The sequence below is a fragment of the Plecotus auritus genome, assembly GCF_963455305.1.
Source record: "Plecotus auritus genome assembly, chromosome: 14".
NCBI classification, from domain to species: domain Eukaryota; kingdom Metazoa; phylum Chordata; class Mammalia; order Chiroptera; family Vespertilionidae; genus Plecotus; species Plecotus auritus.
In genome coordinates this window covers 2958828-3101149 of record NC_137780.1, presented here as the reverse complement: position 1 = coordinate 3101149, position 142322 = coordinate 2958828, and the positions used below count along the sequence as shown (strand labels likewise).

General features: G+C 46.1%; 6 protein-coding genes across 22 annotated transcripts in view; 2 read left to right on the top strand and 4 right to left on the bottom strand.

Annotated features, from left to right (window-relative positions):
- Window positions 1-6253, bottom strand: part of FH (fumarate hydratase) — a 20497-nt gene extending 14244 nt beyond the window's left edge. The window contains exons 1-3 of the mRNA XM_080651310.1: window positions 6029-6253; window positions 3545-3679; window positions 135-245 (exon numbers count right to left, since the gene is read on the bottom strand). Coding sequence (XP_080507436.1) covers window positions 135-245; window positions 3545-3679; window positions 6029-6160 — 378 coding nt within the window. The 5' untranslated portion in view covers window positions 6161-6253. The remainder of the gene's footprint in view (window positions 1-134; window positions 246-3544; window positions 3680-6028) is intronic.
- Window positions 6254-11742: 5489 nt separating this feature from the next.
- Window positions 11743-47291, top strand: KMO (kynurenine 3-monooxygenase). 13 transcript variants are annotated; one of them, XM_080650873.1, is made up of 16 exons: window positions 11743-11838; window positions 21714-21783; window positions 22892-23082; window positions 23751-23790; window positions 24445-24534; window positions 25390-25438; window positions 30787-30874; window positions 32768-32933; window positions 38545-38616; window positions 40154-40275; window positions 41935-42082; window positions 42508-42565; window positions 43201-43283; window positions 44896-44997; window positions 45314-45373; window positions 46945-47291. In XM_080650873.1, coding segments are annotated over exons 3-16 (1254 nt in total). In that variant the 5' UTR covers window positions 11743-11838; window positions 21714-21783; window positions 22892-23080; the 3' UTR covers window positions 47119-47291. The 13 variants fall into 13 exon arrangements, with proteins under 13 accessions (XP_080506999.1, XP_080507000.1, XP_080506996.1 ...); XM_080650874.1 differs by having other exon boundaries at window positions 22834-23082; XM_080650875.1 differs by having other exon boundaries at window positions 11744-11838; window positions 22834-22931.
- An 8822-nt stretch (window positions 47292-56113) lies between these two features.
- CHML (CHM like Rab escort protein) lies at window positions 56114-66510 on the bottom strand. 4 transcript variants are annotated; one of them, XM_080651205.1, is made up of 3 exons: window positions 66328-66510; window positions 65371-65434; window positions 56114-63269 (listed from the first exon to the last, which is right to left on the bottom strand). In XM_080651205.1, the coding sequence occupies exon 3, from the start codon at window positions 62972-62974 to the stop codon at window positions 61013-61015; it is 1962 nt and encodes a 653-aa protein (XP_080507331.1). In that variant the 5' UTR covers window positions 62975-63269; window positions 65371-65434; window positions 66328-66510; the 3' UTR covers window positions 56114-61012. The 4 variants fall into 4 exon arrangements, with proteins under 4 accessions (XP_080507331.1, XP_080507333.1, XP_080507334.1 ...); XM_080651207.1 differs by having other exon boundaries at window positions 66091-66462; XM_080651208.1 differs by having other exon boundaries at window positions 66172-66462.
- A 4682-nt stretch (window positions 66511-71192) lies between these two features.
- GLRX2 (glutaredoxin 2) lies at window positions 71193-75069 on the bottom strand. 2 transcript variants are annotated; one of them, XM_080651174.1, is made up of 4 exons: window positions 74864-75069; window positions 73906-73969; window positions 72551-72727; window positions 71193-71860 (listed from the first exon to the last, which is right to left on the bottom strand). In XM_080651174.1, exons 1-4 carry the CDS (start codon window positions 74950-74952, stop codon window positions 71720-71722), a joined length of 471 nt encoding a protein of 156 aa, XP_080507300.1. In that variant the 5' UTR covers window positions 74953-75069; the 3' UTR covers window positions 71193-71719. The 2 variants fall into 2 exon arrangements, with proteins under 2 accessions (XP_080507300.1, XP_080507301.1); XM_080651175.1 differs by having other exon boundaries at window positions 74185-75014.
- Window positions 75070-77346: 2277 nt separating this feature from the next.
- Window positions 77347-141062, top strand: CDC73 (cell division cycle 73). Its single transcript, XM_080651172.1, has 17 exons — window positions 77347-77611; window positions 79815-79920; window positions 80662-80731; window positions 86379-86441; window positions 86521-86573; window positions 89294-89382; window positions 90514-90730; window positions 93686-93784; window positions 94934-95012; window positions 97050-97114; window positions 124647-124704; window positions 126859-126894; window positions 127386-127473; window positions 132045-132206; window positions 134995-135095; window positions 136833-136974; window positions 137824-141062. Exons 1-17 carry the CDS (start codon window positions 77481-77483, stop codon window positions 137858-137860), a joined length of 1596 nt encoding a protein of 531 aa, XP_080507298.1. The 5' UTR covers window positions 77347-77480; the 3' UTR covers window positions 137861-141062.
- Window positions 109923-117487, bottom strand: B3GALT2 (beta-1,3-galactosyltransferase 2). Its single transcript, XM_080651173.1, has 2 exons — window positions 116879-117487; window positions 109923-112518 (listed from the first exon to the last, which is right to left on the bottom strand). Exon 2 carries the CDS (start codon window positions 112405-112407, stop codon window positions 111154-111156), a length of 1254 nt encoding a protein of 417 aa, XP_080507299.1. The 5' UTR covers window positions 112408-112518; window positions 116879-117487; the 3' UTR covers window positions 109923-111153.
- Window positions 141063-142322: the final 1260 nt, after the last annotated feature.

Here is a 142322-nt window from a genome sequence, read left to right as displayed (position 1 = left end):
CTCCAAAGGACAACGCTGCCCCCTGCCCTGAGAGCATTAACTCAAACATTCACAGTGCCCCGTCCGCCCGCCACAGCTCATCGCCCCGTGGGTGACACGGCTCGGTGCCACTGGGTACACACACCACCTCCTACCTCGTCTGCGGCCTTCATTATTGCATTAGCGATCTTTGGATCGAGACCATAATCCTGGTTTACTTCAGCAGCTGCTCGCTTCAAGATGCCAAAAGCTTTAATAACTGGGATCTAAAATTAATCAGAAAAATATCTCAAATTTCCAACGTTAGTGTGAAAATTTAAGATTATTATTTTATGCAGGTGCAAGAGTTGTACATAAAAACGCACAGTATCACACACATACAATGTACCATTCATCCTATTTTTTATAATACATTATAATATATAAGTGCTTTATTTCATACTAGAGGCCCGGTGCATGGATTCGTGCACCTTTGGGGTCCTTCGGCCTGGCCTGTGGGGATCGGGCCGAAACAGCTCTCCGACATCCCCCGAGGGGTCCCGGATTGCGAGAGGGCGCAAGCCAGGCCGAAGGACCCCACTGGTGCATGATCGGGGCCAGGGAGGGACTGCGGGAGGGCTCCAAGGCGTGTCCAGCCCATCTCGCCCAGTCCCGATCAGCTGGACCCCCAGCAGCAAGCTAACCTACTGGTTGGAGCATCTGCCCCCTGGTGGTCAGTGCGCATCATAGCAACTGGCCAAACGGTTGTACACTTAGCATATCAGGCTTTTATTATATAGGATATGAAAAAAACAAATGGTGCTCAGCCATATCACCAGCAATCACCATGATTTTCCCTCGCTGGATCCCAATCTACCTTATAATTTTTCCTTTCCTTCTCTTAAAAGAAAAGAAGGGCAAATAAAATAAAGATAGCAAAATGGTACAGGGAAAACTGGATAGCCTCATACAAAAGGTTACACCATACACAAAAATGAACTCCAAATGGATTCAGATTTGAGTGTAAAACCTGAAACCATCAAAGTTCTCAGTGAAAACATAGGCAGTAAACTCCTTGACATCAGTCTTGGAGATGATTTTTTTGGGATCTGCCTCCAAAAGCAAAAAATAAACAAGTGGAAATACACCAAACTAAAAAGCTTCCTCACGGGAGAAGTAAACCGTCGACAAAATACAAAGACGAACCACTGAATGGGAAGAAATACTTGCAAATCACCTATCTAATAAGGGGTTAATATCTAAAATATACAAGGAAGTCCTACAACGCACAATCCTTGGGGAAATGAGGGGGAAAAACAACAACAAAGTAAGGAATAAGGCCCATTAGACCCAGGCCAAGGAGAATAAACCAAGGGGCACGTAGAACAGGAAGCAGAAACAGAATATATTTATTTTGCATTTTAAGGAACTAAAGTAAAACATTGGAAGTGTTTTCGCCAAACGGAATGGAGACAAATGGCACATAGGATTAGAGACTTCAAAGCTGTAAAGATGAAAACAAATGGGAGTTTGAATTTCTACAGGAGTTTGGTGGGTTAACCCATGGCCTAAGTCACACATGAATGCCCATTAGCTCTGGCCACCTGACTGGGGTGACTGACCCGTGTTTGTGGATTCACACAGGGAGGAAAGGTCACCACAGGGCGTGCTGCTGCCTGCTCTTAAAGTAAAATGGTGAAATGCGTCCCTGCAGAGGAGAGAAGGCCCTCATTATTCTTAATGCACGCCCATTCGAAGGTCATCATCACTTTAAATTGTTTTCCTTCGGACCTCAGGTGCAAAGGGTCAGGTTTAATCATACTGCTCAGCTCAAGCACACACAGTCTGCTTCATAGTTAATGAAGTTCAGGAAATTAAATCCAGATGAAGGTAAATGTGAAAAAATGGATACCCCGGCGCCCATCGTTCTCAGCCGAGTAATCCAAACCCAGCCCTGTCCCTGCAGCAGCAGCAGCTGAAATAAAGTCCCACACCTCCAACCCCCACACCTCACTGGCTAAAGCCAGCAAATCAAAACATGAGCCCTGCTTACTCCTATCAACACGGGCTAGGACCGACCTCCTTAATCCCAGGGGTTGAACTGTAAGACTGACCTCTTTCATCCCAAGAGTTGACTATCTGAGAATGTTTTAAGATCATGCCTACCCCATGTCACCCACACATGTCATCTGAGCCTGTGTCTGTCTCCCTCACCAAGCTGGCTGCAGGTGGCAAGAGCAAAGATTTTCTTCCAGAAGGTTCAGCTGCCTATTGTCAAGTTGTAGGAACCTGTCAAGATCCAGTCTTGAAGGCTTAGGAATGAGCTAACACATGGAAGCTAAAGGTACTGTGAAATAAAAGTACATTTAAAGATAACTGTTAAACATTATCTCATCGGGTGAACCTGGTTACTGCTAAGCTGCTAGACCAGCCTTGGGCAAACTACGGCCTGCGGGCCGGATCCGGCTATTCTATCCGGTTCTCTTGCTCTCCCCTCCGCTCCTTTACTTTGAATTTATATTAGTTCACACAAACACTCCATCCATGCTTTTGTTCCGGCCCTCCGGTCCAGTTTAAGAACCCATTGTGGCCCTCGAGTCAAAAAGTTTGCCCACCCCTGTGCTAGACCATCCTGCGCTCTGAAGTGACTATTGCTCATACTCCAATTGGGCTCAGTCGGATATGTAACATATGTAATCAATTCTTTTTAATTTTATTATTTTATTGATTTTTTACAGAGAGAAAGGGAGAGGGAGAGTTAGAAACATCGATGAGAAAGAAACATCAATCAGCTGCCTCCTGCACACCCCCCACTGGGGATGTGCCCGCAACCAGGGTACATGCCCCTGACCGGAATCGAACCCGGGACCCTTGAGTCCGCAGGCCGATGCTCTATCCACTGAGCCAAACCGGTCAGGGCATGTAATCAATTCTTTCCACACTTTAACATGTCTGAAGTCGAGGTGCACCTCACAATCCATGTCACAACTTTAACGGATAGCTCTTTTCTTTCTTAGTGGTACATATCGGCGCATCTTCTAACTGATGTCATCTTAGCTTTAATGAAACATGACAAAGTGTTCTAATCGTTAAATCGTTCATGTGGCACTGAACAAGGACATATATTATCCATCGGATGTCAGACAAGGCAAAAAAATATTTTTAGGTATTTGTGTAGACTTTTCTGGAAACTGACACCAAGAGACATAGAAATATAATATTATAGAAAACTCAGTCCCTTTTAAATCAGTTTTGTAAAACTCAGTGTTAATTAGTGACATAAATAAATAAATAAAACTTAAGTATTGAAGTTAAAAATGCTTAAAAACTATAAAATCCTAGTAAAAATCTGAATAATCTCAGTGGAAATGAAAAGACAAATCACTTTAGTTCTATCAAATAAAAATCCAATAATAGTATTTGAAAAGTTCTTTGACATTTTAATGGAAGAAACACTGTATTGCTCGCAAAGGTCTCTAATAATTGCATTTTAACTCTGTAAAATTTTATTCATGACGTAATGTGACTCGTTTGAACAAAGCCTAGTTCATCCGAAATAAACCAATATTTCCGAAAGTCCACTTACGGGCATGCGCTCCGTCACACCTCCGATCTTAAAGTTCATTGTCGACCTCACAGTCTGGGCGCCGTAATACTTATCATTGGGGACCTTGAGTTCACCAAAAGTATCGTATTCTACCCGGAAGGAATTTTGGCTAGCCTAAAGATGGAGATAAGACACTGTTACAGCTTGATCATAAATCGAGTCTCAAAAGCAATAACATCACATCAGCTGGAAGGGAAAAGAAGCCTTCGTCAGTACCATAGAGACTACACATCCCATTGTGACTCTCACTCTGCTCCCCTCCTCAGCTCTTTCCTTGAGAAACGATTGTCACGCAAATTTATTATAGACTAGAGGCCCGGTGCACGAAATTCGTGCAAGGGGCTCAGCCCTCACACAGATTAGCCCCGATGCCTCGAGGTCCCACCCACTGGTCTGTCCGGAAGGTCTTTCCACTGTGCGGTCTAATTAGCATATTAGCTCTTCATTATATAGGATGTTAAAGATATTACAGAATTCACACCCTACACAGATGATAAATACAAAGAAAGCTTTCGGGGTAAAAACAATCTCTTCCAATTCAGAGGCATGCCTAGTATTGGTCAAGCTTTGGCCAATTCCATGCTCTTAGGGGGAATGCTTATTTTACTAGAAACTTTAGAAAATGGTCTAAGAATGGTACCTTAACCCTGGCCTCAGTTCCCAACTTTTTAGAAGGAAGAAACCCTTTGGGAATATAAAGCTAGCCCCGCCCACGCACACGCAGGCACTTAAAAAACTATTAGACCAGGAGTTCCAGGGACACAACACACCCCCGATTTTGTCCCTTAGGGTCCAGAAAATGTCTCGGCCTCAGAAATCCCCCACAAGGGAGCATTTACAGTATTTAAGGAGCTCTCGCTCCCTGCCAAGCACGGTCACAGGTGCAATCTTTTTTTTTTTTTTTAATATATTTTATTGATTTTTCAAAGAATGGAAGGGAGAGGGATAGAGAGTTAGAAACATCGATCAGCTGCCTCCTGCACGCCCCCTACTGGGGATGTGCCCGCAACCAAAGTACATGCCCTTGACCGGAATCGAACCTGGGACCCTTTAGTCCGCAGGCCGATGCTCTATCCACTGAGCCACACCGGTCAGGGCCACAGGTGCAATCTTGCTGAGCAGCTGCAAGCACTTCCCTTTTACTTGCAGAAACCGAGGCACTGAGGCACCGAGGCAAGCTGCCCCAAGTGCGCCCCAACTTTGCATCCCAACCTTGCGGGGCAGAGCGTGGTTTGCAATCACAGCCCTGGCTGCACACAGGACAGCCCGGTGCACCGTGCAGAATGGCAACTCTTCCTCCTAAACCCGTGGTCGGCAAACTGCGGCTCGCGAGCCACATGCGGCTCTTTGGCCCCTTGAGTGTGGCTCTTCCACAACATACCACGGCCTGGGCGAGTCTATTTTGAAGAAATGGCGTTAGAAGAAGTTTAAAAAATTTGGCTCTCAAAAGAAATTTCAATCGTTGACCTGTTGATATTTGGCTCTGTTGACTCATGAGTTTGCCGACCACTACCCAGCCTTCTCCTAACGCAATACCCGTGTCCAGGTGTATGTCATGCATGTGAAAGCCCGCAGGACGGAAATTTTGTGTAAATCAGTGTCCCATTGCTTGAACCTGGGGCCTTTCCATTCCCGAGTGATCTCGCTGAATAAAAAGTACGGATTCAGCCCTGACCGGTGTGGCTCAGTGGATAGAGCGTCGGCCTGCGGACTGAAGGGTCCCGGGTTCGATTCCGGTCAAGGGCATGTACCTTGGTTGCGGGCACATCCCCAGTGGGAGGTGTGCAGGAGGCAGCTGGTCGATGTTTCTCTCTCATTGATGTTTCTAACTCTCTATCCCTCTCCCTTCCTCTCTGTAAAAAATCAATAAAATATATATATTTTTTTAAAAAGTACGGATTCAGCTACAATGAGGTCCTCTCCAGTCTCCTCTAAAGGGCTTCCGGGCTCCACAAAAACGCAGAGGGGTGAACCATCCGCAGCCGAACGGACTAAATAGGCCATTTCAGGTCAGTGTCCGGCCAGTGTCGGGCCAGCCAGGCCCTCGAGAGGGGCAGGGACGGGGGCTGCCCGGTCCCCACACTCCTTCCACCCGGCTCAGTCCCGGGGGCGCCATCCCAGGCTGAGGGGCGCCTCCGCACCCGCCGAAAGCGGCCGACGCGGGATACCCCAAAACGCAGAGGCCCAGCCCGCCCGTGGGGCGTCCAGGGGGCCAGGAGCTGCCCCCCTGCTCCAGCGCTCACCGGGGTGGACGCTCTCTCCTCGCCCTGGAGGAGGCGCCCGGAGCAGAGGAGACCGTGGCCCCTCCCGAACCCCCCTCCCCCGCGCGCGGGCACGCAGCCCAGGGCCGGCCTCCGCGGGGACCCCCCGGGGAATCCTTCCCACCCGCCCGCGGGCGCCCGGGCGCGGCCCGAGGGCTGAAGGTCACGGCGGGGAGGCCGGGGCAAGGAAGCCCGCGCTCACCATTCGAGCGGTGACCGGGGGCCGGAACGGGAGCGGGGCCGCGCCGCCGAGGCCGGGAGCCGAGGTGGAGGCCGAGGGGGGAACTCGCACGAGGCGACGCGAGCGCGCGAGGAGCCGGAGTGCGCGGTACATGGTGCCTGGGAGCCCGGGTAGAGCTTCTGAGCGGCCGTGGCCACGCCCCCGCGCCGGCTGTCACTCCACGTCCAGCCCACCGGATTCCGCCCTAAGCCAATCGGCAGCCGGAAACTGACCGCGTGGGGCGGGACTAATCCTGAATGGCCAGTAAAGAGAAAGAGGGCGGGCTTAACTTCCTCACGGCAAATAGGGGAAGCCCTCGGATTCATGGGAAACCAGTTCGAAGGGAATCATGGGAAAGCGAGTTCAGGTTATTCCTTGAACCAGGTGGCTTGCTCTGTGCGGCTGCTGCAAGCGAGAGCATTAGCTAATGAGTCATCATTTAGAGCTTGGTTGGCGGAATATCCGGGAAAGAAATGTATTGATTCTTTTTTTTTTTAATTTTTTTAAATATTTTTATTGATTTCAGAGAGGAAAGGAGAAGGAGAGAGAGATAGAAACATCAATGATGAGAGAGAATCATTGATCGGCTGCCTCCTGCACGTCCCCCACTGGGATCGAGCCCGCAACCCAGGCATGTGCCCTGACCGGCAATCGAACCTGGGACCCTTCAGTCTGCAGGCCAACGCTCTATCCACTGAGCCAAACCAGCCAGGGCTTGATTCATTTTTTATCATGTAATCGCTCATTACATGTTCTTAGTATTGGAGGGTTGTTTTTTTTTTGTTTTTTGTTTTCATTACTTCCAGATTATATCTTCCATGTAGAAATGTTGGAAAGCTTTCTGCCTGCCCTAGCTGGGTTGGCTCAGTGGATAGAGCGTGGACTCACAGACTGAAGGGTCCTGGGTTCGATTTGGGTCAAGGGCATGTGCTTCTGTTGCAGGCTCTATCCCCAGCCCTGGTTCAGGACACATGTGGGAGGCAACCAATCCATGTGTCTCACTCACATTGATGTTTCTCTCTTTCTCTCTCTCTCCCCCTCCCTTCCCTTCTACTCTCTCTAAAAATCAATCGAAAAATATCCTCGGGTGAGGATTTCAATAAAAGCTTTCTGCCTTCGTCCCCCATTTGGTCGTTCTCCAAGAGAAGGTGGCCTGTTTTGTGATGTGTTAATGAAATAGTTCATTTGCATCGCCTAAATTGTCTTCATTAATCATTTTTAATAATTGCTTAGTAGTGAAAATATAATGGAAATGCTTTTCAATCAGTGGTTGCCACTAGACATCTTCATTTGCAGATGCAACCTTTTACCTCTGTAAAATAACATTTGTATTTTGTGTAGAGGTGTGTGGAGCTTTTCTACCTTGAACTTTGCCTGATGACAGTACTGACGTTGCTTTCTTCTTGTTGATTTTTGGGTGGTTTGTCCATGGGTCTCTCACTTTGCTTTCTGTTCAAGTTGTGGGACTTGATGTCCTGCCATGAAGGCCAAAGGAAAAAGGCAATGGTTTTCTCTTTCCTCTCTCTCTCCTAAATCTCATTTCAGAGAGGAAGGGAGAGGGAGAGAGAAATAGAAACATCCATGATGAGAGAGAATCATTGATCTGCTGCCTCCTGAACACCCCTTCCTGGGGATTGAGCCCACAACCTGGGCATGTGCCTTTGACTGAAATCAAACCTGGGACCTTTCAGTCCACAGGCCAATGCTCTATCCACTGAGCCAAACCAGCTAGAGCCATTCACAGTTTTCAATACCATTTCTATGTTGATGATTTCAAACTTATTTTTCCAGCCCTGACTTCTCCTCTATGCTCCAAATTCATATATCCAACTATATATTGAATATTTATATTTTATTTTTATAAAATATATTTTATTAAATTTTTACAGAGAGGAAGGGAGAGGGATAGAGAGTTAGAAACATCGATGAGAGAGAAACATCGATCAGCTGCCTCCTGCACACCTCCTACTGGGGATATGCCCGCAACCAAGGTACATGACCTTGATTGGAATCGAACCTGAGACCCTTCAGTCCGCAGGCCAATGCTCTATCCACTGAGCCAAATCGGTTAGGGCTATATTTTAATTACCTAACTCAAAACTCGTATCTCAAACTTAATATATCCCAAAGAATAAATCTCAATTACCACCTCCATACCATTATTTCACATGCAGTATATGGTACCACCAGTTACTTAAGCTAGAAACCCGGGGGGAGGGGGGTCTTTGATTCCTGAATTCTGCCCCTACTCCCCAACACCTGCATACACTATGCCCAATTCTCCAACAAAACCTGGCTATTCTACCTCAAAATTATATCTGGTGTCCGTCTACTTTTCTCCCCTTCATGTCCGCTAATATTTATTTGTTCTTCAAATAAGTAAGTACATAAACCAGGTTTCATAACAATAACAAATTTCATATAATGGTAAACGCAATAAAAAGAAATAAACAGGAACCTATTTAGAGAATGATGGGATAGCATCTTTTTTTTTATAGACTTTTATCAGAATGGTTTTTTTTAAAATATTTTTTTTATTGATTTCAGAAAGGAAAGGAGCGGGAGAGAGAGAGAGAAATATCAGTGATGAAAGAAAACCACGGATTGGCTGCCTGCTGCACGCCCCCTACTGAGGATCAAGCCTGCAACCCCAGCATGTGCCCTTATGGGGAATCGAACCATGACCTCCTGGTTCATAGGTTGATTCGCAACCACTGAGCCACGCCAGCTGGGCAGATAGCACTTTTTTGACAGAGTGATCAGACTAAGGATGTTGTCTTTGAGACCTGAACACTGAGAGCAGAGAGAGGAGACGCTCCAGGCAGAGAGCTGCCAGCGGGAAGGGCCTGCTGAGATGAACAAACATTGGTTGAGCAAGTGAGTTCATCGGGCACTGTGAGACCACATGCTGTCAATGTCAGCAGCATGAGAATGACGAAAACTACCGAGCAAATACTGTGCTCATTAACCACCGCCCCTAACGCTGACTTGTTACATTTATAAATAATGTAGAGAGAAGTGGAAGTACGAAGTATCTCCTGGAAAGCAAAGCACACTCTAAAGCAGGGGTGGGCAAACTTTTTGGCTCGAGGGCCACCATGGGTTCTTTTTTTTTTTTTTAATATATTTTATTGATATTTCACAGAGAGGAAAGGAGAGGGATAGAGAGCCAGAAACATCGATGAGAGAGAAACATCGATCAGCTGCCTCCTGCACACCTCCCACTGGGGATGTGCCCGCAACCAAGGTACATGCCCTTGACCAGAATCGAACCCGGGACCCTTCAGTCCGCAGGCCGACGCTCTATCCACTGAGCCAAACCGGTCTCGGCCACAATGGGTTCTTAAACTGGACCGGAGGGCCGGAACCAAAGCATGGATGGAGTGTTTGTGTGAAGTAATATAAATTCAAAGTAAAGGAGCGGAGGGGAGAGCAAGAGAACCCTCCGCTCGGGCCCGATAGAACAGCCGAACGGGCCGGATCCGGCCCGCGGGCCGTAGTTTGCCCACGGCTGCTCCTGTTGACTTTTAAAATACTCACCTGAACGCTGTTTAAAAGGCCACTTTTAAAAAATAAGGGTACAAGACAGTTGACATCAAGTGGTTGAAAATGACATAATATGTAAATGCTAGCTTAATATAGAAAAGTAATATTGATATCAGAGGATTAAACTTCAAGGCAAAAATCATTCCTGGAGGCCTAGCCAGTGTGGCTCAGTGGTTGAGCATTGACCCATGAACCAGGAGGTCCCCGTTTAATTCCCCATCAGGGCACACACCTGGGGTGTGGGTTTGATCCCCAGTAGGGAGCGTGCAGGAGGCAGCCAACCAGCGATTCTCTCTCATCATTGATGTTTTCCCTCTCTTGTCTCCCTCTCGCTTTCCTCTCTGAAATCAATAAAAATATATTTTGGCAGGTGGAATTGCTCAGACCACCAAGGGTTATTTTATAGCCAAAGTAATTTGGCCGTGGGATTGGCACCGGTATAGGCAAGTGTAGAATAGATGAAATAAAACAGAAACCTAGAATCAGACCCATAAATATATAAACACTGGACCTATGACAAAGGCAGTCGTGGGAAAATGGAAGTCTTTTTATTCAGAAATTTGGGGGAAATTGGGTATTCACCTTGAAAATAAAATAAAATTTGGGCTATGTCTCAGCATGCATCAAAATTAACTCCATGCTGATTATAGACCCAAAAATAAAGAGTAAGTTCTAAATCTTTTAGAAGACAACATAGAAGAATATCTTTACGATCTCATGATTATAAAAACTTATAAAATGATCAAAAAAGCACCAGTCACAAAGGAAAAACTGGGTAAATTCAAATATGTTAAAATTAAGAAAATCTTTTCATGTAAAGACACCACTAAGAAAGCAAAAAGGCAACACATACATGAATAAAACTTATATCCTTACAAGAATGTAACATATTTGCAACATATGTAAAGAATAAAACTCATATTCAATGGCGTTTTTAAAAAGTGAGACTATTCAAAGAAATATAAGCACTCATATGCAAAAGAAGAAAAGCAAGTTGGGAATAAACAGGTAAAAGGCGCTCAACTTTATTAACAAAGAATGCAAGTTAAAATGACAATGAGACGTAGGACAAACCTGCAAAAACTAGAAACTCCCTGGGTCGAGGGAGAGGGAGATGGAGACGCTTGTAGAAGACAGGGTAACCAACACCAAAATCGTGGTTTTCCATGGTGCCCAAGGACAGGGTTATAAGAATGACTCTTCACCGGGTAGCCTTTTGAATTTTATACCTTGTGAATGAATCAGTGAAATACCCAACATAAAATCTTCTAGCAACTCTATACTCATCCACAAGGGGCCACTATTGAATGCTATTCAACTCTAGCTCTTAACCAGGGGGAAGGCCACTCTGGATTCTCCCGGCTCTCACTGGGAAATGAAGAAGCGTCACCTTTTATGTTCTTCCTTTATTTAACACCACATCATGTTAAACACGTATATTTAAGATAAGACGAAAGAAGGCAAGGAAGTGGAGAGGTAATATGATATAAAGCCAGGAAGGAGTTTACAAGCAGCCTATTATTCATCATCGCGTGTAGTGATAATGCACAAATTAGATTCTGAAGTTTCTAGTGTCCGATGCAAAAAATAAAAAATAAAAAGGAAGGATGGTCACATACACAGCTGAAAATCTTGCTGGGAGGATATCAAGAGAAGGCAGACCATTGGCCCAGGTAGAGTCTGTTCAAGACAATCTGTGAGGAGCCTTTAGACAAAATTCCTGAAATGTGGCTCTTAAAGGCAAAAAATAATTCCTGATTGGATGATGGAATCATGCCATCTCACTCTCTCAGAGAAGCTGAAGATGCTTGGGGAATTCAGTCGAGGGGAGTTTCATTCATGGTTAATTATGAATGGAAAATGGAAGTGAGAAAGTAAGAAAATGCATGTGGTAGAAAAAGAAGAAGAAAAGCCCCAAGCCTGGTTCAAACGTTTCTGTCTGCCCTTCAGACAGGGCGTGTCTCTGCTTGGCTGCGTTTTCAAATCTTGGTTCACGTCATGAAGTTTCTTCCCCCCACCCCCCGCCCCCGCCCTTGAAGCAGAGTTGACTGTGCTTTGGGCTACGAAGGGGTTAAATGTTACCTCCCAGGCCTGCTCAAACACTGTGGCTGGGCCCGGGCAGTATAAAGACAGGAGACATCTGTGTGTGGGAGACAGGAGCCCTGGTGATCGTGGAGAGCTCGTCAGCAGCCATGGAGTCCTGGGACACTCAACGGAAAAAAGTAGCTGTCATTGGTGGTGGTCTGGTAGGCATTTATTTCTGTATTATTCCTGTTGGTGGTGTTACAGGAACGATCGTGACTCGCAATGACTTTTCTTAATCACTTGTCCCAACGGTTCGTTTTCTCCTGAAGACTTTTCTGATGTTTACATACATGGATCTTAAAGGTGGTGTTAGTGTGAACTTGCGTTCTTCCAGGGGAGGTATTTTATTTCCATTAAATGCAAAGGTGTCTGTTTCTCCTTGTCATTTTGATTTAGTGTTACACACACACACACATACACACACACACACACATAGAAAATAAAGATAATTGAATTGATTTATGCCCAGGTTTACTCATTTAAATATATATACATATATATATTACTGTAAATATATTTTAATGAAAACATTTGCCTCACTTTGGTTACTATACTGTCTAATAAGCAGAAGTGTCAAGAAATATGAAGCTAGTGCAGAATTATCATGTTGGGCGTCCGCTGGCTATTTGAGTCATTGGAAATGATACTTGTTTGGTGCCCTGACTTACTTGACTGATCTAATGGAGCCCCTCTGCACCCCCTCACTGAGCAAGTGGATGGCCTGGAGGGGATGTGCCCCACCTGTAGCCAGATGTAGGAGGGGTCTCTGTATCCATCATCCTCATACCGAGCCAGTTCTGTTTAACCTGGGACTGCCTCAAGCAAACTCTATCCCCCCCGCCCCCCACCTCTCAACAGAATATTGCCATTAGTTAAAATTTAACAATTTTCTTTTCACCTTTGGGCTAACCATTTGTAGGCAGTTAGCTCACAGATATTCATTCATTTATCTATTCGCTTAATGAAAATCTATCGAGGGCCCAGTCTGTCCCAGACACTGTTCTAGGCAGTGTATGTAATACTACACGTGTGTTTCTATGGTATGTGCTAATTTTAGTCTTTAGTTCTGCCTTCCTTATTGTCTTTTTCCCCAAAATACGAGGACAGTTCCTCTAACATTGCTGGCTCTAAATTCCAAAATGCTAAGGAACACTATTACATGCGTGTTGGTGAGTGCCTGTGACGGATGCATGTTGCCATTTCTCCATAACGGGCTTTGGTTCACTTCTTTCCTATCAAAGTTTTGCATTAAACGAGAATTCATGTATCACACAAAATCTTATTGAGTGCCTGCTATGTACCAGCATTGTTTTAGATCCTGGGGATTCCGTGGTGAAATAATTTCAGTGAGAGCACTACAAAAGACATGGGAACAGTCCGGCCAGTGTGGCTCAGGGGCTGAGCATCAACCCAGGAACCAAGAGGTCACCGGTTCAATTCCCGGTCAGGGCACATGCCTGGGTTGGGGGCTCGATCCCCAGTGGGGGGGCATGCAGGAGGCAGCTGATCCATGATTCTCTCTCATCATTGATGTTTCTCTCTCTCTCTCCCTCTCCCTTCCTCTCTGAAATCAACAAAAAATATTTGTTTAAAAAGATGTTAAAACAATACTTCAAAAATGTTAATCTGAACATTTAGAAAAATCACTGTATTGGTTTTTCCTCCTTGTGTGAAATGCAGCTCCCTGACCCCTCCCCCTGCCACGGTGTTACCTCCAGAAGCAGGCGGATCACCCTTAAAGCTCTGTTCCCTTCTGTAAATGCCCACGGGGCTGTGCTTGCCTTTATCACAGGTGCCGTCTATTAAAATTATTGATTTGCATAGTTTATTCCCCATAGAAGGTTTTTAACGTCTTGGATCTCACGATTGTCTTATCTTTGGGACCTGCTCATTTCTCTTTTTAAAGGTTACCCCCCTGTCCAGCCTATGAGTAAGAGATCAACCAAAGGACTTGTATGCATGCATATGAGCATCACCAATGGACACGGGGGCGGGGGGGGGGGGGCGGGGAGAAGGTTGGGGCGGCCGGGGAGAGGTCAATGGGGGGAAAAGGAGACTTACGTAATACATTAAACAATAGAAGAATTTAAATTTAAAAAAAGGTTACCCCAGTGCCTTATCCAATCAAGCACACCAACGTATTTTGGGTGCCTGAGCTTGTGTTCAGAACCTAGTAAGGTATCATCTCCTGAGAAGTGGTGTGGATTGGAAGCAAGAAAGGTTTTTCATCAGAACGGTGTCCTACGGGATGTAGGCCTGGGAAGGACCAACTTGAAAAGGGATTTGAAAAACCATCTCTACTTTCCTGGCTGCAAGGAGCTGGGGGTAGATTTCCAGTTCTAACAAGGCAGCCTATGGGGGTGGTGTGGTGGGGGGAGAGACTGCCATTCAGGCTGCCTTACTTTGTGTTCAAGTGACAGGTTTCTTATTTATTTTTTAAAATTTATTTATTGATTAAGGTATCACATATTTGTCCTCATCCCCCCCATTGCCATCCCAAACCCCTCCCCACGCATGCCCCCACCCCGCTATTGTCCATGACCACCAGCCTTGGGCAAACTACGGCCCGCGGGCCGGATCCGGCTGTTCTATCCGGTTCTCTTGCTCTCCCCTCCGCTCCTTTACTTTGAATTTATATTAGCTCACACAAACACTCCATCCATGCTTTTGTTCCGGCCCTCCGGTCCAGTTTAAGAACCCATTGTGGCCCTCGAGTCAAAAAGTTTGCCCACCCCTGGTTAGGCTTATATGCATGCACACAAGTCCTTTGGTTGACCTCTCCTCCTTCCCCCCACCCTCCCCTGCCTTCCCTCTGAGGTTTACAGTCTGATCGATGCTTCCCTGTCTCCGGGTCTGTTTTTGTTCATCATCAAGTGACAGGTTTCTTTTCTTTGCAAAGTGACAAAGCCAGAGAAGTCAAAAGCAAGGCTCTCAGCCAACCTGTCCATGTATCCCTCCGCCGGTCTGTCCATGTATCCCTCCGCCGGTCCATGCTCAGGTCCTGGGTACTCAGAAACGCTGCTTCTGATCACTCTTTTCAGCATTCACAGGTGTGATGGGATGATCAGAGCCAAAGAGCAGTCTTGCAGGGACAGCTTCTACTTGAGCCCTCATTACATGGATATGTCCAAAGAGCACATTCTTTATTTTTTTAAAAAATATTTTTCTTTATTGATTTCAGAGAGGAAGGAAGAGGTACAGAGAGAAAGATAGAAACATCAATGATGAGAAAGAATCATTGATGGGCTGCCTTCTGCATGTCCCCCCCACTGGGGATGGAGCCTGCAACCTGGGCATGTGCCCTCAGCCAGAATCGAACCTGGGGCCCTTCAGCCCGCAGGCTGACGCTCTATCCACTGAGCCAAACTGGCTAAAAAAAAAAGATCACATTCTTTCTTTTTTTTAAAAAAATACATTTTATTGATTTTTTGAAGAGAGGAAGGGAGAGGTATAGAGAGTTAGAAACATCGATGAGAGAGAAACATGGATCAGCTGCCTCCTACACACCTCCTACTGGGGATGTGCCTGCAACCAAGGTACATGCCCTTGACTGTAATCAAACCTGGGACCTTTCAGTCTGCAGGCCGACACTCTATCCAATGAGCCAAACCTGTTAGGGCACAAAGATCACATTCTTGAGGCCAAACTATAATTCCATGAGTAGGAGGTATAACCAGGCTTTTCAAAAGTCACGTGGTGACCAACTCAGACTGATTCTAAGGAAGAGTTTTATGTGCTTCCTTAAGTCAAAAATAGTTGACAAGTTGACACATGTTTAACATGACATTATCAGGTTGACTTTAAACACATTACAGTAAAGAGGTATAAAGTGCATAAAATTGTAATAATCTCGATTCCCCTTCCCTTTAGGGTCAGCATTTATAAACTTAAAGCTTCGGCTTCCTCACGACCCTTGCCCACAGGACCAATCATTGCGGGAGAAGTCCCGTGGGAATCAGTAGAAATTTAGCAAATCCTCTTATATCATAGCACACCAGCTGAGCACCTGGGGAGCATACCTCACCATTTCATTAAAAAAAAAGTTTCCAAACTTTTTAAAAAAAATATATTATCTTATTGATTTTTTACAGAAAGGAAGGGAGAGGAATAGAGAGTTAGAAACATCCATCAGCTGCCTCCTGCACACCCCCTTCTGGGGATGTGCCCACAACCAAGGTACATGCCCTTGACCGGAATGGGACCTGGGACTCTTCAGTCCACAGGCCGAGGCTCTATCCACTGAGCCACACCGGTGAGGGCTCAAGTGGTTTTGACTGGTACCTTAGGCCTCGATATCATGCATGGGCAGGGTGGGGCCAAAGCATGTGACCTGTAAAGAAGGAAGTGGGGAGAGACAGAAAAAGAAAGTGGAAAAATGGAAGAACAGAAAACTGAGTAAATCCATAATTAAGTAACCAAGGAATCTCCTCAGAGCTCTGCGTACGCACCAATAGGCTAGAGTCAATGGTCAATAAAATTCTGATTTTTACAAATTATTTTATGATCAAAACAGTTGACTACTCTGGACTGTTGGTGCTTCAAAACAAATGTAGAGACTTTTCAGAGTTGCCCATGTCCTTCGTAGAACTGTCCTCTCTCTATCGAGGCTTAGCTCCAAGAACTTCCTGAAAGCTTTTACTGCTCTTAGGAGTAACCCCTCCCCCCAGAGTCTTCACTTCTCTCAACACCTTCTTCCCCTTTTATTCTCAGGAACCAGCTGAGAGTTTGTGGTGGGTTCTGAGTGGTGCACACACATTTTCCTTTCCGTTCATATCTTCATATCTTAGTAGTTTCAGTCATGTTGTTGGTTGTTTTTTTTTTTTTTTCCAGTGTAACAACTAAAAAAGTATTGACCGTTGTTCCAAATTAAGCACGTTTTACAGAAAGTGAGCAGAGAAAAAAAGCTAGAGTGTAAAATGCACTTTATCAGCCCTATTACGAATCCTTCTAGTCGAACGCCTATAACATCTACCCCCCCTTTTTTTTTTCTTTTGGTTTTATTTGAACCTCAGTTACACAAAACTGGAGTTATCATAATCTTTATTTCTGGACACATTATTATGACTCATCTTGGAGAAGACATTTTTATTTACTTTTTTGCTTGTGTGTTGATTTATAATAATAAACAGAAGCTGTAACCTTTGAACTCAAAATGAGAATTGCAATATTGACAGACTTATACTCACCACTGTGCTTCTCTCTCACCTGTTTTAAGTATTGCCCTGAGTCCTGTGTTTATCATTCTCTTGAATATATATGTATTTAAAAGTTTTATGTGTAGCATATATACACAGATTATTGATATGTACATATATATACTTCTAAAATTATGAATCTGCATATATTGTGGATTAGTTTTAGTTGTCTTTATAACAGAATCGTGCAGTATGAAATTATTTTTTAAAAATATATTTTATTTATTTATTTTTATTTATTTTTTTAAAATATATATTTTATTGATATTTTACAGAGAGGAAGGGAGAGGGATAGAGAGCTAGAAACATCGATGAGAAACATCGATCAGCTGCCTCCTGCACACCTCCTACTGGGGATGTGCCCACAACCAAGGTACATGCCCTTGACCGGAATCGAACCCGGGACCCTTCAGTCCGCAGGCCGACGCTCTATCCACTGAGCCCCACCAGTTAGGGCAGTATGAAATTATTAAGAATATATTTTAAAATATATATGAAGGCCCTGGCCCGGTAGCTCAGTTGGTTAGAGTACTGTCCTGTATGTACACCGGAGGGCTTCGGGTTTGATTCCTGATCAGGGTATATACCTCGGTTGCGAGTTCAATCCCCAATCAGGATACATATGGGAGGCAAATGATCGATATTTCTCTCTCACATTGATGTTTCTCTTTCTCCTTTCCTCTCTCTCCCAAAATCAATAAAAAGCAAACATATCCTCGGGTGAGGAATAATACATATGAAAATTATTAAGGAAATGGGAGGCTTGTGGTGATGTTTGTCTGTAGATGGGAGTATTTGAGGACACAGTTTGCCGCTACGAGCTTGCTCTGTTTACCAGCAAGCCCAGATGCATGTAATCCAGTCAGGACTAGAGAGGACTTTCCTAGATAGGGTTTAGTCCCTTTGATCATTGATCATTGATCATCGATTTCTTTCCAGTTTACCCTTCTCCTGAGATGTATCTATGTAGAGCCCTGACCCAAAGCCTGGAGGTTTAGTAAATCCCCCTAAGCAGGAAGTCAGGTGGGTGTCCCGAAGCCCAAGTGTTGTCCCTATAGCTTCATGAGTCCAACAAAATTCTGCTGAAACTCTCAGGCTGCCCTGCAAACAGCAGACGCCCCTGGGCATGGCTCCCCATGCCAGGTTCATCTCTCCGTGTTTTCTTTTCCTGTTGGCAGAAGCGTTGGTGCAAATGACTGATTTCCCCATCACCCCAAATGGCTGTTTGTGGAGAACCAACTGGCAAAGGGCCAGGTGAATGCTGATAGAATAGACAGAAAACTTCGCAGCAGTCAAGCATAATGGTTGTGATAATAGAAGCAGAATGGTGAACGTGGAAAGAGACGGGTGGATGGAGAAACATGATGGGGCAGGATTGGCAGAACTTGGGATGGATTCAACATGGAGAATGAGGGGGAGGGAGAGGTGCCAGGGATGACTCATAAGTTTCTGGTTTGAGCAACGAGATGGGTGGGCTCCCACTCCTGACATAAGGAATATCGCAGAGCATGGACAAGATGGGGCCAAGGATCACATGTTTCAGTTTGAATCTGTTGATTCTGAGGTGCGCTGAGACATGCAAGAAGCTACGTGAATTAGACATTCCTGTGCGTGAGCTCAAAAAAACAGAGATCAAGAAGAGAGGCGGGTGAACAGCAGGATGGAATGCTGCTGAGAATGCAAGTGGGATCATGGACTCTGGATGATCTTGCCAAGCTTCAGTTGCTAGGGATGGGGCCGTAGGTGAATCCCTGCAACCTACACAAAGCTAGTAGGAGGGCAAGACTAGGTTTGTGAAGGCAATAGATAAAAAACTCTTCATAGCCCTAACCGGTTTGGCTCAGTGGATAGAGCGTTGGCCTTCGGACTGAAAGGTCCCGGGTTCGATTCCGGTCAAGGGCATGTACCTTGGTTGCGGGCACATCCCCAGTGGGAGGTGTGCAGGAGGCAGCTGATCGATGTTTCTCTCATCGATGTTTCTAGCTTTCTATCTCTCTCCTTTCCTCTCTGTAAAATACCAATAAAATATAAAAAAAACCAAAAAAACTCTTCATAATCTTAGAGTAGGGGAAGACTTCTTTAGAAAATACCAAATGCATTAACCATAATGTAAAATATTGATACATGTGGTTACACACTGAACTAAAGAGCTTGCCATCCTTCTAAGTTACTAGAGAGTTTAAAAAGAAAGCCACAGCCCTGGCTGGTGTTGCTCAGTGGATAGAGCGTCGGCCTGTAGACTGGAAGGTCCCAGGTTTGATTCAGGTTGAGGGCACATGCCCAGGTTTTGGGCTCGATCCCCAGTGGAGGGCATGCAGGAGGTAGCTGATCAATGATTCCCTCTCATCATTGATGTTTCTACCTGTCTCTCCCTCTCCCTTCCTCTCTCTGAAATCAATAAAAATATATTACAAATAAATAAATCAAAAGCAAGCCAGAGAAGAAGATATTGGCAACGTTTAAAAATGACAAAAGAGCCCTAGCCAGTTTGGCTCAGGGGATAGAGCGTCAGCCTGCGGACTGAAGGGTCCCGGGTTAGATTCTGGTGAAGGGCACAGGCCCGGGTTGCAGGTTCGATCCCCAGTAGGGGGCGTGCAGGAGGCAGCCGATCCATGATTCTCTTTCATCATGGATGTTTCCATCTCTCTCTCCCTTTCTCTATGAAATCAATAAAAATATTTTTAAAAAAATAAATAAATAATAAAAATGACAAAGACTCTATACTCAAATCCACAAACAACTCAAAGGATCAATAGAAGGAAAATAAAAAGACATACAGCCCAATAGAAAATAGGCAAGAGGCTTTACAGGCACGTGACAGACGAGGAGCTACAGGTAGTCAATCAATATGGGAGACAGCGTTCCTCCTCTGGTTAATCAGTCATGCACGAATTAAAACACACTCCTCCCCCCTGACCCTCCAATGGGAATGCTTGAAAGTCTGAGAACATCAAGCACCAGCCGAAATGAACTCTCAGAAGCTGCTGGTTGGAAAGCAAATTAGTACAAAATGGGAAACCACGTGGCATAATAAAGGTGAAGACACATCAACCTTTGGACAGAGATTCCACTTCTGAGAATAAAACTCTAGAGAAAAAGCATGCACGCACGGACTAGGGTTTACGTACGAGAATGTTCTTCGCAGCATCTATATCTATTTATCTATCTATCTATCTACCTATCTATCTATATATAAAGAGGTAATATGCAAATTTGTCCGGGACGCCTTTACAGTCACGACTGGCTCTAAGCCTTAACAGACACCACCAGCTCAGAGCACGCCCCCACATCAGCGGACACACACAGGGGTGGGGGCCTGCTCCCAGCGGCCGAAGCGTGGCTCAGAGCACACCCCCGGTGGGTGGCGGTGGTGGCCCCAGTGAAGCAGCCCGGGTCCTGGGTGCCGGAGGGAAGCCGGTGCCAGCAGCCAGGGGAAGGAAGGCCTATTCTTGCACGAATCTTCGTGCATCGGGTCTCTAGTTGTTAATAATAGTCCCCAAGCAGGAAACGCTCAAATGTCCTTCAACAGTAGAACAGCTCAGTCATCTGTGAGATGTCATACAATGATGACTCATACAGCAATAACAAAACAAAAAAAGATGCCCGTGCAATGGATGAATCTCATAAGCGTATTGTTGTGTTAAAGAAGCAAGATGCAAAAAAAAAAAAAAATACACATGTGATTTTAATTATGTGATTCAAAAGCAAACAAAATCAACCCAAATTGCCTATACTCTCAGGCGGCCTCAAACTACGGCCCGCGGGCCACGTGCGGCCCGCCGAGGACATGGATCCGGCCCGCCGGGTGCCGCTGCCTGTCCTGCTTAGCAGCCGACGCGTCCCGGGCCCGCAGTGCGCATAGGAATTTGTTCATAGTTTTTTTTTTTAAACTGTAGTCCGGCCCTCCAATGGTCTGAGGGACAGTGAACTGGCCCCCCGTTTGAAAAGTTTGAGGACCCCTGGTAGAGATACATACCCAAGCGGTAAAACTATAAAGAAGCAAGGATGGGTTATCACAAAAATCAGCATAATGTTTACCTTTTGGTGAAAGGCTGGGGATCATAACTGAGGGGGAAGTGGGGGCAGCTTTAGGAGAGCAGCAATATTCTACTTTTTAAAAATATATATATACTTGTATTTCAGAGAGGAAGGAAGAGGGAGAACCATTGTGTGGCTGCCTCCTGCACCGCCCCCCCGCCCCCTACTAGGGAGGAAGCCCACAACCCAGGCATGTGCCCTAACCAGGAATGAAGGTCAACGCTCAACCCCTGAGCCACGCCAGCCAGGTGGCAATGTTCTACTTTCTTTCTTTTTTTTTTTTTTTAATATATTTTTTATTGATTTTTACAGAGAGGAAGGGAGAGGGATAGAGAGCTAGAAACATCGATGAGAGAGAAACATCGATCAGCTGCCTCCTGCACACCTCCCACTGGGGATGTGCCCGCAACCAAGGTACATGCCCTTGACCGGAATCGAACCCGGGACCCTTCAGTCCGCAGGCCGATGCTCTATCCACTGAGCCAAACCGGTTTCGGCTGTTCTACTTTCTTATACCAGAATGATGGTTATGGGTGTGTTTGCTTTCGAATTATTCCGTAAACTGTATACATGTTTTATGGTCTTTGTATGAAAGTTATACCTCACTATAAAAAGTAAAAAGAAACCTATCTCTAAAATTATAGCATTTGATCTTGAATTATCCCATTATTGTTGCAAACGGTGCCTTCCAGTAGTGACTAAGTAAATTGGTGTGATAACCAAGCCACACGCAACAGTAAAAATTCCCTCTCCTGGTGGAATCAGATAAAAATGTGAAAAAAGAAACTTGCTTTGATTCCTAGGTTGGATCGTTAAATGCATGCTTCCTTGCGAAGAGGAATTTCCAAGTTGACGTGTACGAAGCTAGAGAAGGTAAGACAATTCTGGAAGCTGAGATGTGGATCTCATTCTGTGATCTCTTTCTCTTTCGATTTTAAAAGATATATATACACATTTTAAACATATTTTTATTGATTTCAGAGAGGAAGGGCGAGGGGGATAGCAACATCCATGATGAGAGAGAATCATGGATCGGCTGCCTCCTGCACGCCCCCTACTGGGGTCTGACCGGGAATCGAACTGTGTCCTCCAGATTCACGGGTCGATGCTCAACCACTGAGCCACGCCGGCTGGGCAGATTTTAAAAGATTTTTTTTTAAAAAGGGGAACTGTTCAAATTTTTTAAATGTCAACTGTCTAAATTCAATTAACACAAACTTACTATTATTAGCATTTTCTCGGTAAGAGTTAACAAGGTCTTTTAATTTGGTGCTGGACGCACCAGTCGCTCAGGTGTTACCTGTCCATCTTGTCCAAGGACATAAAGAGATGTGTGTGCCCTAGCCGGTATGGATAGAGTGTTTATTTATATTATCAATAAAAATAAATAGAAAGTGCCCTGACCGGTTTGGCTCAGTGGTTAGGCAGCCGTGGGCAAATTACGGCCCGCGGGCCGGATCAGACCCGTTCGGCTGTTCTATCCGGCCCGCGGAGCCGAAAGAGCGGAGGGTTCTCTTGCTCTCCCCTCCGCTCCTTTACTTTGAATTTATATGAGTTCACACAAACACTCCATCCATGCTTTTGTTCCGGCCCTCGGGTCCAGTTTAAGAACCCATGGTGGCCCTCGAGTCAAAAAGTTTGCCCACCCCTGGGCTAGAGCGTCGGCCTGCGGACGGAAGGGTCCCAGGTTCGATTCCGGTCAAGGGCATGGACCTTGGTTGCGGGCACATCCCCAGTAGGAGGTGTGCAGGAGGCAGCTGATGGATGTTTCTCTCTCATCGATGTTTCTGACTCTCTGTCCCTCTCCCTTCCTCTCTGTAAAAAATCAATAAAATATATATTTAAAAAAAATAAATAAATAAAACGTATTTAAAAGGGGGGAAGGAGACGTGTGTAACGTGGAGTCTGCTTGCAATGTCCTAGATATCCGAGTGGCTCAGTTAGCACGTGGCAGAAGCATTAACCTGGCCCTTTCTCACAGAGGACGACAAGCCTTGAAAGCCATTGGCCTTGAAGACCAGGTACCTCGTTAGAGCATTTTCCTGAGAGAAGATAATTCCTGCTGCGTTGCCACCATCGCACGGTCTTATTTCACCCCGGTTCGGAGCGCTACTGAATTCCCAGAACCTCTGCGCGCTGACTCCATCGACAGAGGGTTTCAAGCTTCTGAATGTGGGCAAAAGGGTGATTTGGGCAAATTGGAGAGTTTCTGAATTCTGAAACCAATGGGCCTTTTCTGAGGTCTGGGTGTAGGAAAACACTGCTTGAGGCGCCTGGGATCCAGAGCATGACCCACGACCTGGGGCGGGGAAGGCTGCAACCCCACCTGGGCTCTCAGCAGGATGGGAGAGTTCTGTCCCCAGAAAGCGGGATCTGGGATGGCATTAGGATGAGAGGAGCAGGGCAACTCCATTCTTTTATTTAAAAAAAGATATATATATATATTAATATATTTTTATTGATGTCAGAGAGGAAGGGAGAAGGAGAGATAGAAACATCCATGATGAGAGAGAAGCATGGATCGGCTGCCTCCTGCACGACCCCTACTGGGGATGGAGCCCACAACCTGGGCACGGGCCCTGACCGGGAATCGAACCGTGACCTCCTGGTTCATAAGTCAACGCTCAGCTACTGAGCTGTGCCCGCGGGGCCCATTCTTTTGTCTGTACATGTCCGTGATCTCTTACCCACAATTCTCTACTCCAGAAAACTCTGAAAATACAAAGCGTTTCATCACCCATTCAGCAGAAAATTTGACCTGATGGGAGGCTTTTTATGACCTTATTCTTTTCTCGCTTACTGTGACTGTTTTATTACAGAGATATTTTGTTTGATTATAGGTGGTGCCCCAGACTCTGCGGGGAGCTATGTGATATGCACGTAGGCACTCAACTACCTCTCAAAAACGGGAAAGTTTCTGAATTCTGAAACCTTGTGGTTTTGGATAAGGATCGAGGGCCTGTAGTGGATTCTCCTTGCATGGCCTCAATGTCGCTGAACTTCTCACTGTCTGCTGTGCAGCTGGAAAATGTGGACAGAAATGATGTGTTTTTCTTGAGAGGACTCTTGTTGACCATGGGATTCAAAATGATTACATGAGTCAATGACTTCCAGCCCCATCTCTACCCTTTCCTGGGGTCTGAGTGTAGGAAAACTCTGCACTGGGTTTCAGGAGTCCCGGGTTTTTGAGGCCCCATGGGTCCTGCGTCTTTTGAGCCCGTGAGAAAAATCATTTACCCTCTCTGACAGTAAAACACTCCCCTCCAGTGTAATATTTGATTTGGACCCAACACACTTTAAGTCAATTCCGAAATCTAACGGTTCAAAAAAAAAAAAAAAAAAAAAAAGCAAACGCTAAAATTTGCAGAAACATCGTTTTCATTAAGTTTCCCCCATACTGTGCTTCCACGGTCCTTGATATTTTTAAAATGTTTTTGAAAATATTTATACATCACCCTTTAAAACTGATATCGATCTTATTTGCATAATGCCATGTTAGAGAAATTGAGAGGGCTATTTCTGGTTTTGTTTCAGATTGTATCTCAAGGAATTCCCATGAGAGCAAGAATGATTCATTCTTTTTCAGGAAAAAAGTCTGCAATTCCCTATGGGACAAAGTCACAGGTAGGTTGACGCTAGAGATACTTGTTGATTATAGCTGAGTCTAACGTCCATGACCTATGAACCAGGAGATGACGGTTCGATTCCCAGTCAGGGCGCATGCTCAGGTTGTGGGCTCCATCCCCAGTGTGGGGTGTGCCAATCAAGGATTCTCTCTCATCGTTGATGTTTCTCTCTCTCTCTCTTCCTTTCTCTCTGAAATCAATAAAAATATATTTTTAAAAAATAAATAAAATTAAGACATTTCATGTAGCCCTAAAAGTATGCTGAGCCCAATGTACTGTGCCTGCCATACCTCCCAGAACAGTTAATCCCACTGGTTTGTCCTATAAAGTCACAAATAACCAACTTGTGTCCCAGGCAGGTGATCCACTCCTACCAACTCCCTTCTGGCCCCAGCCAACCCTCCGCCCCCCGCCCCCCCCCACACACATCTCACATTGAAATGAAGGCCTTCAGAGTAACCTTTTTGGGGAAACAGTACATTTTTTCTTGTGGTGTTGTCTTTGTAAGTTTTTTTAAACAGCTGAACTTGGAGATCTGAGACAAAGGCATGAAATTTACGATTTGTCGTTAAAACTATCTTAGTGAAAATAATCTTTTCCCACAAGAGATGCGTTTGGTTTTTATAGCATCAAACTCTGCAAAAACCTAAGTTTAAACGTAAGCGTCGTATTATATGTATTTGGTTAAAGTGCTAATTGTTTTCTTTAAAAAGGTACTTAGCTACATGATCTTAAAACAGAGCTTGCAACTTTCTGCTAAGTAATAAATCTGTCCTATTTTTGAGTGAGTGACATAGAATGATATGTGCCCATCCCCCAGAAACAAACAATATCTACTATATTTTTCTTGCAGTATATTCTTTCTATAAGCAGAACAAATCTAAACAAGGATCTATTAACTGGTAAGTCCAATGCTTTATTTACCAGTTGTCATTTTGAATATAGCACATGAGGCTAATTTTGTCACATGGTTTATTGGGACTTGTTTACTATTTATTTTTGTGAGTTATTAAGAGCAGGAGTATGTACAATAGTCACGCCCTTCTTGAAAAGTAGTAGTGAAACATCTCCGACGTCTCTCTTTCACCTTTTCAGTCATCTTCAGTGAAGATTATTTTTTCAACGTGTACTGAATTCCTATTGTCTTATGGGCACTGGAATGAATGAGTCTTATCCCCGATGCATAATGCACAGTCTCGTGAAACAACAGATATGCTGGGATGATTTGCAAAGTGACACAATTAGATCTGCATTTCAGAAAAACAAAAAGCAGTAGTGTGGGCCTAGCTGGTGTGGCTCAGTGGATAGAGCATCGGCTTGTGGACTGAAGGGTCCCGGGTTCTAGTCCGGTCAAGGGCACATGCCTGGGTTGTGGGCTCAATCCCTAGCAAGGGGCGTGCAGGAGGCAGCCGATCCATGATTCTCTCTCATCATTGGTGTTTCTATCTCTCTCTCCCTCTCCCTTCCTGTCTGAAATCGATAAAAATATATTTTTAAAAAAGCAGCAGTGTGGAGGCTAAGAGGGGGCTTCAGAGATTTGGGGTGATGCTTGAGTGCAAAAAGCGAGACCCTGGACTGAAGCTATAGCAACAGGGTTGGAGGGCAGGAAGCAGATTCAAGGTATTTGTAGGAGACCCCAACAGATGGGGGGCGTGGGAGGCTGAGAAAGAGGAAGGAGTAAAATATAACCCCGAGGTTTCTAATTGGAATAACTAAGAAGGCCCACACATTAATGGGGAAAAAAAACAAAACACACCTGGACTGGTCACTTAATCTACAGCTTGGCTAATCAATCCCACCACATCCCTGATCACAGTAGTTTTCTGTCCTCTTCAGCATTCGTGCTAAACAGACCCACTCCCTGCTAAGCGTGCCCCCGAAGTGTGCCTCCCGTCTGCTAAGTCCGTCCGTCTTTTTTATTTATTTTTTATTTATTTTTAAAATATATTTTATTGATTTTTCACAGAGAGGAAGGGAGAGGGATAGAGAGTCAGAAACATTGATGAGAGAGAAACATCGATCAGCCGCCTCCTGCACACCCCCCACTGGGGATGTGCCCGCAACCCAGGTACATGCCCTTGACCGGGATCGAACCCGGAACCCTTCAGTCCGCAGTCTGATGCTCTATCCACTGAGCCACACCAGTTTTGGCCAGTCCGTCCGTCTTGATGCAGACCAGCAGTCTCTGCTCTTTGGAGAGCAGAGGTTGCATGCGATTTATCTGTGTTTCCCTCACAGTTCCCTACCCAAAGCCAGTTTGCAAAGTGCCTTCTGAATGGAACTGAATTAAACCGGGAGGAGGAGTGATGGAGAAAGCCCTTCTAGTTAATTCACCAGGGACCTAAGAAATAAGGTTTAGAAAAAAGAGAAACTAACAAACAAAGCTTAGTACTCTTTTTCTTTTTTTTTTTAAATCTCAGAAAGGGAGAGGGAGAGAGAGATAGAAACATCCATGATGCGAGAGAATCATGGATCGGCTGCCTCCTGCACGCCCCACACTGGGGATCGAACCCACAACCTGGGCGTGTGCCCTGACCGGGAATCGAACCCTGACCTCCTGGTTCCTAGGTCGACCACTGGGCCACGCCAGCTGAGCTAGGGCTTAGTATTCTTAATTCAATTTCGTTACAGACATTTGTAAGATTGTCTTCTGGATGGGCAGAAGGGTAGGGTGGGGCTAGGTGGTTAGACAGATTCACGTTGATCTTAAGAAAATGTAGTTTCTGCCCTAACCGGTGTGGCTCAGTGGATAGAGCGTCGGCCTGCGGATTGAAGGGTCCCAGGTGTGATTCCGGTCAAGGGCTTGTACCTGGGTTGCGGGCACATCCCCAGTAGGGGGTGTGCAGGAGGCAGCTGATCGATGTCTCTCTCTCATCGATGTTTCTGACTTTCTATCCTTCTCTCTTCCTCTCTGTAAAAAATCAATAAAAATATATTTAAAAAAAAGAAAGAAAAGAAAATGTAGTTTCCAACGTGAGCTTTTGAAAATGTAGTATTGACCACCTAAGACAATCTCTTTACTGGTACAGCACCCTCTGAATGTAATTAAGATGAAAACCATAGCAACCAGGCACTGAGGCATCAGACACTATAGGAAGTGCTTTATATGCCTCGATTTGTATGACCCTCCCCACAGCCGGGTCAGGTGGGAATTGCCTTTATCTCAGCTGCACAGACGGGGACGGAGGCTTAGAGGGCCCCACGGGCTAACAGGGCACATGCTGTTAATAAGTGGCAGGATGTGGATCTGAACTGGAGTCTGTTTCTTCCAAAGTCCATGCTTTTAACGACTCGCGTCACCGCCTCCAAGGTTACATAGGAAACAGCTGCTATCCCCGAGGCGCCAGCACAGGTAGGGAAGACCCAGCCTCGGGGCCCAGGTCCGAAGCTCCCCTCCCTGCGTGCCACTGACATGTGCTGCGCGGCATGCAAGCTCATAAATGCTATAAACACGTCCCAGCTGGTGTGGCTCAGTGGATAGCGTGCGGCCTGCGGACTGCAGGGTCCCAGGTTCGATTCCCGGTCAGGGCACATGCCCCCCGGGTTGCAGGCTCGATCCCCAGTAGGGGGTGTGCAGGAGGCAGCCGATCAACGATTCTCTCTCATCACTGGTGTTTTTCTCTCCCTCTCTCTCTCTCCCCCTTCCTCTCTGGAATCAGTAAAAAATGAAATATAAATAGATGAATGCATACTATAAATCCCTTAGTAAAATGAATGGAAAGTGCTTTGTTCCCTTAGGCAAGGCGAACGTCTGAGCTGCCCATCCTCCATGGACAGGTCACTGTAAATGCTCACTTCCTCCTGGCGGGGCGGCCTTCCCCCCGAGACATCCCAACGGCCGCATTTCCCTGCATCAGCACTTCGTGAGCCACTCTGTCATGAGTCACTCACCCGGGGACCATTGCTAAGCCAGACAAACAGGGAAAGGACACAGGGCCAAGGGCATTTGAGGAGTCCTGCCTCAAGCAAGGTTTGAGTCTTGTAATCTTGCAGTACTTCTCAGGGCCTTCATTCCACAAGTCTACATCGCAGATCCTCTAGGGCCGCGGTCGGCAAACCCATTCGTCCACAGAGCCCAATATCAACAGGTCAACGATGGAGATTTCTTTGGAGAGCCACATGTTTTAAACTTAAACTTCTTCTAACGCCACTTCTTCAACATAGACTCGCCCAGGCCGTGGTATTTTGTGGAAGAGCCACACTCAAGTGGCCAAAGAGCCGCATGTGGCTCTTTGATTACAAAATCCGCATTATTAACTGGTACATTATTATCCGCGGCTCTAGGGCAGTGCTGTCCAAGATGTCGCCCCAAATGCCAGTCACACGTGCCATTGTTAATGCTGCGTTAACCCCGTTAAAAACCTAAAAAGAAACAGGTGACTTCAACAGTATTCTCTCCCATCATTGATGTTTCTACCTCTCCCTTCCTTTCTGAAGTCAATAAGATATTCTAGGTGTACCGGTTAATAATGCGGATTTTGTAATCAAAGAAAACACAGTACTAGTAAAAGTTAGCCCTAGTGATTCAGGTCAATGCTGATTTCTCCACATTTATTTGCCAAGAGATTTCTTATATGTAAATAAGTCTGTGGTTTAAGGTCGCTCAGACTTCAGTATTCTATAAAACTCCCAACCCCACGTTCAAGAATCTTTAAGTCTTCAAAGCCCAAGTCAATCTCAAAAATGACACAGAAGAGCCTGGCCGGTGTGGCTCAGTGGTTGAGCATCAACCTGTGAACCAGGGAGTCACAGTTCCAGTCCCGGTCAGGGCACATGCCCAGGTTTGGGGCTGAATCCCCAGTGTGGGGCGTGCAGGAGGCAGCAGATCCATGATTCTCATCATTGATGTTTCTTTCTCTCTCTCCCTCTCCCTTCCTCTCTGAAATCAATAAAAATACATTTCTTAAAAATGGAACAAAAGAATCCAAAATCGGAGACAAAAAGGAAGTCAGTAGAGATGGGAATACCGAGTTGAAAGTCAGAAGCTCTGGCATCGATTCCCTGACTTTTGGCTTCCTGGGGTCTCAGGCATCTTCCTTACTCCATTTATAAGATGAATGGGTAATCCTACATCCTGATTGGGTAGCTTTAAAACCAATAAATAGCCTGTAGTGATAGCTCCCCTATCCTTGAGAATTCATAAGGATAAAAAACATGTTTTACAACTATGACAAGAACATGATTAATAGTTCAGAAAATGAAAATGGCTAAATTCCAGAGATAACTAGCAGGAGAAAAAAAAAAAAAGCACTAAAATAACCTGACGTTTCAAATATTTTAATTCTTTTCCCCCCAAGGGTTTCAGTGTGTGATTATAAAAAGCATTAGTATCAACAATACACATTGTTACAACTTGAATTAGAAGTCTAGAGGGCTTACAAGCAGGCCTAGTATGAGAAAGAATTTGGCTGCGTATTTTCAATCACAAATAAAGCCTTAAGTTACTGGCAACTTTTAAAATATGTAATGACTGCCCTAACCGGTTTGGCTCAATGGATAGACATTGGCCTGCAGACTCAAGGGTCCCAGGTTCGATTCCAGTCAAGGGCATGTCCCTTGGTTGCGGGCACATCCCCAGTAGGGGGTGTGCAGGAGGCAGCTGATGGATGTTTCTCTCTCATCCATGTTTCTAACTCTCTATCCCTCTCCCTTCCTCTCTGTAAAGAAACCAATAAAATATATTTAAAAAAAAAAAAAATATGTAATGACTATTTCCTTGCCAGGCCGCCGATAATCTTAGCAATGTGAGAATTTGCATAATGGAGTTAATTAGATCTTTTCTTTCTTTTTTTAAAAAAATATATTTTATTGCTTTTTTACAGAGAGGAAGGGAGAGGGAGAGAGAGTTAGAAACATCGATGAGAGAGAAACATCGATCAGCTGCCTCCTGCACACTCCCTACTGGGGATATGCCCGCAACCAAGGTACATGCCCTTGACCGGAATCGAACCTGGGACCCTTCAGTCCGCAGGCTGATGCTCTATCCACTGAGCCACACCGGTTAGGGCTTTTCTTTCTTATTTATTTATTTATTTTTGAGATGAGAGTAGTTGATTTTTATTCCTGTCTTTTACTATCAAATTACCCTGGAACTTTTACCAAGTAAAATGACCACTTTAATCATGTTGACGTGGATAAGAATAAATCACTCTATCATACGGTGGTCAGGAAATGATCCCTATTTCACCGTGATGAAGCGAAGTCAGAATGAGAACTTGACTTGTGTCTGCTTTCTCCCCGGTCTCCCCAGCGGTGGAGAACTACCCCAACGCCAAGGTGTACTTTGGCCACCGGCTGTTGACATGCAACCCGGAGGAAGGAACCATCACGGTGCTTGGGTAATCGCCCGCCCGCCTGTTGGCTTCAGAGGGAGCAGTGAGGGGTCTGAGCGACCTTTATCTGTAGACTTTGCTCTCTGGCTCTTTGGAAAGAGTTACATGATGACTGGAAGGGAGATTCAACAAGGCTCTGGAGTCCTCCACACTTCGCTTCCATTTCTCTCCTCCCGGGAAACAGACAACGCTACATGACCCTGCTCCTCACCCCTTTCTGGATGCTGCTTGCCTGCCTCTCCCTAGCTCCATTTCCTCTAAAGTTCCATTTCCTCTGAAGCTCCATTTCCTCTGACGTTCCATTTCCTCTGACGTTCCATTTCCTCTGAAGCTCCATGTCCTCTGAAGCTCCATTTCCTCTGAAGTTCCATTTCCTCTGAAGCTCCATTTCCTCTGAAGCTCCATTTCCTCTGAAGCTCCATTTCCTCTGAAGCTCCATTTCCTCTGATGTTCCATTTCCTCCGAAGTTCCATTTCCTCTGAAGCTCCATTTCCTCTGACGTTCCATTTCCTCTGAAGCTCCATTTCCTCTGAAGCTCCATTTCCTCTGAAGCTCCATTTCCTCTGACGTTCCATTTCCTCTGAAGCTCCATTTCCTCTGAAGCTCCATTTCCTCTGAAGCTCCATTTCCTCTGAAGCTCCATTTCCTGTGAAGCTCCATTTCCTCTGAAGCTCCATTTCCTCTGAAGTTCCATTTCCTCTGAAGCTCCATTTCCTCTGAAGCTCCATTTCCTCTGACGCTCCATTTCCTCTGACGCTCCATTTCCTCTGAAGCTCCATTTCCTCTGAAGCTCCATTTCCTCTAAAGCTCCATTTCCTCTGAAGTTCCATTTCCTCTGACGTTCCATTTCCTCTGAAGCTCCATTTCCTCTGAAGCTCCATTTCCTCTGAAGCTCCATTTCCTCCGAAGCTCCATTTCCTCTGAAGCTCCATTTCCTCCGAAGCTCCATTTCCTCTGAAGCTCCATTTCCTCTGAAGCTCCATTTCCTCCGAAGCTCCATTTCCTCTGAAGCTCCATTTCCTCTGAAGTTCCATTTCCTCTGAAGCTCCATTTCCTCTGAAGCTCCATTTCCTCTAAAGCTCCATTTCCTCTGATGCTCCATTTCCTCTGAAGCTCCATTTCCTCTGAAGCTCCATTTCCTCTGAAGTTCCATTTCCTCTGAAGCTCCATTTCCTGTGAAGCTCCATTTCCTCTGAAGCTCCATTTCCTCTGAAGTTCCTTTTCCTCTAAACTTCCATTTCCTCTGACATTCCAAGCCTCGTGCCCCCCTCTTGCGATGGGCCATGGGTTTCCAGTCCATTCAACAACCACTTGTAAACTCACACATCTCTAGCCCAGGCCTGTGCCTTCCTCCTTGGTCCTTCATTCAATCCTAATCAATGTTAATTTCTCATGAGACATTTTCAGAGGACACCCTAGCCGGTGTGGCTCCGTGGGTAGAGCGCCAGCGTGTGGACCAAAGGGTCCTGGGTTCGATTCCGGTCAAGGGCACGTACCTCGGTTGCAGGCTCCTCCCCAGCCTGGGCCCTGGCGTGTGCAGGAGGCAACTGATCAATGTTTCTCTCTCATTGATGTTTCTAACTCTCTCTCTCCCTTCCTCTCTGTACAAATGCAATAAAATATATTTAAAAAAAAAAAAGATCCTCTCCCTCCATGCAGGGAACTCAGCTCTCAGGCCCACTTCCACGGCCCGCGTGCCTTTCTTCCTCAGTACGGCTGTGTGTTATTCTCCTTCTCAGAGGAAGACCCGTGTTAGGGATACGTGTTACTGTCTTCATTGCATAGCTATCAGCTCAGAGCTGGAGGGCAGGTTTGTAAAAGTGAGGAGTTAGGCCCATGACATGCTGCTTTTCACCACTAGACATTTTTTTTTTTAAGATGGTTCATTTTATTTTTCAGATCTGACAAAGTTCCCAAAGATGTCACCTATGACCTCATCGTAGGATGTGATGGAGCCTATTCAACGGTCAGAAGTCACCTCATGAAGAAACCCCGCTTCGATTACAGTCAGCAGTACATTCCTCATGGGTACATGGAACTGACCATCCCACCTAGGAATGGTGATGTAAGTTCTTCCCTCTCTTATCCCCTCTTCCCGCCCCCCTGCTCCCCTCCCCGCCCCCGCTGCCCCACATTCCACCTCAGATCAGCATGGAAGTTGTTCTCACTTGCATGTCTTGGTCAGTTTTGAGGTTTGACACGAGTATTTTGTCATTAAAAATAAATTGGGGGTTCCCTGGCCGGTTTGGCTCAGTGGATAGAGCGTTGGCCTGTGGACTGGGGGTTCCCGGGTTCAATTCCGGTCAGGGGCATGTACCTTGGTTGCGGGCACATCCCCGGTGGGGGGTGTGCAGGAGGCAGCTGATCGATGTTTCTCTCTCATTGATGTTTCTGGCTCTCTGTCCCTCTCCCTTCCTCTCTGTAAAAAATCAATAAAATATATTTAAAAATAAAAAAATAAAAAAATAAATTGGGGTACAGATATCCCCTTAATACTATCCCTGTCTCTCCCTTCCCTTTATTGAAAAAAAGTATATATATATTTTAAATATCATTTTATTGATTTCAGGGAGAAAGGGAGAGGGAAAAAGAGATAGAAACATCCATGATGAGAGAGAATTATTGATTGGTTGCCTCCTGCACGCCCCACACTGGGGATCATGACCACCGGTGCCCCGACCAGGAATCAAACCGTGACCTCCTGGTTCATAGGTTGGCGCTCGACCACGGAGCCACACTGGCCGGGTTTCCTTCCCTTTTGATATACTTTCCTAACTAAAGACAGAGAGGAATTACAACTACCCTGCTGGAGACACACGGGGAATCTGTCTTCCGTAATAATACCATTTCTCTATTTTCTCTTGAGAGGGAAAACAATGGGTTGGGAATCAGTTCCGGGCACTGGCGATCCACAGGACTTGTTTTCGTGGTTAAGTCAATAATAGCCTCTAAGTAAGGGGAGCAGCAAGGCGGTGCAGAGAGGTCCCCAAGGAGTTCCCATGTTAAGCGTATGTGGTCTGAGACAACGATGTGATATGTGTATTTTATCTGTAATAATAAAAGCGTGCCCTGACTGGTTTGGCTCAGTGCATAGAGCATCGGCCTGTGGACTCAAGGGTCCCGGGTTCGATTCTGGTCAAGGGCATGTACCTTGGTTGCGGGCACATCCCAAGTAGGGGGTGTGCAGAAGGCAGCTGATCAATGTTTCTCTCTCATCGATGTTTCAAACTCTCTATCCCTCTCCCTTCCTCTCTGTAAAAAATCAATAAAATATATTTTTAAAAAAACTTAAAAAAAAATAATAAAAGCATAATATGCTAATGAGACCAGACAGCCCAACAACCTTCCGGACGAAGCTCCTTGCACGAATTTCGTGCACCGGGCCTCTAGAATTGTCATAAGCAAAGAAATGTAGGAACTTCTTAAGGAAAACCAAAATACCGAAAAAAAGGAATGAGGATCCTGGCTTATAAGGAAGGATCAGTAAATGGTGTTAGCTGAATACTTGATTTGCATATAAATATTCATTTTTCCCCCCTCTTTCCATGACTTTTTTTTAATTTGTCATTTTATTATTTTTTAAATTTATTGGGGTGACCTTGGTTAATAAAATAATATGGGTCTCAGGGGTACAATTCTGTAACACATTACCTGTATATTGTATTGTGTTCACCACCCAAAGTCATCTTCTCCCATCACCATTTATCCCCCTATCCAGGGGTCCTCAAACTTTTTAAACAGGGGGCCAGTTCACTGTCCCTCAGACCGTTGGAGGGCCAGACTATAGTTTAAAAAAAAAACTATGAACAAATTCCTATGCGCACTGCGGGCCCGGGACGCGTGGCTGCTAAGCAGGACAGGCAGCGGCCCCCGGCGGGCTGGACCAATGTCCTCGGCGGGCCGCATGGGGCCCGCGGGCCGTCGTTTGAGGACCCCTGCCGGATACCTTCTCCTACCTCCCCCCATCACCTGTCCCTCCGGCAATCACCATACTGTTGTCTGTGGCCACGTGTCTTTATTTTTGTTGCTTAATCCTTTTACTCTTCTCACCCAGCCCCAACCTCCTCCCCTCTGACAGCTGTCAGTCTGTTCTCTGCATCCATGACTCTGTCTCCACTTTGTTTCTTTGTTTTGTTCATTCCATTCCACACACAAGTGAAATCATATGGTCCTTGTCTTTCTCAGACTGGCTGTTTCACTTAGCATAATGCTCTGCAGGTCCCTCCATGCTGTCCCAAAGGGTGATATTTCCTTTTTTATGGCCAAGTGGCATTCCATTGTGTAAATGTGCCACGGCTTTTCCATCTATTCCTCTACTGGACTATGGTAAGTAGCGCCTTTAATTTTTACATTTTTGAGATAACGCCCTGCGGCTTTCCGCAGTGGCTGCCCCAGTCCTGCATTCCCACCAACAGTGCACAAGGCCTCCCTTTTCTCCACATCCTCGCCCATGCCTTGTCTGTTGGTTTGCTGATGATAGCCATTCTAACAGGTGGGAGGTGATAGGAGGTGATAGCTCATGGTGGTTTTAATTTGTATTTTATCCATTCTTTTATTTATTTATTTATTTATTTATTTATTTATTTATTTATTTATTTTTAGAGAAAGTGGAGGGGAGGCAAGATGGGGGAGGAGAGCGGGGAGAGAGAGAGAGAGAGAAGCATTAATGTGAGAGACACATTGATTGGCTGGCTTCTCATGGGCTCCGGCATCACAGCCAAGGCCGGGGATTAAGCCTGCAACTGAGGTACATGCCCTGGACCAGGAATCGAACCTGCAACCCTGCCTTCGGGCCAATGCTCTAACCCAGGGGTCCTCAAACTTTTTAAACAGGGGGCCAGTTCACTGTCCCTCAGACCGTTGGAGGGCCGGACTACAGTTTAAAAAAAAACTATGAACAAATTCCTATGCGCACTGTGGGCCTGGGACGTGTTGGCTGCTAAGCAGGACAGGCAGCGGCACCCGGCGGGCCGGATAAATGTCCTCGGCGGGCCGCATGTGGCCCGCAGGCCGTAGTTTGAGGACGCCTGCACCGCTGTGCCAATTTGGCTAGGGCTACTTTGCTCATTTTTTTTAATATATTTTATTAGTTTTTTACAGAGAGGAAGGGAGAGGGATAGAGAGTTAGAAACATCGATGAGAGAGAAACATCGATCAGCTGCCTCCTGCACACCCCCTACTGGGAATGTGCCCACAACCAAGGTACATGCCCTTGACCGTAATCAAACCTGGGACCCTTCAGTCCACAGGCCGACACTCTATCCACTGAGCCAAACCAGTTAGGGCTCTTTGCTCATTTTTTAATTGGAGTGTTTGGTGTTGAGTTTTCAAGCTCCTTAGCAATATTGGATATTTACCCCTTGTCAGATGTATCATTGTGAATGTTCTCCAAAGAGTTTTCTTAGTCCCTTGTTCCCATGTTGAACCATATGTGTCCTGAGGCAAATATGTGATATGTACATTTTATATTATCATAAGCAAGTAAATCTAGGAACTTATTATGAAAACTAAAATACCTACAACAGGAAGAAGGATCTTGGCTTGTATGTAAGGGTAAGTGAACAGCATAGTTAAATACTTGATTTGCATATAAAACATCCATTTTTCAAGGTACTGATTTAATCTGTCTGCCTGAAATTCAGTTATCTGCAAGAGAGCTGGTCAGTTTGGGATAGTGGTAGCATATACCAGTGATACACCAAACTGTATCGTCAGTCAAATCCATATTTTAAGATTTTATTGTCTTTCTATTTCTTCTTCCTGGTCAAAAAATGTGTTTACTAATTCTTTTTTTTAAAATATATTTTTTATTGATTTCAGAGAGAGGAAGGGAGAGGGAGAGAGAGATAAAAACATCAATGATGAGAGAGAATCATCCATCAGCTGCCTCCTGCATGCCCCACACTGGGGATCAAGCCCGCAACCCAGGCATGTGCCCTTGACCAGAATCGACCCGGGACCCTTCAGTCTGCAGGCCGACGCTCTAGCCACTGAGCCAAACCAGCTAGGGCCAGGAATCCCTTGTTTTAACTTCTCCCACCCCACAAATTTCTTACCTGCCCAGCTTTTACTTCCTATTCTTCTAATTTAGCTCCAAATCAGCGATTGTACCTCTACCACTTGAAACTGCTGTTAAAGGGAAGTTATTTGGCTCCCCGTACGGATATGTGTTGCCTATTCAACTGCACTGTAAGATCTTTGAGGTCAGAGTTATGCGTTTATTCATGGGTGTGTCTACGTACTGGGCTTTCTTTGGGGCTCTGGAAATTAAAAAACCAGGAAGGAATATTTTCTTCCCCTAACACAAAGTATGCAAATGTTATCCTGTGCTTCTGTGTTCTTCCTCCTGGGTACAATATACACATGGTAAGTGCTTTCTAAACAACTGTAAGAAGTAATGCGAACTTGAAAATAGTTGGAAAATTGATTGGCTGTTCTTGTATATATAACATATCCCTGGGAGCCATAAGGGTTTGTATTAGTTCTTGGGTCCATTGATCTACCCAATAATCAATACTTTTTTTTAGTTTTTTAAATTTCTTTATTGATTAAGGTATTACATATGTGTCCTTACGCCCCCACACCTCCCATTCATGCCCCCACCCCCCTGTTGTCTGTGTCCATTGATTAGGCTTATGTGCATGCATATAAGTCCTCTGGTTGATCTCTCCCCCTTACCCCCACTGTCCTCTACCTTCCCTGAGGTTTGACGTTCTGATTGATGTTTCTCTGTCTCTGGATCTGTTTTTGTTCATCAGTGCATGTTGTTCATTATATTCCACAAATGAGTGAGATGCTGTGATACCCAATAATCAATACTTACTCAGGCTGCTATTTTGCTGTAAAGGCCAGACCTCTCTACTATTTATGTTGAAGAAAAACACGTGATAGGAGGCTAGTTTGTAAAATTTGGTTTCGCCCGTGAATTTTTAAATTAGGACCTTTCCATTCATACAAATAAGTCCCCAAATAAGGTGAAAAATAAAATCTAAAAATGTCGTATAAACATATACAGGGTGCCCCTCCAAAATGTATAAACACTTTAAGAGCTGATAGTTCAATTTTGAAAGTAAAATGTATTTTAATAAACACTGCCTTTAAAATCATTCAAAGTATGTGCATGCATTTTTGGAATACCTTATATATATATATGTGTATCCATACATATATAGCTTATATGTGTCAATATATACATATTATGTATGTAGTGAGTGTGTGCGTATAGAAATAAAGAGAAGAAAGAGGAGAGAGAGAACATCTTATAGCCTGTTTTCAAGTCTTCAATTATACCTAATACTGCCATACTGGGTATTGATAGGGTATTGATTTTAAACTTTTTGAAGTCAAGTGATCAAGTACATTTTTAATAAAAGGCAATGGTTATATATATATAAGGTTATATATATATATATGTTTAAATGGTTATATATATATATATATATATATATATATATATATATATGTTTAAATGGTTATATATATATATCCTAAGGTTGAGTTTATAAAGACAGAGCACAAAGTATTGCCTAAGACTGTTTCTACTTTGTAATAACAGACACCATCATGAATATGATGCTGATTTAAATCCCTGTGGGAAAATTATAAAGTAAGCATAGTCAGTTTTACAGATGCATGGCGTTAACACACTAACCAGGTATATGCACATTGCTCTGCAGTTTGCCATGGAACCGAATTACCTGCACATCTGGCCCAGAAACACCTTCATGATGATTGCACTTCCTAACAAGGTAGTCCGGAATCTCTCATCTACTGCAATTCTGCGTCTGTAACCAGTGTTGTTCTTTATTCACTTTTGCGCTGAGTATGTGTGAACCTGATTAACCTCGTCATCGTTCAGTCTACGGAGTGATTACATCTTTGAAACTTTGGGATTACTGGGGGAAAACTGAAGCCATTCCAATTATTTACATCAGAAAGGAGAGTCAACATACGTGAATGACTAGTGGGGCCGTGTGTCGTGGTGCCTGTCATCTTTCCCAAGACAGTGAAGGAAGAAGCGGCCCCCAGATAAAGCCACAGAGACTTAGGTTGTGTATTAGGAAGTACTTTCAGCCTTTAAGATTTAGAAAACACCAGAGGCCCGGTGCACGGATTCGTGCACCAGTGGGGTTCCTCGGCCTGGCCTGCACCATCTTGCAATCTGGGACCCCTCAGGGGATGCTGGACTGCTGGTTTCGGCCCAATCCCCGCAGGCCAGGCCGAGGGACCCCACCGGTGCACGCCGGGCCTCTAGTATGCATATAAGATCTTTGGTTAATCTCTTCCCGCCCTCTCCTCTCCCCACTTCCCTCTGAGATTCATTAGTCTGTTCCATGTTTCCATGCCTGTGTGCTGAGCGTCTGCCCCCGGTGGTCAGTGTGCATCATAGCTACCGGTCGAACAGTCGCTTAGGTTTTCATATATAGATATAGATATAGATATAGATATAGATATAGATATAGATATAGATATAGATATAGGTATAGATATAGATATATAGATATGATATAGATATAGATATAGATATATAGATATAGATATAGATATATAGATATAGATATAGATATAGATATAGATATAGATAGATATGATATAGAAATAGATATAGATATATATAGATATAGATATAGAAATAGATATATAGATAGATATAGATAGATATAGATATGATATAGATATAGATATAGATATAGATATAGATATAGATATAGATATGATATAGAGATAGAGATAGAGATGTAGGTATAGATATAGATATGGATATAGATTGGAATATACATTATCAAAATAGAGTAGGGCTGTTCTTTCATTAGACTCTAAACATTTTTATATATAAAATGTATAGTATTGTTATTTCATTCTTGTTATTGTTATTATGCAATGTAGATTGACAGCGTTATCTGTTGGTCTTTTTCTTTTATCTTTTTTTCTCTTGGTATCAATCTTGGCTCCAACGCCTATTCATACTGTCGTAAGACGAACGAGAGAGGAAAACAGGGAGGCGATATTAAATCCAACCAACCTAGTAGTAATCCAAGGTGTGGTGTTTGCTTGGTGAAAATGTCTGAAACCCACAAGGTAGAAAATTCCCCGAATAACCGAGAAGCAGGGGAGTAGCCGGGGCCGCGGCTGCGCTTCCCCTTGGGCGTCGGGGAGAGCACGAGGCTGCCTCTGCTGTCTGCTTGGGCCCTCCTGCCACAGCTGGAGCCCTGCGATTTGGGGGTTCACCTCTGTGCCCACATCATGGGCCTCCTGTTCCTGCTCACGCCGTTCCTTTCCTCACAGAACAAAACTTTCACCTGCACGTTGTTCATGCCCTTCGAAGAGTTCGAGAAACTTCAAACCAGCAGAGACGTGCTGGATTTCTTCCACAAGTACTTCCCGGACGCCATTCCTCTCATGGGAGAGTAAGTCTTGGGATGTGCCATCGTCCCTGGCCAGTTCGGCTCAGTGGAGAGAGCGTCGGCCCGCGGATTGAAGGGTCCCGAGTTCGATTCAGGTCAAGGGCATGTACCTTGGTTGCAGGCTCCCCAACCCTGGTCGGGGTGCGTGCAAGAGGTAACCAGTCGATGTGTCTCTCACATTGATGTGTCTCTCACATCGATGGTTCTCTCTGCCGCTCCCTCTCCCTCCCTCTCTCTCTAAAAATCAATGGAAACATATCCTCGGGGGAGGATGAATAACAGCAACAAACCAAAAAAAAGAAGAAGTAGTGCAATCATGACTTTCGCTCCATTGGGCTGAGTTATTCGAAAATCAGATGAAGACTATGCACCTTATTGGTTTTGCTTAAACATGTCCAGTTGGGCAGTGACCTAGACAGGAAGCCTGTGTTAGCAAAAGCGGACGCTGTGCTGTGAGCAGGGCGTTGAACAACCCCAGGCATGGCCAGTTTTTCTGGGGAAGACAAGTCACTGGTGTCCCTCGGCCTCTCTCTCTTGTGCGGGCTCTCAGGCCCCCCCCCCGGCGAACAAGTAACTCTGAGCCGCAGCAGACACCAGCAGCCCTAAGGGCACGTACTAGCTGTGCAAGCTTTCCTATGGGTCCGCCCCTCACAGTAAACGGCCATAGCACTGGTGCCTGCCCCAAAGGTCGACTGTGAGGACTAAAGGGTCCTGTGCCCATGAACCATTCATCACAGAGCCTGGCACATAGAAAGTTCCCCGAGACGAAGAGCTGATTGTATTGGCACCTCGGGCCCATGTCAGCGTCACCCGCCCTGTGGGCCTTTGTCACCTGGCCTCCCTCGGTGCCTGTGTCCCGCTGTCCCTCCCTCCCCGAGTCCAGCTCACTTCCTCCCCTCGGTGAGGTCTTCGTGGAGGCACACAAGACTGCAGAAAGAGCACGATTTTAAGACTTCTCTGCCCCTTACTTCCTTGAGTCTCAGGTTTGCCATCTGTAAAATGAACATCAGGCCCGGCCGGTGCTGCTCAGTGGTCGAACATTGACCTCTGTATGAACCAGGAGGTCGTGGTTTGATTCCTGGTCAGGGCACGTGCCCAGTGGGGGGCGTGAGGGAGGCAGCTGACCCATGATTCTTTCTCATCATGGATGTTTCTCTCTCTCTCCCCCACTCCCTTCCTCTCTGCAATCAATAAGAATATACACAGAGTGGCCAGATGATGATGATCTCTGAACGCATAATAATCTGGCCACTCAGTGTCTATCCTATATAATAAAAGGCTAATATGCAAATTGTTCCCTCGACCAGGAGTTCGACCAGCAGGCAGGCTGGTCAACCACCCATGTCCCCTTCCCCTGGCCAGGCTGGCCGGACCCCACCCATGCACGAATTCATGCACCGGGCCTCTAATATATAATATATATACTGAGTGGCCAGAATATTATGCATTCAGAGATCATCATAATCTGGCCACTCAGTGTATTTTTTTTAAAGAAATGAAACGTGGGGATCAGAAGAAGCTTCCGTTCCTCCCTCTGCTGCCATTCTTGTGTACTTATTCGTCAGTAACGTCCTATGGTAATAAAGCCAACAGGCGTGAAAGGATTGGGCACTGGTCGATGCCTAGTTTAACATCTCTCCATCCCGTTCTCTCTCTCCGAAGGCAAGCCCTGACACAGGACTTCTTCCTGTTGCCCGCCCAAGCCATGATCTCTGTGAAATGCTCCCCTTTCCACTTTAAGTCACGCTGTGTGCTGATGGGCGACGCAGCTCACGCCATTGTGCCCTTTTTTGGGCAAGGAATGAACGCAGTAAGTTCTTTTCCCGCCCCGGTAACAATATCTCAAATAAAACCAAAAACGCCCTAGTGGTTTGGCTCAGTGGATAGAGCATTGGCCTGGGGACCCAAGGGTCCCAGGTTCGATTCCGGTCAAGGGCATGTACCTTGGTTGCGGGCACATCCCCAGTAGGAGGTGTGCAGGAGGCAGCTGATGGATGTTTCTCTCTCATCGATGTTTCTAACTCTCTCTCCCTCTCCTTTCCTCTCTGTAAAAAAATCAATAAAATATATTTAAAAAAAAATAAAATCATCACTCACTGCTGGGTGTGGCTATTCAGGGTTGTGTGCTGGTTGAGGGTAAACACCCTATGACCTATCACTGGGAGGTCTATTCAAACTTGCTAAGAAGCGTTTGTGAGGTCCAGTTTATTTTTCCCCATTTGTTCCTTATTTTAGGGGTTCGAGGACTGCCTGGTATTTGATGAGTTAATGGAGAAGTTCAATAATGACCTCAGTAAGTACACTTTCTCCGGACTAGCCCTGCTGATGAGCTGTGGGCCTGTTTCTGATGCTGCGTGACCACAGACCCCACTGCCTCGTTCCTGTTCAGGATGATGAACGTTTCTGCTTGTAGATTCTGCCACTCTTGTTGATCGTATCAGACGAGGAGCCGCCAGAGAGGAAAACATAGTTTGTTTTAAGATAGATAAAGTTCCGAGACCAAAATTTGGTGGCGGCATGCTCCTTTCTCTCCCGTTCCCCCTGGGTACCACCCTGCCTGCGCCCCCTACAGCGCCCTCAGAAATACTGTCAGCAGCTCCGGTGTTTCTCGCTTTTTGCCCGATCAAAAGTCTCCATCTGACACTTCCATTTGCCTTTTGATTAAAATTGATTCCACCAATATGTCCATTTTACGAGCATGAAAGTTTAAACACTGTATACGCAATTCTAAAATGAAATGAACTGTATATAATTTTCATCGGTAAAAGAAATCGCCAACAGTAGCCGATCTGAAATCAATAAAGGTATGTTAAAAAAAATAAAAGGTTAGAGAGAATAAAAGGTTAGAGAATAATGTTAGCTAGGCAGAGTCCTGCTCATTTTTATAGACTGTCTCGGAAACGATGTATTCTTTAACTTGGTTTCTAGGTATGTGTCTTCCTGAATTCTCAAGATTTAGAATCCCAGATGACCATGCGGTCTCAGACCTGTCCATGTACAATTACGTGGAGGTGAGTGAGAGGCTTTGGCTCTGTTCTAGGAGATCATTCACTGACACTCTAACAAACTTCTGTTACAAATTTGCGGATGAAGAAAATAGGTCCAGAGGTATGGATGCATGGAACAGAATAACAGATCACAGTGGGGTGGGGGATGGGGGTGGGAGGGGACAGGAAGAGATTAACCAAAGAACATACATGCACATATACATGACCCATGGACACAGACAACAGTATGGGGAAGGTCTGGGGTGGGGCAGGGGTTGGGTGGAAGGGGGCAAAAAGGGAAAATATGGGAGACATCGGTAATACTGTCAACAACTAAAATAAAAAAGAATAGGAACAAAAGAACACACACACAGCATTCCTTACACATCGGTGGCTTGTGACTATGCAAACGGTGATAATCATCCCCGCGCCTCATCTCCATCTACGCTTCAGTGACATTTAGGAGGCAACAAAGACGATAAAATACAAAATGCCAGTATCCGTGGTCGGCAAACCGTGGCTCGCGAGCCACAGGCGGCTCTTTGGCCCCTTGAGTGTGGCTCTTCCACAAAATACCACGGCCTGGGCGAGTCTATGTTGAAGAAGTGGCGTTAGAAGAAGTTTACGTTTAAAAAATGTGGCTCTCAAAAGAAATGTCAATCGTTGTCCTGTTGATATTGGGCTCTGTGGACCAATGAGTTTGCCGACCACTGTGCCAGTTCAACCTCTGATAATTCACAGACTCAAACCTTAGACATTTACTGGTGTTAGTAATATGCTATTTTAATGAACACAGAACTTTGATATGTGTTAATATGTTTAAGAAATCGCCTTTCCACTCTTAACCGTATAATCTCCACCCTTAGGGTGGCATTGAATACCCTTTGGGGTACTATGCCCTGCAAAAAATACAAAAACAAAAACAAAAAAGCAAGAACAAAGCAATTCACACAGTCAGAAGATTCACCACATGAAGGAAAACATAACTCCATTTTGAGCCAATCACATGAAAAGCTCACAATAATTTGTTGTGGTTCTAGGTTTAAAATAATCCAAGGAAAAAATTCCCAAGACAAATGTAAAGAGAGGGTAGCTGTTTTTCCCTGGCATCATAAGATAGAAAGTAGTCATGTGGACTGCAACTTGAGCAGAGTGGTTTTATGTATATGCCATGAAGGAAATTCTACAAAAATACCCAAAGGCTCATTAATATCTTCCCTGTGTCTTTAAAAACCAGACAGCTACAACCCAATATTTGTCCTGAATATACAGTAAGTGTAACCCGATCACTTCCTGCCATCCACACTATTCCAAAGCAACCAGGAAGCAATAGAAACTAGTCAAATCACCGGGCGGGCTCAGATTACTCAACAGATGCAGCTCAACACACTCCTTGCAGTTCCCATACTGACCCCTGAGCAAAACAGAGTTCTCCAACAGGTTTAGTGTCAACCCTTGGCCTTTCCAAGGTCATGTCCTCCCTGCACTGTTGAGAATGACTAAAAGGGACTGGGAAACAAGAATTGATTTGAGGACTTTGTGCCTGGCTCTGTGGTGAAGAAGATGAAGAGTAGTAATAAGTTGGAGGAAAGGTGCATGGTTCAAGGTGTTCTGGAGAACTCTTGCATTATTGCAGATGCGAGCACATGTCAACTCAAGATGGTTCATCTTCCATAAGAACGTGGAGAGATTTCTTCACGCGATCATGCCATCGACCTTCATCCCCCTCTACACCATGGTAAGGTCTGAATGTAAGACTTGGCCTCTTTTTAATCTTCTGTTTAGCCACTGAAGAATTACACAGCCCTAGCTGGTGTGGCTCAGTGGATAGAGTGTCGGCCTGCGGACTGAAGGGTCCCAGATTCGATTCCGGTCAAGGGCACATGCCCAGGTTGTGGGCTCCATCCCCAGTGGAGGGTGTGCAGGAGGCAGCCGACTAGTGAATCGCTCTCATCATTGATGTTTCCATCTCTTGCCCCCTCTCCCTTCTTCTCTGAATAAAAATCTATTTAAAAACAAAAAATACACAGAATGTGCTTTAAACTTTCTTACAGGTCACGTTTTCCAGAATAAGGTACCATGAGGCGATGCTGCGCTGGCGTTGGCAAAAAAAGGTTGGGACAGACTCACGGTTTTTGTTTTTTCCTTAATCGGCTGTGTCCAGATGGGTAGTGTTTTGGTTATGCACACTTCAGGCAAGCGCAGAAATGCTGTGATGCGTGAAATGTTTGCCTTCCGAATAAAGAAAAAGTGCCCTGGGTACACAGAAGGCAATGTGCCTAATGAGCAAAGAGGGAGAGGGAGAGGGAGAGGGAGAGGGAGAGGGAGAGGGAGAGGGAGAGGGAGAGGGAGAAGGAGAGGGAGAGGGAGAGGGAGAGGGAGAGGGAAAAAGAGAGAGAGAGAGAGAGAGAGAGAGAGAGAGAGAGAGAGCGAGCTTAGGAAGGGAAGATATTAAAAAAAAGAATTTGGTGCTAACTCTACACTTTTGACTATTTTAGAGTAAAGTGACTTTTGACTTTTTTTAAAGCAATTGACTTCTGCTTCATGCAATACTCTGGTGGATTTCATTTGTAAAACTGGACAAAAATTAATCACTTATAAAACATAATCTAAGTCCAATGCATTGCTATGCCACACTCATTTGGGGCAATGGACCTAGAGAAGCCAATAAAGGGACATTCAGATTCCCTATTTTCCACTTTGGAAATCTTACCACTTCATTCACCCAACCAATGGTTTTATTCAGGGTAGAGCCTGAGCTGGGCCTGGTGGCGAAGAAGCACTAGCCCCTGCCCTTCACAGAGCTCAGAGACTGGTGGGGGAATGTCATGGAAAGACACAAACTGCCCCTGGAGAGAATGGGGGTGGGCCCAGGCACCCGGAAGCTGAAGACCCCCCCACCCCCACCCCACATGGCCCCAGTGGGAACGGCAAGGATTTCAAGGGCACTGGAAGGTAGCAAATCCATGTGCAAGTGGCTAGAGGAGGAGCCGGAATGGTAAGCAGTCTTCAACATCTTTTTTTGAATGAGTAAGGTGTAATCCTATATAATAAAAGGGTAACATGCACATTGACCCTAACGGCGGAACGACTGGTCGCTATGATGTGCACTGAGCACCAGGGGGCAGACGCTCAATGCAGGAGCTGCCCCCTGGTGGTCAGTGCACTCCCACAGGGGGAGCTCTGCTCAGCCACAAGCCGGGCTGAGGGCTGCGAGCGCAGCGGCAGTGGCAGGAGCCTCTCCAGCCTCCTTGGCAGCGCTAAGGCTGTCCCGGGCTGCCAGAGGGATGTCTGACTGCCAGCTTAGGCCTGATCCCCTGGGGAGCGGGCCTAAGCTGGCAGGTGGACATCCCCCAAGGGGTCCCGGACTGCGAGAGGGCACAGGCTGGGCTGAGGGACCCCTCCCTCCCCAAGTGCACAAATTTTTGTGCACCGGGCCTCTAGTTGACATATAACATTACATTGGTTTCAAGTGTACAACATGGTTCAATGTTTGTATATACTGCAACGTGATCGCCATGCTCTTCTCATGGACACTGTGCAGGGACTGAGCTGTGAGTCTGACTCTCTCTCATTGATGTTTCTCTCTCTCCCTCTCCCCTCCTGTCTGAAATCTTTAAAAATATTTTTTAAAAAATTTTGAATCTTTGGATGAGTAACATGGGAATTCTTGCTGTATTTACAGGTGATAAACAAAGGGTTCTTTCTCTTCGGAACACTGGTAGCCATCGGCAGTACCTACCTCCTTATACGCTCCATGGCCCCGAGACCCCTGGATTACTTGAGAAGACCATGGGACTGGGTCACTAACCTCCAGTATACAGGACACGTTTCCCTGAAAACTCCCTGGAGTCACTAGAACAAATCCCCACTGTCATCAGCAGGTGACAGAGAGGTCGTGAAGTAGCAAATACACTTGATTTCTCTGTAACCAAATCTAAGGATCAAAGCCATGGTTCCCATCATCATATTTAAGTCACTCGTGGAAGGTGTTTGTCAGCTTAAGAATTAAATTCAATGTAGAATGTCCGTGTGTTCGCTGGAAATGTTTTTAAGGCCACCACTTTAAATTGCCATGAGTAGCTTCCCACAACACCATGCTCACGTCACGTCCTTCTAAATATAAACGGGTACTAATACCTCTTTCACTTCTCGAAGAGGAAGGCTGTGGGGTGTCTAGGAAGTCACTGACCACACTCTTTCTTGAAAGGGCAGAATGGAGGATTTACTCAACACCTGGGACTAAAGATCGCAATTTGCCCAACATGTTAAGGGAACTTTTCATCGCTTAGATGCAACTTACCCAAGCACAGGGCTCAGACTCACTTGATGAAGCTAGAACTGTAAATGAGGAATTTAGGGGCTTGCTAGTGAGTTGATGGCCTCACTCACAATGAATTGATAGTCTTTTCCAGTCTTCAAAGGTCAGTATTACCTTCTGAGGACGAGCGAAGTCTACGGATGCCATGCCGAGTGAAGGACAGGAAGGGTTGTGTTTATAAATTAAATATCTACATATACAGGAGAATAGAAAGGAAATGAAAGGAGATGGTATTCGTATAAACCTGAAGCAGTATTTTATTCCATTTCAGACTTTTAGAAGCTAACTTATTTTTGAACTGCATGCTGCGGCAGAACCAGAAATAAACTGACTTCAAAAAAATTGTTTTAAATTGATCCCAAATTTAAATTTATATATTTCAGAGAGAAAGAGTGAGAGAGAGAGAGAGATAGAAACATCAATGATGGGAGAGAATTATTGACTGGCTGCCTCCTGCACACTCCCCACAGGGGATCAAGCCCGCAACCTGGGAGGCTGAGTTCTGACCCAGGACCTGCCTCCGGGCCCAGCCCTTCATCTCTAGGAACCTTAGTTCCCTCATCTACCTAATAAAAGAGTAACATGCTAATTGACTGTACCTTTGTGATGCCCACCAGCCAATCAGGAGTGAGTATGCAAATTAACCCAAGAAAGATGGTGGGTTAATTTGCATACGCAGGGGCTGAGCGGCAGGGGGCAGGGCTGGACACTTGTGTCGTCGCCATGGCAATGATGCAGGTGTTCTGCACCACCCCTGGCGGCTCAGGGCCTCTGGGCAGCGTGGGAAGATGGAAAGGTGGCTCTGGCCAGAGTGAAGGCGGTGCCGGCAGCCAGGGAAAGGAAGGCCCCTTCTGGCACCAATCTTCATGCATCGGGCTTCTAGTCTTTAATATTGTCCTTTGACCTATATAGTCTCTTAGAACCTTTAGTGGTGTTTAATCTTTTCTAATTTACTGAAAGAAGTATAAATGGATTATCTTACCTAGATCGTCAAATCGCTAAAAGACAGCCTGAGAGAATCATGATAAATTGGAACCATTTCTCCGCGGTCCTGGAAACCCTTTTATTCAGATTGTAACACTCAGATTCTCAGAGCAGGCAGCAAACATGTGATGTGCAGAGTTCTGCATGGTTAAGCCCACAGCTGGTCTTGAACGAGAACTGACTTCCCAAATGAACTCTCGCCGGAAACTGCTGTGGCTTCCAATTCACAGCTAATGACTGTAAAGTGGGATTTGATGAGGAATCTGTGATTGGTGTCATCAGGGGCTTGGTTGCCGGTAAGAGCACTTGGTGAAACCTAAGTGGTCCCAGTCGGTTAAAACCAGTGTATCTCACCCAGCAGGCATGGCTCAGTGGTTGAGTGGCGAACTATGAACCAGGAGGTCTCGGTTCAATTCCCGGTCAGGGCACATGCCTGGGTTGCAGGCTCGATGCCCTGTGTGGGGCGTGCAGGAGGCAGCTGATCAGTGATTCTCTCTCATCATTGGTGTTTCTCTCTCTCTCTCTCCCTTCCTCTCTGAAATCGATAAAAATGTATTTAAAAAACAAAAATAAATAAAACCAGCATGTCTGCTCCTAGTTTGTCCCCAGTAGAAGTATTAAGGACTAAGGGCTTACATGTTAAAGTTCTTTGACAAAGTTCCTGAGATAAAATGTTCTTTAGAAGTTCCTCCTATTATTATTATACATGTGTTATTAAGGTGAGGGAAAATATTCCTGTACACCAAAAATATGCTCTTAAATAAAATGGTTATTTCTGACTATACTAAGCTCATTATGCTACAAAAATACAAATGCTTTAAATATTGATTTTTTAAAAAGTACCTGGCATACTGTTGATACTTAGTATTAAGTTTAAACTGGGACATTTATTGCAGTTCCACAAACTCTGAGGGGTTCCTTTTATTTCTAGCATTATTATGAAAATTAAGGAAAATTTTCCAAATAAATTAGAACATGTGCTTATAGTAACTTAAAAATATATTTGAACTAACATATCTAAATTATTGATACTATTTAAAGTTACATTTAAGAAACTAGATGCTTATTAAAATCATGTATTCATACGGACAAAGAATAGAAGGTAACGTGAATAATGAAAACATTTTGTTTTTTATTTTGTTTAGAGTAGAGGGACCAGACACATAGATACAAAAGATAATTTCTCTTGGGGTTTTTTTCTTCTTCTTTGAGTTTGTGGAATCTAAAAATGTTTTAATTACATAAACAATCATCACCTAAACACACACAGTTGGCACCTTTCCTCACATGTAATTTTCCCGAACGTTACACAGATCAGGACTCCAACAAGGAAACCGACCAAGGGTCTGTTGCCTATTAACCAAAACCCCTCAAGACCCAGGTAACTCCTCTTAGACCAGGATTAGGAAGTCTCCACAGTCAGATTGGATCTCTGAAATTTGCAAATACCCTCAGTGTGGAGAGCGGCCACCGTGTTCGGACAGGTTCAAGCCTCGGACCAATGAGAGGGCACAGTCCTCTCCTGGCCACGTGCACGTCCCAGCGTGGAGGGCAGAGCCTCCCAGCACCATGATAGCCAACAGCTGTGGTTGTCAGCTTGAACCTATGGTCCTAACACGTGGCCCCACGTGCCTGAGTGGCGTGGGCTGGATAGAGTTCAGGTGCATGTGGTTGAGTAGGTGGAAACCCACGAGAAGGTTGTCCACACCTTGGCCACGCCCTTCCTTTGCCTCATGGCATCTGCTATAAAATAAAGACACGGCTGGTGGTCCGTGGCGCTGTCGCTCGCTCTCCATCAGAGAGGACAGTGTCCCACCGTGACCCAGCTTTCGTTCTCTTGTCTGATTTTCTCAACCCTTCACCGCCCCCTCTCGGGGTCACCCATAGCCGTGCTGGCAAGGCACACCTCAGCTTGCCCAAGGGCACCACAATCTCTAGAGCCCCCTAGAGACTTTGAACTTGAACTTGAACCCACAGAAAACCCAAGTTACCAGACAGGCTCGCTTCCCACAGTCACCACTTCCCCTTCCTATGCCCTTGGTTTCTCACTCCAAAAGCAGTCGCTGATCACCTAGTACACGTGCGTACTGTTCAGCTGTGGGTGAAAAAAGAAGACTGGGTCTCTGTCCTGAGGAATTAATTCACTGTTTGGTGAGGGTGACAAGCACACAGACAAGGTGAGGAGGGTAGGTTACGGGAACACACAGGATGGGTGATCAGTCCAGACCATCAGGAGATCCTGAGCTTAGCCTTCTGAGGTGAATAGCGGGAAAGACAGAAAAATGTTCCAGGGAAAAGAAAAGCATTAAGGCAAAGGACCTATGGCAAGTTCTAGGAACAAGAAATACTGCAGCTGGCTGAACCCTCAGGTAGCAAGAAGGTGGGCATGTCAGGAGAGGATGCTGGCGAGGCGGATAAGACATGGCCATGCAGCCAAAACCGGTTTGGCTCAGTGGATAGAGCTTCGGCCTGCGGACTGAGGGGTCCCGGGTTCGATTCCGGTCAAGGGCATGTACCTTGGTTGCGGGCACATCCCCAGTGGGAGGTGTGCAGGAGGCAGCTGATCGATGTTTCTCTCTCATCGATATTTCTAGCTCTCTATCCCTCTCCCTTCCTCTCTGTAAAATATCAATAAAATATATTTAAAAAAAAAAAAAAAAGACATGGCCATACAGGCCCTGACAGTCACACTCAGGGACCTTGTTTTTAACCATGAAGGCAATGGGACAGCTACAGGATTTTAAGCGAGGCAGTGACATGAGAATATTTACATTTGAGGACAATTACTCTGGTGGCAGCGTGAAGAAAATGGACTGGAGGAAAACAAGGATAAAGGAAGAAAAACTACGGTCCTTAGGAATTGTGTCTGTGGCAGGAGGTGAGGGGGGAATGATACATGGAAACATCTCTGAGGTTGAATAGATAAAAGTTGATCATTGGATGTGGGGGAAACAAGGATGAAGAATAGTCAGATTACTCTCCAACGTCTGGGGAGCTAGGAATGATGACCGTTCACAGCAGGGACTACAAGCAGCTGGCGAGCCACATCTGTTGACTCAGGCAGCACCAGATGCCACAGGGGGAGCCAGACGGTGCCTCTAGAACAGGGGTGGGCAAACTTTTTGACTCGAGGGCCACAATGGGTTCTTAAACTGGACCGGAGGGCCGGAACAAAAGCATGGATGGAGTGTTTGTGTGAACTAATATAAATTCAAAGTAAAGGAGCAGAGGGGAGAGCAAGAGAACCTGATAGAACAGCTGGATCCGGCCCGCGGGCCGTAGTTTGCCCAAGGCTGCTCTAGAACCAGGCGATTCAGACACCGTAGGGGCACCCACCACCTGGTCTCCAGGCAATGATGCCCACGACCACAGGCCCAGAGAATACACCGACAGTTGACAGAGGTGAGGGAGGCTGTGGGGGAAGAGGGGGTGAAAAAGGGGAAGAAAATACGAAGTACAAATTGGTAGCCACAGACCAGTCACGGAGATGTAGCTTACAGCATGGGGAATAGAGTCAGTGATATTGCGATAACTATGTATGGGGCCAGGTGGGTACTTAAAGAAGGGGGCAGGGGGACCACTCTTGTAAAGGACATGATTGTCTGACCACTACGCTGTACATCTGAAACGAATACCGAATCATACTGAATGCGAACTGTCATTGAAAATTTGTTTTTCAAATAATCTAAAGAAAACGAAAACGTGCGCTCTATCACCATCTACTGGAAAGCGAAGGAAAAACATCTCATCAAATGGCTGAATTACTAAAATCGAAACAGGACCTAAGAAGAGTGCTCACTCCTTCAAAGGCAGCCGTCGAGGAACAGCCCATCAAGCACAATGAATGACCAAGGTAACATGGTAACGCAGAAAGGAAGCGACAACTCTCAACCAAATTCAAAGTCATGGAAGGCTGTGATCTAAACCAGTGGTCGGCAAACTCATCAGTCAACAGAGCCAAATATCAACAGGACAACGATGGACATTTCTTTGGAGAGCCAAAGTTTTTAAACTTAGACTTCTTCTAACGCCACTTCTTCAAAACAGACTCACCCAGGCTGTGGTATTTTGTGGAAGAGCCACACTCAAGGGGCCAAAGAGCCGCATGTGGCTCGCGAGCCGCAGTTTGCCGACCACAGATCTAAACGATAGAGAATTCACAAGAGCAGTCAAGAAGAAAATCAATGAAGAGACAGGAAAACGCAAAAAGGCAGTTGTCTGGTCTGCTTCCCACATCCCTGGGTTGGGTTTGGGCCATACGGGTGATGGGGAGATGGTTCTGGAAGGTCTCAGAGGGCTAAGGAGTTCTGACTGTGCCCCAGCGGAGCAGCACTTAACAGTTACTAAACAAGGAGAGGGTTGCAGTTGAAGCTATAACCCGGGTGTCTGGGAGGATGAGTCCAAGGGGGGCAGGAATGGACTATCTTTGTTCTTATTTTTAAGTATGGAGGTGAATAAAGGAACAAATAAAAGTCCCAAGCAGAAATGGGGTGCTCAAGGCCTTTAGTTATGACCTATAAAAATATTTGGCATAGCCGAAACCGGTTTGGCTCAGTGGATAGAGCGTCGGCCTGCGGACTGAAGGGTCCCAGGTTCGATTCCGGTCAAGGGCACGTACCTTGGTTGCGGGCACATCCCCAGTAGGAGGTGTGCAGGAGGCAGCTGATCGATGTTTCTCTCTCATCGATGTTTCTAACTCTCTATCCCTCTCCCTTCCTCTCTGTAAAAAATCAATAAAATATATTTAAAAAAAAATATTTGGCATAGGCCGGCCAACGTGGCTCACTAGTTGAGCATCGACCTATGAACCAGGAGGTCACGGTTCAATTCTCTGGTCAGGGCACATACCCGGGTTGTGGGCTCGATCTCCAGTGTGGGGCGTGCAGGAGGCAGCCAATTTATTATTCTCTCTCATCACTGATGTTTCTCTCTCTCTCTCCCTCTCCCTTCCCCTTTGAAACCAATAAAAATATATATTTTAAAACTTTTGGCATAAACCCACTGCACGAAAGTCCCCAAGGATGCCTAGCTCTTTAAAACTATAAAATCAATAAAAATGTATTAAAAAAAAACAAAACACACTGCAAAATGCCTAGATGCATTTCCTTCTGAGTGCACTACAAACAGGTATTTATCTTCCTACCACATTCTGTCCACCCTGCACCTCTGAATCCAGAATAATTTATTTTCCTCAGTGTGAATCCATTTATTCATATCAGTTGTTAGAGTGTATTAAGGGTTAGATATATATTTAGCCACAAACAAATGTCAAGATTTTGGGACACCAGCAGGAACTAATAAAGATGCTGAATAGAAAGAAATGAAGCTCTTGACATTAAAAAAGTTTTCTTTGCTTTCAGGTGTGAGCCTAAATAATCAACTGCTTTCTCCCTCTTCCCACATAAGTTGGCCCACTTTAATTACACAAATTTGAATTTATGAATTTTCTTTTCATTGACTGAAAATTAACTATATTCTAACATTCTAGAGCAGGGCTGGGCAAACTTTTTGACTTGAGGGCCACCATGGGTTCTTAAACTGGACCGGAGGGCCGGAACAAAAGCATGGATGGAGTGTTTGTGTGAACTAATATAAATTCAAAGTAAAGGAGCGGAGGGGAGAGCAAGAGAACCCTCCGCTCTTTCGGCTCCGCGGGCCGGATAGAACAGCCGAACGGCCGATCCAGCCCGCGGGCCGTTGTTTGCCCACCGCTGTTCTAGAAGCTGCCATTTTTAACGTAGTGATTTATGTGACATGCATTCTTCTGTGTAACGAAGGTGTGAGAATAAACAAGTCATTTTTTCTGTCAAAGAACAGTGTAGACAGCCGCCATTTTGGACTGCATGACCTGGCAGCCGCGATGTTGGCCGCATGGCTTGCAGCTCCCCTGGGGGCTGCCATCTTTTTTTTTTTTTTTAATATATTTTATTGATATTTTACAGAGAGGGAGAGGGATAGAGAGCTAGAAACATCGATGAGAGAGAAACATTGATCAGCTGCCTCCTGCACACCTCCTACTGGGGATGTGCCTGTAACCAAGGTCCATGCCCTTGACCGGAATCGAACCTGGGACCCTTCAGTCCGCAGGCCGATGCTCTATCCACTGAGCCAAACCGGTTTCGGCGGGGCTGCCATCTTGAAACAGCAAAGGCCAACCCCTCCCTTTGAAGTAGCCAATCGCCAAAGACTGTGCACCTGAGCTCCAGTCAAGAGCAAAGAACAGGTCACGTGCGTAAAGGATTATAAACCCAGGCAGCCAGCCGGCTGGGTGTGCACGTGCTTCCAGACCATGTGCGCGCACCCTTCTATGTAGAAGTAAAGATGTTTGCCCTGCTGCCTGGTTCCCGAGGATGTCTTGTGTTCTACCAGGACCCCTGACTTGGGGGGGGCTCGCCTTATTTCGAACAAAGGTAAAGCAGGACAGTCACATTTCAACTCTAATTAATGGACAGGAACGCTTACTAGGAGTCCAGGCAAGTCACTTAATTCCTGCCAGTCCTCGCTGGACAATGGACATAAATCCCTGCCCTTGCTTACCTCACACAGTCACCCTGAGGTCCACGTAAGAAAACACAGTTGTCGGGGGGCAAGGCGGTGTTCCTACCCACGTAGCGATCATGAGATTCACATTGGAGTCAACACCTTTCAATGCAACCGCTCAGCTTCTTTGGTCAAGCCTCACGGGAAGGGAGGTATGGCATCCCCTGTTGTTGAAATGTGAACACACTGGGCTGTTGGTTAAAAAAGAAGAGGGGTCCTGGAGACAGCGCCTCGTTACAATCGAGGTAAAAACACGAAAACTAAAATAAATAAAAAAGTTAAGTCTTCAAACAGGAAGCAGCTGCTTCCTGCAGTAGGAGCATGGCTTCCATGTGTCCTGCCAAGAGGAAGGTCAATAAACGTAATCCTCGTCAGAGCTCTTGGTCCTGGAACGTTCCTATGGGTTTCTCTCCTTCCGTTTCTCACACTTCCCGCTCCCTAGCTCTGTGCTTCAGGTTTCTGGGGCCCTATTTTGCATATATCTTCTTCTCTCCTTCCCCCCGCAAGACAGAAAAGTCTGGTTAATGTCAGGAAACTTCTCAATGAACTGAACGTTAGCTGAAGTAGATTTCGGAAAGGATGGACTGATCTCCCATTTGATTGGCAGTATTTTACTTGTGTCCAGCTGTTTAATACAAGGGTTTGGCATCCCTGCAATGATACCCCGAATTAGGTTATTTGGTTTTTCTTTTCTTTGCCACAAGGGGGTGGTGACAGTTCTAATGGGGAGTTTGATGGATAGAAAACATCGTAGTCCTCATAAGGTAGAAGGTATGTATGTCCTCCAAGAGAATGATTCTCAGGTACAGAGATGTCTTATTCGTTATTCTGTTGGTAACCGCTACAATAATACATCCATTCTGACCAAGAATGCTTCCAAGAGCTGTAAAACTTGACATCAACATTTTTGGAGATTATCCTTTGAATTTAATATTTAAACATGTTTTTTTCATCTAAAGAAGAATTTTGGAACTTTACAAGGAATCAATAATTTCTCACCAAATCAGTATACCATTATACCATTAATCTTTTATTTTTCATTGCACACATCAGTATTTTACAGAAAAAAATAAAGACCTCTTAATGTTAAATTCCAATTAATCACATTTTCTTTTGATTCTCAATGTACATGAATATATCAGTAAATACAACTTATGTTCTAACACTTTGAGTCTTATTTAAACACTTTTCCATACAATTTTACATATATAAATATCATTTGTCTACATAACAGTTTTTGATAGCAATATACAAAATCTTATTTATACATTTCCCAATTATTGGGCTTAAAAAAACTCAAATGAATGTAATTACTAGAAATCTTTATACAATTAATCTTTTACTTTTATTTTCCTGGATATATGCTTCTTAAAATGAGTTAGATCTATCAAAAGATAGTGGTTATAGAGCTCTTATTATGTTTTTCTAAATAGTTCTTTTAAAATCTACTAATAGAATACTACTACTGGTATGCGGAACATGCAGTTGAAAACTTTTGCTACTAGCATGAACTAGTAGAAATTAGGTCAAAGTTGTTTCAATTTGCATTTTTAATACCAGGAAATCTGAATGCCATCCTAAGAATTTATTTGTATTTTTTCATTTGTACCAATCCTTTCAATAAATTTGCCTGGTAGAGTAGAAAACCTTATGGACTTGCATCTCTCCTTTTAAAAAATATTAAGCCCTTGATCCATATATAATGCAAGTAGCTTTTTAAAAACCCATCTCATCTTCCTCTTCTATTTAGTACATTTTTTCATTTACTTAATCTCATCTACCTGTCAATAAAGATTTTCACTGCCATCAAGTTTCCTTTTTACCATTATTGGGATGAGAAATGCAGTGTTTTTATTTTTACCTTGACATTTAACGTTTTAATTCACCTGGAATGAATTGTTATTATATGATTTGGATCTAATTTCTTTTTCCATACTGACATCTAGCTAGTCTTTCCACCTGCCCTTAGTATGTATTTCTTTCCAATTGGCTTATTAGTCTTAAATTTTCTACTCAGTACATAGTATATTTAGAAAGGTTGCTTAATAGCACGTTTTAAGAATTTGAAGTATGAGACTCCCATTTTTTCCCCTGAATTAAAAAAAACATATCTTGGCTTGCTTATTTTCCTAAGTCATTTATCACAAGTCTGTCAAATTATCTAAAGCATCCACTAGGAGTGTGCAGTGGCAGTGTAGTAAAGCTACATATCAAAGTCACCTGCTGCCATTCCTTTGGACATTTCACATATGATTTAATCCTCAGAATAATGCTGCAACGTAGCTCTTTTATAGATGATGAAATAGAAGCTGGGAGTGATTTCCCCAAGATTATACCACAGGTAAGTAGTGAGGTGAGGACCGTAATTTTGGTTTTCAGACTCCCTATTCCTTCTTTTCTACTGCACCGGGGTGCAGTTCCTCCCACCTGCTTCTATAGAAGCATCCGTCTTAATTTATCCCAATGTAATTGTATAATATTCCTTAAATGGTTCATATACACTGAGTGGCCAGATTATGATGATCTCTGAACGTATAATAATCTGGCCACTCAGTGTGTGTGTGTGTATATATATTTATATTAGAAGCCCGGTGCATGAATTCGTGCATGGGTGGGGTCCGGCCAGCCTGGCCAGGGGGAGGGGACATGTTTGGTTGGCTGGCCTGCCTGCTGGTCAAACTCCTGGTCGAGGGGACAATTTGCATATTAGCCTTTTATTCTATAGGATATACACTGAGTGGCCAGATTATTATGCGTTCAGAGATCATCATCATCTGGCCACTCAGTGTATATTAATATTCAAACGTTTTAAATGTTAGTTCATCGCTGTTGGAGTCTAGAAATGAGATTCGTTTTAAATGAATGCATATCCCGCAACTTCTTGAATTAGTCTTCTATTGTCAGTATGTTCTGTAAGTTTCACTAGTTACAGAGCCATGTTCCAGAGAACACTGTGCTGCTTTCTGCTCTTGTCTCTCATTTTGGGAATGCTCATTGCAAGCTCCTACGTAAAAACTGTGTCAAGATTGCTAGATTTCTGCTTGAGAAATATTTCCTACATATTTCCCCAAGAGGGAAGATGTTAGTTCTTGATTTTATTTATCACACTATGAGAAACCAACAAAGTCATGACCAGAGATAATTAAATCAAATATGCATGATAAATGTTCAGATTTTTAAAGTTATCTGTAGTTAATAGCTTGAATTTTTTACTAATCTGCTCTGTTGTAATCCCGAGTCATAGGAACTAGCTGCAGGCATACCTCAGAGAATGTTGTGGGACTGGTTATACAATAAAGCGTAGATGACAATAAAGTGAAGTCACATGAATTTTTTTGGTTTCCCAGTGCATATAAAAGCTATGTTTACACTTTGTTCACACTATTAAGTGTGAACAGCATTATGTCCACAAAAATACTTTACTGCTAAAAAATGCAAGTCATAATCTTTTTTGCTAGTGGTGGGTCTTACTTTCAGTTTGTAAAAAAAACCACACATCTACAGAGTGCCATGAAGCGAAGTCAATAAAATGAGGTATGCCTGCATTTTATTTGTTGTGTATTATTTGACAATATTTTGCATCTGTTCAGAATGAGACCCTTTTCAAAATGTTTGACTTCTAGTACTGAGGCCGTATTTGCCTCAAAATGCAAATATAAGCTTATCATCTTTTATGACAGATATCATTTATTCTTTGAACATTTGAAAAACTACACCAATAAGCCCATTAGAGTAAGATTCCAACTCATCCAAAAATTATACTACGTTATAATATTCCGTAATTTTTAAAGGCTTTGTATTGGTCATAACTTCACTTTTCTCTTGTTTCCATTATGTTTGGCTCTACCATATTTTGCAACTTCTCACTGTTCCTTTTCTCAAATTCTTATGAATATTCTTATTGAAATTGCCAATTTTTTTTCAATAGGTCTGGATTACCTTCACGTCCATCTTATTTATCATCTTAAATTCTTTTTCATTTTAAAGACAAATTTTTAGATTTATTTCAGGCATTTTGGCTGGACTTAAAATTTAGGATCCACCCAGTAATATCACTTTGCTATATTCAAAAAACATATAATGCCAATTTATGACTTCTCTATGTTCAGTAAGGTGTAAGTGACTTAATCTTTCTTGTTTCATTTTCCACATATAGAACAGCAACCAACGACTAAGAGCATCTTTTGGCTTAGTACATCTGTTTTCTCATGACATGGCGTTCAGATCAAAAGATACATGATTAAAAAGCATTCCTGTTAAAACTTAGCCCAATTCTGTCTCAATGCGGTCCATAGCTCTGAGCTATCTTTATTTTTACTCCTAATCTTCCCGTTTCTCCGATTCACTAATGAGCGGAGACCAATTTCTGTCTCCTTCCCTTCACCAAGCAACAATAGACTGACTTCCGGGGCATTTGCCCTCCTCCTATGGAATCTGCATTCTTCTAAGTTAACGTTCATGGAAGGATTTTGAAGTCACGAAGCCTGGATTCCAACGCTGGCTCTTCCACATACCAGACTCAGAGAAAATGATGAATGAAGTCTTGATTTCCGCTTTGAAAACGTATTCAACAACATCTGCCGCTCAGGGTTGAGAAGCCGCAATGAGAGAGCACGGTAAGAGGCCAGCACACAGTCAGGGCTCATTTCCGGAACAGAAACTCCCACTGATGGGCTCCCTCCCTCCAGGATGCCCATTCTCACTGGGGGATGCAAAGGGGACTGGGAGGGAGAGGCTGACCTCTTCTTATGGCTCCACAGCTGGACTCCATCACTGGACCAACAGCTTTACCGCTCCGGGTGGGTCTGGGAAACCATGCATTTCTATCCCCTGAATAGAGAACAGCCAAGAGGCAGAGCGATGATGAAGGTGGTTCTCTATTTGGGGGGCGGGACACAACCAAAGGGATGTGGGAAGTCCTGCTCAGATTCACTCCTGTCAGTTGCAGTTCATGCTGCGAATCACGGTGCTCGAGTCGGCAAGGAGGAATGCTCACCCTCACTGCGAAGGCTGGGCAAGTGAACCCCAGGTTCACGTGGACTCACTTGGCTCCTCCTTGGGGGTTTCAAAACGGTCATTCTGAAGTATCTGGAGCAATTTATTTTTTCTTTTTGCCTGAGTTACTGGTTGGAAATTCTTTTAGGTGCCAGGGTCCTGCAGAAATTTTCTGAAATATTTAATCAGAACAAATCTTCTCCCCTACGTTTTCTTTGACGGGACCTCCCAAGAATGAGCTCTTCACCTCGTAACTGGACTTCCTGGCACTTATTCTAACGTCAGAAGGTTGTGGTGTTGCCGCTGCCTTCTGGGTTACCAGCGTGGATTAGGAGAATTCAACAGTAAGACATTGCAAACATCAGACCTTCACAAATCAAGGATCATGCAAAGCTAGTCTTTTAATTAGACAAATGTATTCTATATTGGCACTTGCATTAGTTGCTATTGCTACCATAAATATGTTTATATTATATACAAAAGACCCACATAATTTCCTGTGTGTGTGTTTTACTCAGAGGTGGTAGCAACTGTCTTAGCTGCAAAGTAAAATATCCTTTAGACACTGTCATTGTAGGCAAGATTAAAATCTGAAAATCATTAGCAGATACAATATAACCTTCCTTTAAGCACAGTTGCTAATATGGATCCCTCACCTATACACCCAATACTAACATAAAGCTAACCCTGTTTAAGGTTCTGGATCACAGAGTACATTCTGAAACAAACAAAATCAGTCCAATAACTAATCAATCAGTTACGGACAGGTTAACAGACATCCAGTGACTAATAGCATAACTCATCACATAACCACTCCTAATTGCTCATACAGGACACTGTCCTTTAAACGAGAACATTCGGATGCTAGGACGAAGGCCCAAAGCAGCATTTCCAGTTTCCTTTCCTTTTTTTCCTAATTTTGAAGATGCTGCCCTGGGCTTTCCAGGGTCTGGCTTCCTTCGGAGGACTCTAGCTTGGCCATGATGATATCACTGGTCCCAGGAGCCTCGGGTTGCTTGTCATCCCCATCGAAGATAATGTCTTCTGGATTTGGAGGTGGGGGGCAGAAGTCTTCTCCTGGAGAGATCTGCTGGAAAAGGGTTTCAGCGAGCTTGACCGCGTGCTCGTTTCCCAGTCCACAGTCGGGCCCAGAGCAGACGTAAACGTTGGAAGGTAAGCCACTGTAAGAGCTTCTGCTGACCCCCGAGGAATCCCTCATGTTGAAATAAAGAGCCCACAAGAGCCGTGGCTTCGCAAGGTCTCCCTGGTCTATTCCTGTGTCTGCGTAGGGGGTGAATAATTTCTGCACCACTGGTTCTAAGTCTTCTCTTGCTGTGTTAGCAGATGGGCAGGTCAGATGCACCAGGTAGGTGTCTCTCATGCACGTCATGGTTGAAGAACATAACTCCGTGACCCGAACGGCACGCGCGCCCGGTTCCGCTGGGGGGACCGTCAAAATGGAAATCTGCTGGTCGGACTCTGCCTGGAGCACGGACTGATCTGTGATGAGCACGGCCCTGGAGATCTGCTCGTACTGCACGCCTGCGCATGTCTCCTCGGAGAGGTAGCTGTCCTCCACGATAAAATGCTTAGCGCTTATTCTCTGACCAAAGTGGTCTATGACTGCTTCACATCTTCCAGACTCCTTGTCAACTACCAGGCACTGTACCCTATGGCGAAGGCAGTAGATTCCACCGAAGACGGCACACATCCTGCAGAAACACTGGGGGATTTCCCCTTGGCCGTACAAGGGGAATAAGAACGGCGTGTTGCCGTACCGTCCAAGGCACTGAAGGAAGTGCTTGGTTGCTTTCAGGCCGTCTACTGTGGGGCAGGAAGGCTCTGTCATTGCGATCGAGTGCAGTATGAAATGTTGGAGGTTGGGGGTTAACTTCTGAGTTTGTAAGTACTCTGAAAAGGGGCGCTGTGTGAAATCCTGGTACTCACCAGGATGCTGTTCGTAGTCTAAGCAAAAGGTCAGGAACTTCATCAGTATCCTCTTTTCTACCATGGTGAGTTCTTTGCTGTTAAAGACATCTGCTCGGGAGCAAGGCACCTGTTCCACTTTCCCCTCTCGAAATGCGAGAATCCTGGTGACATTTTTAAATTCAGCGTAGCGACTAACGTTGGATTTGATCAAGAGATCAATCAGCGAGCCTTGAGAATACAGCAGCTTTGAGACCAGGTCGATATTAAACCTCCTGCCTTCTTTAACTATCTGAGAGTAAGTAATCCTGTTTCTCTTTGGTTGATCCGTGCTGTCTTCTACCATAGGTTTATTTGCATCCTTAGCTCCATCTGAAACGGGGTGTGTACCCGTTTTATCTCCACAATCTGTTTCTGCCACCTGAGTTTCCTCTCCATCGGTTACTTCCGGTAAAATTTCCCCATCATGTTGTGGAGGGTCCTTGGCAGGCATTTCGGGGCTAGTGCCGTCTGAGTGTGTGTCTTCGGACAGGCATGCAGAATCCAGAGGTTTGGTGACGGTACTAGATGCCACCAAGGAAGGCTTTTTCTGCAAAGCATCAATCTCTTCAGTACTGTCGCCTGTGTCCTCGTGGGCGTAGCAGAACACTTCTGTGTGCTGAATGGTGTCATCCTTCCTACGCAGACCGATGGCTTCCTCTGCGTCACGGAGCAGGCTTTGCCAGGCATCAGGGCTTCCGTCCCCAGCCTCGCGGTCTTGCTCACCCTCCTTCAACCAGGAGAGCAATCCTGGAAAGGTGAAACTAGCCCAGTTTCCTCCATAGTAACTTCTCGAATCGACATGCAGAACTCTCTGTCCACTTCGTGAACATGCAGCCGCAAGGATGGATTCCGGCAAACCTGTCCCTATAATGACTACGTCAAACTCTGTAGGGAGACTGTCCGCCATCCCGGGAGGCAGAGTGTCCGGTGACAAGTGCTAATGAAGGAAGTGAGTGTGAATCCAGGCGGAGGGCTCAGATGAGGTGTGAATGGGCTGTGATAAAATCTCTCCTTGGGACGTCCCAGGTCATCGCAGAAGTATCCAGGCTGCAGGTCCCAGATGTGTTACCCTTTTTAGTTTTTTTTATAGGTCAGTAGCATGAACACATGATAAAGTACAGCTAATCACATCTGAGAATACTGACACGGACGTGCGGCTTTCATTTCTGCATTTCATCTTAGCATTTGTGACTGGAACTCTTCTGTGCAAGGAAATTCAAGAGATACAACTGTAAACAATATTAAGAGGAAAGTAATTTCATGCAACAGTAATTACAATCCATTGGAGCCTGACTGGTTATTAGGACACAAGCCTCTACTAAAGCAAGTCATTAAATGCTTCCTCACATTTAATTTCTTGGAAATGAACAATAGAGATATACTCCCCCACATCAGAAAATTCAATAATGAAGAATGGATATAACAATGTCCCACAAAATAAAGAACAGAATACAATTCTGTAACTCTTGCTTTTAAGACAACTAGTATTTGAATAAAACTATACACGATGGTGAGCTTAGACTGTAAGAAATGTGTGCTCCATCCACTGTGTTTATGAAAACAGGCTGTAAAAGATGAGCACATTGCCACAAGGAATATTCCCAGGCCCCATACAGTTTGTGGGTGACCCTAGGACAGCTGGACAGAAGACTTTTCCATACCCACCCATCTTTACATGAATGTACACATGCAGAAGTTAAAAAGGAAAATTCCTGGGCTCATATGTGAAAATATATTAACGTGAATAATGCTTCTAACGTTGGAATAGGTGCATTTTCAAGGGCCAAGATTCAATGGTGAAAGGACAGCTTGTTTCAATAAATGCTGCTGGGAAAATGGATATCCACATGCATATATATAAAAATTAATTCAAAGCAGATCAAACCTATGCTACAAATAGCAGATCTGTCTTTATCAAAGTATACCAATATTTTCCTGGAGTAGTAACCTCTATAAAATTTCTAAGACAAAGAATTTATACATTTTTAATTGAGCTAAGCAATGTGAAATTGCCCTCCAAAAACCCCACAAAACTCCTCATATTGTATCCCTACTAACAGAGCTAGAGAGAGCCTATATTTTCCCTCATCTTTGCCAGAACAATTCCCCCAGCCTGATAGATAATATATGGCATCTGAAAAAAAATTGTGTAGCTCACTGCTGTTGTACCTTTCATTTTCTCCAGTTCTCCCTGAGCTTGAGTATTTTTTTCATATTGATTAGCCACTTATATTTCTTCTTCTCTGAATAATCCGTCATATAATTTGCTCAGTATCCCACTGGATTGGTTGTCTTTACTCACTGATCTATAGAGACTGTGTGTACCAGACATCAAGCATGTATTATGAATACTTTATCCCAATCTGTCATTTGTCTTTTAACTGTCTCTCATCCTGCAGAAGCTTTTATTTCTAGGGACTCAAATCTGTCATTTGCTTTCCTTTAAAAAATTCTTTTGAGCCCAGCCAGCTTGGTTGAGTGGTTGATCATCGACTTATGAACCAGGAGGTCACGGTTCAATTCTGGTCAGGGCACATGCCTGGGTTGTGGGCTCCATCCCCACTGTGGGGTGTGCAGGAGGCAGCCCATCCATGATTCTCTCTCATCATTGATATCTCTATCTCTACTCCCCTGTTCCTCTGTGAAATCAATTAAAAAATTAAAAAACAGCCCTGGCTGGTTTGGCTCAGTGGATAGAGCGTCTGCCTGCGGACTCAAGGGTCCTGGGTTTGATTCCAGTCAAGGACATGTGCCTCGGTTGCGGGCACATCCCCAGTGGGGGATATACAGGAGGCAGCTGATTGGTGTTTCTCTCTAATCTACATTTCTAGTTCTCTCTCCCTCTCCCTTCCTCTCTGTAAAAAGTCAATAAAAGATATTTTTTAAAAAAATTAAAAAACAAAAACAGAAAGAAAGAAACATGGATGAAGTAAGAGATTCCAGGGTGAGCTGAGACAGAGGACAGGGCCAAACATTCTGGAACTCTCCCCTTCCCTCAAGCCCATCCCTGCTGAACAGCTCCTGACTCTGTGTCCTTATTTTCAGAGAGGCAGCTCCCTCACAGGAGGTCCCGGCATTGCGGTTACGTTACAGCTGTGCGTGAAGACTGTTTTCGCCAGAGACGTGGAAGGTGGAACTGATGAGGGTGGTCGTGGTCGGTGGTGAGGGACAGGGAGGGAGAACAGGACTGTCTTGGCGGCTGCCAGCGAAGGAAGACATGCAGACCAGAGGGATGTCCCAAGGGGGAACTCACTGGACTTGGCTGTGCACAGCACCCCTGCTCCCGCCTCCCACCCCACTCACCTGGATCTGATTCACGGGAGCAGCTGCCGGCTTCCCCCACGGCGACGACGTGCTGTTCCCCATCCTACGAGGAATTGTGAAGGTGGCGGTTCATCAGAGGGAAAGGCAACATTGCAGGTGAGATTCCCTCCACCAACAACGAAGCCCCTCGAGTCACGCCAGGGGCCTGGAGCGCCTACTACGCGCTGAGCAGGCAAAAGGCGAACTGCCCCGGGGGCACATGTCGCTGGAAAAACACACCCTCGGGGGCCTCAATGAGCAGGCGGCCACCTAGTTACCGCGGTGATGGGCGCCTTTCCAGCTCAGCACAGAAAGCTCCAGGGTTCCCAGTCTTGCAAACTGGTCAAAGCTGGCGGATGAAGCGGTGGGAAGAGATCCCAGGCGGATGCAGGGATGCACAGCGGCCGCACAGAAGTGCCCGCTGACAGGACGGCCAGGACCGCGGGGCGGGCCCACATCGGCCGTGAGAGCGGGCCTCCGCGCCGGCCCGTAGCTAGTGGTTCTGGGGAGCGGGCAGCGCAGGGGCAGCACTGTCCCCGGGGCAGCCCGAGGCGACCTCAACAGGAAGGTCGCAGCCCGATCCCCGGAGACAGAGACGCGGCCACTGGGCAGGAAGCGCCCCCTTGCCTCCCGGCAGCGTTAGCAAAGGACGTGCAGACGCACCAGCCAGCAACCAGCCCGAGACGTCCCGTGCAGCGTTCGGGAGGTACTCAGACTGACCTCCTCCCTGTCCAGCTGAAACCCCACAGGGCGACCCCTGGGGAGGGAGTGTCCGAGCGGACGCGACTCAAGTGTTCTCACCCTGGGTTCCAGGGCCCTTCAGGCGCTCAGGGCACCATCCTCTCCGCACCCTTTTGGGGCCCAGCTGGGTGGACTCGGGGCCCAGGTAGGACCCGGGGTTAGAGGCGCGATGTCTCCGCGCCTCGCTGAGCCCGCCCTGCCGGCCGCGCCCCGTACCTCGAGGCCTCCCCGCCGAGCCGCTCCCGCTCCGGGCGAGCCGCGTCCCCGCCAGGACCGCACGGCGCCAGATCACGGTCCAAGCGCGGGGCCGCAGCGAACCGAGGGAACGCAGGAAAACGCGACCCGGGAGAGCCCGCCTCCGCTGGCAGGCCTCACTTCCGCACGCCTGGCCACGCCCCCGCGCGCATGACAGCGCCCAAGCACGCTCCGCGACGCCTCGCCAGCTGGCCCCGCCCCGCACGCTCGACCACGTTCTTCGCTCAAGGCCCCGCCCCCACACGCTCCGTCACGCCCCCCGCTCAAGGCCCCGCCCCCGCACGCTCAGTCACGCCCCCCGCTCAAAGCCCCGCCCCCGCACGCTCCGCCACGCCTCCGCCTGCAGGCCCCGCTCCCGCACTCCGGGCCCCGCCCCAACACCCTTCCTCCACCAGAAGATGGACCAAAAAGAAAAAGAATCTCAAACTCTAAAGGAGGAAATGCTATAAACAAACATTAATCTTTTAAAATAAGCGGGACATTACAAATGACATAATACCATTTTATGAAGCTCCCCCCCCCCTAATTTTCTGAGATCTTTCAAAAATTATAAAATCATTTTGGAATTTTTAAGGCAGAATCCCTGAATGAATTTGAGGATCTTGACAAGTGAGAGAAGCATCATTCAAAACACAATAAAGCCATATCTAAATGATAAAAACAGGATCACCCACGGAGGTATCATACCTAAAGCTACTGTACCCACAAGTACAAATTTCTCAAGAAGTGATATTCTTACAGTAAGTAAGCAAAAATGAAAAATTCTCTTGTATACCACAGGTTTGGACTGACTTAAGGCAATCTCCTCTCTAGAGAATGTCATATAGCCTTAATGTAAACATGCCCGAGGAACAATTAGGAAAAAAAAAGATAAGTTATGAATTAGTTGCATTTAATGTCTGGAAGTTAGGCAGAGGGTGAAACCAAGTTACATCAGAATATACCCACCAAAACTTTGAACATTAGGTTCTCTATTTAAAGACGATAGTCAACAGTTGCAGGGAGAAAGGAAGATCAAAAACCATACATTTCTCCATAGATGAAGAAAACGACTTAAAACATTTTAACCATTTTAAACCTTAAGAGGAACACTTGACTTTAAAAATATTGCTTATCTGGTGTCTTTTATAATATAAATTAGTTAGAACACAATTAAATCCAGATACACTTAAACCAAAGACACCTTTTGTCCTCAACAGATTCTGAGCTTCCCAATGAGATAATTGGAAGTTTAAGTGTAAATTGATTTGTGACAAAATGAGGAAACAAATGGCCTATTTAAAAAAATATTAGTAGTGGGCCTCAGTAAACAGTTTATCTTTTAGATCTTAACATTAAACATAGGAGGACTGAGAAAAAAAGTTAACACTCTTCTTAAACTGGTCATTCTTTCTAACCTATGATTCTGAAAAAAAAAAAAAAAAGTTCACATCCAGTTTTTCTTACATACTACACTTTTATCAAGCTGGAAGGTAAGGTGTTACGGACTGAATGTGTCTCCCCAAAATTTATATGTTGAAACCTTCACCCCCAATGCAATGGTGTTTGAAGATGATGGCTTTGGGAGGTAACTGGGTCTTAGCCCTGGTGATGGATGGCTTGAGAGCTTGCGTTCTCTCTGCCACGAAGACATAGCAAGACCTTGGCAAAGCAGGAAGAGGGCCCTCGGCAAGGACCAAATCAGCCGGCACCTTGATTTTGGACTTCCCAGCCTCCAGAAGAGCGGGAAATACACTGAGTGGCCAGATTATGATGATCTCTGAATGCAAAATAATCTGGCCACTCAGAGTGTGTGTGTGTGTGTGTGTATATTTTAGAGGCCCGGTGCATGAATTCGTGCATGGGTGGGGTCCGGCCAGCCTGGCCAGGGGAAGGGGACATGGGCGGTTGGCCGGCCTGCCTGCTGGTTGAACTCCTGGTCGAGGGGACAATTTGCATATTAGCCATTTATTATATAGGATATACACTGAGTGGCCAGATTTCTATGCTTTCAGAGATCATAATAATCTGGCCACTCAGAGAGAGAGAGAGTGTGTGTGTGTGTGTGTGTGTGTGTGCGCGTGTATGTGTGTATGAGTATGAGGCCAGGCCCGGTGCATGAATTCGTGCATGGGTGGGGTCCGGCCAGCCTGGCCAGGGGGAGGGGACATGGGCGGTTGGCCGGCCTGCCTGCTGGTTGAACTCCTGGTTGAGGGCACAATTTGCATATTAGCCTTTTATTTTATTATATAGGATATACACTGAGTGGCCACATTATTGTGCGTTCAGAGATCATCATCATCTGGCCACTCAGTGTAAATGTCTGTTGTCTACCCCATCCCGTTTATGGTAACTTCTAGCAGCCGAGCAAAGGCATGGGAAGGGAGAAGAAGAAATGGAAGTCGCCCAGACAACGGGAGCTGGGACCTGGGAAAACCCGGGCCGGGGGCCACAATCGGACCCTGCGACAGCCCCCAGCCTCCCCTGCAGCTTCACTGACCTGCGGCCACCTGGCATCCGGAAAAATCCAATGGACAATCAGAGGAAGAACCCAGGAACCCGGCCAACTGTGCGCTGGTCTGGGGCATGCGATAAAGTCTCGCGTGATGAAGTCTCGCGTGGTGAAGTCTCGCGTGATGAAGTCTCGCGTGATGAAGTCTCGTTGTGAAGTCTCGTTGTGAAGTCTCGCGAGGTCCTCCCCCGCACACGCTCCTGCCGGTTCGTCGCGTCGTGGCCGCGCCGTGGGCAGGTGGATGGTGGCGGAGGCTCCTCGCAGTGGCAGGTCCCCCTTGTTCCAGTCCCTGGTGGCCCCCCGGGCAGGAGCAGGGATGCTGCGAATTGGGGTGCGCCCGAGAGAAGCCGGGAAGTGCCACCCGTGCTCGTGTGTGACAAGGTGAGCGAGGGCGGGCCCAGCCCAGCCCCAGCCCCAGCCCCAGCCCCAGCCCCAGCCCCAGCCCCGTGTTAATCCAGTGCTTGGTCATACTGTCTGTGAGTTATGGTTCACCCCTCACTGCGCCCGAGTCATCAGCTGGCACGGTGCGCACGTGCAGGAGGATGCCTCGTGCCTTCCGGTGTTCACCAGCCTGGGAGCTCTCCACACCCGTGCTTTCGGGTTTTTATAGGGGATGCACCCCATAGGCGTGATGAAGTCATCGACTGAAGTCACCCTTCCAGCCCTTTCCCCCCCTCCCTGAAGGCTGGGGATGGGGCTCCAGGTCCAGCCCTCTCTCCCTGGCTGGGTTCCCCTGGCCCCCTGCCCCCATCCTGCCTGACTTTGCAAAAGTCACCCCCTGCACCCCGCAAAATGAGCAGAGACGTGCTCACCGGAGAGCACCCGAGTTTCATACCTGAGCGTGGGGAATTCACGGAGGCATGAAATCTACCCCCCCCACCCCACCCAGGCACCGTTCGCTGTGCATGTCGGACATTTGGACCAAGAAGAACGGGGTCTTAGGTTTCAGAAGTGAGGATGGGGGCTTCCACGAGTTGAGGAAGAGCTGCACGCACGTGGCGGGAAAGTCCCCGCCAGGCGACTGGGAACCAGTGGGACCTGGGGTGTGTGGCTAACAGGCACCCGCCTGAGCCCTGTTCCACTTGCTCACTTAATTCAGCTTAGGTGGGGGCGACTCCTCAGGCCTCCCTGAAGCAGGCCTTTCTGAATCTCTTGGGCAGGAAAGGGGGGAAGCGTCCACAGTTCTGAGTCTTTTGTTTCTTAATAAGCGGCTGAAAAATCAGTATCCCCAAAAGCAGCTCCCGGGTGGCAAAAATTTGGTTCCCTTCAGCCGCATTCCAGTGTTAGACCTTACCACGCGAAAATGAAACAGTCCCAGGCCTTGCTTCATCAGGGTCCCCCATGGCAATTTAATAAATCCATGTGGGGAGCCCAAACCACCGCCAGCTGTCTCCTGCCGGACTGTCCCAAGGCCCCCTTGGTCCGCGTTGACCCCAAGGCAGAAGCACCCCACTTCTCCTAAAATCCGTTTTCCTCTCTCTGGGTAGCTTCTCTCTTCCCAGCACCTGGTCCTCGGTCCCTATGACTGTGGGATCGTCTAGGTCCGTGGTCGGCAAACTCATTCGTCAGCAGAGCCAAATATCAACAGGACAACGATTGAAATTTCTTTGGAGAGCCACATTTTTTAAACGTAAACTTCTTCTAACGCCACTTCTTCAACATAGACTCGCCCAGGCCTTGGTATTTTGTGGAAGAGCCACCCTCAAGGGGCCAAAGAGCCGCATGTGGCCCGCGAGCCGCGGTTTGCCAAACACGGGCCTAGGAAAATGCTTGTTAAGCACGAATAGTAACTCCAGTACGTTTCTGAATTGTTTCACACGAGGCTGACGTTTTCCTCCTCCTCATTTCTGTTGAAGATCTGCCCAAAATGAACGGCTTTTATGGGCAGGAGGGGTGAGAAAGGAAGCTTACCGGGGAGAGTTGGGGGAGCGGGGGTGTCTAGGGGGGGCCTCCCCATGTGCCGACGGGGAGATTCCAGATTGACCGCCTACCTATGCGTTCCTGGGAGGGGCTGGAGCTGCGGTTAGTTCAGGTCTTAGGTGTTAGGTCTCTGTTGGAGACGTGGACTGCCTTAGCACATGGGACTCCATGGGGGCTGCTTTCTCTCTTTTCACCCTGCCCATAGGTATGTTCTGTTCTTCGGAACCACTAAGTCCTTAAATGTGTGATTTTGTTTTTCTGGGATACGTTTCGTTCCATCTTACCAATTTCATATGCTTCTCTGACTCCAGGAGTAAGTACTAAGTGGGAGGGCCTGTTGTCGCAACACAGGACAGGGACACGTCCCTGCCACGCTCACAACTGTATCAGTGAGAGCCTGACATTTTATTTTTTTAAAAATATATTTTATTGATTTTTTACAGAAAGGAAGGGAGAGTGATAGAGAGCTAGAAACATCGATGAGAGAGAAACATCGATCAGCTGCCTCCTGCACACCCCCCACTGGGGATGTGCCCGCAACCAAGGTACATGCCCTTGACCGGAATCGAATCCAGGACCCTTCAGTCCGCAGGCTGACGCTCTATCCACTGAGCCAAACCGGTTTCGGCAAGAGAGAGAGAGCCTGACATTTTAAAGAGAAATTACACATCAGTCCTCATCACTAATCCCTGTAAGAGGTAAGGAGTGAACTCCTGAACAGTACACATAATAAAGAACACCAAATCTCTGTAAAATTCATATATAAATCCCCAATGAAACACATCCTTTCCTTTTCGTTAGACACAACTCCCATCCTCCCGTTTTAAACACCATCTCTTTTGCTCAAAAAATGGCAAGCAGGAAGATGAGGTTTCCACAGCCATTTATTGTTCATCATTTTAACAACGTTTTCCTGAAGCCTGTTCACATATTGAGACCTCCTCAAACACTGTCGCCAAAATGCTTGTTGCTTTTTTTTAAATAACACTGATGGACCAGTGGGAGCAGTTTCCCTTCCTGGTGAAGCCTGTGGGTGTCGGTGGCACCTCCGATAAAAGTCCCATTGACAAATATTCTTGGCACCTGTCGGATACACAGAAGATGAGGTGTCAGCCAGTGTCAGCAGCAGACAGCCTTGCGCGTAATAATGACGGATGCTCAGTCTGGGTACCGCTATGGGCCGGGCACGACACTAAGGAAGCTCTTTCCCTAATGACCTATTTCAGTCTTCCCACACCGAGTTACAGTTTTAGCCTTATTTTGGAGGGAAATGAGGCACTGTGCAAGATCAAAATCAGTCAACGACAGAGCTGGGATTTAAATTTAGGACCATCTGACTCTCTAAGCCAGGGGTCCTCTAACTTTTTAAACAGGGGGCCAGTTCACTGTCCCTCAGACCGTTGGAGGGCTGGACTATAGTTTAAAAAAAAACTATGAACAAATTCCTATGCGCACTGTGGGCCCGGGACGCGTCGGCTGCTAAGCAGGACAGGCAGCGGCACCCGGCGGGCCGGATAAATGTCCTCGGCGCGCCGCATGTGGCCCGCGGGCCGTAGTTTGCCGACCACTGGTCTAGTCAAATACACAAATACACGCTCTTGAAGGATAAAAATAAAACGAATTAACTCCCCTCTTTCCTCTTCTGTGAGTCTGGTTCCCAGATCTGCCATTTCTTGATCAATGTAAGACTTTCAGAGAATGTGCGGGTCCTGTTTCCTAACACGAGGGTCAGCACCCACTTTGCGGGGGAAGCACCAGAGAGCACGGACTCACGGTTCTCTCGCCAGTCATCTTGGCAAGCGCGTCCTGAAACTGGCTCCCGCACTCCAGCAGGTCCAGTTCCACCGCTGTGTAGGTCACGTTCATGTCCTGGAAAAGCTTCTTGGCCATGTGACAGTAGGAACAAGATGTCTTTGAGTAAATCACCACACAGTTATCAGAAATGGTTTCCTGGAATCAAACAAACACATCGTTTTAATGCCAGACGTTATCTGTTGGGAAGAAATGGTGATACTGTGGGAGGGTATGAATGTTGGGGTCTCAGGACTGATTCAGGGCTCGGACTAAGTCTCCACCACCTCCTTTCTCATCGGTGGCTTGAGGGTAACAGTATTCATTTCAAAGGAACACTATTAGGGACAAAGGGTGCAACAGATGGGAGGTGCTGGCACGGAGCCCTAACAGCGGTAGCCAATTCATAGACAGCAAACAGCTGTGTGCGGGGACACAGCGCTCAACACGTGACCTTTACCGGCTCAGTGAAGCTTCCCCCAGTCCTGAGAGAGGTCCTGCCGTTCTCTCCACTCCACACCGAGGAGAGGGGGGCCCGGAGAAGGGCAATAACTCACTCGTGGTCCTCAGCTACTCAGCGGCAGAGCTGGGATTTGAACCCAGGGCGTCTGGTTCCACAGACCAGGCACATCCTCGCTGTTATTCTACTTCTCAGACATTCGGTAAGTGTTCAGGGGTTAACTCCTCACCTGCCTCAGCTGTCAGTGGTGAGGACTGATGCATCATTTCTCTTAAATGGCAGGCTTTGGCCCGGCCAGCATGGCTCAGTGGTTGAGCATTACCTATGAACCAGGAGGTCATGGTTCGATTCCCGGTCAGGGCACAGGCCTGGGTTGTGGGCTGGATCCCCAGTGTGGGGCGTGCAGGAGGCAGCCGATCAATGATTCTCTCTCATTTATATTTCTATCTCTACTCCCCCATTCCTCTCTAAAATCAATTAAAAAAACCAACAAACATGTTTGAAGAAAGAGATTCCAGGGTGAGCTGAAACAGAGGACAGGGCCAAACATTCTGGAACTCTCTCCTTCCCTCAAGCCCATCCTTGCTGAACAGCTCCTGACTCTGTCCTTATTTTCAGAGAGGCAGCTCCCTCAGAGGAGGTCCCCGCATTGCGGTTACATTACAGCTGTGCGTGAAGACTGTTTTCGCCAGAGACGTGGAAGGTGGAACTGTGATGAGGGTGGTCCTGGTCGGTGGTGAGGGACAGGGAAGGAGAACAGGACTGTCCTGGCGGCTGCCAGCGAAGGAAGACATGCAGACCAGAGGGATGTCCTAACGGGAGCTCACTGGACTTGGCTGTGCACAGCACCCCTGCTCCCGCCTCCCACCCCACTCACCTGGATCTGATTCACGGGAGCAGCTGCCGGCTTCCCCCACGGCGACGACGTGCTGTTCCCCATCCTACGAGGAAATGTGAAGGTGGCGGTTCATCAGAGGGAAAGGCAACACTGCAGGTGAGATTCCCTCCACCAACAACGAAGCCCCTCGAGTCACGCCAGGGGCCTGGAGCGCCTACTACGCGCTGAGCAGGCAAAAGGCGAACTGTCCCAGGGGCACAAGTCGCTGGAAACACACACCCTCGGGGGGCCTCAATGAGCAGGCGGCCATCTAGTTACCGCGGTGATGGGCGCCTTTCCAGCTCAGCACGGAAAGCTCCAGGGTTCCCAGTCTTGCAAACTGGTCAAAGCTGGCGGATGAAGCGGTGGGAAGAGATCCCAGGCGGATGCAGGGATGCACAGCGGCCGCACAGAAGTGCCCGCTGTCAGGACGGCCAGGACCGCGGGGCGGGCCCACATCGGCCGTGAGAGCGGGCCTCCGCGCCGGCCCGTAGCCAATGGTTCTGGGGAGCGGGCAGCGCAGGGGCAGCACTGTCCCCGGGGCAGCCCGAGGCGACCTCAACAGGAAGGTCGCAGCCCGATCCCCGGAGACGGAGACGCGGCCACTGGGCAGGAAGCGCCCCCTTGCCTCCCGGCAGCGTTAGCAAACAACGTGCAGACGCATCAGCCAGCAACCAGCCCGAGACGTCCCGTGCAGCGTTCGGGAGGTACTCAGACTGACCTCCTCCCTGTCCAGCTGAAACCCCACAGGGCGACCCCTGGGGAGGGAGTGTCCGAGCGGACGCGACTCAAGTGTTCTCACCCTGGGTTCCAGGGCCCTTCAGGCGCTCAGGGCACCATCCTCTCCGCACCCTTTTGGGGCCCAGCTGGATGGACTCGGGGCCCAGGTAGGACCCGGGGTTAGAGGCGCGATGTCTCCGCGCCTCGCTGAGCCCGCCCTGCCGGCCGCGCCCCGTACCTCGAGGCCGCCCCGCCAAGCCGGCCCGCCGAGCCGCTCCCGCTCCGGGCGAGCCGCGTCCCCGCAAGGACCGAACGGCGCCAGATCATGGTCCTACTGCAGGACCACAGCGAACCAAGGGGACACAGGAAAACGCGACCCGGGAGAGCCCGCCTCCGCCGGCAGGCCCCGCCCCTGCACGCGGCCACGCCCCCGCGCGCATGACAGCGCCCAAGCACGCTCCGCGACGCCTCCGCCAGCTGGCCCCGCCCCGCGCGCTCCGTCACGCCTCCGCCTGCAGGCCCCGCCTCCGCACTCCGGGCCCCGCCCCTCCGGTCTGACAGCGTCGCCGCAGGTATGGGCGCCGCTGAGGGGTCGTGGGTGCCGCCGCGAGTCTTCTCCCCACGGTTGGCCCGCGGGAGGCGGCCAGGAGTGTGGACGCCGGGCGAGTCCCTCCCACGTGTACGCAGGCGCCAGGTTGCCTGCCAACTTCTCACCTATTGGCCTCCATGTGTTGTCCGAGCCCCGCACCTGGTTCTGTCGGGGTAGGGCCGCTCCCAAAGGCTCACAGGCAGGTGGGCGCAGCGCGTGGGACGGTGGCCAACATCCCGGTGAGGCTGAGGAGGAAAGGAACGACTGTCCAGACAGCCCGAGTGTCTGGATGCTTACCTGAGGATGACAGCGGCCTCGCTACTTCCTGTCGGACAGGTCTCCGTGTCGCTGACATCACAGCCTACGTGGGCCATTAAGATAAAGGCCCTGGATCTGGAGCCCATAGACGGCAGTCATGGGCATGCTGGGTTTTACATTCACAAGTAAAAGGAAAATGTAGAAGGTTCATGCCAAAGGCTTCAAAATAAAAGCAATGCGAAGATGAAGCTTAAGGAGCCCAGAGGCGTGTTGCCATGGCTTTAAAAATAGGCCAGCGCTTCTTTCTAATGGCACGCCTGCTGCACAGCCATGGCCCTGGGCGGAGGCTACGTGAGCGGACAGGGTGGGCCTTTGTTTTAATCGACTGCGGACATGGAAATCTAAGGTCAAAGGTCCAATGGCATGCCTAAAACTCGCAACAAGTATTGGAACAATCCAGGCCTTTTTTGATCCTTCATGCTCAAGTAGCTCAGTTTAAGATTCATGTTACCAAGGTAAAAAAAGTTAGAATTTTTGACAGCTCTCTTTCCGCTTTTGCAAGTGGGCTATGCATCCTGACTTCAGGAAAGGGTGGAAGTGAGCTGCAAAAACCAATATCCCAAAGGCGTGACGTCATTCTTCATAAACCCACAATGACCTTTAAACATTAAGGCATGCTGCCTTCAGTGCTGTGGGGTTTGTTTTGTTTTTATTTTTTTAAAAATATATTTTATTGATTTTTTACAGAGTGGAAGGGAGAGGGATAGAGAGTTAGGAACATCGATGAGTTAGAAACATCGATCAGCTGCCTCCACACCTCCCACTGGGGATGTGCCCGCAACCAAGGTCCATGCCCTTGACCGGAATCGAACCCGGGACCCTTCAGTCCGCAGGCCGTCGCTCTATCCACTGAGCCAAAACGGTCAGGGCTCGGTTTGTTTTTATAAAATGATAGCTGTTGAGGCCGGACGGGCAGCGTGGCTCCGTGGTTGAGCATTGACTGACCTATGAACCAGGAGGTCGGGGTTCAGTTCCCCATCAGGGCACATGCCCGGTTGTGGGCTGGCTCCCCAGTGTGGGGCGTGCAGGAGGCAGTGATCAATGATTCTCATCATTGATGTTTCTATCTTCTTTTCTGAAATCAATAAAAATACACAGTATTTTAGAAACATATAGCTACTTAGGAAATTTACTGTGTTCTCTTGGTTTTGTAGTCGAATTTCACCTCATTTGCCTCAAATTGTTTTACAAGATAAAGACCATTATGAGGTAAAGCGATCATGTCATAATTTAATTTTCCTACAGTAGGGATGGCCTTTGCAATGGGACCTTCCAGGAATCACCCCACCAACCTAAACGCATGCACAGCAGAGCGGGCCTTGCTATAAGAGAAGACTTGCACCGCTCAGTGAATTCCATGGGTTTTAGGAGCTCAGCGCCAGGAACCAAACCAGAAGCAAAAACCGTTTTGGGGGCGGGAGAAGGGGGCGTGGAGCGGGAGAGGGGACAGGAGGTAGTGCTCCGCGCGTGCGCCCGACGGTGACTTCCCCGTACGTACGTCGTACGTGCGCGCCCGCGCTCCCTGTACGTGCGTCATACGTGCGCGCCGGCGTCCGCTGCGCCGCGAATTTCGCGCTGGGAGTCCGCACCTTGCGGACCGGAAGGCTGGGAGGGGCGTGTTGCTGGGCGACGGGCACGCCCCCTGGCGGCGGCGGCGGAGCGGCGTGGCGCTGGGGGGGCACGCAGTCAGGCGTTCTCCGCGGGCAGCCGGGGGCGGGGCCTCGCCTCCTAGCGCGGGGTCCTCGGCGGCCTGGGCGGCTCCTGCCCCTTTTACTGGCGACGGCGAGCGCGGCGGCCTCAGTGGGTGCGCGGCGGCGGCGGCGGCGGCGAAGGCGGAGGCGCGGCAGCCGAGCGAGGCGGCAGGCGCGGCCGGAGGCGGGCGAGGCCAGAGCGGCGGCGGTGCGCGGAGCCGGCAGCGGCGGCGGCGGCGGCGGCGAAGGGGCGGAAGATGGCGGACGTGCTCAGCGTCCTGCGACAGTACAACATCCAGAAGAAGGAGATTGTGGTGAAGGGGGACGAAGTCATCTTCGGCGAGTTCTCCTGGCCCAAGAACGTGAAGACCAACTATGTGGTGTGGGGGTACGTTTGCGGGGGGCCGGGCAGAGTCGGGCGCCCCGGGCACCTGGGTGCCGGCCCCTCCCCCCGGGCCCCTGGGGGTGGGGACACGGGGGGCTGCGGGCGGGGGGTGTGAAAAGTTTCTCCGGGGCCCAAGTTGCACTTTTCGCGGGGTGGCGGGGGGAGAACAAGGGGGAGCCGTTGCACCCCTGTAGGTGCTTGGGCAGCGCGTACCTGCCCGGTTCCCCGAGCTACCTGCATGGAGCGCTGGCCAGGCGCGGGGGTGCTGCGGGGTGCGCCCCCGGGACGCGCCTCCGGGGACGCCCCTTGTTTGTTCTTGACTTTGGTTCCTTCGCTCCGGGTCGCGAGTGTGTCTGCCGCCCTCGCGGCGCCCGGCCGGGCTCCTGCGCTTTCGGGGTTCCCTGGAGCGAGGACGGGGCCGGCCCTGGGGTCGGGACCTGGCCCCCTTGGGCGGGTCCCGCAGGTGGTGCGGTCGCAGGTGAAGGCGGGGGCTCCCGAATGGAGGGTCCGGGGAGCTCCAGGTCCGAAGTGAACGGGGTGTGTGATGCCGGGAAGAGAGACATGTTTTGGGGTGGGGGTGGGGGGCGTCGATCCACGTGGGGCGCCCCGAGTTGAAGCCGTGCAGAAAGTTGAAGTCGCCTGGGCCTTTTCGGGGTGTCTCTCTCCCGTTGGTGTTTTCCTTTGGGGTCGGAGGGCCCCGCGGCCGGAAGGTCCCTGCTCGTCGGGTCTGCTTGGGTGGGAGTCGGGCTTAGTGGAGCGTCGCTGAGCGGCCGGGGGAGGGAGGTGATGGCGTGTGTGGGCTGGTTTTGAGGTTTTCCGCTTTTTTTGGTCTCCAGGGCTTTGTGACCTGCGGATGAAGCGGCATTCTTGTGATTTCCCTCTCTCTCTCTGTGTGTGTGTGTGTTTTTTCTCTTGTTAGAAGGCTTTGCAGGGATAATTACATTTGCTTGGAGTTTTAACTGGTTTTCTTTCTTTTGTTTGTTTTAATGGTTAAAGAGTACTCGGGTTTAGTCTGAGAAACAGGAAAATTCTCAGGGCCCCGGTGCCTGCCTGGAAGGAGGCTGACTTGACGGGTCACCAGGATCTTGGGGGGTGAGGGGAGGCTTCATGACCGAGGCTTGGCCGTGGAGTGGACATGCTGCAGATTTTTTCTCGAATGAGTGAATGAACGCGTGAATAGGCTGTGAAGAGTGGGTAGGAATTCTGAGGGTGCAGCGCCGGGCTGGGGCTTTCAGGACCGAGGAACCGGATGCCTAACAGGCACGAGCGCGGAGAGGAAATGTTTTGACAGCAACGCCGTGGGCAGGAGTGAGAAGGGGGTGCGTACAGAGCAGACTCCAAACTTTGACAGCAGTGACTCGCCCCAATGAGCCTCTTTCCATTTACGGTCCATCTCCACGCGCACGTGTTAGCAGGTGCATCTGCACAGCCTTACTTACCCTTGTTGCAGGCAGTGCGTTGTGACTGCTTTTCTGTGCCAGGAACAAGCCTTTGTTGTTACCCATGTGTTAGACTTCACCGTGCCGGAATGGACAGTGATGTGTGGTCTCCTCCCTTAGAGGAGACGTGGAAGTAAAGGCTAGAAAGTTGGGTTTGGGGCTGATGGTACTGGGTGATTTCGGATGAATTCAAACCCTCAGGTGGTTCTGGATGGGGACAGTGTTGTAGGGCGGCTGGGGTTGATTGCGTTGCTGTTGGCGTTGTTTCATCACAGGCAGAATTCCTTGTGCTTTTACATCATTGCTGTAACTTGGGGGCTGCCATAAGGATTACCCCTCTGGAGCGCATGGTTGTGTTTACTGTAAGAACGTTGCTTAGGAGACAGAATCAGTTTCCTGTAAGTTTGGCACCTGGTCATCCTGTGCTGCTTTCTAATCAGTTTCATTCATTCTCTGTGGGTCCTCCTCAATGTGTTACTGATTAGTTTCTCCCTTGGCAAAGCCCAGAACCTAATTGGGGCCACATTCTGAAAAATGCACGGTGCCTTAGGGTACAAATATTGTGTGCGTTCCCGACTTCCTGCTTTTTGTCGTTGTCTGCCTTTGTGTTCCTTTTGCCCAAATGACAGTGCCGCTTACTAGATGGCGTGTTTTGTGTTCTCCTTAGCCACGTGGAGTCCATGGTGGGAGGGCAAAGGGGTGTCGGGGAGTTCGTGCGCAGAACTGAGTTAGAGTTGTGAGTAAAACTCTTGCCTTCGTGATTTCAGGACTGGAAAGGAGGGCCAGCCCCGAGAGTACTACACGTTGGATTCTATCTTATTTCTTCTCAACAACGTGCACCTTTCTCACCCTGTTTACGTCCGACGTGCAGCCGTAAGTATAACTCACTTTAAAACGTTTTTAAGTTAATTGATGGCCGCTATCATTTGGCATGGATAACTTCCTTCCTGGGTTTCAGATCCAAAGGATGAAAGGCTCCTAGCGTGTCCTAATTGCACCATTGTGGTTATGGTCGATTTTTTCACATGTAAAATGGGGGTGGTGGTTACGACAACTGAAGTTTTGAGGTTATTGGTAGGGATGTTTTTAAAAACTTAACTTGTCTGTGGAAGGACCCTGGTATTCAGAACTCTAGTTTAACCGCTAGAAAACGTTTTTGACATCAGAAAGAATTAAGAATAACAGACAACTTTTAAAATTAAATGTTTAATCAAATTTCACACTTTATTGATAAATTAATTTGTTTTCAGTTTTGCCTGATTTCTGCATTTCAGTGTTTGAACACAGCTTTTCTGAACAAGAAATACATACCTAGTGTCAACTCTTAAGAAATATATTTTTATTAATTTCAGAGAGGAAGCGAGAGGGAGAGAGAGAGAGAGAAACATCAATAAGAGAGAATCATTGATTGTCTGCCTCCTAATCGCTCCACACTGGGGATGGAGCCTGCAACCCGGGCATGTGCCCTGACCAGCAGTCAAACCCGGGACCCTTCAGTCCGCAGGCCGACGCTCTATCCACTGAGCCACACCAGCCAGGGCCTGACATTTATCTTTACCAAGTTTCTTATCGTGGTTACTGACTTGATTTCTAACCTACTCGTTTTGATTTCAGACTGAAAACATTCCTGTGGTTAGAAGACCCGACCGAAAAGATCTGCTTGGCTATCTCAACGGTGAAGCATGTGAGTGCTTTTAAAGGGCTGTCACTCGTCGGCAGACAGTTCTTTTCCCTCTGGAATAAGAAGCCGTGGGAGAGGATTGTATTCCCACGAAACCCCGACCTGCTGCACTGTGTGCGCCGGCTCTCCTCTCCCGCCCGTGACAATGAGTGCGTGGTCTCCGCTCCCGAGGCCAGGCACCCCGGGAATGGGCTCCGTCACCTTGCGCACGCTCACAGGCTTTGTCTTTGAAAATCCTTTTTTGCCCTAACCCAGCCTTGGACAAACTACGGCCCGCAGGCCGTATCCGGCTGTTCTATCCGGTTCTCTTGCTCTTCCCTCCGCTCCTTTACTTTGAATTTATGTTAGTTCACACAAACACTCCATCCATGCTTTTGTTCCGGCCCTCCGGTCCAGTTTAAGAACGCATTGTGGCCCTCGAGTCAAAAAGTTTGCCCACCCCTGCCCTAACCGGTTTGGCTCAGTGGATAGAGTGTCGGCCTGTGGACTGAAAGGTCCTGGGTTCGATTCTGGTCAAGGGCATGTACCTTGGTTGTGGGCACATCCCCAGTAGGAGGTATGCAGGAGGCAGCTGATCGGTGTTTCTCTCTCATCGATGTTTCTAACTCTCTATTCCTCTCCCTTCCTCTCTATGAAAATGAATAAAATATAGTAAAAAGAAAAAAGAAAATCCTTTTTAAGAAAATCCTCCTTTTATTTACTTTTCTTTGTTAATCCTCAGCCAAAGATATTTTCCCATTGATTCTTGGAGAGAGTGGAAGGGAGCGGAAGAGACAGAGAGAGACATCCATGTGAAAGAGACACATCGATTGGTTGCCTCCTGCACATGCTCCAACCAGGGATTGAGCCTGCAACTGAGGTTTGTGCCCTTGACTGGAATCGAACCTGTGTGCCTTCCGTCAGCAGCTGACGCCGTATCCACTGAGCCAAACGGGCCAGGGCTGCCTTTCAAAATGCTTGCTTTGCTCTTGTATCACCTGCTTGCTCTGCATCGTTCCCTTTGGAACGCAGACAGTAAGGGCTCCGGTGAAAATGGATTTCGACCCCCGCATTCCCACTATCCCCTGCTCCAGGGCCTGACCCTCTTGGCTGCAGAAACCTGGGCCGGCATTGGGTGGTGTCCCTGCTGCTGCTTTACCTCTGCTTCTCTCGGAGGCCACTCCCGCCTGGCTTTCCTCCTCGCCACCCACTAAAGCCCTCCTGTGAGGTCAGCACTGACCTCGGGACGGCCAGGCCCGGTCTGTCGCCCACAGCCGCTCGCCTCTCAGCAGCGCCTGATCCTGTCCGCCTTGGCATCGGGCACTTCCGGTGTCTTTCTGCCCATCGTCCACCTCTCATTTTGTTTTGCACATTTCCTTCCCTCAGTGTTAGGGGGTCGCTCTCAGCCCCTTCCCTCCGAGATTCCTAGGCAGGTTTCTGGAAAAAAAAAAAATTTTTTTTTAAATTGATTTCAGAGAGGAAGGGAGAGGGAGAGAGAGATAGAAACATCGGCGATGAGATAGCATCATGGGTCAGCTGCCTCCTGCACGGCCCCTACTTGGGATCGAGCCCATAGCCCGGGCATGTGCCCTTGACCGGAATCAAACCCAGGACCCTTCAGTCCACAGGCCGACGCTCTATCCACTGAGCCACACCAGCCAGGGCTAGGCATCTGGAATTTAACGTATCCAGGAATGCAGTGCCGAACCCTCCTCCCGTCTCCTGGAAACAGAACTAACACAGCACCCTCACTCCCATGGTCCCACTCGGCAAAGGGTTGCCTGTCCATGTAGATGCTCATCCATTTCATCTTGACAGTCTGACAGCCCCTTGCTGGCCTCCTCCCCCCCTGGTCCCCGCTTTCTCTGCAGACCTCTGCATGGCCCTCCCACGGCCCCCACACTTCGTTTTCTGTCTTTCTTCCCCCTCCTGCTGTTAGCGACCTGTTTTTGTCACTCACCTGCTCAAGGCCGTCCTGTGGTTTCCCTACACCATCTTGCTTCCGCCTACGTCTCTAACCTCACCTTCCTCCAATCTGCCCCTGCTCGGGGCGGTCCAGTCTTACTGGCTGTTAGCTGTTCTAACCCGAGAGCCTTTGCAGGTGCTGTCTCTTCTGTGATCAGTTCTGTGTCTCAGCTGGGACATGGGTCACTTTCTCCCACTCCGTCCGATCTGTGGTGGTCTGTCCGGGAGCACTTACCCGATTACACTAAAATAATAAAACACTGCTTTCCCTCATCCCCTCGTCTGTGTACGTTCCTTCCTGACTTACTTTTCATCAAGTCCCTTAGCTTGGCCTGAATTATGCATTTATTTGTTCACTTAGATATCGTCTGTCTCGCCCGCGAGAGGGTAAACTCTAGGGCAGGGGTCCTCAAACTTTTTAAACGGGGCCAGTTCACTGTCCCTCAGACCGTGGGAGGGCCAGACTATAGTTTAAAAAAAAACTATGAACAAATTCCTATGCGCACTGCGGGCCCGGGACGCGTCGGCTGCTAAGCAGGACAGGCAGCGGCCCCCGGCGGGCCGGATCCATGTCCTCGGCGGGCCGCAGTTTGAGGGCGCCTGCTCTAGGGGCAGGCAGTTGTTAATAGCCAGCTTCAGAACAGTGCTTCACAGTAGGTGCTTCCCTGGATAAGTGAGTCGTTTCCATTGGCATCTTGCAGAGCATGAATACCGTGGTCGGAGATGTTTGGTCTTCCCTTTCCCAGGCGTGGTGTGTTCTTGAAGTCCGTACTCGCTGTCTTGTCACCTGTTCTGCCCCACGGCTTTCACAGCAGGGTGCCTTGCTCAGGCCCGCGTGTCGTGGAGAGACCATCATCAAGAGCATGGCCTCCTGAGCGCAGCCGGTCTCACTGCCCTCACTGCCCTCACTGCCCTCGCTGAGCACAGCCGGCTCTCACTGCCCTCCCTGCCCTCGCTGAGCGCAGCCGGTCTCACTGCTCTCACTGCCCTTGCTGAGCGCAGCCGGCTCTCACTGCCCTCCCTGCCCTCGCTGAGCACAGCCGGCTCTCACTGCCCTCGCTGCCCTCACTGCCCTCGCTGAGCACAGTTGGTCTCACTGCTCTCACTGTCCTCGCTGAGCGCAGCCGGTCTCACTGCTCTCACTGCCCTCACTGAGCACAGCCGGCTCTCACTGCCCTCACTGCCCTCACTGTCCTCGCTGAGCACAGTTGATCTCACTGCTCTCACTGTCCTCGCTGAGCGCAGCCGGTCTCACTGCTCTCACTGCCCTCACTGCCCTCACTGCCCTCACTGAGCACAGCCGGCTCTCACTGCCCTCGCTGAGCACAGCCGGCTCTCACTGCCCTCACTGCCCTCACTGAGCACAGCCGGCTCTCACTGCCCTCACTGCCCTCACTGTCCTCGCTGAGCACAGTTGGTCTCACTGCTCTCACTGTCCTCGCTGAGCGCAGCCGGTCTCACTGCCCTCACTGCCCTCACTGCCCTCACTGCCCTCGCTGAGCGCAGCTGGCTTTCATGGGGCTTGGTCTTCGGTGCTGCGCTGGGTGCTGTCAGGTGAACAGGCTGGTTTGGGTCAGTGCTTTAGAGCAAACGGTGTTGTTCTCCACAACAGCACTGCCCCGATCCCTCCTCCTCACTTCCTGTGGTTTCTGTGGGAGAGAGAATTTTGGTCTTCAAGCATATTGCTTTGCTAATATAAAAAAAAGAGGCTAGTTCAGTCGTTTAATGAAAACGTTGACCAGATCTTAGGACAGTCCATGTTCTCAGAGAGGAAGACGTAACAGCTGAGAGATATCAGTTCTTGACATATTTATATATTTAACGCAATCCCAATAGAAATCCGGAGGGGTGGGTGGAACTAGCAAAGATGATTCTAAAATTCACAAAATAAATGGCACAAAAATTGGAAAAAGAGCAATAAGAAAATACTAGCCATTCTAGAGTTTAGAACTTACAATAGAGCCCTAATAATTTAAAACGTGAAAGAATAGGCTGATGGAACAACTTCCTGTGTGAGTTTAATGTGATTAAAAAGACATTTCCAATTAGTGGTGAAAGGTGGGATTATGCAGTTAGTAAGTTGGTAAAAAGTAAAAATTGGCATTATACAAAAATGACAAACTGGGAAAAGTTATTTCAACTCAGATTGCAGTTAAAAGGGCCAATTTCACTAATAATATGAAGTGGTCTTAGAACATAACCCCAGTGCATTATGTTTGCACAGTTCACAGAAAAGGAAATAAAATAATGTGAAAAATGCTTCATTTCACTCATAATAAAAGAATTGCAAACTTAAACTATACAGAGAATCATTTTTTTTAATCAATTAAAATCTGGAAGCTTGATAACACACTCTGAAGCTGTGAGGAAACATATTTTCATACAGTGTTGGTTGTAGTGTGAATTGATCCAACCCCAGTGAAGAAATTTTGCAGTAATCTATCATTCCAGAACGACACAGAACTCCTGCATCTGGGGCTTTACCCGGAGCTCCACTTGGAAATGGATGAAGCAGTGTATTTATGGTTTCCATTGTGCCCTTGCTTGTAGTGGCAGAAGACGAAGTGAACTGCCCATTAATAGGGAACTTGAAATTACAATTAATCCATACAGTAGAACACTGTGCAGCTATAAAAAAAGTTAAAAAAAACACTCCACATAAAGGAAGGCTCAGAACAGTGTGTGGTATGCTATCCTTTGTGTGAAAACAGGGGAACATAAAAGTGTGACTGTGTATTTCTTGTATCTGCAGAAGGGACTGTGGAAAGCTGCACAGGAGGTTAGCGGGAGTCACATGGGGGAGGGGACTAGGTGAAGGGACAGGTCCACCCCTGGGTGACCCTTCCGTTACTTTGAACCACTCAAAATCAAATGGTTTGTTTAAAGTAACTTTTCCACCAATTATGAGTAAACATTGCATTACAGAGTGAATGCTAACTTAACAAATAACGCTTCTCGTATATGTACGTATGTGTACGTATGTGTGCTCACTAATGGTTAACTGTGCTTCCGTGCGCACGTGCTGTGATACTGGAGTGTGTTCTTCGAAGTGACCAGTTGATTTTAGTCAGATTATATCAATAATTTGTAAGTTAAATTGTTAAACATAGTTTGTCCTACTAATAGACTTTCTAATACAAATCAATCTTTTTTTAAAAAATAGGTTTTTATTGATTTCGGAAAGGAAGAGAGAGGAAGAGAGAGAAACATCCATGATGAGAGAGAATCACTGATCGGCTGCCTCCTGCACGCCCCGTACTGGGGATGGAGCCCGCAACCCGGGCATGTGCCCTTGACCTGAATTGAACCCGGGACCCTTCAGTCCGCAGGCCACGCTCTATCCATGAGCCACACCGGCCAGGGCCCAAATCCCTCTTTTATGATGAAAAGCATTCACAGCCCTGGCTGCTGTGACCGGTTGGAGCGTTGTCTTGTTCACCAGAAGGTGGCAGGTTTGCTTTCCAGTCAGGGTGCATGCCCCAGGCAGCTGATCTGTCTCCCCCCGCCACCCCCTCTCCCTCTCTCTGTTCCTCCTTGCATCCCTCTAAGATTATAAAAATAAAATACAAAGCATTTACACAGCTGCTTTAAAACATTGTATCTAAAGTAATATAACAAAAAAAACCTCCTTGAGCTTTTCATTTGTAATAACATCCAATATGTATGTTCAAATAGTGACCTCACACAAATCTTTTTAAATCTTCAGCAACGTCGGCAAGTATAGACCGAAGTGCCCCTCTGGAAATAGGTCTTCAGCGATCTACTCAAGGTATGTCTTGTTGAGTGTTTACCTTGAATTTTTAAGCGCCTATTCCCAAACCATCCATTCATTGCTTTTTTCCTTCCAGTCAAACGAGCTGCAGAGGAAGTTTCAGCAGAAGCAAAGAAGCCACGAATTGAGGTAATAGCGTTCCGTGGCAAAGGTGATGCATGTTGTTAGAGACATTGGGCTTGCGTAGCAATAAGAAAACTCTGCGCCTAGTATCCTAGGAGCTTGTTTTCTGGAAAGATTGTAGAATGAGGCTGCGTGATGGACCAGTGACTTTATATTCCTTATTGATCGAAGTGTTGGAATAGATCAGGGGTCGGCAAACTTTTTTTTGAAGAGTCAGATAGTAAATATTTTAGCTTTTTTTGGGTCATTTAGTCTTTGTTCAACCACTCCGCTATGTTCTAATACAATTTTACAAAACAGATGGAGGGCCACATTGGGCCTTTGGGTTGGAGTTTGCCTAACCCTGGATAAGATGGTGTGGCAATTTGCTTCACTCTTACGAGCTGTGAGTATAAAGTGCTTATTACAGTTATTTCTTGAAATATTGACACTTCAGGTTAGCATGTACAGCCACTAAGTGGACGGTTAATATTGGTAAATAAGGTAGTTCTTCGCCTGCAGCAGAAGTCACCTAAGAAAGGTGGTTACCTGCCCTAACTGGTTTGGCTCAGTGGATAGAGCATCGGCCTGCGGACTGAAGGGTCCCAGGTTTGATTCCAGTCAGGGGCATGTACCTTGGTGGCGGGCACATCCCCAGTAGGAGGTGTGCAGGAGGCAGCTGATCGATGTTTCTCTCCCATCGATGTTTCTAACTCTCTATCCCTCTTCCTTCCTCTCTGTAACAAATCAATAAAATATGTTAAAAAAAAAAAAAAAAAAGGTGGTTACCTTTGGAAAGAGTAGTTGTTGACTAGCTAGTGTACTGCCTACGACTAGGAATTTTATGATACTCTTTATTTAAATTTGTCACAAGCTCCAGATCAGTCCCATATAAATCCCACCAAAATGGAGGATTGTACAGCAGGGCCACACTGAAGATCTGAAAATGACTAAGCTGGCCGTATGTCAGTGAAAAATACGGGAATGACACCGCAGTCATCACCAGTGTCAGCCTCATCAGGAACCCGCTATTTTATTTCCCACCTGCCAAGCGGTTGTACCTTTTGCCAGCTATAGAAATAGCAAAACATGTGTAGTTAAGGATAAGAAAGGTAGCTGTTGAAGGGATCGGGTTGGTTGGTTGGTAAGAACAAAACGATGGGCAGTGTTTGGTGGTAAAGCGATGTGATTTTGATTAGCGTGCTCTGAGACATGGGCCTGCCTTTCGGGAGCGATCACAGTGTCACTAGCTCCTTGTTCTGACTCTGGTGGTGGTGTCCTCTGTACTTCACGTGTATCCACTCCTGTAACCCCCCACCGCCCCGCAAGCCCCTGCAATGGCAGGACTGTGTGTGTCATCGGTGAGCAAGCCGGCTCGGAGAGAGGAAGTGACTCTTGAGGGCACAGAACAGCGACTAGCGCCCAGGTGGGCTGCCTGCTGGCCATCCCTCTGCTGGGTACAGATTTTGTGGCACAAAAACTGAAATTTTCCCGTCTCTGTGTGACAGGAGGCGTGGCCCTCTATGCAAAATGAGTGAACTTAAGGATACTATTTATTTAGAAAACCGTACATCACAGTATAATTACTAAAAGAATTGAACACGCCAGAAACACTAATTTTCTGGGATTCTGGTAATTTGAAAAGTCAGCAGGAAATAGCATAACAAAATTTCTTCCAGAGCTTCTATAGAGTTAAATGAGCATCTACACAGCTACATTGCATAAACAGTTTTCACTGTAGCAGCTGTAGATTGAGAACCTGCAAGGCACTATTCTGGGAGGGAAAAACCTCGAGGTGGGGTTCTGGTCTGATTGAAATTAGGCTGCAGTTGTCTTTAAAATCTGCAAGGAGTCTCTGAAGGAACGTGAGTAGTAGTACGTCTATGCCTTTGTCACAAATGGCAAACATTTATTGCGTCTCCTAAAATGCTGTCCTTGCAGTCACGTCAGCAGTATGTTTGTTTTACGAGTTTCACTTGAAAGATTAATATTGGAGCTGAATTGGAGCGTGGCATCTTTTTAGACCCAAATGCATTGATGCTTTTTATACAGTTTCCTATTCCATTGGTCAAAGACACCGATTCTGGTCCTCAGGCTTCTCATTTGTTGAATGAGGAGATTAAATTTGGTCAGAGGTTACTCAGTTTTGTTTTTAAGTAAGCAAACATTTTCCGACTAAATTTTATCTGAAATTCTAAAGTGCAAATTAGGTAAAAGGTTGAATTCAGATAAGAAGTGGCCCAAGAGGCACTTTGTAGGCAACTCCTGACGTTTGGAGGAACAGGCTAGGAAACCATTGAAGTGTCACTTCCAGTGTTTTGCTCTGTCCTGGCGGACTCAGGACCTGTGCAGACAGATGAAGACAACCTAGATCCAAAATGAGATTTTGATTGTGGTGAAAGCTTTCATAAACATAGTTATCAACCTTCCCGAAGAATAGGAATTTATCTGTTGTGTGATATCTTTCTGAATAAAGGTAGCTATGATATCTTATGTGAAGACCTCTTAATCGTAGGAAAAAGTAACTGAAGTTTTTTGATAAGGTTTAGTCAGGTCTACTCGGATGTGACCCCACATGTTTATTATGATGGCCTTTATGGAAGTAAAAGTAACCCAGGAGCTGACTTAGGGCTGGCGACGCCTGGAACTTCGTAGGCGGAAGTGTATGTGAGGGGACGTTACATGCAGTGCTTCTTCCTCCTGAAAACTAAACTTCAGAATGTTCACTGAGCTGTGACTCTTTGCAGGATGAAGAGTGTGTGCGCCTTGATAAGGAGAGGCTGGCTGCTCGCCTGGAGGGTCACAAAGAAGGGATTGTCCAGACGGAGCAGATTAGGTAAGAATTTCTTCAGTTCACGTGTGTGTGTGTGTGTGTGTGTGTGTGTGTGGAAGTGTACGGGGAAAGGAAGTTTAATGCACATTTCATTATAATTTAGAAAAGCATTCGATTTGGCTTACGGCATGCTGGTATGCCTTAGATTTTTAGGGAAAGTTGCACAGTGTTATGTAAAAGGAGTCAAATACTAGATGCATCTTCAGCGTCTGCTGTATAGCACCTGCACCCCAATAGAAATAAACCAGTATACTGCATCCATCAGCTGTTAAGGTACCCAAACACTTCCTAACCTTTCCTCAGTTTACATTGTGAAAAATGACACGAAGGTTAAGATTGTGACCTTAATGAAATCTGTACCCAGTGTTGTCTTTTTTATGGTTCTAAAAGTCTCTGTTTACTGTTTTGCCTATTATTTGAAAATCAAGGAAAGAAAAGGAAACATCAAAATATGGTTTCATCTTCCAGACACGAAAAGGAATAAGTTTATGTGGCATATAAAAGCCTCCTGTTGCAGTATATTGTACATTATGACATACAGGTTTGAAACCTTGAAGTAAATTTCAGGGAAAACCTAAGTTTTGAATTATTTACAGAATGAATTTTTCACCCCCAGTCCCTTCCAAGGGTGTGTGTGTGTGTGTGTGTGTGTGTGTGTGTGTATGTGTATAGTTTGCATAGGTAGAGGGATGGAAACAAATGAAAGGATCAGAAAATACATAAATTAAAGCACCCATAGTAATGAGTTCTATTTGGGTGGGGGAGACATGAAAAAATGGGAAGATTTCTATTGCATTGGCCCTAAGAAATTAGTAATACTTCTACAGGGGCGCTTTATAAAATCTTAGGTGGTCATAAAATATGAAGTATGTCATTTTCAGATGGGAAGAAAACCTTAATTATTGCCACTTAAAGTATTTTTGCCGTGAACTTACAATTGTAACCCAGTGTATTTTGATGTGCTCAAGAGATCCTTTAAAAAATGAGGTCCTTTAAAAAATGAGGTCCTTTAAAAAATGAGGTCCTTTAAAAAAATGAGATCCTTTAAAAAAATGAGATCCTTTAAAAAAATGAGATCCTTTAAAAGAGATCCTTTAAAAAATGAGATCCTTTAAAAAAATGAATTGCTTTCAGGTCTTTGTCTGAAGCTATGTCGGTGGAAAAAATTGCGGCAATCAAAGCCAAAATTATGGCTAAGAAAAGATCTACCATCAAGACTGACTTAGATGACGACATAACTGCGCTCAAACAGAGGAGTTTTGTGGACGCGGAGGTGGATGTGACCCGGGATATTGTCAGCAGAGAGAGAGTGTGGAGGACGCGGACAACTATCCTCCAGAGCACGGGCAAGGCAAGTGAGATGTTGGCCATGTTTGGGCAGTGAGTGTGGACTGACCCTGTGCTTGCCGAAAGAGGTGGTTCAAGTGCTCTGGGCGGTTTCACGTAGACCCGGGAAAGATCAGGAGAACGTGGATTTCTCGGGGGCGTATTTCCTGTGTGGTCTGCCCTGTGGTTGGTTGGTGGCCACCAAAGAAGCTGATGAGAAAGTCTTGATTTGCCCTCATTTTTTCAATCCAGGAGGGGCCCAGTTTGCCTGTTGACCAGATTTTGGGGTAAACCCAGTGAACAGGGAATATTGATGTCAAGCTCTCTGGTGAATATTAATTTTTCTCTCCACAAAGTAGAGAACTTGGGAAATCAGTCAATGAACATTTATTGCATGTATTTTATGCATTATATTCCGGTTTGTGGATATAGCAATATTTATTTGTTCCTTATTAATGGAGTCATTCTGTTTTTTAATCCTCACCTGAGGATATTTTTTGTATTGATTTTTAGAGAGAGTGGAAGGGAGAGGGAGAGACGGAGGGAAACACTGATGTGAGAGAGACACATTGATGGGTTGCCTCCCACATGCTCCCAACCTGGGCTGGGAGCCTGCAACCGAGGTACGTGCCCTTGACCGGAATCGAACCTGGGACTCTTCAGTCCTCAGACAGATGCTCTATCCACAGAGCCAAATCGGCAAGGGCTATTTTTTTTTGGCTTTTTTGTTGCTGCTGGATTGTGGGATTTTCTTCTCCCTCTTCTCCCTTCTTTTCCCCCTTCCTATTCACGATTACAAATAATGCATTAAAAAACACCCTTGTACATAAACCTCCGCATTCTTGTGCACGCAGCAAAAGTTTAAACTCTAGAAGCAAATTGCTGGTTAAAGGAGATGCGTGCTGTAAACTTTGAAAGATCCTGGTGTGTCCGTATCTTAAGGGGTCTCCAGAAAGGGGACGGTGATGTTTCACCTACATAGTTTCAGCTGCCTTTTCCTCCCCCACCGCCCAGGGTTCTCCTAAATGTTAGTTCTCCCCGATGCCCAGGTGTTAACAGTGATGACTGGTGAGACAGTTTGTACAAGTGTGAGATTACTGATAAAACTGGACTTTCATACGAGGTTCATTTACAGATTTTGGGTTCTGCCCTCATTTTACTCCACCATTTTAGTGGAAATACAGCTGCTAGAAAAGAGAATGTGAAGGAAAGACTTGTTTTGTGCTCTGACTTGTACAGAGCACTTGAGCTCAGGACTAGGACTCATTCCCAGACCTTAGATTATGAAGTCTGAGAACGCGAGTAAGCTTCCGCTTTTGTATTTACAGTAAGTGATCTGTTTGATACTCATTCTTACTGCCTGAGGTGGGGCCCATAGTTGAATATTGTCACTTACATTGTCCTACCAACATGTATTACAACTGCAGAAAAACCTGCATTTTACGGTAATGGTACGAAACGTAGGTGATAGGCCCCACCTTCCTTTTAGACCAAACGTGAAGTTTTCAGGTAACTGAGATGAACGGCCTTTATCGAGCTCTAGGTGGCAGGATTGTACCGTCATTGGAAAACTTAGTGTTTTAGTTTAGTGTCGGTACCACTGTCACAGTTTGAAAATAGGTTAATTGAAGAATTGTTTGGTAGCTAGGTTTGCTTCTGTTCTACCATTTTTAAAATCAGAACTAATTTGACGGCTCTTTTCTCTGTAGACTGTTTTTTCCCTGATAAACTCAAAAACTTTCTGGGTACTCATAGCCGTACAAGACCCTAAGATTTTACACAGACCTTCTTTTCTGAGTTTTTGGAATAAAAGGTTGAAGACTCCATGAGAAATAGATGTACTCTTATGGTTGTTGCAGGCACCCCACATAAAGCAACCAGGTTTTATACTGCCATTAAAAACACACTTTTAAACGTGTAAATTGGTATGTGTTCACTGCTGAAAAAATGACAAAAAGATTATTTCCGTCATACAAAAACAGCTGATAACATTTTGCCCGATTTCCCCAGACTCTGTCTCTCACACCATACTGTATGACATTTACGGTAGGGAGGATTGATTTTCATCACCGGATAGTAAGTTTGGATTAAGATGTCATTTGCACTTGTCACTGTGTTGACCTTTGCACTGTTGGTGTGAATGGGGGACCTGGCGCACTGCTGGCCTCTTGGCACGAACAGGCGTTGGCACCCCTCGGCCCGTGGCCGGCCACGTGTTCTTTGCCGCTGACGATGTCTGTGCTGAGGCTTTCGTGGTTTGGGTGATGTCAGAGCATACCCACGGTCCCTTGGAAAGCTGTGGCGCTCCTTTCCCAGTTGCCTGTGTGAGGCCAGATTGTCTTTCCCATCCTTAGACCAAAGCAAAGCAAGATAAAGCAAATGTAACTGTAGAAATACAGCCGTCTCCTGTTAAGCCAGACTTTGAGCCTTGCAAAAATTTTAAATAGCGCCACTCTTGCTTGTCCTTACTTTTTGGAACATAGTTTTTCAAACGAAGGGCTGCTCCAGAAAGCACTGAGATTTCAGCCAGGGATCCCCTGAAATGAGTGACGTCAAGCCCTTTACTGCAAGTAAGGGATGGTTACACAGACCAAGAATAGTTTGGACTGAAAAATATAAAAATGCTGGAGCTTAAAAGAAATTAAAATAAAATTAGAAAAGTAAAAAATAAGGATCAATTAAAAACTTAGTGTTCAATTAAATAAGGATCAATTAAAAACAAGAAAAAATGGGGAGGGGCATATGTAATGCTTTCAACAATAAAGTTGTGTGTTTTTTTAAAGTACTGAAGAAGTGTGCCTGCCAGTGAGGAAGCTGCTCACATTTCTGGCGGAGGTGAAGGAAGGATTAGGGTTTTTACACACTGCGATTTCAGCATCCACTGGAGTTTGGGAGCATATCTGAGGATGAGGGGATTGTTGTAGTAGTTGCTTCAGAATTAAGCCTCTCCTGACAACACGTCTGTCGTGTTTTATTTTAGAACTTTTCCAAGAATATTTTTGCAATTCTTCAGTCTGTGAAAGCCAGAGAAGAAGGGCGTGCACCTGAGCAGCGACCGGCCCCCAATGCAGCACCTGTGGTAAGAATGGTTTACTGCTTACGCTGTACTTTCATTGGAAACGACGCTTGGTTTGCAGTATTATAATTTTGAAGACATGTAATCAAAGGTTTTCAGTCAGTAGGTTCTAAACCTCATGCAGCTTCAACACGTCCAAAGGATGTGAAAATCCTTCTCACCGTTAAAAGTTACTTGAGCAATAATTCTTACCTGGACACATACCTGTGTTGACTCTCGTAACAAAATAATCTTCTTTCTCACTGGCTGGGCTTTGAAGCTGGTTGAGAAAAGAGAAGTAGTTCAACAGTCACATGCCTACCTGGAGGAAGGTCTCCATTAGAGTGTCACAGGCATCGTCCTTATCCTGGCGAATAGTCTTCCATTGTAATGTTTTATTACTTAATTACGTAAATGCTTAATGTTACAATATAATAAATATACTTACGGCTACATTTTATTTCCATAACAAGCTATTGAGAGATATACCAGCTTTTTTGTCACTTAGTCATCCCAAGAATCCTGTGATGCAAAAATATTATTATTCCCATTTGATAGGTGAGAAAACTGAGACATAGGTTGCAATTGCCCAAGTCCATAATCCTCCTATATAACAAAAGGCTAATATGCAAATCGAACGGCAGAACGATGGGTCAGTTGATTTGCATATTAGCCTTTTATTATATAGGATTATTGTTACAGTTATCATTATATTCATTTAAAGATTAACATTTTGGAGAATAATTCAGTTAAAAGGCTCTAAAATGCCAGCTCAATAAACGTTGAATTAAAAGGGTTTTTGGTTTATTGTTTTGTTAAAGAAAAAGTTCATAATTGGAGGAAGCTTATTTCATAAAGAGATGTAGGTAATTGGAACGGAAACACTAAGCACACACCCATCTTGTCTCTGCATCTCTGAGAAGCTTTGCTTTCTGCCGTGGTGCACGTTTACTTGGGGCCCTTTGCCCTGACAGGGGTGGCAGTTTTCTGGAAGTAAACAGTGTCTTGTCTTGAAAATAAGCATCCATGACTCCCTTTGGTCTACTCCCCTCTTTTGTCTTACTGGCTATGGTAAGAAAAAAAGTTTAGAAAACAATATTATTATGGCTTTTGTGATGAGTATTAAGTGACAGTAGACAATTAACATGTAAATCATGGTTAATTTTTCTACAGGATCCCACATTGCGTACCAAACAGCCCATCCCAGCCGCCTACAACAGATATGACCAGGAAAGATTCAAAGGGAAAGAAGGCAAGTGATGGATGTTTATCTTTCTTTTCCCGGGGTGGTGCTCCCCGTGAGAGGCAGGAGGCCCGACGCTGGAGCCGCAGGTGGCAGCCCCCTGTGCGGCGGCCACGCCCCTTCCTTAGGTGCTTCTCGTGGCTCCCGGAGCTGCTGCAGCGGCATCGAGCTGTGACAGGGTGTGTGGTCTGCAAAGCCTGGAGACACCATCGGGTTTTTCACTGAATGTGTTTGCCTGCCCCTGCTTCAGTGCGTGGATTCTGGGCCCACATTGCTTCTGTCACAGTCACTGTGTGTGTGAATTTTGAGGAGTGACTTCAACTGCGTTCTGCCTCAGTTTCCCCCTTTGTGACATTGCAGCGCTCCTATCAGTGGTAGGGGCAGTGCCTGCCTCTTAGAGCTGCTGTGGGGAGCGAACTAGGTGATATAAAGTCCATAGAGTTCATGACTGGTATGTAATTGACCATACGTCTATATATTATATTTATATATTATATTTGCTGTTAGTGCTAGTTCTGCTTCTCAGAGGTTTATTTTAGAGGGAGGATCTACATATCAGTCATGTTCCCCAGATTATAAATGTGTACAGTGAGCGCTTGGGAGGCGGGGATTGGTCAGCATACGAGGATGTGTTCTGTGGAAGCCCACGTGGTGTGCTGGCTAACTCGGTAGGGATGAGTGCCACGCTAGCGAGGTGGGTAGTAAGTGGGACTAATGTCGTGTAACTTCTCTTCATGACTTGCATGAAAAACTGAGGTAGTAGCACATGGAAGTGTAACATTTGTCATTTTTTTCTGCATAATCGAAACCTCTAAGTTTCGTTAAAGGATGTATTACCTTGGTGCAGTGAATTCTGTGTGCTGACTTCCTTTACTGGACAAAGGCATGTACTAAATACTGGTCCATTCTTTTTTTTTTTTAAATATATATATTATTGATTTTTTACAGAGAGGAAGGGAGAGGGATAGAGAGTTAGAAACATCGATGAGAGAGAGACATCGATCAGCTGCCTCCTGCACACTCCCTACTGGGAATGTGCCCGCAACCAAGGTACATGCCCTTGACCGGAATCGAACCTGGGACCCTTCAGTCCGCAGGCCGACGCTCTGTCCACTGAGCCAAACCGGTCAGGGCAATACTGGTCCATTCTTTTACTCACTGCCATGTTTTTCTTGTGGGATGAATTGTGTGCACTCCAGGGGTTGGCAGATTCCAGCCCACAGACCAGCTCTGACTCTCGTTTATCGCTTCTGCCACCTCACTGCAAAAGTCACTGGTGTGATGGCGACTGTTTGGCGTGCAATGTGTAACATGTTTAGTATGTGGCGCTTTACAGAAAGGCATATTGGGACTCTGCCCTGGAGCCCTTATCTGTTTACAGCATTGCTTTTCTGCAGTGTACAGACCTAATCATTGTCATTTTGGAACAAGACTTTTTCTATATGTTACGACTTGTTATGATAATAGGTGCTTTTAGTGGTACTGTAATTGAGTGTTAGATGAAAATAATTTGGGGGTTACATTATAAAGTATTTTATTCAATCTAATTTTTAAAAAATATATTTTTATTGATTTGAGAGAGAGAGAGAGAGAAACATCAACAATGAGAGAGAATCCATGATCGGCTGCCTCCTGTACGCCCCACACTGGGGATCGAGCCTACAACCTGGGCATGTGCCCTGACCAGGAATTGAACCCTGACTTCCTGGTTCGTAGGTTGATACTCAACCACTGAGCCGCACCAGCCGGGCTCAATCTAAATTTTTGATACTTTCAACCAACTGTATGAGTATTGGACACAGTCGTAGACATAGTGTTAACCAGCTTTTGCACACTGGGCTCGTTGGTGTGTATTGAATATAGTTTTGAGACTAGGACCCTTGTAGGTTTTTATCTTAAGAAGTGTGTGATTTAACTTCATGTGTGTGGTAGATTGAAGGTTTAATATACTGTTGACCTGTTAAGATATATTATGGGTTATTACTTCAGATTTGTGATTGACCATGAAATACATAAAGTCTAATGGAAAACCCTCTTTCTTTCCAGAAACGGAAGGCTTCAAGATTGACACGATGGGCACCTACCACGGGATGACGCTGAAGTCCGTGACGGTAAGTTCCTCTGACCTCAGAGCTTCCCTCGCTCCAGCCACTGTGTGTGTGAGCCGCGGGGGCTGACGGAGAGCTTGACCCCCTGTGTTTTCTATTTCAGACGTGTGTCTTTAAGGCCAGGTGTGCTGATAGATGTGTGTGGAGGCGATGGCTTCCCAGGTGTCCTTGGTACCTGTGTTTGACTGAGTGGAGTGTGTGTGAACCTGCTGTGGTGAACTGCAAGCAGGTGGGGTGCTACCTGGGGAGAGGATTTAATGACAACAGGGGTCGCAAGGTCAACCTGGAGAGTTTCTTGCGATGGTGTCTTATGCTCTTTAAAGTGAAATCCCTTACACTGTAAAAAGACATCAGAATTCGTTATTATTGACGTTTTCTTGGGGACAGAACTTGCCTGCTGGCCATTGCCCAATCACACTATTGTGGAACTGAAGTTGTTTGCCTTTGGTAGCCATCAAAGTAAGTCTTTTATGGTTATTGTCCTTTTTACTTTTGTCTCATCTGAAACGCCATTAAATTGCTTTCATTACTGAGCTGTGCAAACAGGGAAGACAGTGATGGTTCTTATAGTGATTCTTCTACAGAGCGGTTTTTCTCAACTCCAAGGCCAGCATCTTCATTAAGAGCGTAAGAACGGTGGGGCGCTGCTGCCCCACTTCTGTGGTGTGTAATTTTACAGAAATAAGCACAACAGAATGGTCAGCACTTCTAGTATTTTAAGACTTATTTTTAATCTCTGCTGTTGATGACCTGATTGATTTGAGCAGGTCTTACAGAATACTTAGAGAAGTGTGAACTTGACACTTCGAAGTTCCTCTGATCTTTGTTTCTTTAAAAATTTTATTTTTAAAAATCTTTTTATTGATTTCAGAGAGAAAGGAAGAGAGAGAGAGAAACATCAATGATGAGAGTCATTGATCAGCTGCCTCCTGCACACCCCCTACTGGGGATGGAGCCCACAACCCGGGTATGTGCCCTGACCAGGAATTGAACCATGACCTTCTGGTTCATAGGTCGAGGCTCAACCTCTGAGCCACACCTGCCAGGCCATTGTTTCTTTTTAAAAACATTGACTCTCAAACTCATGCTTCTTCTTTAAGTTTTTTAAAAATATTTTTATTGATTTCAGAGAGGAAGGGAGAGAAAGAGATAGAAACACCAATGATGAGAGCATCACTGATTCGCTGCCTCCTGCATGTCCCCCACTGGGGACTGAGCTCGAAACCCGAACATGTGCCCCTGACCAGAATCGAACCCAGGACCTTCCAGTCCACAGTCCAACGGCTCTATCCACGGAGCCAAACCAGCCAGGGCTCTTCTTTAAGTTTTTGCCTTTTTTTTCTTCTTTTGGAATGTTTTACCTTGTTCTCCAGTTACGAAAGTTTCTCATGTGATCCCCCCCAGACATACAGAGCAGTTAAGTGTCTGCTGAAGACTTCGTTGCAAACATATGACTTCTTTCTAACTTAGGGATGGCTCATTTTTGCTGCCATTGTTCTTCAGGGTTTTGGCGCATCTGGTTGATAGACATAATGACTAAAATTAGGATCAGGTTGCATTAGGCCTGATCTACATAACTTTTAAGCCCAAGACGTCAGAGTTCTGTTAGATGTAAGACCAAATTAATAAATTGACTTCTGCAGATGACTAGGAAATTTTTATGCAAATTAATTTTTCTGACATGTATTATAGAGAAGAGGTATGTGTTTTGATGATAATATTTCATAACAATCAAAGTTATTGAGAGTTATAGAAATTAATGCCCAGCCAGAGTATTTTGGTAATATTTGGTAATATTTCACAAAGCTAATAATTTAATGAAAGTTATTATAGGAATAGAAGCAACCCAGGTGTCTTTAAAATTACAGGTTTGTATAGTTGGGTAGCTAATTAATTTTGACTTAGGCCAAGAAATGCATTTCCTAGTGAAGGCTCCAGAGGCCAAAGGCATGAGTGTTGCAGGTTGTTAGGGGCTTTTTTGAGTGGGGAGCCTTCCCCAGAGTGTGTTACTGGGTTCTGTAATGTGTAAGAAATACTGGGTTAATCAGATCGCTGTGGTGCAGGAGTCTCATCGTTTTAGTGGTTGGATCACGAGTGCGCACTGTATCCAAGCTGCTCTCTCCGTGTTTGCCTTTCCGCCCTCCGGTGAGAGCGTTGGTAGACCTAGTGTGGCACTCGATCAGTTCACGTGAGGCCATCGTAGGGTTATGGGTTGAGAGTAGAAACAGTTTAGTACAGGAACACTTGAATACATTGTCATGGATTCCTTCTGTGAAAGGGACCACATTAGACTAAGAAAATGCCACTGGGTAATGCTTTTCGGTATGTTGGTATATAGTGAGTAAGAGGAGGTGATGAAGAGCTTTCTTTGTTAGTGGATAGCAGCAAGGAATTTAGCAGGACGAGGGGGAGAGAGAGAGAGAGAGAGAGAGAGAGAGATAAGCTCAGAGTTTCAGAGGTCAAATGCAGCGAATGTTCCGCTGTTGCAGCACAGCGGGCTGAATCTGCAAATTCCCCTTGTTTATCACCGACTAGCAGCATTGGCCAGGTCAGTCCTTCATTCTTCTTCACCAGGAAAGCTTCAGGCTGCTAATCTCTTCATTATCCAGTGAAGAGAGATTTCCTTCCAAAAACCTCTGGCCCTTCAGCGCAGTGTTGCCGTGATCAGGCAAAAACTGTCCTTGCAGGTCGTCCTCAGCACTGTCTCCTGGAAGCCGTATGTGACTGTCCAGTCATCTCCGGTCTGTTTGCAGGGAGGCAGAGGCGCTGGTTTTCTCTGACATCTCTTCATCCTTAATTTCTTCAGTATCTGACCAAGTGGAACGGATGTGGAGGATGGGAGACAGTCATTAGACCGTTCCCGCCGGCCTCACTAGCAGCACAACGTGGCCCTGACTTTCCACAGAGAATATCACACTTAAGAACTTCTTCACAGTTTTATTATCTTTACTTTTCTTAATGAGAGTGGCCCACTCCAAGGAAACAAACCACTTCCTTTCTTGTCCAGTTCTTCTTGCTGTGTTTGGAGAAGTAGGGTAGGGTAACTATTGAACGTTCTTCAGCTCTCAGCAGTGAGATACGGTGAATTACGATAAAAGGATTCCCTAGCTCTTCATTAAATCATCTCCCATTTTTTTAGAAACATTATTTGCACGTTCACCTGTCCCAGTGAGAGATAATCTTCCAGTCCGACAGGGTAACCCAGCTGGGAGGTGGGAAGTGGGTGGATAGATGTATAAAGGCTGTTGTGGAATCCTGCCACGTCCGGGGAAGTCGGAACACCTCTCACGGTGCTCCTGAAGTGGTGTCCAGCCTCACGGTCAGATTCATAATTCTTCCCAGGTCACCTCTGCGGTAGACACTGTCTTGGTACCATGAGTCACAGTGCAGGTAATTTTCTACTCCAAAAGCATAAGACAGTATCGCTCCTTATTATAATTATATTTACCTTCATTAATACAACTTGAATCCCTTCAATTTTAACAAAATTATTATCAGTATTGAGCGTGTTTTATCACTTCTAAATTGTAACTTCTTCTCAGTGTCTTTGTAGACTAACCATCCACCATGTTTTTAACACAGATATGATTTCATTGTATATATATATTTTTAATTTATTTTTATTGATTTCAGAGAGGAAGGAGAGGGAGAGAGAGATAGAAACATCAACGATGAGAGAGAATCATTGATTGGCTTCCTCATGCATGTCCCATGCTGGAGATTGAGCCCGCAACTTGGACATGTGCCCTGACCACCGGGAAACGAACTGTGTGACCTCCTGGATCATAGATCGATGCTCAACCTCTGAGCCAAGCCATTAAGGCTTATTTTATACTAGAGGCCAGGTGCACTGCGCCCTCTCGCAATCTGAGACCCTTCGGGGGATGTCAGAGAGCTGCTTTCAGCCCGATCCCTGCAGGCCAGGCGGAGGGACCCCACCGGTGCACGATTCGTGCACCGGGCCTCTAGTACACATATAAGATCTTTGGGCCCTGACCGGTTTGGCTCAGTGGATAAAGCGTTGGCCTGCGGACTGAAAGGTCCCAGGTTCGATTCCGGTCAAGGGCATGGACCTTGGTTGTGGGCACATACCCAGTAGGGAGTTTGCAGGAGGCAGCTGATCAATGTTTCTCTCTCATCGATGTTTCTAACTCTCTCTCCCTCTCCCTTCCTCTCTGTAAAAAATAAAATATATTAAAAAAAAAAAAGATCTTTGGTTCATCTCTTCCTGCCCTCCCCTCTCCCCGTTCCCTTCTGAGATTCATCAGTCTGTTCCATGTTTCCATGCCTGTGTGTTGAGCAACTGCCCCCTGGTGGTCATTGTGCATCATAGCTACCGGCTGGTTGACTGGTCAGCTGGTCGCTTAGGCTTTTATGTATATACTAGAGGCCCGGTGCACTAAATTCGTGCACGGGTAGGGGGTGTCCCTCAGCCCAGCCTGCACCCTCTCCAATCTGGGACCCCTTGAGGGATGTCCGACTGCCTGATGTCTGACTGTCCGTTTAGACCCGATCCCACTGGGGATCGGGCCTAAACAGGCAGTCGGACATCCCTATCACAATCCAGGACTGCTGACTCCCAACTGCTCACCTGCCTGCCTTCCTGATTGCACCTAACTACTTCTGCCTGCCAGTCTTATTACCCCTAAACACTCCCCTGCCAGCCTGATTGATGCCTAACTGCTCCCCTGCCAGCCTGTTTGCCCCTAACTGCCCTCCCCTGCAGGCCTGGTCACCCCTAACTGCTCTCCCCTGCAGGCCTAGTCACCCTTAACTGCCCTCCCCTGCAGGCCTGGTCCCCCCCAACTGCCCTTCCCTGCAGGCCCGGTCGCCCCCAACTTTCCTCCTCTGCTGGCCTGGTCACCCCTAACTGCCCTCCCCTGCAGGCTTGATCGCCCCCAACTGCCTTCCCTTGCAGGCCTGGTCCCTCCCAACTGCCCTCCTGCTGGCCATCTTGTGGCGGCCATCTTTGACTACATGGGGGCAGCCATCTTGTGTGTTGGAGTGATGGTCAATCTGCATATTACTCTTTTATTAGATAGGAGGATAGAGGCCTGGTGCACGGGTGGAGGTGGGGCCAGCTGGTTTGCCCTGTAGGGTGGCCCGGATCAGGGTGGGGGTTCCCTTGGGGCATGGGGCAGCCTAGGCGAGGGGCATGTGGTGGTTTGCAGGCTGGCCACCCCCCCAGCAACCCAAGTGGAGGCCCTGAATTCTGGGATTTATTTATCTTCTACAATTGAAACTTTGTAGCCTTGAGCAGAGCCAAGCCTCCTGCTTGCTCTGTGGCCGCAGCCATTTTTGTTGGGATTTATTTATCTTCTATAATTGAAACTTTGTAGCCTTGAGTGGAGGCCTGAGCCCGCCAGGGTGTGCGGAAAGCTTGGCTTCCTCCATCGTCAGGGAAACGCAAGCCTCCTGCTCGCTCTGTGGCCATAGCCATCTTGGTTGGGTTAATTTGCATACTCGCCCCTGATTGGCTGGTGGGCGTGGTTTGTGGGTGTATTGGAGTGATGGTTAATTTGCATATTACTCTTTTATTAGATAGGATTATGCTTTGATTGGTTGTTCGGTTCTGCTGTTCAGTCTATTTGCATATTACCCTTTTATTATATAGGATAGATATTTCATTACTTAGAGGGAAAAGGATTACTATTTCCTTTTACTTATTGATAAATTATTTTAATTCATTCATATGAAAACCTAGTATATTTAATAACATGCTGTAATTGGGTGTTTAGATATTTGAGTACTTTTCTGCTGGCTCTTGGCAGTTTTAGTTTGCTGTATCAATTCCTAGGACTTCATAGATGGTTTAAATCTTCAATGAATTTCCATTCTTTTATATAAATCCACATTCAGATTTTATTTTCTTAGCTGTCTTAGTATTTCTCTCTTATGCATTGGATTATCTAGTTAGTTCATCCCTTCCCCCTCCCCCACTGTGCCAAACCTCATTTGATCTTTAATTCTAAGTTTTGGTTTTTTTCCAGGTCTTTTTCTTGATGGATGTTTCTTTTGTGTTGTTCTTCTTGTCTTTCCTGCTTCTCATGTTCCTCTGTGAGTGACTGTTCACACTTTTATTTTAAAAATATCTGTTTTTAAACTCGATTGCTTCTTGTCTGGATAAAACTAAGTTCTCATTTAAAATTTTAGAATGCTGTTTTACTGTCAAGTTGAAGATATATTTATTTCTAATATTTAGGAATTAAAGCTTTAAAGATTTTTATTTTAATTGAAGACAAAGGTCATAGCAACCATAGAACTCAGATAATTGTCTCACTATTGAGGTTGTCATAGTTTATGTTGTCATTAAAAATCTTTCCATTTAGGTTTTTGCAGTGGTATAGAAGATCAGATACATAATTATTTTGATATTAAATCAATTAGACGTTTTACATATTACAATTTAAGTCAGAAATAATTGATTCAGTTTTTATCTACAAATGGATGAATTTTGAACACTATCTAATTATTGACTTCTAAATTCGGTATTTTTAGATAGAAGCTTCAGTGTTCTTACAATGTCTTTTTGTCATATATGTATCTGTTGTCATAAACATTCTGGCATTGAATTTCATGTATATTTTAGTGTACCAAACTTGAGAACTACAATTAAGCAGGTCTTGAGCCTTCTTATGTAGAAGCCTTTTAGTTTTCTTTATTAGAAAACCCAAAAATTCAGCTTCTAATATTAGAAAATTATCATTTATCTTAAATTGCTGTACAAAATACGTCATAGCGTCCTTAGAAACTATTGAGTTTTAACAGAGATAGAGCTATATTATAATAACCAATCATTCTGATAGTAAATTTATGGGTAAATTATAATTTACCAAAAACTTTGGATATATATTATCAGATGTATTTCTCCCTACAAGAGTTGCTTTAACAGAAAAAAATTAAAAACTTTATTGTTTAAATTGGTTTGGGGAATGTTTTTTTCTTTATCTGGATTAAACATAATAGAATTGATCTCATACCTTCTAATAAATTAATAGATAGCAATTTTTGGGAGGCGTGTGATATACACTTGATTTATTTTTAAACTTTCAGAGTCATTATTAGTAATTTTTAAAAGTTTGTACAATTTTTTTCTAAAGCTCTAGACACCAGATAAAGGTCCTAGTGCCGTAGATGTGACATAAACATGCTTCCGTGTGGCATGCAGGTAGCGTGACATTTGTATTTTGTATTGGGACCTCCTGTAGATCCCTGAGGACCAAAGCACAGTCATACTGCCTGCTTCTGGGTGCCTGAGAGTCCTCAGCACCCTCTGCACGGAGCCCGTCACCGCCACGGCCCTGCTGCTGCTGTGCGCACAGGGCAGGAGGCTGTGGCTCATGGCTCAGCGTGTGAGAGGAGCATTTGAAGGGCTAAACGCCCGTGAGAAGTATAATTGCCAGGCCACTGAACTCACATCCTCTGGCCCATACATGTTCTCTGTGTAACAAAGCCACCTGGGAAATCACGGTGTAACGATATGGTTGCAAGGTGAGCCTTCAGTTGTTTAGTGGCGTTGAGTCAGCGGCTTGATATTTGCATCTCTTCAGTGCAGACAGATCGGGGCAAGGCCGCGCAGCCTCTCAACGTGGTCACTGCTTGCACAGGCTTCCTTAAAACGATAACTTAGTATTTCTCCTAAAGCACTGCTACTTCTAATGCCAGGATGTGCTAGTTTGAGCAAAGATTAATTTTTTAGGCCCAGACAGCTGAATAATGAGAAATAGTTTCTTCTCTCTTTGCAGTGAGCGCTGTTAGCTGGGGAGTGCATACTCCACAAGATTGAGTAACGCCAGAGCAGGCTTTCATGCTGCTGCTGTCTTCCCTGCGCGGATGGGGAGGGAGGGGAGGCTCCCTGGGGAGCCTCATCAGGTCAGGTGACCTGGTCTAGGACCTGGTCCGCCTGGAGAGGGGGCCTTGCTCCCATCTGTTCTACCGCAGACAGCCCTCCTGGAACTTATTCCCTCTGAGAGGCTGCTTTCTGCAAAGCAACTCCTGAGTGCCTTTTATTCCCCCCTTTTTTCTTAATTTTGAAAAATTTCAGACATAAACACAATTAGAGAATTGTAATGAGTGTGATTTTCTGTCTGTCCATCACACAGATTCTGTAATTGTTTTGTAAACCACTCTTCATCTGTCTTTTCCCCTGGATTATTGTAAAGCAAAACCCAGACACTGGCGTGTTGTGCCTACATACTTGGCTTTTTCTAAAAACCCTGGGCTTTTTTTTTAGCCCAGCCACAGAGGCTATCGCGCATGACAGCACAAATAATAATATTTGGTCTCAGCTAATCTCAGTTCCTTTTCCAGTTTCTTCGGTTTTTTTCTGGAAAGTGTCTGTTGTAGTTCATCTGTTGGAAATCGGATCCAAACAGGCCCCACGAGTTGCGTGTAGTTGTTAGCATTCTTCAGTGTCTTTTGCTGGGGATTAGACGTTCATAGTCTCTCCTCGTGTCCTGGATCCATCCATTGGTGGACTGGTCAATCCCATGAGTCCCCTCTCTGAGTGTTTTCAATGCCCGAAGCATAAAAGATGACAAAGAAAACGAACACTGATGAAATAGTATTACCAAGATACTTGAAAAATGCCAATTTATGACATGTAGTTTATACTTCTTTACTAATGCATTATATAACAATACCCAGTGACAGATTAATAATTGCCAGAAATTTACAGCATGAGCATATACAGTATTTCATAACACTTGTAATGTGACACGGAAATAACTGATTTCTGTTGATGACAAAGTCACAGCCGTTGTTATTCTGCGATTTGTTGCCTGTATTCCTGAAGGTTGGAAATGTTAACTTCTGTTAGAGGTTGGTGGAAATAAAATGTCACACCCAAATCAGGAGCCCCCTGAATTCTGTCCGCAAGGCCCCGCTGTAGGGTACAGGTTTTAAGAAAGGTTGTTGCCACAGTTCTGGTTCAGTGGCCTTTTTCTGTTTTCCTACCAACTTGTCAGGTTCTCCTCAGCCTCCTGGCCTGTGTCTGCAGTTCTGTTCGCCTGGGTCAGTCTCTGCTCCGTTTAATAAGGCTGGCTCCTCCTCATTCATACCTCCGCTCAGAGGTGCCTTTCTTGGGAAGGCCTCCCAGCCTTTCCTTCTGGTGGGCTTCCTGTCTGTTTATTTACGTTGACGATTCCTTTGACTATGAGGGTCTGAAGGCAAGAACGACACCTTCCCCCCCTGTATGTCCAGTGCCGGGGACAGAGTACGTGGCACATTGCTTGAAACGTGTTTATCAAATGAATGGTTCTCTTTAAAAAATATGTTTTATTTTTATTTTTTAAAATATATTTTTTATTGATTTCAGAGAGGAAGGGAGAGAGAAACATCAATGATGAGAATCATTGATCGGCTGCCTCACACTGGGGATCGAGCCTGCAACCTGAGCATGTGCCCTTGACGGAATTGTACTTGGGACCCTTCATTCCGCAGGCTGACACTCTATCCAAATCAGCCATGGCATAAAATATGTTTTTATTTATTTCAGAGGAGGAAGGGAGAGGGAGAGAAAGATCGATGTGAAAGAGAAACATCAATCTACTGCCTCCTGCATGCCCCCTAGTGGGAATTGAGCCCGCAACCTGGGCATATGCCTTGACTGGGAATCAAACAGGGATCTCCTAGTGCAGTGGTCGGCAAACTGCGGCTTGCGAGCCACATGCGGCTCTTTGGCCCCTTGAGTTTTTAGCAGAGGCCAGCTTAGGAGTACCCTAATTAAGTTAATAACAACGTACCTACCTATATAGTTTAAGTTTAAAAAATTTGGCTCTCAAAAGAAATTTCAATCGTTGTACTGTTGATATTGGTTTTGTTGACTAATGAGTTTGCCCACCACTGTCCTAGTGCATGGATGTCGCTCTACCAACTGAGCCACATTGGCCGGGCCAAATGGATGGCTCTTAAGCCCATATGACATGTTATATTTCCGGTTGCTGCAGTACTTCCATATGTGTAGAGAGTAGTCGTTGAAATTACTGTTGTTACTGGTGCTTTATACTCTATAGGTTCTCGGTGCCACTGGACAGTCCTTTTACATGTTTCCTGATGGCTCTCTATCACGTTGTCCCTAGTGAATCAGGTTTTTCCAGATTTTCTCTCTTGGGAAATGGTACCACCATCCCCTCAGTGCCCAGGCCAGGGTCCTGGGCCCCATTTCTGCCACTTATTTCCCTCCCCTCACCTGCACTGTCTGGATGTCACACTGCCGTCGACCTTCCCAACACCTGGAATTTCTATCTCGGTGCCACTGCACCCTTCCTGGCCCAGGCTTTTCCCACCTCCCGGGATGGCGCAGCGGTCTCAGAACTGGTCTCACGCACTCCTGTCTCCTCACTGCTCTGCACGCTGCTTTGCTTCACACCTAGGAAGGTGGACGCCATCAGGCGTGGGCCAGCCTCTGCCTCTTTCTGTTTTCCCAACACTTCTGTTTTTAACGGCCTCCCATCACCCGTGGGGTTAAGAACCGAAGTCCTTACCATGTGCTGCAAGTCTCCATGTGGTTTTACCTGCCCCTTTCTCTTCTTCCTTTTTGGCATCAGCTCCAACCAGTCTTCCTCTCTAACCGTGTGCTGTGGTTTTTCCCACCTCAGGGTTATTGTGCCGGTTCCTTCTTCCCGGAGTTGTTCCCATTTTGCCGATGAGCATCTCCTAGATGTTAGCTTGAGCATTATCCCAGGCAGGGCTTTTCTGGCCCAGGGAACACAGGTTGGTGAGACCCCCTGTCCCACGCTTTAGGGCAGGCATCTCGGCTGTCCTTCCTGTGCACGCGAAGTGGGATCTGGGCGCTCCCTGTGGAAGGAGTGTAATCTCAACCTCTCAGTGCTGCTTCTCGCTCCTGGTTGTGTGTGCAGCTCACACTCACTGCTTTGGGGGGTCGGTGCACGCTCATGGAGTGAGTGCCTCGGTGCTCCCCCAGCTCTGAGGAGGACGGCTCAGGGTTTCTGCAGCCTGATCGGGCGGGGCTCTGGCATGGAACCTGGCAGGCCTGGCCTCTGGGAATGGTGCCTGCACTTCCATCTGCATTGAACTCACAGCAAGGAAGGTCACCCCTCACTCTTCTCTTCAGCACCAGACTCTGTAGGCTGCGCTGTGATAGGAAGGGCCTGACAGCAGATGTGGCTTTTGGTGAGTTTGCTCGTCAGCGCTGCCACCGTTGCTTCCTGTTCCTGATGCAGTTCCAATGGGGGGGGGGGTGTGTGAACCCATTTGTACGTCCAAGATGACTGAGGGATTAGCGTCTGTCACTGATGGTGGTTAGCATTTCCATAATGCTTGGTAGCTGCTTATATGTTGCTTTATTTACAAGGTGGATGAGCCCATATCCAAATCAGTGGGGTCTTATCACCACAAAGAAACCTGACTATTTCTCAGTGATTGATGTTCGTGGAGGATCACGCATGTAAAGTACGTGAACACAGTCCCGGGCACATCCTGTGTGCTCAGTCAGGAGCCGCTCCCGTTGCCCTGTCACTGCTCTCAGGGGATTTTGGTAATAGATATCATGATACTCCAGTTGAGATTGTATGTGATGATGCTATATAGTAAGGGGTGACAAGTTCAAATTATTTATTTGAGTTAGAATTTCATTACTTATAATCTTGATCAAAATAAACTAGGGTAAATATTGGAGATTTTGGTATTGTTATCTTCTAAAATATCTATTAACACTGAGCATAAAGATTATAATTTTTTTCTTTGGCCTAATGCAGCATTGTTATTTAAAATTATATTCTCATGTATACGAAACATTACATGGTTCTGGGCATGAGTAAGGCACAGTACTTGGTGAAATGTTTAAACATTTTAAAATGTTATAATGTAAAAATTCATGCTTTGCTGAGGAAACCAGCTTGCATATAGTTGACAGGGGAAGGTCAAATATCGATGAGGAGCAGGGTGTGACCTGTAAGGGTGTGAGAGTCCTCAGAACCTCCTCCTCTAGTCCCGCGCTCTTCCAGACCTCAGAGTGTCGTCCGGTTACCATTAGTTTTCAAGATCGCATCGGGTCTAGAAATGGCTGTAAAGTGATGCTTCAGATAAGAAGCATTTAGTTGTCTGTTAAGAATTGGTTTTCGTAAGTCAGGCTTTTAAACTTGAAGTTTTCTGGAAGGAAGATGCAATCTTTTAAAGATCCTGCACTTTGACCTTAGAAGACACGGGATAGGTGGTGCTGGTGTCTGTTTCTGTACACACTGCATGTGTATACCTGTGCACGTGCACATATGCATGCACATGTGTGCGCGCACACACACGTGTACATACACCTTTTTTAAACTTTAGGAGCAGAAAGGAGAGATTTACTCCACACTGAGGGAAGGATTCCTTTTGCCTTTCATCAAACTTACCTACTTTGGCATTACTGTCCTATTCTGGCAGTCTTTGTACATACGGAAATGAAATTAAATGAAAAACCGACTTTGCTAAGAGCTCATGGCGTTAGATAGCTCAGCGTTCAGAATTACTTTGTGTAGAACAGGACACAAGACTACTGAATTGAAAGTGAGCAATAAACTGCTTACAAACAGAACTCAGCATCTTAAATACTAAGTAGTGTCTGTGATTCTGACATTTACAAATGTTACAATTCTGTTTCGATACAGTACCTTCAGAATTGAAGGTAAAAATGATAGTTATTAGAATAAGGATAACTAACATCCTGACGAAATTAAGATTAATACATTTAATTACTTGTATTAAATAAAAACACTATTTTAGAGTTGGTAGGTTTAGTATTTCCTGATTTTAAAATGTATAATGGAACCAACCAACATCACTGTGAAAGTATTTGTACCACGACGCTCAGTAAAGGTTTTTTGTTCACTCTTTTTATTAAAAACTTGATAAAAGTGCATCGTATACATTGCTCATCTTAGAATCAAGTGTTCATCAGCCGTTTGTAGTTCCCCCCATCCCCCCAGAAGGTGTTTCACAGGTAATGCAGACTGTTTGTCATCTCCCGAATTAAAACCTGCCGGTTTGTAAACTTGGCGCTCGGCGAGCAGTAGGTGCCACGGAGTGATTAAGTGTTGGCGTGTGTACGCCTGCTGTCAGGAAGTAAACTCCCATATGCCGCAGCTTGGCAGACGCGCATCTTAGAAATGGATTGAACGGAGCGGCCGTGCGCTCTCTCCCTTTGATCTGTTTCCAGCAGCACCTTCTCTTTGTGCCTGTAAGTAATCGCTTCTGCTCCAGTGAGAGGGACATGATCTGTTTTCCCAGATGTGCTGAGGGAAGGGCAAGCACCCCTGCAGAGCGCAGTCCCGGGCTAGTGGAGTGGCTCACTCAGTGCCAGCGTGGCCCTCACACCAGCCAGAGAACACATCTGTCGATTTGAAACCTCTAATTTGTATAAAAACTTGAGCCTGAGACACATTGATTTTTCACATTTTATCACGTCATGTCAGAAGACTTTCCCCCGATACATGTGAGTCTTAGGAAAAGAAAATGAGTATCTCAGTTTTTTTTTTTTTAAATAAGGACTTAGATGAGAACTCATTGGTGAATCATCTGAACTTTATAACTGTGTCTCTGGAATGACTCAGCTGAACCTTATTGCATGGAATACAGTTTTCAGATCCCTAGAGTAGTCAGGTCACATTTGTCGTTTGCACAATTACAAAGTCTCCTTAAAATGACAGTGACGTTTTATTTACATTAATTATATACTAAATCTAAAATGAAGGGTCTTTGGACTGTCTCCACTTCTTAAATTAAAATTCATGAGGAAAATATAGGCAAATGCATCTACTGGCCCCTAACATGAGACTTGTCATTGACATATGCATGCTTGTTATTGCATGTTAATACACAGAATCCCCTTAAACAGTTCCTCATAGATCCCCTCGGGGTACCTTTTCATCTGATAATGCATTTTTAAGAATTACCGTCTTCAGAAATTAAAAAAATATTTTTGGAATTCTTGTATGCGATGAGTTTTAACTAAAACTTGTCCTATGCATCTAATCAGCTTTAGCTATACATGCTTTTAGCAATATTGTACAGATTGCATTTTGAACCACAAAGTTCCGTGTTTTCTAGTGCAGTTTACGGTGGCGATACCTGCCTGCCTTGTCCTTGGCCGCGTTGGCACAAGCGCTGTGCTTATTTTGTTGTAGATGGTTCCAGTATTTTATCAGCTCGCTGGGCTGGAACTGATGAGAGGTAATTAGGTGGCTGTATTTACAGCTGGAATAAGAAACTCGCCAGTGGTTGAACACAAATTCATTGGGAGGGGGCACAGGGTCAATCCTCAGCTTGGCGAGACAGATCCCTACGTACACATCCTCCAGGTGCAAACGGCGGATACTGAGAGAGACTTTAAATATCTTCTCGGCCAGATCTCCCGAGAACACGTAGCCAGTCCCCGAGCAGAAGACAGGGTAGCGCTCGCTCGGGTAGAGGTCTGGCGGCATGTACCACTTGCTGTCTTTGTTTCGGTTGGGCGCATAGCCCCTCATTAGGTAACCAGTGAAATAGTTGTGTCTGGGAGGCAGGTCTGGCTTCAGGAGCTTGTGTATTAGGTATTCAGTGTTGACAAACATGTCACTGTCAGTTTTCATCACATAGGGAGTGTGTGGGCAGTATGTGGCAACCCAGTTCATGCCCATTAGCGTTTTAATGGTCAAGTTATAGTAGGTATCTAAATAGTCCTGTTGAATTATATCGTGGTGTTGCCGGCTCTCTTCCAGAATTGCGCGTTGAGAGTAGCCGTTTAAGTTAGTACTTACTATGCCCAGCAGAAAGATCCGTGTGATTTGGATGCCAGGGGCTAGGCTCTCGTTGCCCCACGTTTGCCGAATAGCTCTCCGGGCCTCCGTTTGTTCGGGCTCTGCCGCTATGAGGAGGATTAAAAAGGGGCGTTTCTCCTGGCACTTGGCGGGCTCGTTGATGAGATATTTGAAGTGGTAAGAATGTGGGTGCCCGGCACCCTTTTCATCGTAGAGGCTCCCGTTGGCACTGAGTGTGTTCTGCAGCCCGGTCACTCCCTGTGGCGACAGGTCTGTGTCATTGGAGTTGGTTGCCGGTTGCGGCCTCAGCGTTTGGGGGACTGTTTCTTTCCAGATGTTCCGAAGAGAGCTGTGATTCGTCTCGCTTTTAGTAGAACGAAATCCTCGGAAAGTGTAGATCACAGGGTTCTCTTTTAATCCAGCTCTGCCTGGCAGCCAGGCATGGTGGTTGAAGAACAAGAACATGGCAAAGAGAAAGGCCAGGGAGAGCGCCCCAATGAGGGGGGCCCGGAACAGGGAGCGCTTGGCCCAGCAGCAGTGCCGCCGCCGCCACTGGAGCATGGTGGCCACACCGGGAGGAGAGGCGGCTGGACGGGGCTTCCCTCTGCGAGTCAGCGCTGGCCTCTGGTCATCATTTTCCGACTCGGTCACGTCGTCTCCCTCGCAGTCATTCTGCGAAGGTAAAGCATACAGGTTTACAGAATGCTCAGTATCCCGTAACCGCCTAAAAAGAGACTTGGGGTGCCAATAAGATCAGGGCAGATAGGAACTTAGAAGCTGCGAAAAGATCGCCCAGGAGCAAAGTTTATGACTTGTTTTCCCTTAGTAACTTCTTCAGCAACACGCCTTTGCAGCAGTGAGCACCTGAAAGGGGACAGATCACTTCCGCTTCCTGTCTCAGGGGCTCTGGCCATGTGTACTTGGGACCCTGGTTAAAGATGTGAACGCTGTATGCATGCCGAAGAAGCGTTCCTAGATTTCTAGAGAGGCCGTGCCAGAGGCCGCGGAGCAGGTGCGGAATGTCTCGGCGTCAGTTAACGCTGGTTGGACATACTCTCGGTGGCTGTGCGCTGTCAGCGGCCTTTGGTGTAAAACGGCCAGCTATCATTTCGTGGGACAGACGGTGCGAGGGTGATTAAGGCCGACTCTGTTAGTCACAGGGCGCTGCCTGGCGTGTGTCCATCGGCCCCCACTGTGCTGAGGAAGTCAGTGAGAAGATGCACCTGTCAGAATCAGTTTTCAGGCTCCAGTAACTTCCGTGCGGGATTTTAAGAAGGAATAAATGATGAGCAGTTTCAAGCACTCTTGCCTAATTTTAACCTTGCACTTCAAATGTGAGGGATTAGGAGATCATTTTCCTTACTCACACTTAAGATTGATTTAAAAAAACATATAGCAAGTAGTTGTCTTTAATGATCTGTGACCCTGGCAGACTGTCACATGTCCTAGTCAGTCTCCATGTTAGAATCAAACAGTCTTTTCAGATTTCTTACACAATATAGGTACTACTTACTATCTTATCCAAATACTCCAAATTTCAAACGTCGCAGAATGCATTGTAGAGATCCTCAGGTTACGCTGTGTTCTAAATCTGTATGTTGAGTATTTGTTACATTTTTAGGACTTTTGCTAGCATCACATTTAGAGCCCTAGCTTTTTAATAAAATCATGGGGGTCACTGTGGGAGGGTCATGACCCCGCATCTTAAGAACTGGCTGTGTTATCCTCGGTCAAGGTGTTCCCGTGAAGGCACAGATGAGTTCACGGTTTCAGCTTGCTCTTAGTTTTTCTGCATCAGGGCATGGGGTGGAGGGAGATAAAGCTGCTGTAGCTTGAATTCTAGTGAAAGAAAAAACTTCTTCAGTAGAAGACTAATAGGTAATTTTAATTTTTTTCAAGTTTTTATTTTGCAAATTACTTCTTTAAGCAAAATAAAACTAGTCAATTAAAAATTTAACGTATTAAAAACAGTCTAGTAGGACCATTAGTTTTATTTGAAACGAACACACGTGTATCTATATAGATACACGTGTGTTCAGCCTGTGATGTTGAGAGATCGTGGTTAATACCAAATTTGCTTAGCTCTGACATGAAATTTAGTTATTTTGGGGAAAATAAAGTTCTTATATAACTGAATAATTATAGAGTAGAATTAGCATATATAATGTGTGAAGTACATTGAAAGTACTGATTGAAAGTGTCAGGCACACACATGTGAATGGAAGTATTTCTGTTCTGGTAACAACCACTAGAGGGAGCAAGTAGCTGGGAATTTGAATAAAGTGTAATGTGATCTAGTACAGGCACCAGCTTTGGAGGATTTCAGTGATCTGAAATTATGTGGTACTTTTAGAAGTTACAGTGTTTCTCAAATGTAGGAAATTATCTAATCATTTTGTGAGATAGTGATTTTTTTTAAGTTTGGGGTTTGTAAAAACAATCTAGTTGGCTATTTATTGGAGTTTACTGACATGAATTTTAATGTTACATTGCTACCATGAAGACCAAGGCTCTTCATTTTACCAGCAACACAGTTCTGCGGTGAGCTCAGCTGCAAAGAGCTGAGCTGAGTGTTCTGATTTAGAAACTCACGCTTCCTTTCCTGTACGGACTGGGAATCTTCTAAGCTGTTACTTTCAAATGAAGTATTTGACAAGCAGTCACGACTCTTCCTCCATCCCACCAAGAAGCCCGTGATGTAAGTGGGATGGGTATAAATGTAAAAGAAACAAAAGTTGCCTTTAAAATTTATTTGATAATGGATTTAAATATTCCAAAGCTAGATGAAACATGTCTGCTTTCTGTTGCCATAATAATGCTTGGAATGTGATTGAAGTCCCCATCACAGAGTCTTTTACAAGTTTAAGTTGGTCGTTTAAGAAGCAATTCATACAAGGCCAGGTGTTTGAAGGAATGTTTGAATAAAGGCCTGAAGGAGTGACTGGAGATAAATAGAGTAATAAATGGTGGTGTTTTTAAGAAAATACTCCTGAAGTGCTATCTCTGAAGTATTTCAATGTTACAGAAAACGCAAAGTATTACATGTTGTAACCCAGCATAAATCCATGGTTTCTGGGTCTGTATGGGTGATGGAGGTGCATCTGAATTTGAATTCATGGTATTTGTGTGTTTATAAATATTAAGCTGCTCAGGCTTGAAATCAGACACCCATTTGTTATTCTCCCATTGATAAAAGTGCATGTGTCTAGCCTTAAAAATCATTTATTAACAGTTTCTCTCATTAAACTTTTTCCACTAAAAAGAAAGTAAAGTTAAGCCCTTTTATTACATAGTAAAATTATTCTTGAATTACTGCCTGTTGCATTTTATTTCTTAAAAAGTGGGAACGAGACAAAGTTCAAATGGTTTGGCATGCTAAATAGCTGTGCACTTTTAGACTTCCAGCGTAGAAATAGCTTTGATTTATCTCCTATGTGATTTGTATGGTATTTCCAAGCTATTAGTGTGTATTCACGTTTTATGGATTGAAGTTCTTGGAGAGAGTGTTACTGTCTAATATTCAGTTGGCACGCGTGTGTGTGCGCGTGCACACACACACACACACACACTGTTCTTATTTGTCTTTTAAAAGTGTTGGTTCTTTATTGAAACAGTTCTAGATTTAAGTGGTGCTTGGATAAAAAGTTCTACACTTTGGAGACATCTAGCTTATAAAAATGTCTAGTAGGTGCTTTTAACATTGAGAGATAAAGCCCCTAAGAGAGACTTGAGATTTTCACAACCATATTTTTTTAATACCATCTGATTTCATTCTTTTTTTTTTTAAATTCATTCCTAAGTGGAGTAAACATTAATGGTATGAATGAGGGTTGGTATTGTGATCTGATAATAATAATAGGGCCGATAAACTGTTAAATCTGATTTTAGAATGGCATGTTTGCATGTCTTTCAAATGTTTGCCTTTTCTGATGATGAAATAGTAGGTTATTGACTTCTGCTGTGAAAATGAGCAAAAATTAAGATCTTTGATAGACCTCTAAAAATGTTTAGAAATATCCTTGAGTTCCCGCGTCAGGAGATGTTATTACAACTGGGGTTGTTGCTGAGATAGTTTCTAGGTGTATCTGGCCCTGCCCACAAGGCCTGGCAGCAGTCCGCTACCTTGTGTATGCAGCTTGCTTGCACAGTGGCTGCACTTGTATTTAATATTTTGACCTTGTAGTGCTACTTAAGGATATGTTTATATCAAAGTGTTTTCATATTATGTTTTTGAATTGCACTTTAAAAATGACCACCAAGAACAACCTTACATATTTGATCCCTGAGAACCCGTCTGTTGCCTAAAATTTAAGCTCACTGATTCAGAGGGGATTTGCAGCCACCATTGGTATTTCTTTGTTGCAGAGTTGTTTTCATGGGCACGGGAACATGCAAATCTGCTGTGTGCGCCGTGCACACACTCACACGCCCATGTGATCTGTGCAAATGCTCCCCTCGTCTCCATCGCACGGCGCTGCTTAAGGCCGCCGCCGCTCTCGGCTCCTCGTCCCTCCGGGCAGATGGGTTTTGGAGGGAAGGCTGTTACTAAAAGCTGCCACAGAGGACGGTTTTGTTCTAAAAGGACTTTGGAAAAGCTCTTGCTGTGAAGAGCGTCTCCGGCCCTCTGTAATGTGACTTCCCCGCATTGTCTCTCGATAGCCATTTTAGGGGAGCCCTGTGGCTCCGGAGGCGGGGTTCCACTTGACCTAATTTGGCAGAGGATTGCCATGTTTTCTTCAGAGGCTGCGGGTCTCTCTTTAAGTTTTATTTCTCAGAGAGCCCTTAAGCACATCCTGTCTCTGGCTGCCTTTTCTCTCCTGTAACCCGTCATCACTCCGTCTGAGCCACACCGTCCCCGGAAGGAAGCAGGGACAGTGCCTTCTGAACAGGGACACACGTAAAATCCCACCTTCGGACCCTCCCCTGGTTTCAAGGGCAATAAGCTGGATGGACTTGCTTATCAGACAGAGCCCAGGGCAGCACAGTTCAGGAGAGACACGAGAGGAACATCATACATGAGACATGGACATACCTTCCCCGGTCAGGCCACGGGTGTGGAGAGGATCCTGCCCACGGAGCACACTTCGGGCTCCAGCCCTTCAGCAAAACGGTGCCGCCGAACATGCGCACATCCCCCAGCCGTCTGCCTCCTGCGCCTGCTGTGCACGGGCTCCCAGGGTCCACCTGCCTCCTGCCTCCAGGCACCCCCTCCTTCATGTGGGCGCCGGGCTCCGGGGGCTCTTCCCTGCCTGCATTTCCCTGCTTCCGAACAAAAGAGCCGTGGCCGCCGCGCTGCGCTGCGCTGCGTGGCGTGGAGGGGGCTGCCTCTGCCCGGCAGCTGCTGCGTGGAAGCCCTACATCTGTGCTCCCGGCCGGACAATGCAGGGCTGTCCTCGCTGCTCAGTATCCATGTTCCTGGCGCCGAGCTGCAGTGGGAGCAGCCTCGCCGGGCGGAGTGGGTGCTGGGAGGCCGCTGAACGCCTCTCCGGGTGCCTGGCAGCTGCAGGCAGGCTCGAGCAGGGTCCCGGGGGCTCCGTGTGGAATGTGAGGTCCAGGCTCCTCGGCTGCTGCCCAGGCAGGCAGCAGTTTGAATGTGGGCTTGACAGATGTTCCCTCTGACAGAGCAGAATCGCACGTCACTGCTTGGCTGGAGCCCACGTGATCGTTTGCATTAATTTGGACTAAAAGCCGAAGGTAGTGAGAAGCTTAGCGGTTGTGCTTCTGTGTGATAGAGATGCAGTCCCAGTGTGGTGATGAGTGACGAATAAGAAAATGGGATGATTAGGAAATGAATGGCTATAATTTTATTTTATTTTTTTTATCTTATGTCCCCCTTTTTTTATTGTTTACTTTATGCTTAAGCACAGGCTTTCTAAATGTTTTCAGGCTTGGATGTTGATTTTCGTGTGTGTGTGTGTGTGTGTGTGTGTGTGTGTGTGTGTGTAGTGTTTTACACGGTTTTATAGGACATTACAATATAAGCTTTTATATGTAACTTGATCCGATTTCATCCCTTCAGTGCACGCCTTCCTTTGAAGTTTTTCTTTTTTTTCTCAAGTTGCCTCCCTTTTACTAACACCTGTTTCAGACTCCTGGGCCATTTTTTTTGATCTGTAACTTCGACCCCCCCCCCAATTTCTGGGGCTTGTGTAAGTCAGCTTCCCGGCTGCTTTCCTGGCACACAGCGTGGCACGGCGCACCTGCTCTGTTCTCGGCAGGGTCTGAGGCCCTGGGAGGCGGTGAAACTTCACTTTTAATCACTTTCAACGCGAGCATTTATTTTTTATTTATTCTGCCTTTGTGTAAAATTACATGGATGCTATGTTTAAAATTGCATGGATGCTATGTGTAAAATTACATGGATGCTATGTGTAAAATTACATGGATGCTAAAATTCAGCAAAAGGATAGGGCAAACACAGCACACCTGCGAAGGATCTTCCTGGTGGGCAGGGAGGTTTTTCTGATCGGGTTCCCTCGTCCTGGTGTTTCGGGGTGGGATAGCCACTTGCTGTCAGGCAGGTTCTTGGTGAGCACAGGCACGCCAGGATTTCTTGGTACTCAGTCTCCTGGGCCCCTTCTTTTTTTCTGCAGCGAATTGGGCATTGTGTCTTTTTAAATAGCTTGAATTACCAGTTTCTCCCCAGACGTTAGGGATACTAACTCCGAGAAATTTATAGTTTGGGGACTTAAGCTATATGTTCGTGGTCCTGTATTGTCTGTTATATCAGATATAGCCTTTCATTTCCTGTAATAGTTTTGATTATTGCATGTCAGTTTATGGAGCAAATAGAAATGCTAGAGATTAATTCTAGTCACTTGATTACTTTTCAGGATCAAAGAAGAACCCAAAGTCCGCACACTGTTTATTTACACAATTACTTTGCTGTATGTTGTTCAGGAACATAAAACTCAAATACAGAGAAATGCCCAAGTGAATCTGAAAACTGTTCATGTGAGTTTTATTTCGAAGGGCGCTGGCTAAGGGTCAGGAAGTGTGGTGACATGGAGGAAGGACAAAAACAGGACATGAAAAAGACTGCTTTGGCTACCTTTCATTTTCTTCTTTTTTAAAATCCTCACCCAAGGACATGTTTTTATTGTGTGTGTTTTTTTTTTAGATTGAAGGGAGGGAGGGAGAAACATTCATGTGACAGAAATATTGATCAGTTGCCTCCTTTTCGAACCCAATAGGGAATCGAACCCGAGACCCTTCCGTGCAGAGGATGATGCTCCAACCCATTGAGCCACACCAGCCCGGGTGTAGATTCCATTTTCAAAGTTTCACATCCTTCCAACTTGTAACAAGGGCCCCTTCCCCTGAACCTGGGTTCACCAACGTCACAGACATAACCCCCCTGGGAAACGTGCTGCCGGTGCCCCCGCCGTCCCTGCCCTTCACGCAGCCCGCTTCCCACACCGCCGGCCTTCGCCCAGGCCAGCGCCCGTGGAGTGGGGGGCCCAGGAGGCAGCCCGAGGGACAGATTGGTTTTGTACCCCAAGCCAGCCAGCTGCTCGTGTTAACTGTTAAGTTCAGGGCCAGGCCCTCTAACATGTGTTATTTTTGTCCATTAGATTTTCAGTGTATTGTAGGAGCTGGTGGCTGTAATGTGCCCTGGCTGGGAATCGAACCAGCCTTTCCGTACATGGGAGGGGCGGGGCGCCCAACCAACTGAGCCGCATGGGCCGGCTCAACCCGTTTTCGGGCATTCGGTCCTCTGTCCACCCGTGCACGTGCCCACTGCTCTGTTTGCGGGTTTAATTTGGGTGATGCTTCGGTGCCTGCCTAAAATCACTTAGTTTACGGAAGCAGAAGTTGGTGTTAGTGGTCCCGTTGCTCAGGAGTTCCCTGCGCAGGCTTTGGCCAGGTAGCCAGCAGCAGTGGCCACTGCTGAGCACTAACCCCGTCAGCGTGGGTGCCGCCTGAGATGTTACATAAGCGGCCTTTGCTCATCAGCGTCATTGCGGTGCCCACGTGGAGAGGAGGAACGATGCTGAGAGCTGTGAGATCATCGTCCCCCAGAGGAGCTGAGCTGCGATGAGGAAGGTTCTCAGCCCTTCGCTCTGTTCTCAGCCGTGACGTGCACGGCGCGGCTGGGGAAGCGGCGCTGCTTCTGCTCCTGGGGCAGCACACCCAGAAATCCCTCGCAGAAGCAGGGGTGGGCGTTAATACTTTTACTTGGTTCATTTGTTCAACACGTAGGTATCGATCAACCACTGTGCGCCAACATTTGCAGGCAGGCGCAGCTTATTCGATGTGAAACGTTAGGGTACAGAGATGCACCATTTTTTGCCAGTTCTTTTGATTGGACTCTTTGATGTCCCAGTGGATTTACTTTGGATCTGGTTTATGAGGACAGCTCCAGCGGTACCTTGCTGGCTAGGAGGGAGCCTTCGGTGCTTTCCGGAGCCCCTAACTTTCCAGGGGGTTGTTGATCACACTCGCAGTGGGGCCAGTGTTTGTACGGCAAAGAGACTCCTGGAAACGCATAAGCGGGCCTGTGCACCCCACCAGAACGGACTTCACGCTGCTAGGCCACACCCGCGTTCTGGTTCCCAGGTTAGGTTACGCTGGTGGAGAAAACCGAGCAGGCGCCAGATAAAAGCTCCTTTAGTAAAGGCTTTTTCTGGCAACCTTCATGTTTCCAGCCGGGGGATCTGTGGAAAGCCTGTGACAGGCAAGCTTGTCGCAGTTCTCCCTTTAGTCTCCTTTCTTTTAACGTCTGAATCCTGTCGTTAAACTTTCTCAGTAACTGTGACAAGTTTTTGGTCAGACTCAGCAGACTGGCAGCTGTTTGGTTAAGTTTTATAGTTAGGCATAACTGCCCTGTAATTTTCACTTGCACGGGCCCCCTTTCAAATCTCTAACACATCCCTGCAGGGAGACGAGGTAGTCCCTTCGAACGCGCAGGAGCCAGGCTGTCCCGTTGGCTTTAGGGTTTTTCCTGGGCCCGTCGAGAACAGCCCTCCAGGAGCCAGAATTTAAACGGGTTTTCAGTGCCTCTGACAGCCCTCAACATGAAGTGGGCAGTTATTTCACCAGCAGAAATGGGCGTCGTCAGGAATGGCAGCGGAATGGCACTTGGGGACACGGAAGCTGTGACAAACCACAGGCATGTCCAGAGGACAAGGAGAGGAGCCTTCCTTTACCGAGAAGAGGGGGGCGGGAGGCAGTGCTTTCAGCACAGCCCACTGCGGGGGGTGGAGGGGTGCCAGCAGTGGGTGGCAGGGTGAGAGGGCCCCTCTCAGGGCTTTCTGACCTGGGCTGTCGGTGAGGTTTCCTCTAGCATTTCACACCTCCCAGCTCTTAGTTTCTCCTGGGCACAGAAGTAGTTGTTTCATTCCGTTGGTGAGTGACCATTATGTGATGGATCAGGTGTAACTTTATTCGTTATCTAATAGTAAAGATAAGTCATTTCATGGACTTACTAGGTGTACCGGTTAATAATGCGGATTTTTTTCAATAGATGGAGTTACACATATGTTGATATGTATGTGATTTTATATGTATGCTATTTTGTTGTATTGACGACAAGCTTCAAAGCTTCATATGTCAAATTTTCTGAAGGTGTTAACATCATAGATATTTTTACGCTTAAAAATGTCGAATTTCATGCCAAAAAAAGAGCATTTGCAGGAAGTTTTAATTCATTGCATTATTTTGAAGAAAAGTGCTGCTGAAAGTGATCATATACTTCGGGAAGCTTATGGTGAACATGCTCCATCTCAAGACACTTGTGAACGCTGGTTTAAAGGCTTTAAAAGTAATGATTTCGATGTGAAAGAACGTCCAGGTCAACAGAAAAAGTTGGAAGACCAACAATGACAAGCATTATTGGATGAAGATGTGTGTCAAACTCAAAAACAACTTGCAGAAAGATTAAACGTTGCTCAGCAAACAATTTCCGATCGTTTACAAGCAATGGGAAAGATTTTAAAGGAAGGAAAATGGGTGCCACATCAACTGAAAGAAAGTCTTTTTTGCATCGAATTGTGACTGGCGATGAAAAGTGGATTTATTTTGAGAATCCCAAACGCACAAAATCATGGGTTGATCCAGGTCAACCATCAACATCCAATTGCAAGGCCAAATCGCTTCGGAAAGAAGACAATGCTCTGCGTTTGGAGGGATCAGGAAGGTGTGGTGTATTATGAACTGCTCAAACCAGGTGAAACCGTTAGTACTGATCGCTACCAACAACAAATAATCAATTTGAACCACACTTTGATCATAAAACCACCAGAATGGGCCAGAAGACACGGCAAAGTAATTTTGCTTCATGATGATGCACCATCACACACTTCCAAACCAGCTAAAGACTCGTTAAAAGATCTTGCCTGGGAAGTATGAACCCACCCGCCGTATTCACCAGACCTTGCTCCTTCAGATGAGCACTTGTTCCGATCGATGGCACACGCACTTTCTGAGCAGCACTTCAAAATGTACGAAGAAGTGGACAATGGGGTCTCTGAATGGTCTGCCTCAAAACAAGAAAAGTTCTATTGGGACGTATCCACAAATGACCTGAAAGATGGGGAAATGTGTAGCTAGCGATGGACATCACTTTGAATAAAGCACTTTTGATGTTTCTCTTGAAATTATTGTGTTTTCTTTGATTACATTAGTTAATTAACCGGTAATGACTATTTATGGAATGACTATTAACCGGTTAATAATACAGATTAACTATTAACTGGTTAATAATGCAAATTGACTATTAACTGGTTAATGCAGATTAACTATTAACCGGTTAATGCGGATTTTGCAATTAAAGAAAACATTGCTGTCAATCAACAATTTTGCTTGTGGTTTATATCTCTTGACTGTCCTGACAAAATTAGATGCAATTTTTTTTTTATTAAACTATTTGGATGAATGGCATATTTTCTGGTTATTTAAATTCAGTAAATAGTGTTCCTTTTGGAAGAAAAGTTATTGTTTGTTAAGAACTGAGAACTTTCCTTGGAGGACAGTGGATGATTATGAACCAGGTTTCCTTTCCTTTGAGCTCACGAAGCAGGAATTAGCCAGTTGCAAAGGAGCAATCTCAGAATGAAGGTGTCCGTGTTGCCTGCCTGGCCTTCTCCTTCGCTTTTCACCACCTTGTGTAGCAAATGAAATTTCTTGACTTGAAAGCGGAGCTAAATTTAAGTGTCTCTTCCAGAACTAATGAGTGGTGGACACGTTTATCTGTTTTAGTTCATAGAAGCTACCCATGATCCTAAGGGGCGATGCCAGCATTTAAAACCAGCGGTAATTTGGCCCATACTTTGATAGCAAGCTTGTATTAGTCTTCGGCTTCTCAGTAGCATAGCCATTTCAGTTGAGCACAAACCAACTAGAATCTTGTAGTTGAGTTTTGGTGCATACAGGGATACTTTTGGGTAGAGGGGTGGTATGGGGACGTAATACTTTCTAGGAGACGTTCTAGAACTTTATGGGGGAGTTTTTGGCGGACAAAATTATTGAAGACTGTTCATTGTGGGGGTCAGTCTTTGACAACAAGTTCCATGCTCTGCACAACCGAACGTCCGGTTGCATCCCCGTGTGGTGAAAGGCCTTCTTTATATTAAACAACCTGAAACACAGTGGAATACAGAGTCTGTTTCTGAGGTTGTAAACACGCACTGAACTTCCCTGGGGTTGAACTGCAGTGTGTGTGGAGGGGGAGCACACTTCACTTGGCTCTGAACTCGGCCAGGCGCTCACCGAGTTGAGAAATCACGTGCCGAGGCGGTGATGCTCATCGGCATCGAGTGACCAGCACGGCACCCCTGTCTGCGGGCGCTTGCAATTGTTGCATCCACTTTGGTTTGATGTGTAGGTGCTGGTAGCTGATGACCTCGTTAGTCTCCCAGTATAATCAGGTCTGAGGCTCAGGTGGAAATACATATTGTTACCATAAATTACAATAAAATCTTCATTTGAAAGTACTGCACATGTCCCCTTCTTCCCCCCACTGACCCTGTCTAGCGCCACCCCCCACTCCGGGTCCTCACCACCCCATTTTCTGTGTCCGTGGGTCAAGCATATATGCATACAAGCCCTTTGGTGGCTCTCTTCCCCCTTCCCTCAAAAATTTATTTAAAGGAAAACGTTTTAATGAAAAAAATTAGCATGAAAATTACTGACACTAACGCACTACAGATAGATAACTTCTAAAGTGTCTTAAGTATTTCAGCGTCATCTACTCCTGAGTAAATGGTTGATAAATTCGACATTCAGCACATTTTCTTGTATATATCACAAGCTTAGTAATTAGTTGAGATTCGATATTCAGTTTTTAAGATATTTTTAATCACTCTTAAATGGAACAAATCCCATCTTTGTAAATGGGAGTATTTATTTTCCCTGAATATTTTAAAGGCATTTATAGTCAAGTATTTGTGGTTTTTAATGAAAAGTTACATTGTTTACATCTTTCTAATCTGAGGTTATGTATTACTCATTTTGAGACTATTTAAGGGGAAAAAGATTGACTTGATTTAAAAAATGATGACATTTTTGAGATGTTAAAATTGTCAACAATTACACAAATCATTGGATGTTCGATAGATACTACGTGGTAACAGTTTTAAATTCATGTTTCACTTAAGATTTCTATTTCCACTTCATGACCAATAGTATAAAAATAAGGAAAGGTGTTTTGTTTTTAAACTCTTAGGATTGACCAGAGCATGTTTGGTGGGGTGACTCATTGAACGGCGAATAGATGTGAAATTTATTTGCAATAATTAAGTGAAAGTGTCTATTTTGTAAAGAAACTTCAACGTCATATATCATTTTTTATTCTTTTAAAGGAGGGGGCGTCGGCCCGTAAGACTCAGACTCCTGCAGCACAGCCAGTACCAAGACCAGGTGAAAATAAGCAACTTTTTCCCCTGAATGATCACAAGGGTGAAACAGTTTTGGTATTTATAATGCTTTCAGTGAACTGAAACTTTACGGCAAATACTTCTAAAGTAGTATTACAAGAACATTTACTTGACAATAGGTATAGTTGGAAGAGTTAAAGAAAATTTTAAGAAAATGATTTTAAATATTTTAGAAAAATGTTTTAAAAAGCAGAGTATATATCAGGGGTGGGCAAACTTTATGACTCGAGGGCCACAATGGGTTCTTAAACTGGACCGGAGGGCCGGAACAAAAGCATGGATGGAGTGTTTGTGTGAACTAATATAAATTCAAAGTAAAGGAGCGGAGGGGAGAGCAAGAGAACCGGATAGAACAGCCGGATCCAGCCCGCGGGCCATAGTTTGCACTCCCTCACCAATTCCTTGTTTGAGTTCCATGATGGTGCATGTGGATGTGATTTTTTCCCCCTAATAAAAGCATAAAACCATAATCTTAATAGATTGGTATAGAGCTTTGATGCTTAGAACCTCAGATGTCTGTGTTACCAGCACATGAGGCTCTGTAATCATTGTTCTAAATGGTCAAACAAAGGTAGGGCTGTACCTGGCGAGGCCCACATTTCCTGTGGACTAAGAGCACAAGCCTTCGCTCAGCTGGGCTGGGACCCGGCCAGCCCTTCCTTCTATAACCGGGGCCAACGTCCCGCATATATCACTGTCCCCCCGCCCCCCCGCCGCCCCGCTCCCCCTTTCTGATGCACACCGCACTCCAGGGCCCCCGCTGGAACTCCTGCTTCACTTCCTAGGTCTCGGAGATGGGTAGGTGGCCCGTGGCTCCAGTTCACCTGCTCGTTGCTCACGAGAGCTTGACAGTTAGCCCTCTGTGAATGTCAAACAGAGTCCTTACGCTGTCCAGTCATCCACTTCCTGAGCCACATGTGGGCTGGGTACCTCATTCCGTGGTTTTAAATTGATGTTCTGATGATTTTCAAGTTTGTGTCTCCAGTTCAGACATCTCTTCTTAGGTCTGCTATCCCACATTAACCGGCTAACATTTGGGTATGCCACAGGCATCTTAAAACTGATGAAAACCTTTGTTCCCTGATATTTTCCCCCGATGGCTGACTTCACACTTCCTGCTTCATGTATAAAGGGCACCACCATCAACTCTGTTTCTTAAGCCAGAAACTTCTTAGGAGTTATTCATTCTTCGCATTTGCTGCTCTGCCAAGGGCCATTTGGATATTTATGACATCATTTGCTGGCCATACAGAATGATCAGCTTAAATGTTAGCCTGCTGTATCTGGTCAGACATTTAATGAACTCACCCTCCAAAAGCCCTGGCAGGGCCAGAGCCAATGATTTCGTGGGCCTTCCATGGCCCACGGGCTGATGTCCCCACACAGCTCTACACCAGTGTGCCTTGCGGTCGTAGTCCGTGACTGCGATTTCTGGTCCCCACAAGAGCATGTGCGGGTGGAGAGCGCCGTGCTTCTCAGCATCCCAGGGCGTGGCATCTGCATGTAGGCAGTTGACCCTGGACTGGGAACTGAAGAAATACACCCTCATCCTAACTCCCCCTCCCCCCCACACTTCACATAGCAGCATGCAGGACCCTGGACTGGGAACTGAAGAAATACACCCTCATCCTAACTCCCCCTCCCCCCCACACTTCACATAGCAGCATGCAGGACCCTGGACTGGGAACTGAAGAAATACACCCTCATCCTAAAACCCCCCCTCCCCCCACACTTCACATAGCAGCATGCAGGACCCTGGACTGGGAACTGAAGAAATACACCCTCATCCTAACTCCCCCTCCCCCCCCACACTTCACATAGCAGCATGCAGGACCCTGGACTGGGAACTGAAGAAATACACCCTCATCCTAAAACCCCCCCTCCCCCCAAACACACACACATCACGTAGCAGCATGCAGGACCCTGCAATGGGAATTGAAGAAATACACCCTCATCCTAATCCCACCCCCCCCCCCTCCCATACTTCACGTAGCGGCGTGCAGACTGGGTGATAGCTGTGACTGAGCTGGTCATCTATAAGCAGAAATAATTTTTAGGCTTTACTTGCTTTTTAAGCTTGAAAATAATGTGATTTTTATAACATTCAGAAGTTCACTTTTTATTTTTCTCTCAACAGTTTCTCAAGCAAGACCTCCTCCTAATCAGAAGAAAGGTAAGACTCTGCAAATGGTTCTAAACTTACTTTACAAAGTAAATGTGAGTAAGCTGGGTGACAGCCGGGCTGGTGCTGTGCCCCTGCACTTGTATCGAATGCGTGTGCTTGGCATCTATCTGGACTAGTCGGTGCGCAGGTCATACTGGCCATTAATTTTTTTATTTATTTATTTTTTTTATTTTCAGAGAGGAAGGGAGAGGGAGAGAGAGAATCACAGATCGGCTGCCTCCTGCACACCCCACACTGGGGATCAAGCCCGCAACACGGGCCTGTGCCCTGACCAGGAGTCTAACCGTGACCTCCTGGTTCCTAGGTTGATGCTGGCCGGCTGACAGTGAAATATTTTGAATATCGCTGCTAACTTAAAGTGTTTTTTAGGTCTGAAGAGTGAAAATTACACATTTACAAGCTTTTGATTGGGAAAGCAATTATAATTCCTCTTCGTAGAAATACCACGTTTACTGCCTTTACAAATGTTGCCTTTGCAGGTTCGCGCACACCCATCATCATCATCCCTGCCGCTACCACCTCCTTAATAACCATGCTGAACGCCAAGGACCTGCTGCAGGACCTGAAGTAAGGGATTTGCTCAGCTCTTCTCTTCGCCGAGTATGCAGACCCTGCTGGGAATGAGTAGTTACATTCTGTAGTTCTTATTGGGAGAATACGAAATTTCAATTTCTGCTACACAGGTAGTCTGAACTATAATTTTCAAAATAGAATATAGTCTTTTATATCTGGATCCTTACAGTCACTGTTAGAATGACAATAATATTTTGTAATTTGAATGGTGTTACATTTAAAATTCTTGTTAAATATTTTTAGTTGTAACTAGGAAAATATATTTCCTCTGTCACTATCTATGGGAGGAGTGTGAGTGAATGCTCTATCTTTTTTAGTAAAATAGCGATGAATGACGGTTCTTAAAGAAGGAAAAAGAAGAACCCTCACCTCCAAAAAAGGGTTTAGACTGCTTCTAATTAAAAGCCAGAAGCAATTGAGTAGTGGTACTTGCTGATTTTAGGTTTACCAGCTGCAGAATTGACTTTTATATGCCTGCTACTTAAATTAGACGTGTAACAATCCATGTAAGCTGGCATATACAAGTTTACCCATTTATTAAGTATTTTTTATTTATACCTTTGAGTGAAATTTTTAATGAACTTCTTTCCATTAACAGTATGGAATAAAGGAGTTTTTTGAATTGAATTTATCGGGGCAACATTGGTTAATAAAATTACAGGTTTTAAGGGTACAGAAGGAATCTCTGTATTTTGTATTTTATATTTTACTAGTAGCCTTGCGCATGAATCCATGCGCCAATAGCTTGCCAGTAGCTCGCTGCTGCCCTCCAGTAGCTCTCTGCCCCGCCCTCCTGTAGGTCCCCCCCCCCCCCCCCCCCCGTTTCCCCATCTCCCTACCCCTCCTCAGAGCTTGCTGCCCTGCCCCCTCCTGTAGCTCTCCGCCCCACCCTCCTGCTGATCCGTGATCCGGTCGTTGTCACGGCTTCACGGCGTAGTGACCATTTGCATGTTGCATCTTTATTATGTAGGCTTAGGTTTGTATACTGGAGTTTGCTGTTCTCACCGTGTTGTGGATTACTCTGGTAATCCCCCCGATAATCTACCTTCCCTCACATTAGCTACAGTTGGGTGAATAAGAAATAGAATAATTTTCGTCCACGTCTTGACATAGCTCTGATAATATGAGACGATTAGACCCACATGAACGTGGTTCTGATGAACTACTTTTTAAAACTGTGTCTGCTTTTCGCTCTCATCAGTGTGCAGGAGTGGCTCATGCATCATTTACTCGGTGAAATACAGCGCCGCCGTGTCTTGGTTTGGCTGGCGCAGGCTCTGTGTCTGGCCACCGGGCACCCAGTCTTCCAGCTGTGTAGTGATTTCCTCAGAGAGAGGGACTCGTTCTCTCCTTCTCCTCTGTATCTCTGCTGGTTGAACCAGTTGTTGCCTATCATGGGCCCTGAGTAAATGTTTAGGAAGAGGGAAGGGAGAGGGGAGACGCCTCGGGACCGTTGGCGAGTGTAGACTCTGCGTCGGAGAGAGTGCCAGCTGTGCGTTTATTAGTGCCCTCGTCTCTGGTTTAAGCCCCTCCTTGGTATAGGGCGGTCACGTCTGCCGCTGTGGCTGGACTGCAGTGCCCAGCAAGTGTCGTTACACACGGGGTTGGGTGTTCTGCACTTACGTATTTGGATCTTTACGGCCTTCTTCAGCTCTGCGCTTCTGTGATTTGTGAATTTGATATTTACGGTTCTCATAATTTTTAGTAATTGACAACTGTATTTTTATAAATGTGTCTGCATGGTTACAGAAAATTTACAGTAAGTTTTTGAAATGTTACAAAGGAAATCCTGCCTTTAATTTTTCATTCTCTGAGTCTTTCGGTGCCTCTCTGCATGTATTACAGATCCAATACGTACATTATTTTATAATAGAAGGCAGCAAATAGTGCAAGAAAGCACACAGGGAATTTTAGTGTCTTTCTCCTTCGTCATGCTGCAAAGAAGCCAGCAGTCCAGCAGACCGCATTCTTAGGGCTGACCATGCCCAGTTTCCCTCCCAAGTTTGAAACACTCCCTTCATTGTTTAACACCTCATTGCAACTGACATATCCCCTACAGTGTGAGTCAGCTGGAGGCTTGGCTGTGTAATTAATGCATAATTGAAACCTCCTCCACACAATTACAGGACTGGCTGTAACCCATAGCTCATGTTGGCATGGATTCTTCCATTTTTAGCCCTACAGTAAGTAAAAAACAAAACAAAATAAAGTCCACCATAACTTTTAACATCCTAAATAGCAAAATTAATGCTGTAAATGGAAGTAATTAAAAAGCACATTTGACATTTATCAACATGATTTTGAGAGAGGCTTGTGTTGGACTGGAACTGTATTCAAAATAAACTGATTGGAAGGCATTCATGATTCTGGCCGAGATGTAGCTTCTCAGGGCAGCGATCCAGAGAGGAGTGATGGCACCAGGGAGGGGGGCCCAGGGGCTCGCAGGGGCTCGCCTGGCTCAGCACGTGGGCCTTAGGGGGAAGAGGCCAGGCAGGAAGGTGGTGGAGTTGACACGACCCGAGGGGCCTGGGCCCCAGCAGCACTGCAGCATGACTCAGCTGCTGTGGAACCGGTGCCGGAGGTTCTTGTTCCTCTTTCCTGGGAAGACGTCCCACTGCCTCCGGCTTCCACTGTTGATGACAGCAAGTCAGCTGTCAGTCCTCGAAGGAGTCGGCTTTATTGGGGATTTCAAGATCAGTTTACATTTGCTCATCTGCTATGCCTTGCTGTATTTTCCTCACATATCCCACTCTGGGGGTCGTTAGAATTAAATCGGAGGATTGTCATCAGTGCTGGGGGTTCTTAGATACCGCCTTTCCCCGTTTTGTTCTCTTCCTTCTGGGACTTAAATGAGAGATACTTCAGGCCTCTCATTTCCATGTCTCTTTCTCTTTTTAAAAATGTCTTTCATTTTAGAGAGAGGAAGGAAGAGGGAGAAATAGAAACATCGATACATTTTTTTTCCATTTTTTAAAAATTAAGCAGTGACCTTTGGTCAGTGCATCAGAGAAGTCCTTCATTATCTTTTGACTGTTGTCTCATTCATGACACCTCATTTCCTTGTGTTTTTTTGGGTTTATTGGATGTTTTTCATTGTTTTCACTCGCTCATTTCCTTGGAATTATTTTTTCTGGAAATCCTCTGACTACAGAAGGAAGGTGGGCACGCTGGAGAAGGTTTGCACCTGGGGTCTGCGGGCACCTGGGACCATCACCAGCGTAACACCACTTTGCTCTCAGGCGGGTGGCTTAACATCCAGACGTCAGTTTATTGCATTTTTTACAATTTCAACTTCAGTTATTTAGGAAAAATAACCTCACTTACCTAGTTATATCTCATCTGCGTTATATTCTTTATTTTTTTGTTGAGTTTATTGGGGTGACATTGGCCAATAATGTATTGGTTTCAGGTGTACAGTGCTATAATATATCATGTGTATATTGTATTGTGTGTTCACCACCCCAAGTCCAGTCTCCTTCCATCACTGTGTACCCTCCCCCCTAACCCTCTACCTCCTCCCCTCCCCGCTCTGGCAGTCCCCATACTGTTGTCTGTGTCCATGAATCTTTCTGTTTTTTGTTTTTTGTTTTTCTTTAATCCCTTCACCCTTCTCACCCAGCTCCCAACCTGTCTGTCCCCTTTGACAGCTGTCAGTCTGTCTCCACTACGTTAGTTCAGTTTGTTCAAAGGATTCTAGCAAGTGCAAGTTCTCGTGTGTCCCCTCCCCTGTGTCTCCCTGAACTTGAGAAGCAATACGACCCACACTCAATGGCTGATGGCATCACCCCATATAATTGCAGGGCACAGCAGAGCTAGGAAAACGTGCCAACAGACTGCTAGGAGAGTGTGAGTGTGTTTTTAACAGACTGTTGTGGAGCGCTTTGTGGTCACTAACAGGCCTGGAGCTGGCGGCAGCTCTGCGGACGCTGCAGTGCTTTTGAGAATAAGGTTGATGGCACAGTAGAGAGTTGACCTACACAGATCTGCTCCTGACTACGTTCAGTTGCAGCAGCATTTACTCAGACAGACCATTGGCATACACAGATTCAATTTTCTTGGTTTAAAATGTGCAAAGCAGCCCTGAAGTTGGACGGCATCTCCCTGGTGTCGCGGAGGCCTACACTGTGACGGGGCACTTTGGGAAGGTCTTGGGTGGGCGGAGTCTCCTGTCCGGGAGGAAGCCTCGCCAGCCACGGCACCTTCAGTTCAAGCCGCCCTTCAGCTTAAAATAAAATCTTTCTAGTGGTGTTGGGAGTCAAGGAGTAGTGGGTTTTCTCTGTAGCCTTGGAGAATGCTAAGTGCTTGGCGAATATAAATTGTGTGTGTGAGAGGCACGCCCATATTGACTTACGGCTGAAGTGAGCTTTCACTCTACTCACCGTGCAAGGGAAAGGAAGAAGACCCTTGCTCTTCAAGCGTCACCTGTCCATGCAGAACAGGTGCATTTTAAAATAAATGTTTTTGATTTAAAACTCAGTATTTAAACAATCATTTCAAAACAGGACTTATTTTTTCTGTTTTCATCACATTGAGCCGTTTGACCTTTCCCCTCTCTGTTTCCGAAGATTTGTCCCATCAGATGAGAAGAAGAAGCAGGGCTGCCAGCGGGAAAACGAAACGCTGATACAGAGGAGGAAAGACCAGATGCAGCCGGGGGGCACCGCGCTCAGCGTCACGGTGCCCTACAGAGTCGTAGACCAGCCCCTGAAACTCCTGCCTCAGGACTGGTGAGCTACCTGTTTCCCGCGGGCCGTCCGCTGGTGTCGTGGGCTTTATTGCGAGGAATAAGCAGAACCCGTTTGGGAAGCCTGATGCCTAGTTTGGTCTCATTAACACAGTCCGGTGCCGGCTGGTGTGGCTCAGGGGTTGAGTGTTGACCAGTGAACCAGGAGGTCAGGACTCGATTCCCTGTCAGGGCACAGGCCCGGGTTGTGGGCTTGATCCCCAGTAGGGGGGCGTGCAGGAGGCAGCCGATCCATGATTCTCTCTCCTCATTGATGTTTCTCTCTCTCTCCCTCTCCCTTTCCCTTCTTCTCTGAGATTAATAAAAATATATTTAAAAAATATATAGACCAGTGATACCTAATCAAATCTATATGTTAGGTAGCTAAACTTTATTTCACTTAAAAGAAGAAACACTATAACTTCTGGAAAACTTAGTAAAAATTCTTTCCACTGGTCCATTGGTTCTGGAATCAGCTTTTAGAATAGAGCTTCAAGCAGACTAATGTTGTGAGGCCTATGTTTCAGATTTTAGATTTGGGAAACTCAGATTTCCTGCTAAGAAATGGTAGTGAAGGCATTGCTACATTTATTACAAGGGAATAATTTAATAAGAAGAATAACGTGATCACCTGGTTTAGCTCTTTTATTATGTTGAAATGTTCTTTAATAAAACACTGAGCTGTGTGTAATATAAAGAGCCTGTAACTGAAGATAAAGGAATTACTTTGAAATTACTTTGTTAATCTAAGCTGGAGTGAGAACACGAAGTCCAGGAGTGCACCTCCTCTCCTCCCATCTCCGTGACGTGGAGAACTTCCTGCATCGGAGCAGCAGGTGAACTTTCCTTCAGTTGGTTGCTCTTCAGACATAGGAAGTGAGGCCATTGGCAGTATCAGTGTGTTCACGTCTGCTACAGAATACAGGGCTCCTGTGCACGGCTCTCCCCAGTAGCCACCCGAGATACCTTGAGTCACAGCTGAAGTGAACGAGAAGAGCATTTCATGTATACCAAGGCTAAGGCTTGTAGGAAGGAGGAATGTCACATACTTGCTTGCATGTTTGGAGTTATTGCAGGGAGAGAACCAGCAGCGTGCACAGGTGAACGCCTCCCGCGTGACTGTCGCTGGGTTCCTCGCCGTTGGTGCGTAGCCTGGGAGTGGTGTCGCTTCCCTTGCACTGTCCTCCCAGGAGGTCCCTGGCATGCGTCTTTCTCTTGTCCTGCCGCCCTGCCGCCCAGGGGGTCCGGCAGGGGTCGGGGGCCTCTGGCAAGCAGACCCCTTGAGGTGGCAGGCGCCCGAGCTCCCAGCTACTGCACGGGCACGTCGCCTGGTGAGAGGAGGGCCGTGTGTGGTGTGCTGCGGGAGCGGGTGGCTGTGGCCATGCAGCGCAGGCCCCTGGAGAGCGGGCCACTTCCCACTTAAGACTTGATTCCAGTCGTAGAGATTCCGAGCAGGGTAAGAATTGTAAGCTGTGGTTTTCACAGCACCTGATCTTCTGGTGGGTTTCTTACTTGACTAGAAGTGTGCTGTTTGTTGGATGTAGAGTCTTCATCCAGTGCAGTGGTATCGGTGGGCCTCAGGGCATTCCCAGGACCCTTCCAGGCGGCATGAGGTCACGTGACGACACTGAGTGCCGTGCTCATGATTTATCAGTCCGCACACAGGGACGGGAGCAGACCAGAGCACAAGAGTCCTCTCTACCCCCGCTCCTGCTCACCCTTCTCCCTCTTCCTCCTGCTTCGGGCATGCCCCCGCACTGTTTCCGCCTTCGTAAGCGGGTAATGGGGGCAGCACTCGCCTCGGTGGGGTGGTTAGAAGATGCAGGGCATTAACCTAAGTCACGTGTAACTGCCGAGACCAGCACTGGCACAGGGAACATGCACGAGGGAACCTCACCAAGGTGAACGCTGGGACTTTGTTCCCACCTCTTCAGTGGGGGGCCGAAACGGTTTATGGCAGTTGTGTTTATTACAATTGCTCAATTTAAATAATTTTAATTTTTAAATATATTTTTATTGATTTCAGAGACGAAGGGAGAGAGAGAGAGAGAAAGAGAGAGAAAGAAGCATCAATGATGAGAGAGACTTATTGATCGGCTGATGGGGCTTGAGCCCACAACCGGGGCATGTGCCCTGATCGGGAATCGAACTGTGACTTCCTAGTTCATAAGTCGATGCTTAACCACTGAGCCATGCCAGCTGGGCTAATTACTTTTTAAAGTACTGGAACATGAGGGCCTAGAAGGAGATTGGTTCTTTTTTTGGGAAAAGAAACTTCAGTGGTTGGTAAAACAAGTTGCTTTAAGGAAAACTTACAGAATGTGTGATGAATGAGACAGTCTTAAAACAATTGCAAAGTTGAAGAAAAGGCTAGATGGTTCCTGTACTCAGATTACTTTCAATTAATCAGAATTTAAAAATAAGGCCTTGGAGCTTTATAAAATGGTTGGTGAATTCCTATGTCTGGTGTTTTTAATTAAAGTAAAAAAATCTAAAGTTTGTTTGAATTTTAAGTGATTTCCTTTTAAAACCAGCTGTGTTGATCAGTAGATCAGCTACTGTTTGCTGCCGCATGGAAAAGCGGGCTCTTCCTGTAGTTCCTGGGAGGGCAGAGATGAAAGGCCAAAGGCCGCCTGTGCGTGCCGTTAACGATGGGCAGGAGGCTGGGGCAGGGCCAGGCGGCGGACGGCGGCCTTGCAGTGGAAGCTGGCCGCGTGCTGTGACCTCGTTGACGCACCGTAATGACAGCTCACGCTGCTCTTCTCTGACTCTCCCCCCCTTTCTGTTCACAGGGACCGGGTCGTGGCCGTTTTCGTGCAGGGTCCTGCATGGCAGTTCAAAGGGTGGCCATGGCTTTTGCCTGATGGATCACCGGTGGACATATTTGCCAAAAGTAAGGTTCTGTTTTGCGCCGCTAATCCAGCAGAGGAATGCTCTTGCTTTGTTTGAGAGGAGGAGCCATCTATGTCTCCACAGATGAGAATTGTATGTCAGTGATCCCTATCAAGTCACATGCATATGTTCATTTTTAAGCACCTGTGGAGTGTTTTTATTTTTATTTTTTTATTTTCTTATATTTTATTGATTTTTTTACAGAGAGGAAGAGAGGAAGGGAGAGGGATAGAGAGTTAGAAACATCGATGAGAAACATCCATCAGCTGCCTCCTGCACACCTCCCACTGGGGATGTGCCCACAACCAAGGTTCATGCCCTTGACCGAAATCGAACCTGGGACCCTTGAGTCCGCAGGCCGACGCTCTATCCACTGAGCCAAACCGGTTTTGGCAACCTGTGGAGTATTTTTAATATCACATGTCCTCCGACATTAGTAATTACTTTCAGGCTGCGTCACGGGAATTCTCTCTACTCACTCACTCTCTCCTATCCCGTTCTTACTCTTCTGTCGCCTCACTTTTCTTGCTTCCACTAAACTGTTCCCACCAAACTCCCTAGGGACCCAAATACTGGACACTTGGACCTCCTTATCGGAATTTGACTCCTGAGCCACGTTTCCTCTCTTTTAAACGTCCTTTTCTCCTGGCTGGGCAGCTCCATAGGTGGAGCGCCGCCCTCATCTGCACAGGCTGCGGGTCCCATCCCTGGTCAGGACCTCGACCGGCCTGTGTTTCTTTCTCCTCGCCATCGTTTCTTACCACGTCCCCTTAGTTCTCACTCCCTAATCATCTCCTTCTGGAGTGTTCTTCCTGCCTACACGCCTTCTCCCAGCTGGCCGCCTGTCTCCTCTAGTTCCTGTGGCGCCGTCCTCTCTGCTCAGCACTTTGCAGGAGCCTTTGCGTGGCTTAGGTAAAAGCCAGACCCCTCCATGCGGCCTGCAAGCCAGCTTTGCTCCAAACCACCGTGGTCTCACCTCACTCGCTCCCTCCGGGGGTGACTTGGCACGTGTGGTTCCATTCCATTTCCTGAGGCTCGAGAGGAACTGTTTTCCCTTAGAGCCTGCTCTTCCTGCAAACGGGGTCACTTTGGTTCTGTCAGCCCAGCTCTTACTCCACCGTCAGGTCTTAATTAGACATCGCTGCCTGAGCAAGCCGTTCCTGAATGCCACGGTTGTGTTTCTGTGCTCCCTGCCTTGGTCGAACTGCATTTAATGGTCCTCTTTCCACGGGACCCTTGCATTGTACCGTGGCCCTCTTTTTTTTTTTATATATATATTTTATTGATATTTTACAGCGAGGAAGGGAGAGGGACAGAGAGTTAGAAACATCGATGAGAGAGAAACATCGATCAGCTGCCTCCTGCACACCTCCCACTGGGGATGTGCCCGCAACCAAGGTACATGCCCTTGACCGGAATCGAACCCGGGACCCTTCAGTCTGCAGGCCGACGCTCTATCCACTGAGCCAAACCGGTTTCGGCAATGTACCTTGGCCCTCTTCACTCCCGGGTGGCTGGCATGTATGAACCCTTAGATATTTGTCAGTTGAATGTTTTTTTTGAGGATGCCACAGTTTTAGCATCTACTTCAAAGATCACTTTGGTTATAATAGCTTTGGTTGGTGGAAGAAAATGTTTGTTTTGCTAATGTCTGTTGGGTATTTTAATTTATTTTAGAGTACTTTAATAATTTTGCTTGCATTTTGAGTAAAGAATGTCATCTTCTTCCCCCATGTAGTCAAAGCCTTCCATCTCAAATACGACGAAGTTCGTCTAGACCCCAACGTGCAGAAGTGGGACGTCACGGTGCTAGAGCTCAGCTACCACAAGCGCCACCTGGACAGGCCGGTTTTCTTGCGCTTCTGGGAAACACTGGATAGGTACTGGCCTCGGCGCTCACTCCGCTTTACTGGGGCGGGTCCCGCGCTGCAGTTCCGGTTTAAGTCCCTTAAAGCTGTGAGCCGCTTCTCCCGTGTCCGACTCGCTGCGGACCGATAGTCGATAGCTGGAAGCTGGCCCTGCTCCGCTGGCTTTACAATCGGGTGGAGAAAGGGCTTCTCACGCGGTAGAAAGCGCACCAGCCTCTGAGCAGGAAGACCGATCGGTCTCGACCCCGTGGTCTGGCTGGGGGGCTGGGTGACCTCTGACCCTGGTGTCTGTCCATCTAGGGAGCTCAGGCTAGGAGAGACCTGTGTTTTCTGGCAGCACAAAGGGGTGTCTAGCGGTGTTCGAGTTGTGGGCAGCCTGTGAAAGGAATTTAGTTGCTGAATGTATTTAATTCCTAGTATAGAGGATTTAAGGTCCTTTACAGCAATAGGAGTTTTATAGCCGGGAACTTTAAGAACAGCATACAGTCACGGTTAATACCCCTGAAGCTGTTATTTTCTTTGAGGCACCCTTAAAATCTAACTTTCTTGGTCTTAAGTCCCCCGCTGATTATTACGGGTTTCCTCAAAGTCAGGTGATTGAAGGAACCCGATGGTTATAATTTATAATACACTAAAGAGAAACATTTAGAATTCCAGCCCGGAGTTCTTACAGATTTCGGCAAGAGGAACGTTGCTTCTCGCTTCCTCCAGAAGCCCCCCTCTTCCCCAAGGTCACAGCGACAAGCTTCCAGAAGACAGACAACCTCTCTCACTGTTGATTTTAAGTATCTTTACATGTAACATTCTAAAGGTTCTGAAATTCTTACAGTCGTTATAACGTGTTGTCATACTATTTTTCAGGTACATGGTAAAGCATAAATCCCACTTGAGGTTCTGAATGGCGTGGTCTCCCCGGCTGGAAATCTGGGTGAAGCAGCATGGATATACCTTCATCTAAAGACTGAGTGTCTCTGAATTCATCGAACACTCACAAACGAAGAAGGCCACGGGCGAGCACACGATCTCACCCGATGCTTTTGTCTTCAAAGGGATCATACGATGCCTGTCATTCATAGAAGCAAACTTTTTGGCCTACAACTATTTTTTTAATATTAGCCTTCTAGTCTGTAATGGAAATTGTATATTTTGATAGAAGTTTTTCTCCATTGGTTACACTAGCATTACTTAAATGTGTTTCTGTAGAAAAGGCAGGTTGCTCATGTGTGTGTATTTAGAGGTGAGGAGGCCCTAGGAGCCATCTTGCTTCTGATTTTTCATTGCTCTATAATCCTCTCACGGAAAGTACTGTGTTATGAATGGTATTAAATACGAGTTTCTGGAATTGCAAAACCAAGCAAAGGGATGTGACTATTTTGAATGAGTCAGAATGTCAACCTGTATGTAGACCATATCTATACTTAGTCTTTATTTAAAAAGGAATAATGAAAAATCAAGAACACTTCTTCAGCTTTGGTTGAACTACTTAGCCATTTCGAGACTTCTTACTTACAGTGAACACGTTGAATGAATGTACGTTCTTCTCCCTGACGTTGCTGATGTTAAAATTTAGGAGGATGTATATCCATCTGGGATACCTTCCCGTAGAAACATCCCCAAACCGGTTGAGAGCCCAATAGGCCACAGGACTTTCTAGGTGGAGCCAGAGTGTGACTTGGGGGAGGAAGTGCTTTAGCCTACGGCAGTGTCACTTCCGCTTCCTTACCTGCTCCCCTCGCCCGCCTCTGGTTCTCACTCAGCGGGAGTGGGGTTCTGAGTCTTCTGTTTCTAGGCACGTTGGCCCTGGAGTCCTTCTCTTCCACTGTCCCTAAATGCCGATAAGTTCTCCCGGCACCAAAGAACACATTTGCTTAAGAAGTGTCTAAACAGAAACAAGATAAAAACACTGGTATTTTTATGTGCGTATTCAATATCGTATGAAATATAAAACCTCTATTTTAACTTAGTAAAATATTTTACTACTTCTCTACTTCAGACAGAGTGTTGCATCCGTGGTTCAATGAATGAGCATTTCCCTTGAGTCTTAACTTCACCTTTTTTGCTACTTAAAGTAACTTGGACCCTTTATTCCTCTAGAGAGTTTTTACCGTTAGAATCGTTGCTGATCATTTATATCATCCCCTCACCCCACCTCCCATTTCCCCCCCAGGCATCTCTCTTAGGTTGACATATTTTGTGTGTGAACATTTAACTCCTCCTCATGTTCAGATGCCATTACCTAGCCTCATTTTGAAATTGAACGCTGTCATAAAAATGAGAAAGCACTTACTTATTCTTCAAGTAACCATGAAAATCCATACCAACAGGGAATGGGAAAAGTACTTATCCATATGGAATTCACTAGGCTTTTCAGGAGAAAAGCGTCCGCATTGAAAATGACTGGACTTTAGGGTGTTGATGAAGTTTGAACAGATTCTCCTCCCCCTTCCTTTTTCTTCTCTGCATCCTCCCTTCTTGGAAATAAAAGAAAACTTAAGTTTGTTCACATTAGGCTATCTCGGCATAGATGTCTGTTTCCAGACTAAATTATGTATTGCATCAACTTCCTCCATGGTGAAATAGTCAAGGTCTGGACTCTGTAATATTTTAAGCTTACCTATCGAGACTACTATAAGTGGACACGAACTACCTTTCTATAAAGATTTTTAGTATTTATACTTCCGTGTGAAGTATAAGTACTTGATACAGAGCGTGGTTAACATTGGGAACACCTCCTCTAAACAGGACTTATTTTTCTATCTTGCATCTGCCTTACATGTATTGGAAGGCTTCTGGCAGTACCGTACGGAACGTTAGGAAAAGTACCAATGTGCTCTGCCATGTATTTTAAAATCAGACCCGCGGTATGTAATTGTTTCCTTTGTCTTGTTCTTTTTGCTGCGGTTCAGTCCCTTGTTTCGGTCCATATCGTTAGTTTGTAGCCATTAATTCTAAAGAAAAAACACAACACAAAACAGAAATCCCGCCCCCACCTCCTAGCCCATGTCACTCATTCCCTCACGGCTCCAGGCCGTCCAGCAGCACCTGCGCAGTGCCTTGCACGTAGTAGGCATTCCGGAAGCATCCATATACACGAATCAGTGGTGCGTTTTCAGTGGAACTGATGTGTCCAAAAAAGTGCTTCGACTGTACTTCGTCTTAGAGTTTAAAAATACAGAATTGCAGGGAAAGAAGAGGCACAGGAAAATATTTTAATGAACATGAAAGAACCCATGAATAAACATGACTTCCCCATAAGTTACTGTTAGCAGGAGACCCCCTTGTCTTGTCCCACCGGTAAAAGCGGGCTCCGTCTCATTATTCGGGGGGGGGGGGGCACTTGTAATAGCGAGAAGCATGTAGGGTTCCCCGGGAGCGCTCAGCCCTGACCCGAGGGGGGACTCGTTTGGGGACCTTCTTAGAAACAACACTGCCTGGATTCTGGTTCTGATTTAATTAGTCTGGGATGAGACCTGGTTATCCATGTTCCGTAAATGTTCTTCAGAAAGGGTTGAGAATCACTGGTTTAATTTGTTACTGCAAACAATGCCAGTATGAAATGTTGTGTTTGCTTTTTTTTCTTCCTTCCTTTTTTTTGTTTCGGATTACCCTTTGCACTAGACTAGACCATCCCCATTGTTGGTGGTATTGGCCTCTGGTTTTCCACGACAAATTCAAGTTTTATTTATTTAATATAGGAGTATTTTGCTGTTTAATATTTAAACAATGTTTAATATATTTCGTGATAAACTAGTATTATAGTTTCTGATTTGTTTCCCATGCGTCCCTATCTTTCACTGGCTTCTTCTTCTTCTTCTTTTTTTTTTTTTTTTTATAACAGCAGCATGACAACTATCCATGCAGAAATAACGAATTCATGACGAGGAAAACTTGGTAATTTTTAAGGTAGAAGGAAGTAGAGTGTTAATTTCTTATCTGCCATGCAGAGTTAGAGTTTGCTTATGAAAGGGAAGAGGCATACTTTTGGATTGGTCTGCACAGAAAAAGTAAAAGTAAATTATTTAAATAAGATTCATTATCTAATAAACATTGAAGGAAATATTTTTCCTAAATAAAATTTTTTGTGACTCGTAACAAACGTGAAGCGACGACATTGTTCTTTTTTGGAGGGCGGGGAGGGGGTGGGGACTTGTGTTTCTTACTCTGTAACAATTAATTCCCTTTCACTGGTGCCAGCGGCAGGCGCAGCGATGGCAGGACATGGGTGGCCGGAAAGGAAGTGCCACTTTGTCAGAGGCCTGTGATCTGAGTCTTACTGGTAAAGCTCTAGTCCGTCTGTAAAATTCGTTGTGACCAACGGTGTGTGTTAAAGACTTACAATGACAACAGTTGCAGAAGCTGGCCAGTATAACAGAAAACATGAAGAATAAGTGTGATCACATTAGCCTTAATGTTGTTTGACTGAATTTTTATTATTCACCCAGTTTGATATTCAACTGGTTACTCCAGTTCTATTCGCTATAGAAGTAAAACGGGGAAATGACCGCATTAAAGTCAAGATTTGGGTTATAGACTTCGAAATGCCATGTCCCGGCCTGTTCACTGGCGTCTTTGGGCACCCATGGACTTGAGATCAATACGCTGCGGTAATAATAAGGGAAAGCTGAGACTGTACAACAGGCGTGTGAAGAGTTCTACCTAGCCGAAACCGGTTTGGCTCAGTGGATAGAGCGTCGGCCTGCGGACTGAAGGGTCCCAGGTTCGATTACGGTCAAGGGCACGTACCTTGGTTGCGGGCACATCCCCAGTGGGAGGTGTGCAGGAGGCAGCTGATCGATGTTTCTAACTCTCTATCCCTCTCCCTCCTCTCTGTAAAATATCAATGAAATATATATTTAAAAAAAAAAAGAGTTCTACCTAGTAAGTGCATGGATAGGTCAGCACACTTCCAGGGTTTTGATCTGTTTGGGTTTTTATGTGTTATTTTAGGTAGTGTTTTTAACAGTATCTTGGGAGTTATAGATAGGTGTCATTTAAGTGAGTAAAGCTAATAATTTTATTACCAAAATTTAAAAAAGGGGGGTGATTGTCAAATTTAAATGATCTGAGATTTGTTTCCATTTTTGTTTTTGCCATTGAACTTTTTAAAAAATATTTTTATTGATTTTAGAGAAGAAGGGAGAGGGAGAGAGAGAGAGAAACATCCATGATGAGAGAGAATCATGGATCGGCTGTCTCCGGCATGCCCCACACTGGGGATTGAGCCTGCAACCTGCGTATGTGCCCTTGGCCAGAATTGAACCCAGGACCCTTCAGTCCACAGGCCGACAGTCTATCCACTGAACCAAACCGGGCTGAACTTTTCTATCCACTTTCAATGGACCAAAGAGCTACTAAACCTC

Bases quoted from the DNA above. Each gene is read 5' to 3' on its own strand.
- KMO (XM_080650863.1), top strand. From the start codon at position 11,785: ATGGAGTCCTGGGACACTCAACGGAAAAAAGTAGCTGTCATTGGTGGT. The intron at 21,784-22,833 runs GTAAGACAATTC...GCAATGTCCTAG, and splicing joins CGTGTACGAAGCTAGAGAAG to ATATCCGAGTGGCTCAGTTA. The intron at 22,932-24,444 runs GTACCTCGTTAG...GTTTTGTTTCAG, and splicing joins CCATTGGCCTTGAAGACCAG to ATTGTATCTCAAGGAATTCC.
- CHML (XM_080651205.1), bottom strand. From the start codon at position 62,974: ATGGCGGACAGTCTCCCTACAGAGTTTGACGTAGTCATTATAGGGACA.
- GLRX2 (XM_080651174.1), bottom strand. From the start codon at position 74,952: ATGATCTGGCGCCGTTCGGTCCTTGCGGGGACGCGGCTCGCCCGGAGC. The intron at 72,728-73,905 runs GTGAGTGGGGTG...GTTTGATTCCAG, and splicing joins CTCCCGTGAATCAGATCCAG to GAAACCATTTCTGATAACTG. The intron at 71,861-72,550 runs GTGAGTCCGTGC...TGTATCCGACAG, and splicing joins AGATGACTGGCGAGAGAACC to GTGCCAAGAATATTTGTCAA.
- CDC73 (XM_080651172.1), top strand. From the start codon at position 77,481: ATGGCGGACGTGCTCAGCGTCCTGCGACAGTACAACATCCAGAAGAAG. The intron at 127,474-132,044 runs GTAAGGGATTTG...CTGTTTCCGAAG, and splicing joins GACCTGCTGCAGGACCTGAA to ATTTGTCCCATCAGATGAGA. The intron at 136,975-137,823 runs GTACTGGCCTCG...ACTATTTTTCAG, and splicing joins TTCTGGGAAACACTGGATAG to GTACATGGTAAAGCATAAAT.
- B3GALT2 (XM_080651173.1), bottom strand. From the start codon at position 112,407: ATGCTCCAGTGGCGGCGGCGGCACTGCTGCTGGGCCAAGCGCTCCCTG.